This window comes from Tachypleus tridentatus, chromosome 1, assembly GCF_004210375.1.
Source record: "Tachypleus tridentatus isolate NWPU-2018 chromosome 1, ASM421037v1, whole genome shotgun sequence".
NCBI lineage: Eukaryota > Metazoa > Arthropoda > Merostomata > Xiphosura > Limulidae > Tachypleus > Tachypleus tridentatus.
The window spans coordinates 60,174,248-60,318,426 of NC_134825.1; the positions used below are offsets into that span (position 1 = coordinate 60,174,248).

General features: G+C 32.8%; 1 protein-coding gene across 1 annotated transcript; it reads right to left on the bottom strand.

Moving 5' to 3' along the window:
• Window positions 1-17,136: 17,136 nt before the first annotated feature.
• LOC143232466 (uncharacterized) lies at window positions 17,137-100,861 on the bottom strand. The gene is given in 18 exon segments (XM_076467967.1): window positions 17,137-19,091; window positions 25,309-25,438; window positions 27,503-27,645; window positions 29,124-29,265; window positions 30,620-30,803; window positions 32,169-32,220; window positions 33,170-33,249; window positions 38,475-38,579; window positions 39,372-39,388; window positions 39,391-39,462; window positions 40,457-40,754; window positions 51,179-51,265; window positions 58,170-60,418; window positions 66,215-66,390; window positions 72,334-72,533; window positions 79,778-79,870; window positions 85,754-85,845; window positions 100,481-100,861. Coding segments are annotated over 18 exon segments (6,072 nt in total). The 5' UTR covers window positions 100,620-100,861; the 3' UTR covers window positions 17,137-17,278.
• Window positions 100,862-144,179: the final 43,318 nt, after the last annotated feature.

The window sequence follows — 144,179 nt, forward strand, 5'->3', positions numbered from 1 at the left end:
TTAATCATTTTCTTTGAATCTGAGACACATATTGCTATGCTTAAAATGTTGACAATCACTGGCTATAGATTTCTCTAGACCAGTGGTTTTCAACCTTTTCTGACTCGCGGCACACTACAACAATCTGAAAGTGTTCGTGGCACACCTGGAAAGCCTTAACGATTTCTTTAGGTACATGTTATACGGCAAGCGTTTAAAGCCTTAGAACGAAAATCACAGCCAAAGCAAGGGATAATAATGTCATCTGCACATTAACAATACTATCGCGTGCTTTGGCCGTAAGTGTCATTCTATGGCTTTTTAAAGATTTTGTGGTATAGCAGAAAAATCAAAACTTTTAATTTTTACATATGTTTTCAATGTGACGCTTGTGCCTGCTTCCGAGAGCAAATCATATTGAAGCGAAGTTCTAACGTAGACAAACAAGCTCGCATTTCATTTCCGACTGTAAGAGGCCTCTCTCTCTTTCTGGTTTTAATTTTAGTCAATGCTGAAAATCCAATTTCGCAAAACCACGAAGATGCAAATTGAAAGCAGAACTTCAACTACTTTTGAACTGATTGCAGGATATGAATTTTTAATGGAGATCTAAAACTCATCCAAGCTCTCAGGTAAACAATGACTGATAAAATTTGTCGTTTCGTAAGTCAATGAGATGTTCTTCCTCCTCAGTTGTAAGATTCGTTGTCTCGTTGATTCCGAATGAATAGGTCACCCACTTATATTCGTCGACATCAAGTGGCGGGAAGTAATGTTTAAGTGCGGATTGTAGGTCGCTTAATGAGTTCAAAATTTGAGGGACAATTTTCTTCTTTGACGGACATTCGTTAACAGAAGGTAAACAATCAAGAACTCCTTTCGAGATCTTATTCTTCCACAGCGTCACCTTTTCATCGAAGGCCTTCAGTTTGGACGTTGCAGTAATAATGTTTTCAGATGGTCCTTGGAGACTTAAGTTCAGAGAATTTAATTTGTCAAACAAGTCGGAGAGAAATTGAACCTTCAGCCACCAGATCTCATCATGAAAAGAAAATTCAAAACCTGCTTCCTCAACCTCCAAGAAAGAAATTACTTCAGTTTTTAGTTGGACAAGACGCTTTAACACCTTATCTTTTGAAAGCCATCGAACTTCAGTGTGATACAGTAGCTTTTTGCAGTCTGAATCCATCGCCTCACAGAGAATAGAGAAAAGTTGATATTGAAGTGACCGAGACTTGATGAAATTCACCACTTGAATATCTTGATTCATAACAGACTGCAAATCTTTCGACAAAGATTTGGAGGCGAGCGCCTCTCTGTGAATCATGCAGTAAACAATCCTAATGTTTGGATTTTGTTGGTGCACCAGAGTGACGAATCCCTTCTTTTTTCCTTGCATTGAAGCAGGCCCGGCATGGCCAAGCGCGTTAAGGCGTGCGACTCGTAATTTGAGTGTCGCGGGTTCGCATCCGCGTCGCGCCAAACATGCTCGCCCTTTCATCCGTGGGGGCGTTATAATGTGAGGTCAATCCCTCTATTCGTTGGTAAAAGAGTAGCCCAAGAGTTGGCGGTGGGTGGTGATGACCAGCTGCCTTCCCTCTAGTCTTACACTACTAAATTAGGGACGGCTAGCACAGATAGCCCTCGAGTAGCTTTGTGCGAAATTCTAAAACAAACAAACAAAGCATTGAAGAACAGTCATCGGTGAAAACGCTGACACAGTTATTCCGATGTAATTTGAAGAGCAAAATGTTTTCATTCACCAACTCGAAAATGTCTTGGCCTTTCGCTGTACTTTTTAAATCTTTGCAAAATATGTATTCGATTACGAATTTTCCATCTTTTATGAACCAAACAAAAACCAGAACTTGAGCTATTCGACGAACGTCAGTAGATTTATCAACTTGAAGAGACCATAGCAGAGACAATTCATCTTCAGGCGCTTCGAAGTGTTCGCAAACTTGTTCCTTCAAATCCGACGACAAGTCTACAATTCTGTGCGAAATTGTGTCATTGGACAGTGGAACTTGCTTAAACTTTTTGGCGGCATCTGTTCCAAGCATAGTTTCAACGATGATTGCTAACGCCGGCAGATTGACTGATTCGGCCTCCGTATGCGCTTTCTTGAGTTTTAGCAACAATTGAGCAACCTTATAACTTGCAATCAATCCTTTTTCGGGCAGCTTCATGTAGTTCACAAGCTTCCTTGATTGTTCATGTTGTTGACCCGCGAGATTCTCGATGTATTCTTTAGGTTTATCTTTCACAGTTAAATGTTTTGATTCAAAGTGTCTTTTGAGTTTGCTAGAAACAAACGCCTTGTTCAATAAAGCTGCACTGCAGAGTCGGCAGAATGGTAATTGAGAATGTTCCATTTCCAAAGCGATAAAACCGTATTCGATGTATTCGTTTTTGTACTTTTGTTTGATTCCTTGCTTTTGATTCGACACATTCTCCTTTGCAGCACCAGACGTACTTAAATATTTTTCCATGGATACACCCTTGTGCAAATTAATTGAAACAAGACGGAAAATTACGATTTTTTCAATTTTTTGCGTTTTATTTCTGAGAATCCAAACATTACTCTCAAATTAATACATGATATAACCGCCTTTATTTTTCAGAAGATCATTAAACCGCTTTGGCATCGAGTCCACGAGTTGACTGCAATCTTTACTAATTTTTGGATCGCGGTACCACACCTCAATTATGGCCTCAATTAGCTTATCTTTCGTAGTACAGTCTTTTCCCCGAAGTCTTTCTTTACAAATCGCCTAAAGATTTCCAATAGGATTTAAGTCCAGATAGTTTCTAGGCCAGTCCAACACCTTTATTTGCGTTGTAGTTATAAAATTTTTCAAAAGTTTCGATGTGTGGCACGGAGCCAGATCTTGCTAAAAAATGCCAGATCCATCTGGAAATCTCTTTTTCAATTCTGAAACGACTCTTCTCTGTAAAACTTCGATGTACTGTGGTCCTCGCATCATACCTTCTATGATATATAAGCCTCCGATGCCATAGTAGCTTAAAAAGCCCCAAAACATCTTCTTCAAGGGACGTTTTACGAACTGATTGATGAGAGATTCTCAAAGTTTCTCACCTGGAGATCTGCAAACATGCAAACACGGCTGACGGTCGATAGGCTAACACCAACAACGTCCGCGATTTCTCTGTAAGTCATGCCGGTGTGCTCGTGCAGTGTCACAATCTTTGTACGCTTTCTAGGAGTCACGTTCATTGTGTATGACTGCTGAAAGACGACTGATTACTAGTAAAACAAATAACCTCATTTTTGAGAAAAGTCTAACGCAATTTCGAATGACGTAATATTCCTCAAAATTTCGTCATATATCCCGAAAATAGATCGACCATACTACAAAACACAGCTAATGACGCCGTCTGTATGAAAAAAAATGACTATTAAATGAAATCAGCGGGTCCAGCGAGTCTACACCGGCCGCCATGCTGAAAATATTGTAAAATGACCATTTGTTTCAGTTAATTTGCACAAGGGTGTAAATTATAAAGCTAATTCATACACGATAAGCACGAAGTTCTGCAACTGATATAAAATTCCTACCTACAGCGTAGTAGCTGTGTCTTACCACAGAATGAGAACGTGTTCCAGAAAGCAGTTTGATTGTTTGATGCATTATTTATGACATACGAAGCGCTTGTTGCGCCACAATTAAACTAACAGTAGAACCGTTGTAGTCGATAATGAAATTTAAGTATGAACTTCACAGTGCTCGAGTTCAATGAAAACCATCGAATGTTTTGGAAGGTTTCGGAGTGTCTCTATGGTAGCTTTTATTAACTGATGTGTTCGACTTGCTTGTAAAATCCCAAGAAAGTTGAATGTGTTTCAAAAACACCGCGGCACACAGGTTAAGAATCACTGTTCTAGACCAATCGCAACTTTAGAATGTTATCGATTGTTTTAGTTGTTCATATCTTCGGGGGATACCGGAGGAATACCAGAAAGTTGACTTCGTTGTACCGAATAGTAGGATTGTCTATCATTGTCATAATTCACCCACAAATAAAAAATGTTTGTTAACAATACTTTTGAATCCAGGACTTTTGAGTCTTCGATCTAATATGCTACCCACTATAATAGGTTTGGACCATACTATACCGTAGAACGCAGTTCATAATACACATATTTACATATACTGCTGGGCAAAATCTTAAGGCCAATGAACATAAAGAACAAATATGCATTTTGCGTTGTTAGACTCAACTACTTATTTGAGTAGAGCTTCGAAAGATGAAAATAAGAAAACGAAAAATAAAAATAAAATGTTTTTAGCATTTAATATAAAAAATGTGAACACTATAAAATTAGCCTAAATACTGGTTGGTCAAAAGAATAAGACCATATCAAAAAGAAGTCCAAAACAGGGTAGGAAATGCCCAACAAGAGGTCTCAGTAATGAGTTGCACGGTCGTCATTGCGAATAACTGCAAACATTCATTTTGGCATTGCCGATATAAGCGTTTGCAGAAGGCTGGCTGGAATGTTATTCCAAGTGGTGAAGATGGCTTCACAAAGATCATGCATTGTTTGAAATTGACATCCATTTGTATAGACTTCCCTTGCCATCCACCTCCAAACATATTCAATGGGGTTCAGTTCAGGCGAACACGCTGGATGGTCCAAAAGAATCACGTTATTTGCCATGAAAAAGTCCTTTGACCTGTGGGCATTGTGGATTGCAGCATTGTCCTGCTGAAAGATCCAGTCATTTCCACCCAAGCGAGGACCTTCAGTCAATAAGAATGCTCTCTGCAACATGCCAGTGTAGCCAGCTTCTATTTTACGCCCCTGTATAATCTGAAGCTTCATTGATCCATGTAAGGAGAAAGCACCCCAGATCATGATGGAACCTCCTCCACTGTGTGGTGTAGCAAATGCCTCCGGTGGAATATCCTTATCGTGCCAGTAACGTTGGAACCCATCTGGACTATCTAGTTTAATTTTTTTCTCATCAGAGAAGAAAACCTTCGTCCACTTTTCTACGTCCCGTGTTTGGTGCTTCTCAGCAAAGTTTATTAGAGCTGTTTCGTGGTGTGGAAGGAGGCGTGGCCTTTAAAGACGTTTTCTGGTTTTAAAGTCTTTCTCTCGCACATGCCTCTTATTGTTCTTGAGCTGTATTCTACGTCCGTAAGGGCCTTAATCTGATTCGACAATTGGCTGGTGTTTTGCTGGACAACCATTCGAATCCTCCTGCTCAACACCGGCGAAAGTTTCTTGGGCCGACTTCTTGAAATTCTCGTTCCGTATCCCTCACGGTCTTTCAATAAATTTGCAACAGCAGTTTTACTACGCCCAATCTCACTAGGGTTGGCACGTTGAGAGCGACCTTGCTTTTGCAGCTCGACAATTCTGTCACGTTGAAACTCTGTCAATCTTTTAGCCTTTGCCATGTTTTTACCCAATGTAACACAGAAGATGTCAGTGGGAGATGTTGACAACGCTAATGTTTGAACACAAATGACTAAATTTAGTTACGTGTTTACCGATTAACGCTTCGTTTCAGTATGGTCTTCAACTGTTGACCAGCTAGTATTTAGGCTAATTTCATAGTGTTCACATTTTTCATATTAAATACTAAAAAAGTTTTTTATTTTTATTTTTCATGTTCTTATTTTCATCTTTCGAAACTCTACTCAAAGAAGTGGTTGATTCTAACAACGCAAAATGGATTTTTTTTTTGATGTTCATTGGCCTTAAGATTTTGGCCAGCAGTGTATATATATTTATAAAAGCACACAGCACTCATACAATTATGACACAGTTTTTGTAATATATTGAAACTGAGAATATGTTTCCAATTTATTTTGCTTCTAAACTTGTACTTTATAAATACGTAATTCAGAATGTCTTTTTTTTTTACATTAAAAAGGATGACACTGCGTTAGTTTACTCTAGTTCGAAAGCTGGTAAATGGTCTGAAATCCCGGGATGGCTAAACGGTTAAGGCATTCGACTCGTAGTGCAACAGTCGCGAGTTGGAATCCCCGTCGTACCGAACATGTTCGCCCTTTCAGCCGTGGGGCCATTATAATGTGACGGTCAATCCCACTATTCCTTGGTAAAAGAGTAGCCCAAGAGTTGGCGGTCGTGGGTGGTGATGACTAGCTGCCTTAGAAGGAAGGCAAAATTAGTGATGGCTAGCGCAGATAGCCCTCATATAGCTTTACGCGAAATTCAAGTTGTGATGTAAATCTATTCATGGTTTACAAAATATCTTTGAAAAGTTTGAAGCTATCCTGGAAAAAAATGGAAAAACTAATCGCTGTTATTATAAGATATGAAATAAAACAGCAGTCATGCATCCAAATTCTTGGCCGGCAGTGTTAAATTAAACTAATTTTCAATCTTATTTGTTTCGTATTATAATTTATCGCTGACGAGACCCTAATTAATTTACGTATTACGATTTTAAAAAGCGTGAATTTAAAAATTTAATTAAATTTTAATTTAAATTCAGAAGTTAATTAGATGTCGAAATGTATCAACTTTATGATATTTGTCGACCAAACTGGTATAAATACCTTTTTCCCGAATGCACAAATATATTTTAATATACAAACAATAATACAAATTATAATAAAGGTTATTACAAGTGATGTTATATATTTAGAAGGTTTACAAACCTGCAAACACTAATGAGCCTTCTGGGTTGCTATAGGTACATTTCACTTAAAAGGAACTAGCTGGCTCTTCGCTGATTACACGTGTGTTTTTCTGAGTTGAAGTTATACAGTGTGTTCGTAGAAATACTGCGGTTGGAAGCTAATCCGTTGAAATTAAACGGTTTGTAATGTTCGAAATCTTGGTAAGTTTAGCAAATATATTGTTCAACTACATTTGACAGACGCTTTGCTAAACAACATACGTAGTTTTATTAGTAAGCCTTTTAATTTTATCCATTCAATGAATGGGTAAAGTTCTATAGTCGCTATTACATAAAATATTAAAAAGAAGTAACCGGTTTTAAGGTTTGAATAGGCTTTTCTATCTTAAAGAGTAGCATACAAAATTACTAAAAATCTAGTGGAGTACAAACATGAAGCTTATTTGTAACTAAAATTACCATCTAACTGACTGGTGAACCACGTGGGATTTTGAGAAGTTTGCAGATCTTTATGTTATTAGTTTAATAGTGTAATGCATATTAAAGACTAAAGATATTAACAAGAGCACACGGACTATATCCAGGTTAATTCGCACACAAGGTTTTTATGTCGAAACGCTTTATCTTTCAGTAAAAAAATGTGATTTGTATTCCATTTTCTGCATTCAAGTTGTGGACAGTTATTTTTTGACTCTTTGTGTCGATTTATTCTACAATGGTGCTGAGAGAGAGAGAATCTTTTAAAACTCAATTTCAATATTTAAACAAATTTTAATTATTATTTACATTACCCAAAATTAGATAATTTAGTGACATTGGAGTAAAACTTTGAATTACAGATAAAGAGACTTCATCATTAACAGTCGTAATACCATTAATTTAGCGGATCGTTTGTAATTAAGAACATTGTAATGTTGCTGTAAATCGATAAATAATTGATATTATTCATGGTCTTTATAGCAAAGATAAAACACAGTTTAAAAATTATAAGGTTAAATTATAACTTCAAAAAATAATGATAAACATTACAAATAAAACATGCTTTTAAAACTTTAAAAAATTTTAATGAGGATTTCTGACTGAATAAATGAATCGTAGTAAGTGAAGCAGTTAAAAAAATGGATTGAAAATTGTATCAATCTCAAGTAATTCACGTCACGCTGTTTCTTTGGTATCTATTATATATGTTTTTGAAATAATCCTTAGTGAATATAGTTTTTTATTTTTTTATCTATCGGTTGCTATCATCACACTTGGGTTATAGTTTATGGCTTATTTGACCATCACTTGAGCTGGCGTCTTCTCAAGTGGAACACGTCTCACCCCCTCTAGCCACGTCTGGGATTCTGTGTTTGCCAGATGCTGTTTTATAAGATCCTATTTTCAACACCGTCTTGTTATCAAGCTTAGATTTTGCTACTAGTGATAATTAACTACTACAGTTTTATTTCCTTAGTTTAGGGGTAGTAGGTTTTGAATTTCTCAACGAATCATGCTCGCTCTTTCAGCCGTACGGCTTTATAATGTTACAGTTAATCCTACTATTCCTTAGTAAAAGAATATCCCAAGAGTTGGCACTTGATGGTGTTAAATAGCTGTCTTCCCTCAAGTGTATCATTCCAAAATTAGGGACAGCTAGCGCAGATAGCCCACAAGTAGCTTTGCATGAAATACAACAAATATTTATTACTTATTATTATAGTGTTGTCTTCCTACTAAACACTGTATAATCACGTCCTTCTCATTTTTCTTCCTTGTTATTGGACAACTTCCAACTTTAATGCATTGCTGATCACAAACCCACTTTTTTAGCTGTTAAACATTCTTAGCAGGGTAAAATAATATTCTAAATTCAATATGAGAACATTAACCAATTATACTGAAACGTAAAATTGACAAACTATTATATTGTTTGAGTTTTAACTTATTACACTAGTTTTAGGGCATTCATTTAGCTCTTCAGTTGCACAGTGGTACGTTTGCGAACTTATACCTGCTATAATATGGTTTTCAATACTCGTGGTGGGCAGAGCACAGACACCTCTCTGTGTAGCTTTCTACTTAATACCAAGCAACAACAACATCATTCATTTAGTAAAAATGAATAGTCCAAAATGAATTTTGCTTGTACGAGAAATAACAGGTCACTGCGTTTGACTGGGCCTGTTATGGCCATGTGAGTAGGACTCTCAACTCACAATATGAGGATTGTGGTATAATCCCCGTACTACCGAAAATGCTCGCCTTTTTAGCCGTGAGTAGTGTTATAATGCAATTGTCAATCGCACTATTCGCTGGTAGCACAAGAGATAGATGGTGTTCCCTCGCTTTCTTCCACTACCAAACTACAGACGTCTAGTGCAGATAACCCTAATGTAGCTTTGCGCGAAATTTATAAAATAACAAGTGTTTGACTTTTTACAACAAACACACCCATTCAACCTTCATTTGTTGTTTTGAATTAAGCACAAAGCTGTACAATGGGCTATCTGTGCCCTGCCCACCACGGATATAGAAACCCGGTTTTTTAGCGTTGTAACTCAGCAGACATGCCGCTGAGTCACTGGGGGGGCGCAACTTTTAGAAATAAATATTTAAAAAAATAAGACGTATGATTAAGCCAAATAAGTCAATTAAAGGGTTTTATTTATACTCTTTATAGTATACATACATACATACATACTTTGTTGTTGTTGGGCTTATGATTCTTCTACAGTAGGTGTATGTGACATGTTGGCGATAAATTCAACGATAAATGAACAACTCGCACTCCACTTGTTTACAAAATAATATGTATATATTCGGAACAAGTTAAATGTATGTACAATAAATTATTTACACTATAGAGGTCATAGGGACATCATGGACACTGTATGGTTTTCTTCTCGTTGTCAAAAGTCCACTAAGGCATATTCAATTACTTTAGAATCTCAGCTCACAAGTCGAACCACCCTTTCCCATTTCTATCGCACTAGTATTCGATATATAATTTATTTATTAATTTAGCATGAGTTACCGTAGTCATATACTGCTTTTCCCGTAATTGTTTATCTGTAATAATTGTAATAATCTCAGAAGCACTAATTCCCTTTAGTGCAAGTCGGTAAAGTTCTAGAATAGCTGGTTCATCAGAAAATGTTAATAAGTGTAAACGTAACCTCAAGGTATCACTAGAATCATCAGTGAAACAGTTCGCTGTCTACTTTCAAATCTTGAATGCTCAACTTTACAGAGGTTCTTCCCATAGAAAGCACGCGTAATACCATAAGAAAATGACCCAGAACAATCAATTTAGAGTGAAAGTGACTCTGCTACATCCTTGACTAAAGCTTTATGCTTACGCTAAATCTACATATATTTATATGTATGAAAAGTGTTCTGTTAAACATACTATACAGGCATATAAGGAATTGTTATTGAAATTAACTTTTAAGATTCATCTAAAAATTTCGTAAATAAAAGTGTATGTGGTTTTAGAATAGAATATTGGTTAAGGACTGTGTGTAAGTTATATTTACTGAAGTTGGCTACAGTTCTGAATCATTACTGTGTAGTACCAAGTCCACTTTCTCAAGGGAAATATTTTTGTGAACTAGAACACACTTTGTTTATGTAGAGATTGATGTTTTTCTTTCCTAAGCTTAACGAGTTCTTAGAAGAGTTAACAGTGCGTATTTTTCTTATAGCAAAGTTACATCGGGTTATCTTCTCTATCCACCGAGAGGAATCGAACCTTTGATTTCAGCGTTGCAGGTTCGAGGACTTACCGCTGCCCCAGCGGGAGGCATTTAACAATGAATCTAATATTTTTCTTCTTGTGCGCTAGTTAATTTTATTAGAGATTAACTGTTGAACAAAGACACTTTTTACCTTCTTCCCACTCTTATTTCTCCATTTGAAACTTAGTCAGAGCCATTATTTGTATTTCGCTTTTATGGCAATACAATTAATTTAATTTCTAACATATCTAGCGACGTTATTTTTGAACTTTTGGGAAGGCAGCCATTCAGAACATTGCCACTCATCATTTGTGCTAAAAGCGTGACTGCCACTCGCTTATAGCTTCAAATGCAAGGAACATTTTGTATCATCGCATATATTCGAGTCCATCTCGCGACTTTATATCATCTGTAAGATGTCACATGATTTGCAAATTCAAAACATAATGTGCTCGACCCTTCATGCTGTGTTGATAATATTTGAATGTCTACAAAATATTGAGTTATATTTTATTTCAATCAACGTTTCGCGCAAATGCACTTTGTTAAAATACACTAAGGTGTGAATTAAGTATAACAGTCCCTAAAATAACCGCTGCTATAGCATTAGCTTAAATGATGTTGCAAATATCCCTCATGACTAATAAACAGAAATCCCTATGTTCTGATCAATTTCTTCTGTTATCCTCAGACAAGTCTACACTCGAACAAAACCTGGTTTGGTTTGGTTTTTGGAATTTCGCACAAAGCTACTCGAGGGCTATCTGTGCTAGCCGTCCCTAATTTGGCAGTGTAAGACTAGAGGGAAGGCAGCTAGTCATCACCACCTACCGCCAACTCTTGGGCTACTCTTTTACCAACGAATAGTGGGATTGACCGTAACATTATAACGCCCCCACGGCTGGGAGGGCGAGCATGTTTTGGCGCGAATCCGTGACCCTCAGATTACGAAGCGCACGCCTTAACGCGCTAGGCCACGAACAAAACCTACTCATGATACCCGAACACGTGTGTCAAGTTAGGTCCCGCTAGTTTGTCACTGTTTCTGTTTTTCGGTACTTAGGTCCTTTGGGTGTAGCTGGGAGGGTCAGGTATAATCTTCACCTCTTTCTCCACTTGTCAAGAGGATGTATGAGCACATTTTCAAACATGGCGACCGTGACCTTGAGAAGGGCAAGAAACACTGATCATACAAACTTACATTCAGGTTTGAGTGACCTTCCAACAGCGTTTTACTCCATGGAGAAACCAATACGTGTAGGGAAGCGCCGAATTACAGCTTAAAATAATTTTACTCATAATAGCAAAAACAACGTCAACGTATTTGGTGACGTCAGAAATTAAGTTTTGTAATGTTTTCAAGTTACTCTACTCAAAAAAGTCTAAGTTTGTAAAATCTCAAAATGTGTATGTATATAAACAGCATTCCCTTTGAATCAAATAAATTTTCAGAGTAGGTAAAAGTTTAATGATCTTACTGGTATTTGCTACCTGAACGACACCTTGTGCTTGTATGGACCAAACTGCCAGTTCAGAAACTTTTAGAATTCAGGGTTGGCCGTCTGTGATTTTGACCGACTAAACAAAGAGAAGACAATAAGTCAGTACTACTAGTCCAGAGAAAGGCTTTGAAGCGAATAATGTCATTGATTGTCACTTTTATATCGCGTCTACATCTAAAAGCGCTTGGTAGCATCATATTTCAAATCTCAGTGCGATACGTTAACCATACGAGGGATTTAATTTCAAAACACAACTTACGTATCCCATTCATAAACATTTAGAAAATGTGACATCATTGTTAGCTGTCAGTATGATATAAAGCTAATTTACATTTAGTCCATAAGTATTTAGACCAGGGTTACCTGAATCAATGGTGATTCCACCATGATTCTTAGGTTAAAAACACGTAAAACTGAATAATCTTTCATCGCCATATAGAAAGAGAATCACGTTAAATGAATCCATATTTGGATAATATATGTATTCCAACTGAAGTTACAGCGCTTTAATTATAACAATCTTTCACTCTTTGGTCGAACCTTTTAAGATTAATTTGAGGATTACACCGTGCCCAGCATTACAGTTAAATTTGTGGTACGGAGAAACTGTAACATAATATAAAGTAATTATAAGTTAAGTAAAAAAACCATAAAAAACTTGAAACTTTACACAACATCGCATCCTAATAACTTTGTCGCGCAAGCCTAAAATGTTGTATTGCTCATGAATAGCGCTTATTCACAAAAAGGTGCAAAATGGAACAGTGGCTAACGTAAATCCTGTAGCCTTGTATCGGTATGTTTATTTATTATTTTACGATTCAAATAAAACGTTAAAGCTATAAACAGGACAACCCGTAAAATGATTATTTTCTTATTTCCAAAGCTTTTCTTTTCAAAATTGAATACTGATATTAATAAGAGGCAGAGGAATAGTGGGCCTGACCCTCCTCGCTAATAATTTTAGACTGCCAAACAGAATATGTTCACAATTGACCTTCTACATTTTAAGAATTTATCCATATGATGTCTATAAATGCCACTTGCTGGGGATCATACCTCGGACCTTCCTAGAGAATTAGCATTCTCATGTTTCTCACACACACACACACAACTTGATTTCTGCGCCTGTGATACGTATGTTTATATAAGTAAATAATACAATCCCACAGTGTAATTATATTTCCGATAAGTACGTGTTCTTGCTGTCTAAAATTTTAAATGTCTTGAGCCTTTCTGACCGTAAACATATTCCCACATAACCATAAAAAAATAACACGGTATTTTTTTTTTTTACACATGATCTCCTTTATTACACTGTAAAATGTAACAGTATAAAAACCACACAAATGCTGAATGTTCGTGAGTAATGTACACATATAAATACACCGTGCAAAGTAATGGTGGCAATTCTATGTACAGTCACAACTTAATAACTTTACCAACAACTCAAAAATATTAGCTACATTTTCATAAGTTTTGAATTCATAAAAGGGTGGTCAATGGGAATAATAAAAACAACATTACTCTCTGGCAAAGCACATACATACATCCACAAATCCAATCATGCACAGACTCACTCTAAAATAGCCTAAAAAGTCTTATATGCTACTCTGACCGGCAGACCGAACACAAAACCACAATGAGCATTATGCAACGCAATAATTAAACGATAAAACTATACTTAAAATATTGTTGTAAATAAAAACACATACACACACAAATGTTATACATTTGGGTCAAAATATTTGTAGAGATATTTGACATACTAGTTATTTTCGTAATTTTATTATTAGTAAAATGAATCAATTTCCATTTGAACTGCTCTAACACTACAAACATAACCTGATGCTTTTTAAACAATATGGACATGGTTTACTGATTACAGACATTATTAAAGGTACGGACAGCATAAAATATTAATAAACCGATTTTCTCAAATAATACAGACGCCACGGAAACAAATTTGTCTTACAAACACTTAACAATAAAATTAGGTTTACCAATTTAACAAGCATCCATTTAATCCAGAATAGTCGTTCTTTATTTCTTTTTACAACTCACTGTTCTAACTTTCTAACAACCATTTTTCTATTCATAAGACAATTTTTACATGATTTGAAAACATTGTTAACCCATCCCAAAAACTGGCTCTTTTATGATTTCCTTTTGAGTTGCAGTTTTTATTACTGGATATAGGGTACTAGGTAAGTAAATGTACAAAAATACAAATGTTTTAATCCTATATCCATTATAGCTAAACTCTAGAACATAACTGCTTTTTAAAATCAATACCCACACAAAATTAAACACCTATACAAATACACCACCTGAACCAATTTCAAATTAATTCTGATTTTTATAATTAATGGTATAAACATAACACTGAACGTATTCCTAAACTAGGTAACGTTTCTAACTCACCAAGAAAAAATAACGTAAGATCATACTTAACCACAGGAAAACTCTGTTTTCAGGGAACACACTTAAGACGTAATAAATACTTCACAGGAAAAAAAAACAGAGCACAGCCATCATAAAAATTAGCAAACTTTCTCAATATGTGAATAACATTAAAGAAAAACTAGCAAAATATTTGTAAAACAGAGCCATTTAAAGTTATTTAAATGTTTCTTTTTTAACAACGCATCTAATAGAAATTATTAGTTATTTTTTGTTTAAAAGAACACCAACATGGTACAATACAAATTAAGCCACTATACTAAACAGGCTAATGTTCGCAGGAACACGAAGGTTATATATATATAAAAAAACAACAACTCATGTTTAGTTTCCTAATTTCAGCGATGATAAAATAATTAGCGTGCATTACTAAAGAACATAACGTTACATCTACATTACCACCCAAAAGACATTACAAAGAAATTGCCGGTTAAAAGCAGCAAAATGAAACAAACCATGTGGTCAGCATTTTTGCCAAATGACCTTCGTTCTTAGAGTGATGGTTGAAATCGTAAATTTAATTTCATTTTTGAAAGAAAAGCAGCAGAAGCTTGTTGAGGTAGAAAGGCAGTAATTTTTTTTTCTTTTCGCATTGAAAGTTGAGTTGTAATTTAAATTAATCTAAGTTTTAGAAATTTTGTATTATCTGTTACTGAAATACTATCTTTTCCATAGAAATTGAAAATTTTAATGTTCTAGATTTATAATATCAAGACTGAAAAGTAGACACTAAAATTTTAGTTTTTGTTCAGAAGTATTCAGGAAAAAAATAAAAACATGATCAAGATATAATATAAACAACAGATCACATACGTAAACGTGATAGACATTAAAGCCATGCTTAACACATATACTGCCTACAAATTATCTATATTTACACCCTTTTATTTCTAAATTTTTTTATAAAAGAATAATAACATCTCTCTCCAAAGTAGTTAGGTCCTAATGAATTTTATTTACTACTTAAATCTCTCAAAAAAAAAAAAAAAAAAACCCACCATACACATTTCTAAAACTTCTTGCTTAATCAGTTCTTTTAAAAAAAAATTCAACAGAGAAACTGCTAATTGGTCACCATTCTAGTTAATGACTGATTTAATTTTTGCTTCTAGGTAAGTTCCTGTTAGAGAAGCTTTTAAAACAAAGCAAATAATACTTCTTACATTCAGCCTTTAACAAAGTTTATTTTTTAGTGTTAACCATATTAATTTACCCTAGAAGTATACATGGCAGTAAAAGTACAAAAAAGAACAAAAATTACTCTCTTGTCAAGGAATTTTTGGTAGTAAAGCTACTAAAATACCCAAACTGACTCATTTTAGTACATTGGTAGATACTACTAGTTTATTCTTAAGTAAATATAAACTAAACTTTTCCTTGCTGATAGGAAAAAGAACTAAGTGTGATATTTGAAATTGGGTTATAATGCATACAACATGGAATCATTAGAAATCGTTAAGACCTCTTACTGCCTGATTATAGTGAATATATGGACCTTTTTGTCATTACTACAATATAACACCAGTGGAGAACATGGTTGTTATTTTTCTTCATTATACTAGAATATTGTTACAATAAACACATGTTCTAGTCATTGTAATGCCAGGAAAGAAGCAAAGAGTGAGTGTGGTAATATTTCATTACTTATGATGCTATACCAGTAAGCAGATAACTGCTAACATTTTCTCCATGATTACAATAAAGCAGTACTGATGAATATAGAGTACATAGAATTTTCTTCATTATTACATTCATAGCATACTGATAGAATTAAAAAATATATATATCTTAACTGAAATTACAATGCAGTAAAATCAATGAAACTCCATAAGTTTTCAATTACTCTATCTTTATGATTCAAAACATTCAATTAAAACATAATGAAGTTAGTTCTAGGTCAGTTTACTAAGTAAACCTTCCTATTATAAATTACTTTTAACTCTTAGGAAATTATGTGTATTAAAACAATTGCTTTTGATTTTATAAAGTAAAATAAAATTTAAAAATTAAAGCATTCCATATATAAAAGTTTTAAATGAATGTTTAAATTCCTGTTTTAGGTTAGTTATGCCAATCCCTGTAGGTTGAACATCATACTGATGCACGTTCTCCCCCTTTTCTTGTTCTATAACAGGTAATAACCAAGAACTTCCTATGCCATTCATCAGGAACATACCTTTCCAGGTATATCAGTTTTAAACTAATAACCCTAATATTATAACAGATGTGTTGGAAACTCTGACCTTTATCCCTTGGAGGAACTGGTTACTTACTTTGATGAAGTGTGTCAGAGACATTACATGATTAATATGAATGTAAATGTCAAACTCATCAAAAATGTTTATCCTATATTTAAAATAATCTATCTGAAGTTAGACATACAGCTTTATGTATCTTCCAAACCTATCTACCTACTATGTAATGATTCAAAGCCACATGCGATCATTACCCACAAATATTACATGGTTGTTTCAGCACATCAACTGTTAACCTTGTTCAAACACAGTGCTCCACGACCACCTTATTATCCTGTCTACATACAGTTACATGGTCAAAAAGAACCCAAGATCTTTCAGCATTGTTTACTTTCAACCTTGTCTATGGGTATTAGTAATATTCTCAAAATAATACACTACATTATAATTTCTTAAAGAAAGCATTGTGGCATTTAAAAAATATAGATACTATTTTAATGAAATATATTCAATGAATACAACAGACATTAAAAAAAATCAACAAGGACAGTCTTAAGAAATGAAAGAACTAACAATACTAAAAGCCATAAAATGCCCTAATAACATAAAATATATACCATTTTTCAATTCACAGCTGAGATATATATTCATTTTGGTTTGTGGGACAACTATAGCTGCACACAACTGTGAAGAAATTTTCACTGAAAAAAATGAAATATTTTTCTGTACAACTTCATTTTTATTGGAACAAGAAGCTCTAGGTCATGGCATAAGTGTCAGTCTTGAGCCATGTAGGAAAAGATGTCGCTAACTCTTGTTAACTCTCCTTCCTCACCACCTTCAGAGGCAGGTGGTCTTTGGAGAGGGGTGACACTGTAGTTACCATTTTGCTGTTGTGGAGATTGGGAGTAGTAATACGTTGGGCCTGGAGGTGGGGTCTGGCTGTAGTTAGTAGGCTGTCCATGAGAATCACCTGGTGGGGAATAGTACATAGGGTTTGGAAAATATTCAGATGGTCTTGATGGGGCCGAAGCATATGGTCCCATGAATTGGGTTCTAAATGATTCTTGCCCACTAGTGGGTGGAAGATAGGCCCCTGCATTTGGTGGTCGGATGTATCCCTGACCATAATACTGGTCCTGACTGAAAGATAAGCCAAATCCTTGGGGTCTGTACTGATCAGAGGGTGGGGAAGAACTTCCATATTCACGGCTAGGAGGAGAAATGGATCTTTGGGAATAGGGACTTGACCGAGAATAGGTATCCATAGGAAGTAACCTAGATGGGCTAGAGTCTAATGATGTTAGTTTAGACGGGCTAGGAGAAGATGGGTAGGTCTCTATTAGAGAAGGTTTAATTGGAGAAGATTTGTTTTCAAAGCTTCCCAGAGATTGTAGAGCTTCCGCTTTAATAGGTGGGACATTTGGAGAAGAGGGATGAGATGGTCGAATCCCTGAAATATTAACACAAGCAGCCTGTGGATGTAAAGACCGGGTTCCTGAGACATTGACACCAGAAGATTGTGGCATTGATGGACCAATGACTGGGGTACCAGACATCAAAGGATGTGGACCACGGACCATAGGAACACCAACTGCAGGAGAGTGTTGGTGTGGGGGGCCAGCTACTGGAACATTAATTCCAGAAGATTGGGGATGTGGACCTCGAACAACTGGAACACCAACTCCAGGGGACTGGGTATGTGATGGGCGAACAATTGGGATAACAACTCCAGAAGACTGGGTTAGTGGTGCTTGGACCACAGTAACACTGGTTCCAGAAGACAGTGAATGTTGCAAATGAATTGTAGACACCCCCAGATTAGAAATAGGGGATTCAGTAACCAAAGTAGTTTTAACCTCTGGTACTTGTTGTTTTATTGAATGATTCTGGGATTTTGCAGTTTCAGGATGAATATAAGATACTTGTTGCTTTTGTAGGTAGGAATCACTATGTTTTATCACACTTCTTTGAGCTGGTGGCTCAATCAATTTCTCATGTGTAATTTCTGAAAGTGACTGATCTGGTGCAACATTGCATTTCTGTTCCTTACCAATTTTCTGCATAGAATTTTCTACTGTTACAGTTTCTTTTTTATCATTAGGTTGTTGCTGTTCTTCTTCATCATCATCATCATCATCAGACTTTATAATTCTCCTCTTCTTTCCAATTGTCATGCCTTCATCTTTGCTCTCTTCTGATTCACTACTCTCCTCATTTTCTGTTTCATCATCTTCACTTATATCATTATTTTTTAACCGTCTGGATTTTTCTGTACATCTGTTATCTGAAGAAATCATTTCACTATAATTAATTTTCTTTTTTCTTGTCTTTGGATGATCTTCTTCCTCTTCAGACATTTCTCCTTCACTGAAATCTTTACGGCTCCGTAGCGAATTTGAAACCTTTTTCTTCTGACTTTTACTGATGAAACTTTCTTCTGAACTTCCATTTGAGACTTCTTCATCTTCTTCTGTCTCCTCAGAATCAGACAATCTCATTTTCCTTGATGCTCTTTTTCCTTGCTTATTCTTCCTACCCTGCCAGTCTTTGTCACTTTCAGATTCTGAGCCCCATTTTCTTCTAGGCCTGTAATATATATGACAAAATATTCAAATTACAATAACAAAAACAAATCTAACAGAATGACAGAACTGTTCAGTGACTCAATCATCTATAGTGCATTTTAGAGTTAAAAGATACAACTTTAGGAGGAAAAACAGGAAGAACTGATATATGTTTCATGTGATCATTAGAGTGATGCATGCTTTGTATGAGTTCGTTGAACCAAAGTGGAAAAAAAATTCTACAACTTAAACTTAAGTTTCAGTTTCACCACAGTAGATTGCTAACTCACAAGGTTTCTCTGTTGACTTGTTGACATGATGCATCTTACAAGCATTTACAAAGCTTCCTGAAAGTTTCAGTGTAACTAAGTCTCATGTTTCAGACTTACAGTAAATAAATGTAAACTTTCTAAGCGGCATTACTGTAAACAAAAAACAGTCAATAAGCTGAAAGAAACTTTAGTAATTTCTTTGATATATAATATGAACTTTACATAGTTGTGAATGTTCTACTATGGTTAGTAAAACAATTTAAAAACTCTAGTCTTTAAAATTTTTTAATATTATTAATCTCCTTAAAAATAATTTTAAACTACAATTCAACATTTTGAGCTGAGTGTAGTAGATTTTTTAAATGCTCTCATAGCTATAGACTGATGTGAAACTCTGAGCAATAAGTGAAAATTGAATCAATAATTAACACTGAAAAAAGTTGATTGGTGAAATGAAAGAATGAATCAGAATATTATGAGTGATGACTAAGTCTGGAAGCCTAAACTATTTAATTTAACAAGAATGATTTTTCCTATTAATCTGTGAAATTGTTTACCTGGTGCTGTGGTACTGTGCTATTAGTTGATATATTTTGACATATAGGTGTATAGATGTGCAAGATTACATTTAGTTCAATTTAAGTGTCCTGTTTGGTTGACCTAGTGGGTGAAGAGATGAGTTCAATGGGCTAAATGACCTTTTCTCAACTCACTCTTTCTAATGTTGTTATATCACTCATTAAAAGCATGTGTGTTTTATTTTAGCAAAGCCACATCAAGCTATCTATTGTGTCCATCAAGGGAAATTGAACCCCTCATTTTAGCAGTGTCAATCTAAAGGTTTTACCACTTTTTCAGTTCATTAACCTTTTTGCAATGGGTGCAGTATACTATACATGAGTTCGTATATACACATTTGCAAATTCACAAGTACTTATACTGCAACTTATGATACAGTAAGTGTATCTTCACAAAATACAGTAGAATTTTAATAAAAATTGCAAGTTTTTTGTACACAAAAAATCAGGTTTATTAAAGAAGTATATTTAATCAAAATTTGTTTGTGGAAGTATTGAGTCTGTTTTATTACTAGTCCAAGTGCAAAGTGATTTTCATGTTATAATTAAAAACTATTCTTCATCCCAAAAATCTCAAATATTATTTGTGTAATTTCTAAGACCTCCTAAATACATTCCAAATGTTTGTTTTCAGTAAGACTTCATATTTGGTCTGTTACTTTTTTCTACCCTAAATATGTGGGGTCTGTACATTTGACTCACCCCACCATTAAAAAAAACCCAATAAACATTAGGAAATAAATACATATGTTTTTTTTTGTTCTAGAATGACTACAAATTATATCACTAAAAGTTCACATCTTTCTCAATTAGTACTTTCTTCTATTGGCACAAATGTTTTGCTTGCCACTCCCAATTTGTCCTGTATATCTATACACAAGTAATCATACAGCAACCCTTCACCAGTAAAAGTTTGACACTACCCCTATCATAACTAGTGCTCTTTCTAATAATGCTTGTGTTAATTAGTTTGATATTGGTTGTGACCAAGTCAACTAACACACCAAAAGTTTAAAGGATGGGTCAGGAATGTGAGATGTCTATTGGAAATACATTTTCAGTTTAAGAAAATGTTAACTGTCAATATTATATCTTACCTGCACTAACCAAAAACTAAAATTCCACAATGAACTGGTAGAGAATATGATCCCACTTTAGAATACATCTAAAGATAGATCATGAGGTGGGATAGGGAATTAAAAACAACAAAACAGTGGGAGACTGCATTACTTCTAAGTTAGGTATACTCTTTGCCATTTAGGAATTTATCATGAAAACATAAATGGCAGAAACATGAAAGGGCTCCAAAAATATTCAGCAGGAAAGGGACCCCCAGGTGTCAAGTGCCTAGGGTACAACAGACCTTAAAAAAGAGTTGACCTCAACCAACACCTTGCAGAATCTCAAATTATACATCACTTATGCTGTAGGAAAAAGGTCATCTACCATTCACTCCATATTCTGGTATTGCGAGGGAAGATGAGTTTCCATACATTGAACCTGTCTCTGCATGCACACATCTCCAACACAACCAACACTTGATCAACTGGAAAGTGACATCCAGCAAATGGTAGAAAATAAAGAGAGCTCAGGAGGCATTCATCTCCAGTAAAAAACCTGGTGGCATTGGGTGTGGGTCATTCACTCAGTGGTAGGAGCAAGGTAACAGCCAAACACATGAGAAATTATGTTGCTGGGTCATCTCAAACCAACACCTGGAGGATGGTATATATAGGCATGACAGAGTGCTACAACCAACAATGAGTGGCAACTACAATTGTACATCAGGTCTGCAGTTAGAAAAATGTCATGCCATCAACATAAAAAGAATGCCATGACCCTACTTTCAAACTGGGTGGTATTATGTATAGGAGGATAGGGTCCACCCAGGAGCTAGGAACTAGTAAGTGACAAGAACTCCTATATTCAACTGCAAGTGCAATGGGGAGCCTGAAGGACCACAACACCTGAGAAACAGTAATGTGTGAAAGCAATACCCTATTTTGAAATGTGGGAGTGAGGACGAGACCTTGTAACCAAGATTTTCCATATCTCTCAACTGATGTTGGTAAGGCTAGGCCTGAATGAGAAGTGAAATGAAAAACACACCAAGATGAACTAGATGTTTGGTAGATGTGTGAAATTACTTCTCTATGTTGATGAGCCAACTGATCCTGGAAGCTTCCTGAAGCAGAAACTGAGTGTGGAAGGCAAAGTAGCCCATGAGCAGGAGCTAGTCACTGATATAACAGTGGAAATGAAGGCCCATGGAACAATGCATTTGAGCAAATGATGGGATAACTTGGCAGAACACATATGAAACCAAGGTTGAGCCAAATACGAATGCCCAAAACTTAATAACATATCTGTAATAAACAAAACAAAACAAAAAGACTATACCAGGTAGATGGGAATATGAAGATATGTATCTGATACATCAAATCTTTGTCATCCGTAGACCTGAAATAAAAACCCAACAGAGAATTCAGTATGACTCCACGTTGAACTTGGGAACAAGGAAGCAATTCAGAGATGATAAACTGATCACCAGGTGCCAGTCTCCCATCTCTTTGGGAATGATAAAAAGACAAGAATAAAACCTTGGAAGAGGAGGATCTCCTTTTTGGTGGCACTCTTGAGAATTAAATCCTAAATCATCTCTGACAAATGCTGGTATGAAAGAGGATCCCATGATAGGAGGAAGGAAACTGTATAGAGAGATGACGGGACGTGGAATGCCAGACCTTCAGAAACAACCTTCAAGACCCACAAATTGACTGCAAACAGCAGTGATTATCAGGTGCATTATTATTGGGGAAAGGTTGCTATATGATTACTTAAATGTAGATATACAGAAAGAAGTAAGGAGTTACAAGGCTAGTAGCAAGCAAATATTTTTTGGGAGGCAAAATACTGTATCAGAATTTGATATTTTCAAATTACATTTCATTATCCAGAAAGAATTAGTGGATAATCAATGAAACAAAGTAATGAAAACATTAAGAACAACAAGAAGCCACAAAATATCAAATAAACCATTGTTTACATTATTCCTTTCACTGAATATATTAGAAAAAACCTTATTTTACTTATTAAAAAACACATTAATATCAATTACTTAATTACAAAGGCCAACATCTTCAGGTAAATGCAACATCTCCACTATGCAATCTCAATGTATGTATGTTGATTCATGTACACGTTAATATTTCACAAAAAAAAAAAACAATTTGCGCTTTCCTTGCTAAAACACTGAGCAAAATATGAAGATTACAAAACTGTCTACAACTCTGCATGAAATCCCATGTGAATTAGCTAAAATGCAGCAAAGTAACTGTTAATTACCCTTTACATTATGCATTTTGTAGCACCTTGAACACACCCACCCCCAGATTACTAAAAATGGGCAAGATGTTATTTTTTGTTTGTCAAAGAAAAGTATTTGTGTATCAAATCCAATGTAAATTGGTCAAACCGTAGCCAGTAATTGACTAAAACCTCCACAATTATGCTTTTTGAGAGCTCTGATTCTCCTGAAAAAAAAAACTCAAAATGGGTAAATCCAACTTTTTTGTAAGTGAACATGCCAGGCACATAAAAATTTATATTTATGCCAATTTTTCATCTTGACTGCTGAAAATATGACCACACAAAAACCCAAGATATACATTTTTGGACAGTTTGACATTTGATCCCAGAAAATATGAAAAAGGTCTAAAGAGAAAAAATGAAAGAGTGCATTTGGAAGTACTGGATCATTGTACATCTCTAACAAATTTCAAGTCAATCTACCAAGAAATGAAAGAATGACAATCAACTGAAAATTGTTTAGTATAAGAAAAAGAAACAATAAAAGACAGTATATTTCTTTGTGGAAACATAACAGAATCTAGGAATTAAAAAAAACAAATTAATTTTTAGAAACAAATTATCCCACAAGAAATAAAGACCATGGAATCAAGTGAGATCTGTACAACCACTCTTATTTAGGGTAAACAGGAAAAGACACAAGTATCAGACTAAAGGAGTGCCTTAAATACTTTAACAACTAAAGTTAATGAAAGACTGTATATCAACGAAATATTATTCTTATCTAGATATAACAAGGAAAACTAGAGATGAACATCATGCTAAAAGGTCCTTATGCTTTGAAAATCTCAATAAACTTAAATAAATATGTTGTATTTGAGAACATTAAAACTATAAAAAGAGAAACTAACCTGAAAGGATAAAAAATAGCAGATACTTTACTAAATAAATAAAAGTGTGAAGCCTACAGTATAATAAATTTTCTTTTAGATTCCTCTCTACCTTAATGATTTTGAATCAACTTCCATCTTTCATCATTAAAAGTTTTGGTAGTTATTTTTACTATTTGTTTTTTATTTAATTTTTAATCTTAGTATATCTGATGAGATTTGTAAATCTTCAGGTGATTCAGTATATTTTTAAATTATGTTTTATGGTTCAAAGCTGTTTATTAAAGTTTATTAGTCAATAGTTAATTCTCTTTTCAATGCTGCATTTCTTTTTCTTATAAACAATGTTATTTCTTGAAGTTGTGGAAACAAATAACAAAACACATAAAATGAAGAAAATGCTACAATATATTTGTTTATTATTGTTTCACACATGGAAGTGTTATTGTTAAAGTTAATAATTTAGGAAATTTTGTTTAAAAATAATCAAGTACTGAAAATTATTTTGTTTATAGAATTTTTGTTGTTTCTAAAAGAGCTTTGCCTAGGATATTTCTTATTTACAATTCCAATCCCCAGTATAATGTAGATACAAGATGTACCTAATAGTAGTGTATCAGCTAATGGTAAAAATTATATGTTGTAAATGTCTTTTCCACAGTTACTTTTTTATTCTTGTGATACAGTAATTTACATGTAATTGCATTGGCTGAGCACACACGCACTTGTATAACCAATGCAATTTTAAAATTGTAGATACATTATCATGTCTCAATCAAACAATATCAACCAGTTTCTACTGCCTGCTTATGGTTTTTCAAATGATACAAGGTATAGTTATAACAAAAACCTGGAGTGTAAATGTTAACATATATAATTATATATATTATACACATATTTATCAAAATAATTAAGAAAATACTGTGAGTTACCCATAAATAATAAAACCATAATGTTACAAAAAAAACAGTAAAAAAAATATATAGCATCATTTAAGTATGTAAAATATCTACTCAATATATTAATTATTTTCAGCTATAAGTTGTCTAGCGAAATAATTAACTATTTTTTAATACACCTTTTAGAAAATAACATTTTCAAGCATAAAATATAAATATATTTTTGTACAGAATAAATTTATCTTAAAATAATTTTATGTAGATTTTATATACATATCAACATATTATTACTTTTTCTTTATTGGCCCCCACTCTCCATCATCATCAGAAGAGATCTCCTTGTAGCTGATATTCTTCTGAGCTGCTCGTCTTGTGCATGGACGATACTCCTCACTTGCATCACTGTTCCATTCATCATCAACTAAAAAAAAACAAATGTATTCCCATAATACTGTTAGCCTTTGCATAATAGAGTATGAATCATCAGAGAGTTAGAAAAACAACAGAATATAAAAAACACTTCATTACAAAGTACACTTCTTTACATTTTCAAAGTTGTTCAAAAACTAAATATCACCAGTAGCACCTTCCAACTATAAATAAAAACATCAGTTAGACAGTATCTATTTAAGTCATATTTATAATATTGTTTTATAATTTTTTTTTCAAGTCAGTGATCAAAGTGTCTACTGCTGCATTAGTTATGCAATAAATAAAATATATAATTTCTCATGTTCCATTAAATGGTCAGTGTTCAAGATATACAAAATATGTCCACTGATAACATGAGCTATGTAATCAATCACACATCAAATGAGCTTCTGACATTAATTAGTGATATCGATAAGAGTGACATGAAAATTTCAAGTGAACAGAGGGAATGAAATATTGAACAGATAAACAAGGATAAGCTGAGAGCTACTCCTAAATATATTACAATTAATGATTGATGCACCTCTTAATTATTTAAGTATTTACATAAATGTTCAAAATATGATAATTATTTTTATACCTGGTATTATTCAGCAAGTCAACATACTGTTTTTTTCTGTCATGTAATGTTCACAAAATAAATTTTTTATTTTAGAGTTTTAATAAGTACAGAAAGAATAATTTCTATATTCATTATTACAGTTTTTAAAGGTTATTGCTACAACTTAACATCTAACAATTTATTGTCACCTAAATGTTTTCCACAATATGAAGCAAAATTATATATTACCATGTTGTTAAATCTCTGATGGTCAAATGGGTACAGTATTCACCCTATAATAAAACTGTATGATTGACTTAAACAATTATAGCAAATAAGCTTCTAGTTGTTTTGCTACACATTGAAAAATAAAATACCTCACAGCTGAAATTATTCAATTAAAATTTTATTTATTCAATTTCATACATAACAAAATGTTTTAAATCACAGACTTGATTTCAGCATGATTCAAATGAAACTATTTGTAATAAGAGATGTCTTGAATTTTTGTGAACATAATACATTACTTTTAGCACCATAGGATGAAAGTCACAACATTTTTGAAAATAGCACCAACTCCTCTCCTTAGAATTCATAACATTAAAAAAAATTAATATGATTTTTAAGCCACTAAGGAGAATAAACATGGGTTGGTCAGAGTGAAAATTTTGAGTTCATGGCCCAACCCAGCACCCCTGCAGCACTTGCCCCAAATACAAAAGTATTTCTATCCATTTTTAGCCAATCTCTGCTCTTTAGCCTTGGTTGTCAATATATTATGCAACTGCCTATATCTCAGCTTCAAGATATCATTGGCCACTGACCTTAATCACACAAAGAAAGCTTTGCTTTTTTCATTCATTTGAGACATAAAAGCAGAAATATTCCCAATTCAGAGAAGATCTGCTCTGAGGTAAAAAAAAAGTGGTTCTTCTGTCTTTTGGATAAACAGAGGATTAGCATAATGCAGTTACATAGTTGCAGTTTTCCATTATTTGAGCAATATATTCTAAACGATTTTACGTTATACATTACTGAATTTACATCATACACAATCAACACTCCATATGAGAGTTAATTTAACATATTTAGAGATTTCAAAAATCCAGACTGAGATTTTTCCACCACTACTCCAGAAAAGTGATTGTTTGCAATGTTGAGAGGATAATTTATAAATTTATACACTGCTTAAATAAGAAATATTTGTATTATATATTTCTGCTGCAAAATTTAAATGAATTGTGATTTTAATAATTTACACAGCATTTCAATCCTGATTAACTTTATAACTAATGTTAATAAACTTAATACTTTACCATATTATCTTTAAAGTGTAATTTGCACTTGTTTATACTTTCCACGTAAGGATCTCCACAAAAACATTTCACTATACCAAGAAAGGCCAACTATTCCTACTACTCATTAAAATTTACTGAATCAAGTAAAATAGTGATAATCTCACTATTAAAACTACTAATTCTATATTTTACAGAAACTACCAAATTAACTTACTAAAATCATCCAGCTTCCCTCGACGATGATGTTTTCGTCTATGATGGTCACCAGATTTTTTTGTTTTTTTCCCCCATCCTGAATCATCACTCTCTACTACATAATCATCACTTCCACCTGACTGGGAAACTTCTGTATCAGAGCTATATTGTATAAAATGCCAGTTTCAGAATTTACAAGAAATATAAATACAAGGAGCTTTTACGAGCTTGCACCTTGTTTTTCATTACTGCTTACAGTAAGGCAACCCAACTCCTGTATTTTAATATCAGATAAAATAACCAACAGGTTTTTGCTCTTCAATACAGAATTCCAGTTAAATGAATTTAACACCAGTTTTAAGAAACCAAAAGACTACCATTTTAACATTATTTCCATTTAATACACAAGATCATTCCTTTAATAAGTAAAAATAAGAAAAAGATTGCACATTGTTAGTGAGTACTTCCTATGGCAATACAGTTTATTTTAAGGCCCAGTATGTTGTTTTACCTTCTATAGCAATTTTTATAACGTTCTTTAGTAAGTCAAATATCATTCAAGCTTTAACAAAACTGTATAACTTCAGTATATCAATAGTATTTAAGAAGGAGGGGTAGTACTTTCTGTTTTTAATGTTTAAAGCTCCCTTCAGATGTGTTAAAACCCACTTTTTAATTTACAGCAGACATTATATACCAGAGTTTATCATGCCAATAATAGTAAGACTGATAAAATTCCCAAGAAATTAGCTAGTTTAATGCATTACAATTTATATATTACATCTTTTATCCCACAGGATTTTAGAATATTTATATTCAGAATTGTTTTTATGTCCTTAATGTTGTTTCAAAAAATACGTAAATGTGATGATTATCATACTTTAAATACTAAATTCTAAAGATTATGCAGTTCTAATGTAACAGCTAGGCATATAAAGCATTAATTTAGTTATTATAGCATCTAACTTAGAATATTTTAATTACTTTAACATACAGATTGACACTTGAATATCACAATTAATGATAACAACAGAGTCCAAAAACAATCTGTGAAATCATTCAGCACACTTTTTACTCTAAGTACCTAAAAATCTATTAAAATTGCCATGTAATCAGTCTATAAACATTACACCCTATTAATTGGTTTCAAAATCTAGTTATTAAACATATCATGAAATAGGTTTTTTTGAAATATACTTGCTTTTTGTGGTTCTTTTTCTTAGTCATCTAGGCACAGAATAAAGTAGAATAAAATTCTCACTATCTCAAAAAGCTTACATAGCATAATAAAGTTTGTCACTGATAGTTTCACAGTAGTGAAATAGCTATATTCTTTCAACAATGTGTCCCACCAAAAATCAATTTATTAATGAATTTAATCTAATAAAAAGAAGTAGTTTGTGCTACCTAATTACTTTTTCAACACTATTTTATCATAAACTTACTTACAAAATATATTAAGCCACTGACGAATACAAGAAAGTTGAAGAATAGCAAAAAAATAGACTGTGATATTTAAAAAACTGAAGAATAAACATTCCCAGAAACTGATTTTGGAGAAGCCACTTTGTAGCAATGTGAAAATAAATCCAAGGCAAGCATAATGTTACAACATTAAAACATTTTTACAGTTCACTGACCTTGTATCTTTGTATTCAACATCGCTATCGCCTTCTTCTGAAGTTGTATCAAGATCATTTAGCCGACGATGTCGTCGCTTTTTCTTGCTCTCGTGTTCTTCAGCACCCGTAATGTTTGACATATCTTTGCCTTTTCCCGCACCTTACATAACAAAGCACAATTAATGCTTCTTTTGTATTCAAACTACCATAAGTTAAACGACAGCATGCATTTGTGATTATGAGAATACCTACTTGTGGAGAAAGTTATATATTTAAAAATGACTGGTATGGGTAGAGAAAGCACTAATAGAGGAGTGAACGATGTTTCGACCTTCTTTGGTCATTACATATTTAAAAATGTTAATCACTCCTCTATTAGTGCTTTCTTTACCCATACCAGTCATTTTTAAATATGTAATGACAGCATACACTGTTTTACAGTATAATTTAAAACAGAAAAACAAACCAGAAAACATCATCTTTAGATTATGTACCCACAACTTTCTAACTTATTGTTCAATGATGTTTTCTCTACCCTATCAATTCACAAACAATATTCTTGCAATTTAAAACACAGAGTTAACCCTGATTGGGATTTCATTTATAACAACCAAAAAGGCTTCCATAATTTCATTATTACTCTCACCTCTTTTACATATAGCATTAATTTCACAACTATATTCTAATGATTTCTAACACTGTTTATACCAGTGTCCTATTGTGGCATAGCTTACATTTTCTAACTGTTATGTTGCAAGTTGTGCAAGAACATAGATGAAAAAGTGTCTTTCATTAGTAGGGCAGATGATATCTTCAGATTATGGCTCCTCTACCTTCAATGAGAGTGGTTAGTGCTCGCCACTATGGATAAATCTGACATTTCCCATTAGGTAAAAAACATCAGCATAATACTGACCTATTACCTAGAGTTAATGTGAGTTGGTTGATAGAAAAACACCTCAACAGAAAGAGCTAGCTGATCCTTTCAGTCCAGTGACCAGAAAGCAAGTATCACACTGTATTGTCTAGTTATTTCTCGGCTATATTGATTCAGTTACTTAAATACAGTATCACTTCATACTTTTCCTGCTGATAATCATGTTACAGAATGGACCTACCCAGTGCTCTTAACAGAAATAAGCACAGCTGGAGAATACCACACTTCTCATATCATCAATTTGATAATTAAATGTTAAGTAATTTAAAATACGGTTTATCTAGTTCAAGAATGTTTACAGTATCATTTATTTTCAAAATCTCTGTTTCTTTACTGAAAAGTTTTAAATAAAATTAAAACTCAGAAATCATTCTAGAGTGCTAACTTTATTAATACTCAAGAAAGAAAAAGATATATCTACTTCTCAAATAAAGCAGGCTCAGAACAGTCTTAAAGAACAATAACAGAAATAAAAATGAAGCAACTGAAAGCAATGAGGCCAACAAGTATAGTGAGGTTTCTGTACAGTTCATAAGTTCAGAATAAAAGTTAAAAATAATATTTATGATTTACATACCTGCTCCTCTACCCTCAATAATATCTTCCTCAATGGCTGAATTAATAAGTTCATCAAATTCTTTAAACTGGTAGCTCACTGATCGTCTGGGACGTGACGATCGATATGAGAACAGTTTGTCATCTTTATCAGATTCTTCCTTTTCTTCTTCACCTTCATCAGATTCAGATTTTTCTTTCTTTTCCTGTAGGGACAAAGAAGAAATTAAATCTAAATTTTTTCCAATATAACCTTGTATAATTACAGAAGTCCAGACCTCAAAACTTTTAAGCAGTATCTGTTACAACTTATTCAACATGTTTTCAGGATCAATTTCTGAAGAAATTATTTTTTTCTTGTGTGAAACACATGACACAGTTATTCAGTGAATGAAAAAATTCTTAACTTGTAAGAAAATAAAAAATACAACAGCATAAAAAACAAAGAAAACATGTCACAAGATACAATTTAATACTATGTTTTTCAGTGTTTTTAGGTTTACTGCTTTTACCCTTCCATTCCAGTCTTTATGATGATTTTAAAGGTAATTAATTTTGTACAAAACACTTGTACAAATGACTAGTCAAATAAAAATTGTGTAATTAAGCAATACTTTCTTTCACTTAAAGAAGCTTACAATAATCTATAATAAAATATTTAAAATAATGAGAATTTTCCATAAGTTAGGTATAAATTAAGAAATCTTAATTTCATAAATCCTGTGCAATGTTTTTCATATATGCCATTCTTGGACACTTCTCAAAATTAACTGACTTGACTACATGTAACTCTAAGCAATAAAATAAGTACTTAGATTTTGGTTGTAGGTTTATAAACATAGAACTGTAAGTTGCTACTTTTTCTCTAAATCAAAAACAGCTTATTTACAGTATCGTTAATGTTAGTTTTCTTCATAAAATGTTTTATGTTGTTGTAAAGCCTGGATAAGTTATGCAAAATTTTATAAATCACACTTTAATGCAATTTCTTATACATTGCTATCTTCATCAATTATTAATTAAAAACAAATTCCTGCTCTTCTAAACATAACTTCAAGTTAATTTGTGAAGACCAGGACCATACTGTTAATTACAACTAGTTATTCTGGCACATGCTCTGCTCCAATGAATATATTATTAAAGTTGCTTCAGAAAATGATGTGTACAGAAATATTCAGCTTGAAAATTACAAAAGTAATATACATTAACATGTTTGGTAATGCTACATTTTAAAATACATCTACAATTTTTATTTTGTTAAAATCCTTAGGTCACTTAATAATCAACAGCTCTATTAAGATATTATTTTCTAAATGTCAGATGTTCTTTTAATACTTTTCACAGTGATTCTCTTACAGAAAGAAGTTTTATGGTTTACTTGGAAGTACAAAAACACTATCTGCTGGCTCATACATTTGTATTCCCTGAGGTTTGAGAGTGAATAAGCTATTAAATACGACAAATGTTTCTTAATTACAGATATAGTAAACTACTAATACAAGAAAAGCTAACTTGCTGAGAATTTATTAAATTATGGTTGGAATACAAGCAAATGGCTAATTAATACTCACTGGTTTCAGCACATTATCCAAACTGATTCCAACATATGCAAGTCGTTGTTTTCTGTCATAAATACAAATAGAAAATTATCTGAAAATAAAAAACTAATACACTAAAATGTTATAAGGTACACCCATAAATTTAAAACTATTTCCTGAAAATCCTCAAGATTTTCTAAAATATTAATTGCTTTTCCAACTACAAAATATTACCAATTCATTTTTTGTAAGCAAGCTAAAAATATGTAAATAATATGTAATAAGTGCTAATATTAACAAACTGGTAATGTTCTACTAACTAGTTATTAACTGTCATTGCAAGAATACAAACAGCAAAAAGTATCAAACTACAATGATTTATTTAACTGTTTAAAAGTCCATCTTCAAACAACTATACGTGGGTTCATAAAATGCAAAAGTTTCTAACAATTTCCTACAATGTTGGTGAAATCATATTCTACTTTTAAGGTCAATATTTTTTGAGGGTTGAAAACAAAACTAATTTAGAAAATAGTAAAGTACTGAAATATTTCCCAAAACACAAGTTTGTTGCAAATTACATGTATATATTTAAATTGGTAACCATTACCCAAATCTTTCAATGTAAAATTGAAGAGGAAAAAAAAAGGGGATACAAAGGTACAAATAGCAGCAATATATTAATTTATTTTTATTATAAGACAAACAGAAAATTAATAAATTAAATTGTGTGCCACTGGTCCAAATACTAAACAAACTGAACAATAAACAACAAATATCTTCAAAACCTTTTGCATCAGAAATTAATACACAGACATATAGCTGTATCCAATAAAAAATTATGGTACCATTAATTCCATTACTAGCATCCCAAAATATTCCACACCTAACATCTGACATGCAAATAAAGAATGTTAATGTAAGTTTAACTTGTAAAAAATTAATATTTTAATTTTGCACAACCATAACTGTTAATCTGCTACTTAATAGACACAGAAACAGAGAATTATCTGTTGTGAAGTAAAGTGATTTACCTAAGCTCTTCACGTTCCTTTTTCTTCATCATTTGGTCCAAACTCTTGAGGGTTTCACTGAGCTTTTCACATAACATTTTCTACAAGTTTCAAATATTCTTTTTTTTTTTAGAAGGCTGATACGTGTAAAATATTTTTAAACACTATTATTAAGTGATAGAACACATTTAAAAAGAAAAGGTCACCCTTTTTAACACAAGTTAGAACACTACAGCAGAATACCTTTGAAAGCACTAAAGATGTTGGGTTTCTTGTTTTCTGAATGGTAAAAGCATCCAACTATATACTAAGGTAAATTTCTGTTTTAACTTTTCTAAATACAAAATTAACTGCTCTAAAATAAACTATCCCAATATTACACATCAGTAATAACAAAAAACAATTACAAATAACAAAAGTGTGTGTAAAATACAACTATGACAAGACATAATCTTATTATTCTATTCTTAACTTTTAAACACACTGTTATAATCCATGAAAGTGACACTAACAGCCTGATAGAAATAATTGTTTTTTTTTTTTTTAAAATTAAAACCAAGAAGATTTTACTTATTAAATTTTAAAAATTGTATAGTGGTTCGATTTGCCGAGATCTGCATGTGACTCCCTATTGCAAAAAACAAGACCACAGAAGTTGAGTTTAACTGTGTTAAAGATATTTTTTTTTAATGAAGGATCATGAGGTAGTCGTATGGGAGACTTATTTTACTTTATAATAAACCCAAGTGGTCAAGGCATTCACTGGCTTCTGTTTCATTGTTATTGCCTGTAAGGTGACAATTTCAACTCTTATGAACAAATCAGATAGTACTTCTTAAATATGTTAATTTCCAATCCTTATATTTGTTGACATATACTGAATATACATCACTGAAATGAACTTGGAATGACTGATTGTACATCTAAACAAATCTTACATATTTTTGTCTGGTATACTAGTTCAAAGGTGTCATCAATAATACATTCAAGAACTAATTTTAAGTATTCTTGAATAGATAAAACATCATAACCAAAACAAAAATAAGGGTCAGAATTCATTAATTAAAAGTGTTTAAACAAAATCTTTTAAATTTTTATTACATGTCATTAATTAGCTGTGTATACTAATCATGAATTTTACCTGTGTTATATCTCAAACTATAAAGTTTGAGATAGTATGTCATGGAGAACAAGTTGTTTTCACACTTGTAGTTCTCCAGACAGTTGAAAAGTATGAGAATAAACAGGTTTAACAAAGTGAAAAAGTGTTCAGTTATGTGATTAAAACATTTTCAAAATTTCAGTAAAAGACGTGTTTATTTTCTTTTGCAGTGGGAAATAATCTATGGTCCAAGATTTTGAAATGGATAGAACAAAACAAAGAAATAGTCACAAAAGAGCTAACCAATTTTACAGAAAAATCTTGTCAATAAACACTCATTTAAACAACCATGCCAGTTTGTTTTCTTCACATCTCACAGCAAAATTTTACAGCCACCATTAGTTTTGCATGATTTAAATTCATGAAGGATGATTGAATAACATTTGTTCACACTAGTTGCCTTTTCCTGTACAAATTTTCAGTTGAACAATCAATGACTTCATACCAAATCTACACTTTTTTCTTCCAATTTTGTAAATGGTCAGAATTGGAATTTAAATAAAATATGTATTGCATAGTGTATTTGAATCTACTGAGATATATACAATAAAGTGAGAATCACACACCATGCCCCCTAGCATATTCTGTCTCTTAAAAAATGTTAATAACTTTGACATTTGTTACTGAATTATTTCTAAATTAATATGAAGAAAAGATTTCAATTTAGAGAATGCTATGAGACTAGAACTGATCAGATGTTGAGAAATTAATCTTTTATTTTCTAACATTCCTAGAGCTCAACATAAGTGTCTCTCAGAATTATTTTGAACCATTTATGGCTTAGTTAGAAAGCCAGTTAAATTATATCAACTTTAGGATATTCTATTCTTAAGAAAGAGCAATATTTTGTATTTTAGATCACATATTTGAATTTTAAAAAAATCTTTGGGAGACAAGCAAAAAAGTAGGGCTAGTGAGTATCAAAGAATTTTTTTCTTATAAGAAGAAAATGGTAAAAGTGTAAACTTTAGAAACTTATTAGGTTAAAAATAAGAAAATTTAAATGTAATTTTTTTTATCATGATTCTTAATTATTATTGGATTATAGCAGCTTCTAACTTGATCATCTGTTTACAGAAAACTATACAGTTATGATAGATTAATTTTGCTGTATTTTCAGCAACATTAAAGAAATAAAAATTAAATGAAAGTTATTTATTTCACAGCCAAAACTAAAAGAGTGTTTAACTGTCTATTACAATGTGTGGTCATTCTAGAAGAAAGAAAAGTTAAATCAGATTTATTACATATTTTTGTCATGTGATGATTACAGGATCAGTGAAAATGATTGATGTCATACACAATTAATATTCAGGAAGAGAAAACAACATAAAATATAAAGGTTCAGAGAAAAACACTTAATATTTAATTAAAATGTTCTAGCAATTAAGAAAATGACATACAAAAACTGTATTCTTAATAAGAAAATCACTTGCACTCAAACTAACTGAATAAAGGCTTCATACATTCATAAACAAATCTTGAGTAAAAATATTTAATTAAAAAAATTAATTATTTGGCTACAACAGTCTTGTAATGTATGAAGCCTTTATTCAGTCACAGACAAATCTTTAGTAAAAATATTTGATTTAAAAAAATTTGATTCTTTGTCTACAACAGTCTTGTAATGTTTATTAAAAACTTGATAATTTAATGAAGAAAGACTTAATAAATTCAGTTGTAGTACACAGTTTCTTGGTTAAATAGTAATAAAGGTCAGTCAAAATGACTGAGACCATATTAGCAGAAATAAGCAAATGGAAAGTTATAGAGTTAGTGTTTTTTATGTATGCATTTTTTTCATTTGTTGAGATCTTTTTAACAAAAGTAACTAAAATGCAAAAATCAAAACATTAGATCAGATAAAAGAAAAATTCCATCACCCTTCAAGCAAAGCATAATTCAAGCTAATTTGTCTATTTATTCTGCTATGCTACCTGGTGATTTACTGTTTGTCACAGTCCATGATGACAAGAAAACCCACGTGTAGAGAAAAATATATATGTAAAAAATGTTGGTACGGGTACAGAAAGCTCTACGTAGAGGAGCGAACAACATTTTGACCTTCAGTCATTGTCAGGTTCACAAAGAAAGAAAGGGGTAACTAACTGATAGCTGACCACACGTTTGAAGGCAGTTGTGTAATTGAGTGTAGGAATGTGGAGGGCATGCTTAGATGTCAGATTATATTTATTAATAAAGGTATAAAGGTGTTCCTTTGTATTGGTTTATTTTGGGCTTGAATTGTTGTATGAGTAAGGCTTCGTTAATTTTGCATTTGTTCATGTTTCTTTATTTAGTATTTTGGTGTTTTCTATGGTTATGTTGTGGTCATTTGATTTGCAATGTTTGAAAATATGTGAAGGTGATTTTTTGTGTTCTTTGAATCTGGTTTCCATTTTTCTACTTGTTTCTCCAATATAGAAGTTGTTGCAATTATCACATTGTAGATTATAAATAATGTTGGTGTTGTGTTTGTCAGTGTAGTTTTAACATAGTAAAGACCTTTGTTTTGTGCCTGGTTTTTGGATAAATTTGGTATTAACTGGAATGTCATATTTTGTTACTAGTTTTTGCCAAATGTTGGTTACTTTTCTGCTGACGTTGAAAATATATGGTATGCAGCAGTATATGGTTTTGTGATTTTTTAAACTGTGGGGTATATTTACTTGTGTTAGTTTTGCTTTTTGTCTAGGTGTGTGTGTGTGTGTGTGTGTGTGTGTGTGTGTGTGTGTGTGTGTGTGTGTGTGTAAATGTTTTCTACGGTTTGTGGAGGAAACTTATTGATGTTGATGAAGTATTGTTTTATTTTGTCTAATTCATCATTAATTTTATCTGGTGAACACAGTTTTATGACTGTGTATTTGGTTTCTTAGTATGTTGAGTTTTTGTTTTGTTTCATGTGCTGAGTCCCAAGTCCAGTATGGGTGATTTTTCAGTGGATTCCTGTTTTAAATTGTGTATCGGTTCTTGTAATTTTGAGGTTAAGAAATGATAGTTGATTGCTTTCTTCCTGTTCACATGTAAAGTTAAAGTTGGGATGTATAGAGTTAATGTGACTGAAAAATTAAGTGTGTGTTCTGTAGATGTGAATCCCACAATCGTGTTGTCTACATATCTTTACCAGTATAGTGGTGGATGTAATGCTTGAAACATGTGGTCAGCCATTTGTCAGTTACTTCTTTCTTTCTTTGTGAACTGACAATGACCGAAGAAGGTCGAAACGTTGTTTGCTCCTCTACATAGAGCTTTCTCTATCCATACCAACCATATTTACATATATATGTTTGTCACAGTACTTAGACACAAAGAGCAATAAAACAGTAAAATTAAGTGAAAGCAGTTGTGAAAAATTAAGAGGCCTAATGTTCTAATCATGATGTTACATAAATGAAATATGAAGAGGGTAAGGCAAAAAACAATACTTTATTTTTCACAGTAAAATTAATTTGCATGCAGGCTAGTCTGACAGACTTAATAAATGCAGATAAATCTTTAATAAAAATACTAAATTAAAACTTTTCTGTATAACATACTTGTAACGTTGTTTAAAAGATTAGCACGTTTTGTGAAGAACTGCTCAATAAGTTTGAAACTATAGTAAACATTGTCATTTAAAGGTTCACAGAAACAGGGAATTGGCACAATGCACTAATGCCATTTCGACAGTTAAAATAAGACATTGCAAAAAAATCATACACTTAATATCTGAAATGGTGCACTTTACTCTTTAAATAACACTAAATGTTAAATTTCACCTGTTCTCCTAACCAAGATATAAAACAAGTATATATTTATAATAGCTTGTAAAGTATGAAGTAAGAGAATCAACATTAATTAGTTAAACATCTTTTATTATAAATATTACATGTATTTCAGCCACTCACCTTTACAATATTCAATGGATAAACAAACTGTGTTAGAAAATCACCAAAAAAAAAGGTATGCTTCACTTATCCATTTGTAGGTTAACAAGTTCAGTTCTCATCAGAGACACTTTAACTCTTGATAATACTAACAAACTTGTAGCAAAATTTTATCTAATTGTGATTCAAATGCTAAAGCTATGGCTCAGACATTTCTCATGTATTTTCATCAAAATGAACTTTGATTTAAAAGGCATATATAAAGTTATAAAACACAAAACTAGACATCTACACTCACATGTTCACAGGGTGGGCAGTACCAGTTACCATCAGGAACAATCATCAATGGAGGATTAAGGCAAGCTGTATGATAACCTGAATCACACTTGTCACATAGCAAAATCTGGAAATTAACATCAGTTACATAATGCACAAGGGGAAAATCGTGAAAGAATAATAATGATACTTGATCTTGTAAAAATAAACATTTATTGTATAATGTAAGCAGAATAAATAATATGTACTTGAAAAACATCTACATCCATATCTTCTTTACAGTTTCAGAGGCTATAACACAAACCAGTTATATAACATCTTATAACTTAATCTACATTAATATCTTATTAGATTTTTACTTTTATAACTTTCCTTGCCATTTCAATGATGGGTTAATAATTCTCAATACTGGTCAACACCATTCAGCATGGTTTGAAAATTACTTATGTGGTGTAGTGTTTAATTCTGTTCATAAAACTTTAGCCAATACTAAAAGCTTGAATTAACTGCAACCTACAGAGCTCAACTTGTAAATAAAAGAAACATGTTGTGAAAATAAAAATCATAATAATTAATAGTTTAATGTTCAAGAAATTCTGTATACTTCAATTTCAGTCACACAGGTTTTTTTTGTTTTTTCTAAATAAATACATTCACAGTGATTTACAATTGTAAACCATTAATCTCTACAACTATGCATTCCTTATAAGGTTTTACTAAAAAGGATGAGCATTTTTACAAAATAGAGGTTTTAGCATACATTTAATAAATTATACAAATATTTTTTGTTTAAATCAAATTTGATCAAAATATTATAATCGTTTTAATAAGTAGACATAAAAAAAACATTTATAATGTTTAAGTTTTAAATATTTAGTTTGGAAATTTAAAAAAAAACTTCTGTTTTGGTTTTACCTACCCATTCTGGGTGATCTTTTGACCACAACGACCACAAGGTTTATCATCACTTTCCATTTCACTGCTGCTATTACTTTCATTGTCAGAATGAACTGTCAGATAAACAGATAAGTTTCATTTATTCATTTTGTTTAGTTTAAATTTCTGATAGGTTTCTACTTTCACTAACCAGCTACATTATTCAGGTCAAATTAGTCATAAAGGATGATATTTTAATTTTCATAATATATAGCAAACTACTAATAACAAATCTATAAATAAAAATCTTTGTAAGTCTATGATTCATATAAGACATGGTAAATAAAATCTATGAGCTTTTCAGCCACCAAAATTGAATTATTGGTGACATTATGGACTGATTTTAATCAAAGAAATATTCCATCTAAATGCATTGAAAACAACTAAGCATTTGTGTAATATTATTCAGTTAAATGTAATAGGTTTTAATTACCTAATTTATTTTCTTTTATCCATTCTATTTTAGTGTCTTATACATTTAGTATGTGGTAAATATTCTAAAAAAAAGTTAATCATTCAGATTGGGCTAATTCACTAATAATGTGAATGAGGTATAATTTGTCTTAACTCAAAAAGGCTACAACACTGTACTATAGTTACAGTTGGAATGCTTAAAATTCAAAGGCAGAGCAAAGAAATCAAGAACAGTTAATATAATAATTGGTAGAATACAACATACCACATCAAATAATTTAAAATAAAATGTTAAAAGGGTGATATGCAGTCCAAAACACGTCTACTGTATCATCATTTCAAATATTTAAACACAAAAGAACTATCTTACTTCAATAAAAGCATGGAAAAGCATATAGTAGAAACACAATCTTTGTTAATAAGAGAATTATTTATCTTAAATGTAAAAAAACAACACAAGTTTTAGTAAGACAACTGTTCAGATAAAGTCAGCATCTTGAAAATGGACAGAACATAGTTTCAGTTATAAAAGCAGATTAAAAACTTAACAGGATACAATAAAGTCTTGTAGTTACTATATAAAGCCATGATAATTACCCCAGTATGTCAATATAAGAAATAGAATAGAAAATGGTACAATAAATGTTAAGGTACCTTTCTTAGCAGTTCGAGCTCTTTTTACAATGACTGGTTCTTCATTTTCATCATATTCCTCACAAGCAAACTCATCATAATTTTCATCAAACTTGAGTTCTTCCTCATCTTCCTCTTCTTCTTCTTCTGCTACGTGAAATTCTTCCTCTTCACTACTTGATGTAGACTCTGATGAGACATCCCATGGGTTATAACTGGTACGCTTCTTACCTCTGTGTCTTTTACGACGACGCTTCTTTTTTTTCTCTTTTTTGTTTTCCTTAGTTTCTTCATCTGGAGGAGGTGCAGGTGGTTCAGTCTAAATATATATCAGCAAATACAATAAACTACTTCATCTTATAAACATTTTTTGGAAACATTTCCAAGATAAATTCTTAAATCCATGCATTATAAATAGTGTGGAACACAAAAGAAATATTTTGCTTTCTGAAAAAAATACCTCAATGTATAAAAAAATCATTATTATATACTACTGTTGTTGTTTTTTTAATAACATAATGTTTATGGACAACAAGAGACCTACTGGTCCATCTCAGTTGCCCCATCCTTTAAGCCAAACTAAAAATATTAAATAAACAAATTAAAAAGAAAAAAAATAATGTTAACACCTGCCCTTATCATTCATATACCTGTCATGTTTTGTTTTAAACTCATTCAAATTTACTGACTCCACAACATCTGAAGGCAACCCATTTCATAGACCAACCATCCTATTTCAAAAACAAAATTGCATTAGCTGAAGACAGCTTCTACTTTGCCTAAATCTATATTTGTGTCCACTAGTTCTATAATTCTCACTGTTAATTATGAAAAATGTTGAAGCATCAATATTATCAATTCCTTTTACAATTTTAAACACTTCAATCATATCCTCTCTATCTTTTCTTTTTATCAAGAGAAAACAATTTGAAGGATCTTAAGCTCTCCTCATATGACAACCCCTCCATCCAAGGTACCATTTTGGTAACCTTTCCCTGAATCCTTTCTAAAAATTCAATGTCTTTCCTGACATAAGGAGCCCAAAACTGAATATTATAAATGTGGCCTAACCAGTGATCCATATCATGAAATTATAGCCTCTTTAGCTCTTCAGACTTGTATTCAATAATTCTGCAGACACAACCTAATATCCTATTAGCATTACCACAAGTAACAGCAGATTGCTTGGATGGCTTAAGAAGCTGATCAACCATTACATCAAGATTCTTTTCTTGCATGATACTCTTAAGGTTACTCCCATCCAAATTATACTTATAAACAAGTCATATTTTGATAACCCACATACAATATCTTGAATTTATCATAATATGAACTTATCTATCATTCATATGCCTAACTCACTAAAAGATTTAAATCCTTTTGTAAAGCAGCAGCATCTTCTTCACAGGCAGCAAGACCTTGATACCATCAGCAAATTTAAGTAATGTATTAACCATTCCTTCATCTACAGTAAAAGAGCATGCAAATTCATTATACCGAATTCAAAAGTATGAAATTCCTGTTTGAATATTGCATGAGAAATAATGAAAAGCACAGTAAATGTTTTTCGATAATTGAGTTGAAGGTTTCAAAAACAAATATTCATTCATACACTCACATTGAATTAAAGATTGCATTTACTCTATAATTATAAAACACCTTACTTTGGGATATATGTTTTCTTTCTGAAAAGAAAATAGTTGGAAGAGCTCTCACTGACAACCCTAAAGATTAATTTTCTTTTTTTTTTTTTTTAGTGTGTGGGACTCCTGATGTGATATATATAATAAAACATATCAATTTCCTGTATGTTTTATTATCCTTGGAAATTCAATAATTGCAAGACAATTTGAAAAACTCCCAAAAGCCTTAATGTATAAAACAAAGTGAGAAGCTGGTTGATTGTTTAGTGTTTATTAGCACAAAGCAACTGGGCTACCTGCACCAAACAGCCAGTAAGAAGTAAAATCAGTAAAATATGTAAAAAGAAATCATGCTATAACAGAACATAGTCCAATTTTTGGATTAAAATTTAAATAAAGTTGAAAAGACCAATGTCCCTTAAAAATTTAAAAACACAACTGAGGTGGACATAATCACCCTTATCAATGACACTGACCAATGTCAAGGGTGAACCCACCATAAAATATGTTTGAAATGGTGCCGTCGGTCTCAGTCGTAATGATGGCATAACAGTAAGATGTGTATTATTGTGACTTGACTGCCACACAGATCACACACTGGTGCATCAGTACCAGATAAAAGAAAGTGGCAAGTTAAAAAACTGTGACCAATATGTAGCCTAGCCAGAACAAGTTTCTTCTTCCAATCCTTATGGAAGTAAGATCAACAAAGAGCAATAGAGGGTTTGATTTAAAAAAGCTTAGTATTTTGTTGCTTACTCCAAGATGACTGCCAGCCAAATTGCATACTATAAATGTGGCCTAACCAGTGATCCATATTGGCAAAGTGGTGTGGAGCCGAGCCTTGAATACAGGACCATAGTCCATGTATGGGACAGACACGAAGGTGATAGTACCAGAGCAGACTGACTTAGCTGTGATGTCTGCGAGTTCGCTCCAGTGATTACCAATGAGGCCTAATATCCAGAAAAAGTAGATAGAAGTAGACAATAGAGAGAAATAGGCCAGTTGGTTTTGAATATTGACAAGAATAGGGTGAGAGCTGATGTGAAGCAATTCCAGGACTAAAAGAGAGATAAGTGAATTGGTATAAATAATACAGTTCATGTACTGCATAGCTTCTATGTGATCCATGGCAAGAGAAATGGCATACAATTTGGCAGTGAACACGGAAACTGTAAAGGGGAATCTATGTGCAACAACCGAATTACAGCAAACCATGGCAGACCCCATAGTCACCTGATTTTGAACCATCTGTATAAATGGGAATGGAAGGATGGTTCAAAAGATGTTTGGCAAATAGAAGGTGATACTTCCAAATAGGAGTATCTGCCTTCTTCAGGTGACTCAAAGAAAGGTCACATTTGGGAATAGTAATTAGCTATGGTGGAATGAGTTGATCTGTTGACACTGTTATGTCATCCAAAGATAGACCCAATTCATCCAACTGCACCTGGATATAAAGGTTAAAAGGAACAATAGCAGACCATCTATTACAAAAATGTGTGGCCCACTGAAGAAGGAAAATACAACCACATCTGTGATGCTGTGGTAAAGATCAAAGTTTTGAAGCATACATTAAAGACAGTTGCAAAAGACTAGGGTATAGAGGGAGTCCATAGGACTCCATGTACAAACTCTGGACTGGAGAAGTGCAAACAGCTCCTGTGCAGAGCCAAAGCCCCTGATGGTGAACAGGGTCCAACATTTTCAAGGACAAGGTCCTGGCAGAGCCATAGTCCAGTTTTAACCAAATAAGGCCACTAGCATGAAACATCGATCCATTCCCTAAGAGGTGGAAGAGAGGACATGGAGGATGTTCAGTGCCCTTGTACTCTTGACACATAGCTGCTTGATGTGTGGAATAAAGGTCAGCTTATGGTCAAAGTTAAGCCCTAAGACCTTTGCCTCAGGGACCATGGGATGCACAAGTTCACCAGTATGGAATTCAGAATCAAGGTGAATACTATGCTGATGGCAAAAGTGCATGCAAACAGTTTTGGAGAAAGAAAGGTTAAAACCATTGCTGTGGTCTACTTCAGTAAATGATTGAGAGCAATCTGTAGCTGCCATTCAATAAACATCATGTTCAAAGACTTCCCACATCTCGTGTCAATCGTTGTCGAAGGGACTGTTTGTAACTGTAGGGATATAGTTGTCCACTGATGTCATTAATCTTTATAATGAAAAGTGTGACACTCAAGACACAGTTCTGAGGGACTCCAAGTTCCTGTGGGAAGGAATGGGAAAGTGTTGAACCTACACAGAACTGGAATCGCCAGTTCATTAAAAATCAGTAAATTGCCACGCAACCCATACGAGTGGACATTTCACAAGCTGTCATACCTCCAAGTTGTATCACAAGCTTTCTCAAGGTAAAAAAATACAGAAACAATGTGTTGTTACTTGAAAGAGGCTTCCTTGATTGATGTTTCAAGTCAAATCAAGTGGTCCATGGTGAAGTGCTGTCTTTGAAACCCGCACTGAATGGATGAGAGGAGGTTGTTTGATTTGAGGAACCAAACAAGACAGCATTAACCATCTTCTCTAAGATCTTACAGAGACAGCTCGTCAAAGCAACTAGACGGTAGTTGAAAGGAATCTTGGGATCCTTCCCAGGTTTAGGAAAAGGGAGTACAATAGCATGGTACCAAGCATTGGAAAAAAAAATTTCTCCTTCCAGAACTGAATAAAACAACCAGAAGAATAGAAAATAGCAAGAGAGGCAGGAGAAAGATGGTGCAACATCTTGTAATGAATATCATTAGGTCTGACAGATGTACTACCAGACCAATGAAAAGCAAGTTCCACCAGTGTAAGGGGTTATACAGTCATAGAGATGATTAACCCAAAAGGAAAGAGCAATCTTTCTGCTCATGTTTTGATGGTTAAGTAGATGGGAAATAAAGCAAAAATGCTAAATGCATGAGAAAAGCTTTTGTTGAGAGTATTGGCAATGCACTAGTCATCAGCAACTTTCTTGCCATCAGGGAACAAGATTGAAAGGGGGGCAGAAGTATACTGGCCACCAACCTTTTGAATCTCATCCCATATAATTTTGGAACTGGTGGTAGAAGAGATGTTAGAGGTGTATTTCATCCAATATTCCTTCTTGCTTTGACATTCTGACCTGCCGAGCATATGCATGGGCTCAATGAAATGCATTGAGGTTTAAAATTGGGGGATACCTTTTGCAGGTAACCCACACAAATGTTTTAGCTTTTCTTATCATGTGACTGGCAGAATTCCACAAAGGACAAAGATACTATAGGAAATGTGTCAAGGTTTTAGAAATACACTGAACAGCTGCCTGAAGAATACAGTCAGTTGCTGCTGCCACACAATCATCTATCAATGGCCTACACATGATGGCAGGATCAAGTTCTGAGAGAGTGGTGAAAGAAGGCCAGTTGGCCTGATCAAATTTCCATTGATGCACATGGGTCAGATGTCACTGACCATGGACAGTCTCTCTCAAAATAATAGGAAAATGATCACTGCCCTGTATATTACTGTCAACCCTCCAAGAAAAGTAAGTGAAAAGGGGAGCAGACAGAAAGTAAAAGAATGACAAGTTGCATGAAAATAAGTATAAGAACCATTACTAGAGAGAGAGATAGGTTGTGGTCGAAGAGCATATGCTCTATAACACCACCTCAGAAGGAATTATGTCCATTAAAACACCCCAATACTAAAAAGGGGGATAGTAACTACTCAATGAGGGCATCAAGGCCTGAACAATATATGTCTGAGTGTAAAACTAAAGTGTATGTAATAAAAATTACAATTTAATTTTACAAAGAAATTTCACTAAACTATGGTAGCATTTTTGAATTGCTATTTTCATAAGTTTTTATGCCCTCAGTTAATAATAAAAACAATATTAAGCTGAGAGAGAAACTGATATGTTGATTAAATGTAGAGCAAAACAATCCCAGAAAAGAAAATCAACAAGAAAACCTGAGGAGAGGTTTGCATATGCAACAATTTATGAAACTGAATACCAAACTACTGGAACTTTAATACGAATGATATAAAATGTATTTATTAAAAAGTATAAGGGAATATATGATGATTAATGAGAAAGAAGAAAACATTTTAAAAGGATTGTCAAAAAAACTTAGAAATTTAAGACTGTTAGGTGAACTATCTTTGTATGTACAAAAAAAATATGAAGTTATCTTCTCTATTTCTTGTACTTTCTGATTTATTCTCTTTTATTCATATATGATATACCCTTCAACAGTTTTAACAAACAGTTCCGTTGTCACAAGTTGTGTTCCCAAATTCCCACTTTTGAAAAACTCATGGCAAACACATTAATTAAACTTTGGTGATCATTTGGAATCAATAAAAATTATATTTGATAACTCTAAAAATTAGTTTATCTTTGAGATTCCTCTACATACATGAGAAACAAAGGAAACACAAAGAATATACAAACTTAAGTTAAATAACCCTACAAGTAAAAAGAAAAATTAAAAGACAGTCATTTTTCTTTATTTAAACTTGTATTCCATTATACTATACACCCAAGAAGTATTACAATATTTAAAGCATTCTTTTATTTTGAGTTTATTTTTATCAAATCTTAATTATATGCAACTTCATTCGCATATTGGTTATTGATAGTACTTCCCATATTTAATAGCAGGAAACATGACAGGTGACAACAAATTACCATAGTGCATACTGCAGTTAATATTCTTTATGAGTGGTTTGGATATTAGTTACTTGACTCAAAGGCTCAGCTTAAAATGGAAGATATAAACATAAATTTATATATTTACCAGTTCATATGGTTTCCATATCTTGATAGCATGAAATTCCCTTACTTTTCTCAGACCTGTCTTTAACCAAGTTATGTTATTCCCTAAGTACTTGATCTATGCTATAATGAAATGTGAAACTGACAAAAATTACTTGTGTTATTTAATAAAGACAATACATGCTGTATGTTAAGAGTTATAATTTGCTTAAATGCTATTTTTCAAAGTTTCAATTCGATTGGTCACGCTGTTCTTAAATTACTCAAGTTTGATATGAATATGCACAACAAAGGCAGTTCATCCACTTGTTAATAACAGTGCACATTCACTATATTTTTAAATTCTAGTTTAAAATTACTAAAACATCATTTCAACATAAATAACATTACAGATTTTAACACTTACGATTACTACAATTCAACTTTTAATACACTGAAGGAACATGTTCACTTTTGTAAACTGAAATATTTTTTAACAAGTATGCATCTCAAATGTTAAATATTTATTACAGTAATATTTGATCATGTATGTACAAAACTTTCACATAATAATCAGACGCTGCAGTAAACACATACTTTTGTGTTTACAAAATGATCCACTGATCAGGAGCAGATTATTCCATTTTCTTAAGTGCTTTGAAACTGTGCATATTAAGTTAATCTCTATCAAAAGTATTGAAATCCTTGAATTAAAGTGACCATATGACACATTTATGAATCAATCATTTTATTGCAAATATTTTTAGGTTTATGCAAGCATTGTTTATTCATGAGATCACCAAATTATTTATATTTACAAATAACTAAGTTATAAATTATAATTACACATAACGGATACTTCATATGTGAAGTCATCTGATCAAACATAGTAACATTTATAATTGCATTATAATTCTATATAATCACAATGCACAATCATCCCCACAGAAGCTACAATAATTGACACATAGACAAATGCTACTGCATGAAAGCATGTTTGTCACTGACAGTAATTCTATATGATAATACGAGATTAGTCAACAGGCTCATGGGTCACGTTTTTTATTTCGTTTTTGCATAATGTTACATATATCAAATAAAAATCGATACTAAATGCTCAAAATTACTCAAATTGAATTTATACCTAAAGTAAAATGTTATGATATTGCTTGTATTTGAATATATATCGGCACTACACAATGAATAATTACTATCTTGATTTCAAAAAGCTTTTGGTGGTATGAAAGCCCTTAGTTTCAAAACAAAACTATTAATCCACTTCTGTCAAGTGTATATGTTCACCTTTATCTTCAACCTTCATTTTTTTCCTTTCCTTAATACCATGTTTGTTGCTTGACAAAAAGTAAATTTTCCTGTATATTACTTAGATATCCAATATAATAAATTACAGTGATATATCCTTGGAAACCCCTACACATGCAATACTGTTAGTTACTGTCAGTGAACTTCTTATATTTCAATTAATGTTTTAAAATGATTTTATCAATATTTATTATTTTCAAATTATTGGTATTGTAGATGTCATCAATATTTTACATAATACATGTTTTTCCTTGATTGTCACTTGTGATATTCTACCTGTCTTTTGGAGATATAGCCTTTTAACAACCCGTGCCCAAGTTGTACTAGACATAATGACATTTTGTGCTGCAAAGCAATGCTCTGTCATGTACATTTTGTTTTATAATGAATTAAAACAATATTAGTGACAAATGATTTTATATAATTACAGATATGTTAGATATCTGGATGAATAATTGTACGTACAAATGTAAATACAAAGAAAAAATCAACAAACAGTGTCATTTTGTTATATTTTTCAACTACCAGTCATTGTCAAAATAACCAAACTGTACAAACCTTTCTTACACAAATATAGTAATCATGTAACATACCCACAGTATTATGTGTTCTTTCTATTTTACTGATGTGGGGACTATTTTATTAATGCACTAAACAGATTATCTATAAACTGCGATTGCTTAAGGTGCTTTCAGTTTTTGTCAGACCTAGTTTCAGGAGAAAGAGAGGAAGATTTGTCCTGAGTCCTTGCACTTCATTCAGGTAGGACACAACCTCCTGTTTATATAATCTATCACAGTTGCTTTCATATTCCATGAAAAGTAATGGTAAACAAAATAAGCTGATGTACAGAAAACAATGTTTATGAACAATACACATATACTGACCTGCTGAATGTGCCAGAATTAACAGATTTACAGTTTTGTGCTAATGATAATTTATTTTTTTTACCTTCTATACCTCAGAAGCATCATTGAATTACATGAAACAACTGCCTTTTTTCAGTTTTTGTCTGTAAAATGTTTTCAGGATGGAATGCAAAATATAAAATTTACTGACTCTTTCTGGTTTCCTTGACCACTAGGATCCATGAGTACATTTCAGTTTTGTGATAAACTGCATAGTCCAATATGATAGACCCAAGTCTATGAAAACCAAAATACTAAAAAGTTGAAAAATACTTGGTTTATCCCTAGTTTCACTAAAAACTATTCAAAGAGCTTCTTGAGTTCTACCTCTCCATGTGGCTATAATACTTATAGTTCATTGATATGCTATATGTCTGTTGTGAAAGTATTTTGTTAAAGTAGTTTATTCAAAGCATTACATTAATATTTAAGCTGAAACAGATGAAATGGTGATTCCAATGATGATGATCTGTATTGTACATCTAGTCATTCCAGTAGAAACAATGTCAGTAAATACAAATTTCTTTTTTTAACATTATGATGTTTGAGTTTCTGTTAGTAACTTTTGAAATGAATTAAGTATCAGTGAAAGTAAAAAATTTGCAATAATAATAATATCTGAATCACACTATATCTCCCACATTCCATACCAACAAGACCTTTCACACAATGCTAGGACTCATCAAAAAAACTATGTTCAACTTTTTTTTTTAATTGATATCTCATAGAAGTGAGACCATATTCATATTTTCCATAATCCATTTTTGGTGATTTTCTCATCACAAATTATGTTACAGAATTAATTTCCCTTATTTCACTAGAATTTGTGACTTTAAGTAAAAGGTGTAAGAATGATAGCAAAAAACTTGCACACACACATATTTTATAAATTGATTTGCATATATGCATATTTTTAGCAAACTATAAAAGTTGTGAATATGATTGTAATGTTTAAAGAATCTCTTACATTCCATCATCACTTCTTTGTTGTTACTCATGTTTCAAAGTTCCTACTTAGTTGTTTTTCTGGGTCGGAAGTTACTTTCAGTGTGCTCTAAACATCTATTCAACATCTCTATATATCATGTCGGTTTAAAACAAATGAACCAGATTGTTTCTCAGTTTGAAATATATATGTTTTGTTTTTCCTTTTTTAAAGCAGGTGCTTTAAAATTTACCTTAAATAGATTATTCTGAAGTCCAGTCTTGTATACGTTTTTAATAACAGATGGCAAGGATGCCCGTATTAAAGCAATATAAAAACCATATGAATTTTTTTCTCTATCAGTTATTAATTGCTACATATGAATAGCTATCTGGAAAATTCACTCTACCTATGGCTATGTACCACTTTTCAGTTATCCAAAATTGAGATTTTGTTTTCATCACAATCTCTCTTCAATAGAACCTAGCACCTACCTAGTTCTAGCAGTAACTATTATTTTATCATAATTTGATATTCTACACTGAAAGAATCCCCAAATGAAATCTTGAAGATAGTAAAATGGGATCGGAGTAAAGAAAAAAATAGACAGTATAATTCTTGTCATGACTAAAGAACTAGGTAAAATGTAAACTATTCATTCAAATTATCTCAAAGTTAAGAAACAAATTTAGTTAAAATTACACCCATATTCATTAAATTTTGTTTTTGGAAAGAAAAATGTAAAACAGATACAATGTGTATGGCACCACATGAAAGAATAAAGATGAAAATTTTGTTATCAAAATAATTTAAAAATGATAATAGATTTTCAGTTTTATATTATTATTGTTATACACAACCTTATAATTAATAAGGAAATACATATAAAAGAAGAGTTATGCATTGGAACAACACTGAATTACATGAAAACAAGAGGGAACAAAATATATCATAATAATGATTAAACAAATTTATGATTTTTTCACTTTCCCACAATATGAACTAAAACAATATGAAAAAAGTAATGTATTCCATTAAAGTTAAATTACTGTTAAAATAATCTGCTATTTATAACACAAACACCATTGTTAGTGAGAGATCAGAAAAGGGTTAGTGTAGTAAGCCAAAAGAAAAGTGAGCCACCAATGAGAAAACAGTTAAAGCGATACAATTAAATAAAGCACCCATGCTTTGCACCTTTTTTGGCCGGCCTCTTTTTTTTTTCACCATTCCATTCTGTAGCTTAAGTTCCTTCAGTTCCTGCACCTTCTGTTGCTTTTCTTGCTGCAATTGACCATACATGACATGCACATCATGGTATCATTAAAAAAAATTCAATCTGGTAATGTCAGAGGTCAAAATTCCCTTATATGAATATATTCCTTTAAATGTTATGAATTTAACATGTTACAGTCTTGAACCTCTATGCCATCTTAGAAAAGCATTGAAATTTAACTTAAGAAACTGACTTTTAATATTATTTTTGAGCATATTAAGGAAAAGTAGTAGTTCTGACACTCACTTTTCAATTTTCTATATAATGTGACTTCCATCACACTATTAAAATATTCAAAGCAGAAAAAATAAATTGAAAAAAAAAGAGGAAAATTTTGACCTCTGATTGTGGAACAAAAGATAATGTAAACAAAGCAAAGCTGCTAGCTAAAGCTATAAATTAACTTTTATTTGCAAGCCAGCCCAAACCTAGCATGCATGGCAGAACCATTCTTACTATTCTCTAAGGGCAAAAAAGAACTATGCAGAAAAAAAAACATGTTACAAGAAAAGCAAAACTAATTTTAATCTTTATCTATCAAGTGAAAGTGTGTGGTAAAAACATTATCAAAATACTTTTAAGCTAACAATTTTGCATATATTTATAAAATAATCTTTAGTACCATTATAACTTCTTTCACATATCAAAATTTAGATACATACATCAAAAAATATATGGACACTGCACACATGGTCTACCTTCATGCTTAGATGGTCGTGTTTAATAGAATAAAAGTAAATCAATATCCTTGATGCAATACAAGTTAAACTTTTACATAAATACTAAACAGAAAAATACTGTTATTAGAATAATGCAAAACAAAACTACAATTATGATACTGTGGAAAACATCTTCTGTACTATTAAGCCACTCAGTCCAAAATTAGAGCTTCTTTTTATTGGCTGTTCATAGACAGAGCTGGGTGATCAGTGAAATTTGTTAATCAATTAATCTTTGAACTCATTAATCAAGTATGTTCAACTAATCATTCATTTTCACGAGACACTGAAAGTTGGAGTAACCAAAAAGAGTAACAATAACAATCAGAAACCCTAATTTCAATTAACTTATTATTCTGATAATACAAATTATGTATGATGGACAAATTTGAATTAACTGAAAGTGCATGTGGTCTTCGATTTTCACGAATTTGTTTTATGCATTTTTTTATTAACACAATTAATGGAACATTTCTTGACTTACACACTTGTGAATTTGGATTAACGCAATTTTCGAATGATTTGTGTATTGTAATGGTATACAAATAGAAGCATTTACTCGCCGTCTGCTTGAAGGTTTAGCCAATGCAAAAATTTTATAACGATAGCATCCTCGATAAAGAGGCGCACGATAGTTGAAGTGATGTTACAATGATAACATTACAGTTACCTGTGCAGTAGCCAGATACTCGCAGGATCCGTATGGTCATACAACAAACTCATTATAATTAATTTATGTTTCAACTGGAGCTGAAGTTTTCTGTAGACATATTATGTTGACTATGTGAGCATAGGTGGCACATATAACACTAAATAAATGGATAGTTCAAGATCAATAAAGTTTGCGATCTACAGGCCATGTGCAATGATCCTGCTTTGAACTTGCCAATAATTTCAAAGGCTTTTCAGAAGTCTTTCTACTGTAATTCTTCTGTAGTATATTCCTGCAGTACATTAATGCTTGATTAATGGCATTCCCACTAGAATTGTATGCATCATTATACACTATGGGAAATAGTGTTTGATTTACATGACCAATTCCTGGAACGTAACTGTCGTGTAAATCGAAAACTACCTGTAATAATAAGAAATCATAACGCTAATATTTTGACTACTTTAACTTAGATATTATGAGTAACCAAAAACAGAAAATCAGGGAGACTAATTTTGATTAGTTAATTCTTTTATGTGACAATAAAGGATGTATTCATGTCTAAAAGTAGTAAGTTGAGTAAATCGCTTAGCTCTTGATCCTAAGTAAAGTTTAGTTTGCTAGGTGTCAGGTGTTTCTACATACTTTATATATGTATGGTATTTTTTAACAAATTTCAATATTGTAGTTTGACTACATAATGCACATATAATTGACTACATTAAATGCTTTTGAAATAAACCTAAATATAAAAATTACTACATGAAATACTAAAGAGTGTAGTGATTCTAATGGTGCTTTGTGGCATTAACAAATTTAGTTGTAATTTTAACAATTGCAACTGATGCTTACAAGTAATGGATTATCATAATTACTCAATTTAATCACCCTGCTCTAATTATTATAAGAATTAATTCAAAAATTACATCACATAAAAATATTTGTAAGGAATAAAGTACAAGTTTCTCTTATCTATTCCAGTAATTATTTTATACAAAGGTTGAGTAGCTTACATTACAACAATTTCAGAGCCTTTAAATTACAGTTCGTTATCACAACTGATAATGCTTTATCTGATGATTATGCACCTTGACAATATTTTCATTCCAAAAAGCTCCATTATAAGGATACAATGTCTAAAGTACACCACATTTGCTTTCAACAATCTATTTAATATATGAGGACAGAAGTCCTCCAGTGCCAATTTCAACAGTTTGATCACACAAAACTCAATAGGTGTTGCAACCTGAGATCTGATTTCTAAGTCTTCACATGAAATAGCATGAAAACGTGTTTCATTTTCCATATACTTTAGATATAAGATAGTTGAATATGAGGTGTCATTATAATCTTCATATTGATGAACCTATACTCTATTGGCCTCTTTTCAGATAAAGATCTTTCTTGATTACACTGTATAATGTTGCTTGGGCCATGTGGATGAATTATAGTACTAATCTTTGTGTTCATGGATTCTCACCTTTTACAAGATACCACACTTTGCTTATCAAGGCTAGTAATGAAATTTTGTTCTCTTTTTAAACAGTCCTGTTATCCCAAGTTGACCCATGTTCCTCTCTTTTATAATACAATTAAGATTTAAGGAATATCATACTTCTTGGAAATTATAAATTTCCAATCTGAATGTTGGAATATTTTGTAGCTGTAACAGACTATGACAAGGCAAATCTACTGTTATAAAAAATTTCAATCTCCAAGCCAGTTCATTTTAAGGCAAATTTGGCATCTAATAATCCATCATGCAATCTGTAATGCAAGTAACATGCACAACAATTTTTTTTGAAAAGTTTTCACTGATTGCGACAGGTACCTGGTGGATATGTACAAATATAATCTTAGTTTTGCTTCATCATGTAGGAACTCAAACAGTTAACTGTTTACTGGCAATAACATATTTAATTGAGTTTATGTTTCTAATACACTATATTAAGTTCAACATAATTAAGTGTTTTGCTCCTGATTTTTGTTTGTATTCAATGGACCTTGCAGTGTCCAACAGTAGTCAGCAAGCATTGATGGATTCCAGTTGCACTGATATCATTTTTCCAATGTAGCAATGTCCTGATTAAACCTTTCACCGTGTTTGTCACTGACAGCACCGAGATTTGCGGGGAAGAAGTCCAAGTGCATGTGGAGAAAATGAATCTTGAGTGATATGTTGCACTTCATTGTTTTGTATGCTTTGAGAAGTTTCTTCACCAGCTGAATGTAATGTGGGGCTCTGTAAGTGCCAAAAAAATTGTCAACAACGTCTTTGAAGGCTTTCCAGGCAATCTTTTCCGACCCAACTAACAGATCTTTGAACCGCTTGTAACTCATAACATGTCTGATCTGAGGGCCAACAAAAATGCCCTCTTTGATCTTGGCGTCAGTGATTCTTGGGAACATCTGTCTTGAATAACGAAAACTTTTGCCTTCATTGTTCATTGCTTTCACGAAATTCTTCATAACTCCCAATTATCGAACTGCTTGTCACTCATAACATGTCTGATCTGAGGGCCAACAAAAATGCCCTCTTTGATCTTGGTGTCAGTTATTCTTGGGAGCATCTGTGTCAAGTAACAAAATCCTTCACCTTCTTTGTTCATTGCTTTTATGAAATTGTTCATAACTCCCAATGTTATGTGAAGAAGAGGCATAAAAATCTTTGCCAGGTCAACAAGCAGTTCATGCATCACATATTTTTGTCCTGGAACTAACTTTTTACGAAGTGGCCAGCTCTGTCTAGAATAATGTGACTCTTTGGCACGACTGTCCCATTCACAGATGAAACAACAGTACTTTATATAGCCGAGCTGCAGTCCCAGTAACAGAGCAATGACTTTCAGATCTCCACAGATATTCCAGTTGTATGTGCTGTACTGGATGTGCTTCAGCAACATTTCGATGTTCCCATAGGTTTCTTTCATGTGTGCTGCATAGCCAACAGGTATTGAAGGGTGAACATTGTCATTGTGTAACAGAACAGCTTTGAGGCTTAACATTGATGAATCAATAAAGAGATGCCACTCTTGTGGGTCATGGTTACAATCCAAAGCAGAGAATAATCCTTCGATGTCAACGCAGAAACAGTGACTGTCAACTTGTGCAAAGAATTTGGTTATATCATCTTGGCGGCTTTGAAAAACAGAAATTGTCGTACCCGGTGACAGCAAACACCATTCCTGCAGTCTTGAACCCAGCAATTCGACTTTTGCTTCTGACAGACCCAAATCTATGACCAGATATTTTAATTCTGACTGTGTTATGAGATGTGGATCGCCTGAGAAGCACGGTTCAAAATCCAGATCAATGTCACTGCCAGTTCCATGCATTGCAGTTTTTTCATCTGGTTCGTCTAAGGTCCATTCCTCTGGTGGTTTTGGAATTGGAAAACTGTAGTCATGTGGCACGGGTCTCATTGCTGAAGGCAGATTAGGGTATTCAACTGACTTCTTGTTTTTAGCAAAGAAACCAGACATATTAGTCAAATAGAAGTAACAGCCCGTCACATGATCTTTCTGTTCGCACCATATCATTTGGATAGCAAATGGCTTTTGAGTGCTTCTGAGCCAAGCTCTCAGACAGACAGCACGTTGCACAACAAATGTGAAGTGTCCATTCCTGGTCTTGATCACCAATTTTACAGCAGAAGTACAGATGATATGCTTTCTTCACAAGAGCAGTCATTGAGCAACTCTGATGAACAAGTGTATACTCCCCAAAAATATAACAGAATGTATTGCAGCTGTTATGACATTGATGAGACATACTGACTGACACCAATCATTCTGTAAAACATCTATAACATCTAACTTACTTGTTACAGTGCTACTGAGGCAATGCTATGTTCTGAAACAATACGTACACACTATAAGGTCTATATTAATCTAATGAGCAGCATTTGTGTATGCAAGCCACTTTTATAGCCTACTGAGACAGTGTCAAACTGGCTTCCACATACTTCCACAGAACAGCTTCCAAACTGGCCTGATTTCATGCCTGGACATGCCGAGACTGCACAAAACACTGTTCATAGGTCTCTTATAGAAACAAATTTTTTTTAAAACACAAATATAAGAGAAAAGATGACAAAACTGAAGATTTTGATGAAATGGTACATGATGGGCAAATCTGGATGTGATTTTTGTGATCAGCAGCCAAAAATCTATAAGGAACACCCAACAGTGTTCAAGAAGCAAAAACTTTGTTGTGCAGTATAATTGGTTGTCAGTTATAAACTCATAAAAAACATAGCAGAAATGACATTATATATTTACAACTCAAACATTTTACTTTTATATGAAATACAGATCCCTGTGAACAAGATCAGCCCAATATCAATGGTGAATGCTTGAACTCAGTGTTGAAAAAACCAGTTTTACCTCTGACCACTCCTTTGCAAGAGCTATTTCCATGGATCATTAGTTTCTCTTGTCACTTTACAGAATGCATTCATCTCCTAAGAGTATTCCATAAATACTTCACAAAAGTGAGTGAAGTTAGTCAATCTGCAAATAATGTATTGACAAAATTAATTTAGTGAGAACACATTATCATCCATTAAGCTAAAATCAGGGCCATTTGCAGAGGCATAGAATAAAACAAAAGGTCACATTTTGTGGTCCCTATAAATTGGGGCATTAATGGAAACAGTCATTTGCTTGTGTTATGGATGATGTCTTCAAGAGATGTGTTGACCAGTTTAGCATCATGGGTTATAATGTCACAAATCCACTACCATTAAGCCAGAAATCAGTGTCAATTGCAGAATCATATAGCAGAAGAAAGGGTCACAGTTTGAAGTTTATATAAAATGGGAAATTATTGGTGGAAGTTCTATACTTGTTTTATTATTCATGAACAATATACAGTAGTTCAACCCTGCAAGTCACTTTCATGTGTCAAATGAAACAAGAAACCACTATATATACAGCATAAACTGATTTACCTATTGCTCTTCAGTTCACATGGCTAGTTATCAGATGTCTAAAGTGCATAGCAACAAACTGAGGGATTTCATGGATATACATGTACCAAAACCATGACATGTCTATAATGCTTGTGTGTGTGTGTGTGTGTGTGTGTGTGTGTGTGTGTGTGTGTGTGTGTGTGTGTGTGTGAAAAGTTTCAATTTCCTATTATAAATTTTTGGATAAGCTCAGATTTTTGAATTTTGTATGAACATTTATAATCATGTTTTAAAATTCATAGGAAAAATAAGTTTTTAAAAATATATCTTCCTAGAAAACAAACAACTGTGACAATATCCTTAACATAATAGTTTTGAACCAGGATGCATACATTTGATAAAGTCAGTATAAAGTTATGAAATGATAATAATTTGGTTTGGGAACATAAAACATTTATTTTTTTACATGAATAGATAAGTTAGAGCACTGTTATATATGAATAAGAAATTGTTATGCTATAATAACTTAAAATAATTTGTAATTAATTAAAACAGTATTTTCATGACTTATTTCTATTTTTCTTGATTAAATTCCTCACTTAGAAAAAAAACAACAAACTATTCATTACCTTTTCCTTAGTAGTTGCTACTTTCTTTTTAGCTAATTCTTCCAAATGTCTTTGCTCTCTTTCTAGTGCTTCTGCAAGTTCGGAGAGTTTTTTCTGTTGCTGCTCTTGAATGCGGCGACTACGTTTGATATGGAGGTTTGGAGAATCACTGCCATCAGACCCATTGAAAACTTTTGGCCCTCGCCCTCTACCTCTCTTTAGTGCTCCACTGTTTGATGGTGCTGTTACACTTCCTTTTCTAGTAACTTGACGACCTCTACCCCGGCCCCTACCCCTACCTCGTGATCTACTACGTCCTCTTCTTGGATTTTTCCCTGCAGCAAGAATTACTTCTTTCGGAATAGTGAGGCTTGCCTCCTCTCCTTTTTTTGCACTGCAACTAATATTCTTTTGATTATTCTCAGATTCAACAGACTCTGAGTCTCCACCACTTTCCTTTTCAATAACTTTATCAGGAATCTTATGTGCAGGTTTCTTCATGTTATTACATTTTCTACTTCTAAGCTTTCTTCCTCTAACAGATTTTTTCTTTTTTGTCTTTGATACATTTTTACGTTTCTCCACCGTTTCTTCTACATCCAGAGTTTTGTTTTCTAAAGTAGAGACTTCAGCTGATTCTACAGAAACTGAAACAGTTTCATGTGATTTTGTTTGCTCATCAAATTTCTTTGGAGGTGACAAGCTTTCAGTCTGTTCTTTCTTTACTGAATCTTCACGTTCTTTTGTACTATTGCTTTCAGCCTTATTCACTGTCTTATTATCATTTATTTGATTTTCATCACTCTGAGAATCTTGAACAGTTTCAAACACTAACGAGCTATCAGTGCTAATTTTACTTTGTTTGTTACTATCACTTTCTTTAGTTTTGCTACCTTGAAGATCTTGTATTCCATCTACTTCTTTTACAGTTAGAGAAGGTGCTGTATTTAATTTGATGGTATCTACTTCATTACTGTCTGTCTGAACCTCTTGAATTGTTGTAGATGTTTCATTTGCACTGTTACAATTGACTGCACAAGGGTTTTTACTACTAGTTAACTTATCAGTTTTGTCTTGTAAAATGTTTTCATTATTCACCAATTGAGATGTACATACATCTTTTTCCAAATCTGTCTCAGTTAAAAGAGAAGGCTTGTTAACTTCTTGGGAAAATTTTATTTTGGTTTGTTCAGAATGCTCACTTTTTATATCAGCTTGGTCATTGTTGGACTTTTCTGCTTTGGCAACATGGTTTACATTGGTTTCTTTAGTAGCTTTTGCAACTTCTGAAGCAGTAAGATTTTCTCCTGATATGCAACCAGGAACATCTAGCTTGCTTATGTTGTGTCTGTTATCATTTGTGGAGGAAGACAAATCAATTTTTTTATTGTTTTCTTCTTTGTTCAATTTTTGATTTGCATCAGGTACATTTGTTAAGCTTTCATCAATTTTTGCAGGGTCTAATGATAAATGACTTTCTGTAATGGCCTTTATTTCTTTTTCTTGACTAACAGATTCTTTATCAGAATTTGTATTTTCTGATAATTTGTCTAAATTCAGTTCAGGTTTTTCACATGTATCTAGCTTTTTGTAGTAAATTTTATGTTTAAATTCTCTAGCATCAGAGATTTTACTACAGAGGCTATCTTCAACAACTAAACTATTTAATACATCAGCATTACTAATGTGATTTGATACTTCTGTTGTGTGTGGTGATTTAGATGAACTCATGTTAACAGTTGTCACTGACACTCCACCATGCGCACTCAACAGTTCTTCCTTATTCTGCTTTTGAACTTGTCTATGAGATAACTTACACATATCTTCTTTTATCAATACACTTTGAATATTCTTTTCTACATTATTTTCCCTGGACAGATCGAGAGGTTGCATTTGTTCAGCAGATTGGCATTTTAAATGACCAAGCTCTTTCTCTGCAGTTTTAGTATTTATGTCACTGTGAGATGATCTGTCAATGACCAGAGAGTTTCCTGGTTCAGTAACTGGACTTTCTTCTGTTTTGACATTATTCTGAGTTTGTGAGAGCTCTGGACTTTCTTGGTTAGAGGAAACTACAATGTCCATAGGTTGACTTTCTGACACAGTTTTAATATCAGAAGGTTTTATAGTTATCCCAGTACTAACTGGTATTTCTAAGGAAAGTTTTTCTTCACTTTCCAAGGTAGTATTCTCAGATTTTGCAGCAATGGTAGTGCTCAAATCTAAGACTTGAGGCTTTATGTCTTCTTTGTTATTAATACTGGAGGTTTCTAATAAAATTATAAAGATATAAAAGAAAATTCTTAATTTGATGAAGCAATTTTAGTATAAACAAATACATACACATACTTAAATTTGATATTTTTAACAGTGAAGTGTAACATTTTTCAAAAAATTGGAAAAAAAACATTTAATAGCAAAATTACATGGTAGACATATTAATTGAAGATATAAATGAATTACTTCTTTTTAATTTAACATTTACCTGCATGTACAACATATGCTCTTCCATAAAGTTAACATTTTTTTAATTGAATATGTATTTCCAAACAGTTATTTACCTACTATTACAAAAAACGTTCTTGGTTAATACCATCTTTTACTAGCACAAACCTTTCACTCATCACGATCCATGTAACTACCATGTCTTTCTATATATCAATTTGCAATCATGCAGCACCTTCCACTGATAGAAGTGAAACACTACCCCAATTGTAACTAGTGCCCTATCTAATAATACACCTGTTAATCACTTTGAAATTCACCATGATAAAGTTAATCAACACACCAAAAGTGGGGAGGATGAGTAGGAAATGTGAAAGGAGGCAAGTATCTACTAAGAAACACATTCTCAGTTTAGGAAAATGTTAACTGTCAATACAATATCACTAAAAGCTAGAATCCCACACTGCCTCTGAAAATATGATGCTCATTTAGAAAATGCCCAATGAAAAATGATGTGGTGTGGTAAGGAATGAAAAACATCATGAGTAGAAAACCTCATCACTTCTGAACCTGTATACTCCTCATCTTACACAGCAGAAACATGGAGGGTCCCAAAATATTATCAGCAAAAAAGGGAACACTAGGTGATACGTGTCTCGGATGTGACAAACTATTAATAGGAGTTTGAATTCAACCAAAACCTGGTAACTTCTGGAACTGTACATCAGGTTAGTGGTAGGAAGAGAATCCTCTACCTTTCACCTCAAAAATGGGTAATGGATGGGAATACAAGCTTGGAGCCCTCATATAAAATCTTGTCAAAAAAGTTAGCATTTTTCTGACACTAAAAATGTATTTCCAACAGGTAATTATTCTTACACAGAACTATCTAACTGTCTTCTGCCCTCTAAGCATTGCTGAAAACTTTTGTGATTAGTGAACCAATTTATACACTCCATCAATTTTACACCATTTCTGAAGATGTATGTATCATGAGATTACTCTCCATCTATGTTAGCACAGCTAACTTCCTAAGTTTCATTCTAATTTAAACTTCACTTTCAGGAATGGCAGGCTCCAAAATAAGAACACCGTCAGTGGAGAAGGATGGGAAGTATGTAAAACTATGTATGAGAGATACATTTTCAGTGTGAAAAAAAACAAAAAACTTTTGATATGGTTTTACCATTTCACACACAAAACTAGAATCCCACATTGCAAAGGCACAGAAAAGTGAAACCAAATTGAAAGTGAATATCCAGAATATGCTCCAATATGAAAACAAACCTCACTTTTGGGAAGCTGCACTACTTCTGGAACAGATATGCTCTTTGCCTTCGATGTAGGAAATGAATTTAATACAGGTGGAAAAAATGTGCACAAGTTCAGTGTATACTGAGAGGTGCAATCCCGATTAACTGGAGAGGTGATGATTCATAACTTGTCCTCACCATTGAAAGGCTTAGGTTTAACAAGGATAAAAAGAAATATATTGTAGCATAAACACATAGAACAGAGCATGTGGACTGTGTTATACATAATCTGTAATGACAAGAAAACCCACTTGTAGAGAAAATTATATATTTAAAGTTGGCTGATGTGGTTTCAGAAAGCACTAGCAGAGGAGCGAACAACGTTTCGACCTTCTTCGGTCATCGTCAGGTTCACAAAGAAATAAAGGGTTATTGACCAGTAGCTGACCACATGTTTGAAGGCAGTTAAATCACCACAACAATATACAAACAAATGGCCTAAGCATGGACAATCCAGCATCACCAGTTCTAGCTAATATTTTTATTACACAAGTTGAAAAACAAGCAATTAACACAGCATTACATCCACCACTATACTGGTACAGATATGTAGATGACACAATTGCAGGATTCACACTTAATTTTTTCAATCACATTAACTTTATACATCCCAACATTAACTTCACATGTGAACAGGAAGAAAGCAATCAAATATCATTTCTTAACCTCAAAATTACAAGAACCGATACACAATTTAAAACAGGAATCCACTGAAAAATCACCCATACTGGACTATACATTTCTTGGAGCTGAGCATATAAATAAAACAAAAACTCAACATACTAAGAAACCAAATAAACACAGCCATAAAACTATGCTTACCAGATAAAATTAATGACAAATTAGACAAAATAAAACAATCTTCATCAACATCAATAAGTTTCCTCCACAAACTGCAGAAAACATTATACGCACACTCCTAGACAAAAAGCAAAATAAACTAACAACAAAAGTAAATATACCCCACAATTTAAAAAATCATGAAACCATATACGGCCGCACACTTTCTATTCCCAACATCAGTAGAAAAACAACCAACATTTGGCAAAAAATAGGAACAAAATATGACATTCCAGTTAATACCAAATTTATCCAAAAACCAGGCACAAAAATTTGGTTTATATTATGTAAAAACTACACTGACAAACACAACACCAACATTATTTATAAAATACAATGAGATAACTGACACGACTTCTATATTGTAAAAACAAGTAGAAAAATGGAAACCAGATACAAAGAACATAAAAAGTCACCTTCAGACATTTTCGAACACTGCAAATCAACCAGGGAAAACAACCAAATACTAAATAAACAAACAGAAACAAATGCAAAATTAAAAAAGCCTTACTTATACAACAAATCAAGCCCAAAATAAACCAATACAAAGGAAGACCTTTATACCTATATTTATAAATATAATCCAACATATAAGCTCGCCCTCTACATTCCTACACTCAAGTACATAACCACCTTCAAACATGTGGTCAGCTACCAGTCAGTAACCCTTTATTTCTTTGTGAACCTCATGATGACCAAAGAAGATCAAAACCTTGTTCACTGCTCTATTAGTGCTTTCTCTACCCATACCAGCCATTTTTAAATACATAATGTGTTATATATATATATATACATATCAACCCCATTTGTAAGTAAACAGAATGTCACATTTCAAGCAACCAGAATTATAAGGTTAGCTTTCAGCCGAAGTACCAAGAAACAAACCTGGCATTACAGGGTCATGGCATTGCCTCAAATCAACAATAAGGATCTGTAACTGCTATTATGAGCAGAAATCATAAATCATTCAACTGTAAATGCAAGAAAAAGACATGCTACATCTAAAATTACAAGAAGGACACAGAGCAACCATTAGGAACTGTGTAGTTATGTCCTGTTTCCAGTATTATAAAGTAATCAATGGCCTCCAAATTACAAGATAATATCAAGAAAGGAACCTCCTACAGCCACAAGTAATGAGACAAGGGTCCTATTACTGCAAACATCCATAGGAATAGGCTGGTGTCATCCTGAACCTTGTATTAAAAGGGGGGTCTGTATAAGTGCTCCAATCAACAGATGTCCACCTGGAAAAAAACATCCTGAAGAAATGGTAAAAGGGAAACTAGCTTTACATTCTTGTCACTAAGTGTATATAATTATGAGTATACCTGACCAGGCAATACTTGCCACAGAATGAAATCTCATCATAAGTAGTTAAAATGTGAGTTGCTGAAAATAAAAACGTAAATGAAAGGAACTGACAGAACTATCCTCAGTAAAAGGAATGAACATGTGTAGAATCAACAAGGAAAGAAAAGGAGGTGAATAAATAAGCCAAAGTGGACCAAAGAAATGCCTGAGCTCATCTGAAAGAATTTCAAGGGAGTGCCCAAAAGCTTCAGACAATAATTAGATGGAAGAACAGTAACATAAAAGGGAAAGACAAATCCTTGAGAAATCGGGTTGATTAAAATGAAACAAAGTCCTTGGATATGAACCCCAAATGGGAAGTAGAAGATACAACTGCTTAGAATCCAAAAATGAATCTGAGGGTAATAGGGCATACTGACACCTAAAAATGGTAAAAAAAATCTGTGCATGATCCCTGTATGGTGGGTGAAGAGGAAGCATCATAGGTGATAGATGAAGCAGGTAAAATGTCTGATTAATTTATAGATTGTTAGTGACCAAAATAATACAGTCCAAATGTTATTAACCCTGATGGTCTTTTCCCTTGGAAACATGTTCAGATTGAAAAGGAGAATAAATCATTGTCAAATATATGACTACAGCTCTCTGTGAATTAAGGCCTGTACTTTCTCTGCAGATAAAGTCCAGCTAAAACCCACAGAAATATCAATTTCCAGCACATTAAACTTCAAATTCATACTAAGTACACTTAGAATTCAGCAACAGTAAACAAATTCAAAAGCAAAATTGTTGAAACAACTGGGTTCAAACACACACACAAAAATACTGAAAAAAATGTGAAAAAAAAAGATTATAAACAGCAATAAAGGCCAATCAGAAACTGTAGTCACATGTGAAAAACACATTTCTAAACAATGTAGCACCCAATGAGAAAGAGATGATTGAGTGGGAACAGCAGAGGGAGCTAGCTGAGTTAATATAGTGCAATACTATTGGTGGAGAGTAGTGACATGATATGTATGTGTTCAGAAATGGTGCAAAATTCAGAGGGTACAGAGATTGATGCACTGATCATGAAAGTGTTTCAGCAATGCTTAGAGAGCAGAAAGAAGATTGAGGCAGCTTTATGTGAGATAAAGTAAGAGTGTATCAAAAAGGCAGAGCTGAACAAGGAAATATTTCCAAGAGTTGAAGAGCATTACATTGACATGATGTAGTACTTTCACAAGTTGAGAATTGAGTAATTTTAACTGTTTTAGTGTTTTTTGAATTTCATGCAATGCTACATGAGGGTTATGTGAGCTAACCATCCCTAATTCAAGAATAAAAGTGTACAGAAAAGGCAGACAGTCATCATCATATATCTCCAACTCTTGGACAACTCTTTTATCAATAGATACTAAGAAAGATCCATCTCATTATAATGCCCTCAAAGATAAAAGGGCAACCATATTTGGTAGGACAGGAATTCAAACCCACAATCTACAGATTGTGAGCAAGTGCTCAAGCCATCTGGCCATACCGAGCTGATTTTAATTCAATAAAATACTCCTATATCAATTGCACATGATTTACTACCTACGAAGAACAATAACATATCAGTCTAATAAGTGAGTTTGGTTGCTGTAAGTGTATATGATGTATAATTTTGTTTTCATTGGTAAACTGAATGTTAAACAACACCCATGAATGTACTAATGAAAAACCAAGTGTGGTTAGGGAAGAGGTATCCAAGTCACTGGTTACAGCATTTAGTATACCCCCAAATGAATATATCATAATAATATGTTCAATATTATTATAATATAAGGCTAACAGTATTTCTAAAAAAGTGCAAATTGAGATGAATAACAAAAAATGTGAAATCAGAACATATCAAATTAATGCAACAACAAAAAAGTTTGCAATTTAAGTTTGTATAGTTTGTAATAAGTTTTTGATAATATATGCCAACCAACACAAAAAAAAATGTCAAAAATATTGTTCATTGTCACCACAGACAGATATACGCTTCACTGTACATGTGCAATAATGTTTAGATAAGTTAATATAAAATAAACATTAGGTTAGAAATATCAAAATATAAGAAAATGTTAATGTAAATATTTTCTTCAAATAATACTATATATACAAAACAGTATTAGTAAAATATACCTTGCTTTACACTATTTTCCATAGGTTCTTCTTTAATAGGCTTCTTTTCTTTGTTACTTAGTTCTGTAATGCTACTGTCTCCATTTTCGCTACAGACTGATGAGGATTCATCTTTTACATACTGGAGTCCGCAAGCTTCAAGTGAGCTCAGTAAAGTAGCTAGGTCATGTCGTGTTCTGACAAAACAATAAATTTATGAATATATATTTAAACTAAATAAATAAAGACCATTGAAAGCAGAAGGTTAATATGATATTCTACTGTGAGTGAATAACTGATACATTTCTACTGTAAACAATGGTCTAAATTATATCATTTTCACTAATATATGTAATTTAATTTCATGATATACACTTAATAAGTATGTCCAGCAGTTTCAAAAAGATCAGGGCTAAATGGCTCATTGCAACAGTTTTTAAATAATTTCTCTTGACACATTTAAATGTAGAAAAACTCTTAAACTATCAATGTTTAAGACCCCCCTAACAAAAAACTGTAAAAAATAATCCATAAAACACTTTGCTCAAATTCAAATTGCAAAACAGACTTTTATATTTTTACTAAATTAATTATCAAAATTATTTGAATAATATGGTATTATGATGTTATGAATAAAGTTAACATTCAATAACAGTGAGTAAACTGTAATAATTACTTTTGGAGCATTACAATATGGAGCATGCAGGATACATGTATAATATTTTTAACTAGAACTTGTGTATTATAATATTTGTGGGACATTTAAACATTTCAAAAATTGAAAACCAACAGGCAAAATAGACATCACTCTAATATCTAGGAAATTAATAATAGTTGATAACTAATAAATCAACAAGCTCATTCATCAATTACATGGAAAAAAAAAAGGTATATGCTAGCTTCATAACTTTTTCAAACACTGCATTTTTCTCTCATGATATTACCATATTTCCAAAAAAAAAACATGTTTTCCTCTTAAAAAGTGGTGTTTTACATAAATTATTTTAAAGGTAATCTAGCCATTTACTACTAAGTGAATAAAATGTGAATCAAGTAAATAATGAAAACATGTTTTACTATCACAGATAATGGTAGTAATATTTTTATTTAAAATGTCTCTTGGTTGTAGTTAGAATTAATTAAGTAGCCACTTAGCCAATTTGTTAATGTATGTTGTTTGAATAGGATAAACAGAAAAGTTAATTAAACCTATGTGATTAAATGACATCATTTTTTTTATAAACATAATAAAAATTCCAAACAATTCATGTTTACAAAATTTATAACTCAGCAAAACTACCATGTATCTGTAAAAGAGTAATTCTAAATAAAAGAACCATACAATAATGAGAGACGTGTATTTAGTCTTAATCAATTTACATTTACATGGCTTCTTGGTTTTATACTATATACATCAGTGTTTTCAAAACACTAGTGTGTCCTGACAAAAAAATAAATCCTCTATCAAATTAAGTAGGTTAAGGTTTCATCAGAGAAAAACAGGTTGGAAATCACCTGCATACATGTTCTTTTCTATGTAAGTAAATTGAACCGAATAATGATGACAAAACCTTTTACATTTGCTACTTTGTCAAACTTGCAGTAAACTTTGCAATTTACCATCCAACCTGTCTCTAAGCCTTATAACAATCTTGACAAGTTATCTACTGTCTTTCCATTGGAAAAAACAAAAATCTGTAGCTTTCAGAGAGAGATAATTTAACACACAAATATTTTTACAATTTACAAACTAAAAGGTTCTGAAAATACTGTTTGCATAAACTAAAACACTCAAATTTTTGCTCTATTGAATTACATTAAAATTTCTTTATAACTTTTTCCAAAGTTGTTTCATGAATAAATGATCAAACCACTTGATGAGGTACCATAGCAAGGTTTCAAACAAGGCCTGTACAAACATTAAAATAAATTCAAGAAAATCAAGAAATGGATTTTATATTCTCAAGGAGGGATAAGTTCTTAGCAGTTTTTCTTTGAAATTGGCAAAAATAAACTGATAATTAGGTTGTTTTGCTTACACAAAAAAATTATTTGCAGATATGCAGAAATAGAAATAGGCATTTTCATTTTCTCTAAGTACATGTCAGGAAATTAAAAAAAGAAAAAAATTGCTAATGTATAATTAATCAGTTTATAAAACGTACTTCAAAATTATGCTTCAAAAATTTCATCAAGTTGTGAAAAAATACGTAAAGTCAGAGGAAATCCCACCTACAGACTTGAGGTACAATAATTTAAAATCAAGTCATTTTTTTAATCCTAAACTTGAATATGAATTTATATTCTTGAAAGAAATGCAACAGCATTGTTTAACATTCAAAACAACAAAAGATTTATTTATCAGCCACCTACTGCAACAATTTGATGTACATTTTTCCATACTTATTATTCTGGAAAATTCAATACTGTTTTATATGATTACACTATGAAACACAATTTTTACTTTTTCTTGTTCCTGGGCAGAAAGTGTTATTTCCCAATTGCTTATGCCTAAAGTAAATGGAAAAGACCTATTTTTCTCTTCAAATTTTGCTTTTGTGACCTGGGGGCATATAACAAAAACACAATTGGAGACTATGTTTGGGAGCTGATACGTGAAAGTGATTTACATTACAGTCACAAATCTCGAAAAACTACTCACTTCTAAACATTTTTCTTCATTTCTGTATAACTTTAGTATAAATACATGTAAGTCTTGAATCATATGTTGTTTTATTCCAACCTTATGTAAATGAAAATGTGCAAATTTGCCCATTTTTACATAGAAGATAGGTTAATTTCTAACTTTCATTATTCAGATCACAAAAGCAAAGTTTGAAGGGAATAATGACCATTTTCTGTAATTTTACAACATAAGCAATTAATAAATAACACATACTATCCAGGAATAAAATATGTGTTACATAGTGTTATAAGCATATTTGCAACAATGTTGGAGTTTTAAATGTTTTTTTATAACTAAACAGTTACTCAACTGTTTCATAACAAACCAAGGAAAATGAATAATCATAAGTTATTTTATCTAAGTAAATGAGTGCTTAAATAACTGAAAGCTGCATTTTTTATATTCTTAATGTAGCTTACATTTAAAGTCAAAACAACATCAATTATTTTCTAAAATACAACTTTCTTACAGTTATAATGTTATCATATAATGTTTAAAAACCATTAGTAAATGAATAAAAAGAAAAGTGGAAAGTCTGTTTAGATAATATCATTGTGTTAACAAGTACAATATTTTAAATTCTCCACACTAGATTCAGTAATGTGTTTACTTTCAAAACGATGGTATGATACAAATTAACTTTCTACATGTTAGTTTTGTAGTAATGTAACTAAAATTTCAGATTTTTCTATGATAATTGTTAATTGGAGTAATCAGTGTTGACCATAATGTCCTAAAGTAACCTAAGTAAGAAAGTCAATGTTAAAATAACATCAATATATTCTGTAAATGGTTATCTCTGTCAAATTATAAAACAACAATTTCAAAGTCTATAACTGACTTTCTAGTAATATGACTGCTACAAAAATAAAAAATCAGTTACAGACATCTCAAACTTTTAATTAAAACTACTTATTATTATAATGTACATGGTGTGTATGTGTGTTTCCATGTACATGCCCAAAATAATAGATACAATGTGATGTTATCTAGTGAATGGTACCACAAAGATCAATAAAAATTTCACACTTTGGGTACTCAATATTTAGACAATTAGAAAAATAACAATGGTACATATAACAATCATTTCTTTATCACAGAATATAATTTCAAATAAAAGTACTTTCCTCACAGCAAGAACACAACTTTCACTAGAAGTGTATCTGAGGATTCTAATAACATCATTGTTGATGTAATTTGTAAATATAGCAATAAAAAAATAGTGTTCTTAGAAAAAAGTTATTTTTGTCAATAAAAGGTACCACTTTTAATGCATAAAAACATCACATTTTCTATCACCACATTCCAAAACACTCTTCCAATGCAGTACTTTACAGAAAAATTATTTTCGTAAATGTTTTTCAATGGAGTATGAATACTATAATTTCTTGATGACAAGAAGCCTGCTTGAAATTAAAATGTATCTCAAAACAGAAATCTGAAGATGACCTAGGAAGGTTGAAATATTGTTCTCTGCTTATCAATAAAAGTATCAATACCCATACTAGTGTAATTACCAATACAAACAACAACCCACTGAACAGCATTTTCGCTAGCACTTATAATTATTTAGAAAAGCATACCACTGTTAAACAAGTTGCTTGCTTTGAAAGGATTCCTAAAAAAAAGGTATTACTTATATAGTAAAAGTACTGTTTCTTGTGTTTTCCTTATAGTAAAGCCACATTGGGCTATGTTGTGTTCACCAAGAAGAATGAAACCTCTGATTTTAGCATTGCAAATCTAGACTTACTACTGTCCTAGTGGAGGACAATAAAAGGACTTGCAATATCATATATTACAGACATCAACAATATGAAAAATATTTTCTCAAGAAAATTCCAACTTTTAAATGATACAAGACTGAATCATTAACAAGTCTGTGTTACAAGAGCTGCAGGTGTCCTAAACAAGTATTTTTGATAAAAGAGTAGAGGTTCCGTGACATAATTTTTGAAAGAAATTAGTTTGATTAATGAAATAAGTTTTGTATGTCTTTAGGGTTAACTGTCATACCACAACTAGTTGTAGATGGTGAATGGTACTTAGGTCTGGCACATTGTGATTTCAAGCATCCACCTCGTAACCCCTTACTGAATCTGTAGGTTTCTTCCTATTTGTGCATCTGTTGTTTTGATTCTGCCTTACAAACAGTATATTCTTGATGCTATTGAGTGTTAAAGGCCACAGAAATTTTTGTTACAGTGGCATGATTATATATTTGGTGACACATACATTCCAAATACAAATGTTGTATTTTTACATAATTATCTTTAAGGCTATGTAGAGCTGAGTAATTGCCAGTACACCTTTGATGTAATATAGATAATTATGATACATGTGTGTGTGTGTGTGTGTGTGTGTGTGTGTGTGTGTGTGTGTAATTTTGTAATAAATTGGCATAAATCAATTTATGAAAAGTTGGTTGAAAAAAATAGGTGGATCTCTCAAATATCAAATTTTAATGAATAATCAGAAGAATGAATAATTTGAATTCTGCAGCCATTTAAATATTTATTATGTTTGCCTAAGACAAACAAAAATTACTTTTACTGCCACATGTAACACAGTATTCTTGATGAAATGCTTGTGTGCTGCGGCTATATTCTTCTCCCTTCCTGTAGCACATTTCCTGAGCTCTGATTGCCCATATTTAGTATGCATGCAAGCCATCAAGCCATCCATGTGAAGCCAACAAAATAAAATCTGTATCTGAATATACTTTGAAGATCTGCATGGCAAAGGACATGTGTATGTTTCTTGCTATTTCCATTAGTCCAATAAAAGAAATGTTGTACTTCTGTCATTTTATATATGTATGTGGGTGTGTACCCATATATATATTAAAAAATAACATGGATCTTACAGTCTTATAAATAAGTAATTACACAGATATAAAGAAAAACAGATCAAAATTATTAAATAATTTCAATTACTTAACTTAAATTGCACTTTCTATGTTGTTCCACAACATTTATTTTCATTATATTGAGTGACTTCATAACTCAGTTTAGATGGATGTCTTAACAGATTCTACTTATTTTGCTTATATTTTGTTCTTTTTATCATTACATGTTTTATATGTTTCTTTCAAACAGCAAAGTGTTGCTGTCTTTTCTGTTATGATACTAATTTCATATAATACAATAACTTGTAACCTTTATCATAAGAACAAATGAAAAACAGCAATAAATTCAGTAAACATCATACAGTTTTCATTGTTTCTATCAGTATTTGAAAACAAATGGATAGTACCTGCTTGAAGTTAAGAACATTCTACTGATTACCTCATTTAAAGGCCAAAATTTCTATGCAAAGTTTAGAAAATTCAAACATAATTCTTGTAATAGTAAATCAGAAGTAAAATAATCTGATATGTATCATTAACAAAATGCAATTAAACAATAAAAGTTTTAAACATTTTGGTTAAATACTAGTTATATATCTGCCTTACTTGCACAGTAATTTCCAGGAGCGTTCATTTTCAGCTTCTTCACTATATATTCTTAGATTTAGTTCTTCATCAACTTGATACCAATACATGAGACCTTTGACATCTCTCCCAACAGGTAATAACCTCAAATTGGATGCATCTTGCTGATTTATACCAGTTTTAAATTTTGAATTTGTATCAAATTGCATTTCAAGTAATCTCTATCCAAAAAGAGAAAAATATGTGTTATATTTTATAATAAGGTAGCACATAATACAAGTCATCCTGACTATTGGACAAAATAAAATGTAACCACTAGTTCTGAACAACATATTTTAAGAATAATACAACACTTGAAATTCCATATGTGCTCAGAAGAATACTGAATTAACAAAACAATTCAGTTACCCTTATTCAAGAAAAAAAAACAATACATCACTGCTTTGCATAGAAATGTTAAAGTTAAAGAAACATACTATTATATGTTTTATTTTTTATACTTTAATTTAGATGTTTGCTAGAAGGAGCTAATGATAATGATGTAATTACCTAGAAATGTTGTGATATAGGTGCGTGTACATTAAAAATGTGAGAATTGGTGAAGTAACGAGTTATTAAGTTAGTTCTGTGATTCAGTAAAAGTTATTCAGTTCAGTGAGAAGGCACAAGCACAAGAGTGATGGTTAATGCAATTTTGTATCTACAAGACTATTTGAAATTACACCATCAAAGTAATCATAGCATGTAACAAGTGATACTTAAGAAATAAATGAATTCATTATCTTTGCACAGACTGGATATGGTATGAAAGCATGATCAAAGATGAAGATTTTACAACAATTAAGGCTTAATTTAAACTGTCAAATAACTCAAGATTTTATTTTCATGTTAAAATAATTATTTATCTAAGCTTACCAATTAAAGTATCCATATGTTCAAAATTAAGTGTAGAACATTATTAAGCCAAGAAAAGAATATAAGATTCATACTGATTTACAACTGGATTAGGAATTGTAAATACAAACTCTTGAGTATTGCTTAGAGCAGTGTTTCCCTAACTGATGAACTCACAGGGTTGCAGTGGGATATTCCAATTTTTCGAGGGAAACACAGCAATATCAACATCTGCTGGACTTCAAGTGAACTACCAGCTCGAGGCAATTCACAGTTTTAACATTAGATCCTGCTGCATTCCTTTCAATGATGTCCTCAAATGTTTGAGATATGGTTTTGTTTACTTGTACTTTCAGCTATGCTAGTAATATCTCGATCTTTCTTATTTCTTAGATTTTGTATATAAATACCTGTCAATTCTCCTGGTCTCTCAGTAATCAAAATAACTGAAGGGTGTTGTGGTCATGCATCTGCAAGGTCTAGCAAAGTTCATGAATTATTTTGTTGAATTTTAGTCCTTGTGCATAAAAATGAAAAGATTTTGATCATTAATAAGAAGTGTGGGAGTGAAAAAGAGAATGGCAAATCACAGACCAGTGATAAAGTTGTGAAGAAATGGAAATATTGAAAATTTGATGATAGTTATCTAGATTTTGGTTTTACTTTGGTAAATGTCAATCACAAAGAGTGTCCACAGTGTGTATTGTGTCTAAATGTTTTAGCTCCAGAGTGCATGCTTCCAAGTAAACTAAAATGTTACTTAGAGACTAATTATACTTTAATGGCTAGTAAATCCTGTGATTATTTTACCAGAAAATTTAAAGAATTGAAAGAACAAAAAGGTACATTTTTCAAACAAGCATCAATTCCAAGCAATGCTTTGCTTGCATCCTACAAGGTGGCATATAGAGTCAAGAAAGGTAAAAAGCCTTACACCATCATAGAAGAACTGATTTTACCAGCTGCAGTGGATATGGTGAACATTATGGTTGGTGAATCTGCAGGAAGACTGCTTTAAAAGGTGATTTTATTCAAGAATACTATCATTTAGAGATTCCAACACATGGCTGAAGACCTCAATGACAAAGTTTGGGATATGGTGGCTTGCAGCCATAGTTAATGTATGAATTGCAACTGTCCTACTTAAAGCTAGCTGTGGGTAACATGGTATTATTGAATGAAGTCACATGGACCAGAAAATAGTTATTTATAAAAATGATTGTAGTTTGGTTTTGCTCAACTTTATTGTCACTAAATGTCATAGTAATGCAGTGACAGGATACAAATAATAAAGAACAAAGACTACAAGCCAAAAACACTAAAAAAAACTTCATTTATATTTATTTATTTTTTATTTTTGACTGGTATTTGACATGCTGGTTGGACTGTTTTCATGTACCCTAAGTTAGACATGAGAATCTAAACATAAGCATGCTTTGAAAATAAGGAAGTTTGAATATTTTTCAAGATAAAAAGAAAAACAGGCTACTTAGTTGAGAACAAAACCTTGTGGTATAATATTTAGAAAGAAAAATCTAGGCTGGTACTATTTTTGCCCTCACATTTGAAATACAAACAAGCAAACAAATTTTTTTCCAAAAAGGTAAATAAATTTAGGGAATGGCTAATATCATATACACATAAACACGTGTGTGTGTGTGTGTGTGTGTGTGTGTGTGTGTGTGTGTGTATTATACATATCAAGGCTCGATTTTAATAGTTATTCAAAAGGACTAAAAACTTCCTCAGACAACCAACTTAAGCCAACATGTTGCCTGACAGATAACAAGTGCCCTGGAACAAACCCTTATTCAAACAGCATCACAGTCTATCCCACACTTATCCATGCCTACACTACACATGTAATGTTGATTCCAATCCTCTGCCAAAATCATAAGTAAATTCCCTAACTACGTACTTGAAAATTTTATCACTCAAAACATTATCTTTTTGTCCATTATTTTTGCTGAAGAAAGATTTACTTTGTGCAAGATAATTGTTGGTACCATCTACCAAATTGGGCTGGAAACATTAAGAATAGTTCACTTTTGTGATTGGCTAATAATGCTGATTTAGTCACTATATCTTCTACCATGAACAAGCTGTGCCTTTGTGCTGCTTTATGCATGTAAATCTATGGAGTTCAACTGAGCATGAGTGGTAACACACTAAAGTGTATATGGCTCAGGTAGTTGCATTACCACACATTGTATTGCACAAGGTTTGTATACATGTATAATGGCAACATAAAATTTCACAACAAAAATGAATGCTGACAACACAAATATTTAGTAAAATTAATTTCTAGTACAGATACATAGAACAATAAAATGAATATGACTGTTTTCAACTTCTTACTGATAAACCCTTGGAATGATCTAAAACAATCAAAGTTACAAATTCAGAATTTTCATTGTTAATCATCACAGTTCAAACATTAACTCCCTTTTCATGATGCACTTACAGGCCTTAGGGTAACTTAGACACAACCAATCCAGTATAGGGAATATGGTAGATCTAGCTAACATGAGAGAAGAGGGAAACTCCCTAAAAATTAAACAGAATATAACAGTGATAGTTGCAAATAAAATTTTATCAAACTTCTGATCAGTACAAAACAGAATGAGTTTGAGTAGCTTTTCTTCTTTAAAGATCAATACAAACTATGTGTATGAATGATACTACATAAGTGGTGGTTGTGTGTGTGCACACGCATAGTGCACAGGAATTGTGTATGTATTATAGTATAGTGGTATACATGAGAGTTCCAAAGCAAGTCTAGTCTTACCACAGGCTATACTTCACTATACTTGACAGGCAGGCCTAGCTGGTTAGAGTAAAAACACCTGACTGTGACTGGCTAGGATCACTGTTCTGTTTTCACATTTTACAGGTCATTGACTGTTTGTTTCCTTAAGATACAATGTAACATTAACATGGTTTGGACCTATTTTTTCCAATGGAATGAAACTTCCAAATAGACATTAACTGTACTTTTTTGGAAATAAATATGATACAAAAGCACAAAATCTCTTGTAACTGTGTCTTCATACATCAAAATTGTTGGAAATGAAACTTTTTTGAGGGTCTATATTGTTTATATCAGACAACCAATACAGCCTATCAAACAATCTCTCATACAAATGTTGAGCCCTGATATATGGTTAGTTATTTTTCTATGATATTTTTAAATTATATACCGATATTAAATATTCATAAAAGTTATTTATAATGTTAATAACAGCATCTAATTTTTGTACTTGGAAATATTATTATTATTAATGTTATTGTTTTGTTATTTTGCAAAAATGCAATTATATTTGGTATTTAGTGTTTTCAGCCTGTACTACACCTTATGCTACACATAGACTAAATGACTAGGCATAACTGCCCCTAATTTAAAACTGTTGACCAAACAAACAAACAGTAACCAGTAAACAGCAGCTACTACCTATTACAGTTACAACAGAAAGTGTTTGTACCCCTGCGTTGTGAGTAGTTTTTTCCTCATAACTTAAAACATATCATGATTAGGATAATGAAAGTATAGTATATTATAAATATTATACTAACACACATCTACATATATGTTTATGTAAACTGAATGACAATTAAACTGTTTATAAACAAATAACCAAACATAGGGGCAGAAAGCGTTCGTGCGTCTACTTTAATGGTCAGTTGTATAGCCTTTCAGGTGAATTACTTGGCACAATCTCTCCTCATTGCCCTCCATGATCCTTTAACAGTACTCGACTGGTATTTTCTTCCATTCTTCTTTACAAAAGGCCTCCAACTCTTGCAAGTTTTTCAGATGACACTGGTGAACTCTGGTCTTCAACTCATGCCAAACGTTTTCAATTGGGTTGAGATCAGGTGACTGCGATGGCCACTCCAGAACCCTTATATGGTTCCTCTGCAACCAGGATTGCACATATTTTGATGAGTGCTTAGGGTCATTGTTGTGCTGGAAGATCCAATGATGCCCAAGCCGCAAGTTCCGAGCATCATTCTTGATATAAGTGCCTAATATATCAACGTACTCTTCTTTTTTTCATGATTCTGTTGACGATGTAAAGGCTGCCTACACCAGAAGAGCTGAAGGAACCCCATAGCATGATCATGCCACCTCCGTGTTCAACTGTAGGGACGGTGTACTTTGGAAGACATCATTTCCCCATTCTTACGGAAAATATTGCAAACATCATTGTGGCTGAAAAGCTCGATTTTAGTCTCGTCTGACCAAAGAATACTCTTCCAATAGGTAAATGGTTTATCTACATGCTTTCTTGCATACCTCAATCGTGCTTCTAAATGAACAGGCTTTAAATACGGAGTTCTACGAGAACTGCATGCTTTGAACCCAGAAGAGCGTAACATGTTCGTAACTGTAGAGGTGCTTACTTCAACCCCAGTTTCCCTTACCAGTTTCTGTTTGTCATTACATGTTAAACGAGGGTTCTAATAACTTCTATGAGAACCTTCCTCTTGGTTCTCTCTGGAATTCTGGTCAGATATCTGGAACATGGAACGTTAGCAGTTGATCCTGTAAGCTTAAACTTGGCAATTATGCTTTGAAACAGTAGATTTCGGCACAGTAGGTTGTGTAGCAATACCGGAAAGAGACACACAAGACTTGTATTTTACAATAATTCATTTTTCTTTTAAATCACTGAACAGTTGTTTCCTGTTCACCATGATGACCAAGCAGATAATTATGGAAACGGCTCTAAATTGCCAGAAGTACATTTTTTGCTGGCTAAATTCCAATAATTATGAACCCAGTGTCTAGTTCTGGAATGGTATAATGTAGTTTATGTGGCAAACTAAACAAAATTTTTACGGGAATATCAGTTTTTTCACACGTTCTGAATTGTACGACACTTTCTGCTCCTCCTATTTTTGGTTATTTGTTTATAAACAGTTTATTTGTCATTTAATTTACATAAACATTTATGTAGATGTGTGTTAGTATAATATTTACAATACATTATACTTCTATTAGCCTAATCATGATACTTTTTAAATTATGAGCAAAGAACCACTCAGAATGCAAGGGTATGAACACTTTCTGTTGTAACTATACATTGCTACTATCAACTAAAGAGCAATACTGACTGTTATTATATCACCCTAGCTGCAGGTGTGAGTGTGAAGTGACGTATTGCAGTGTGAACCTTGGAACTTCTAATCCATAGTTTGTTAGGCTAACCACTACACTACACCCAGACCTAATTTACAATTATAATGACCATAGTGTACCTCTACACACTTGATAGAAACTCACACCAACCATAAAATTTCCCATGTGTCAAATAGTAGAAGCCTCAGTTTTATAAAGCAGAAAAAGGAAAATCCAATGAAATAATAGGAATTAATAAATTCAGACTTGAAAGATAATTTTTCTTAGGTTTACAGTTATCCTAATTTGTGTTTTGAGAAAGCCAATAAAACAAACAGTTGCAGCAACTCAGACTTTACAACCGTCTTAAATTAACGTAGTTTTAAATCTAACTTGATCCTAGTATTCACTTTTAGAAAAATCTACAATTCTACAGTATACTGTGTGAAGTTCTTGTTTCATTAAAAAAAGTTTAAATACAACTATACAACAAGAAGTCTATTTAGATACCAATGCTGCATTATACATATATTACAGATTTATTTATGGAAGTTAAAAAAAAAAAAAAAAGACTCAAATTCCACTTATACAATCTTAAAAAGAATCTCCAACAAATCAATAAGCATTTTCAAAGAATTATAGTTTTTCATACAAATAACCAAAATTTTAATAATTTAAAGTGTTAGATTCGTAAAAGTTGAACAAGTTACCAGAAAACAAATTAAAATATGATAATTTAAGAAATAAATCTAATATATATTTCATACATTGCAAAACAGATGATGATTATACAGGGTGTCTGGAAAGTCACTGTGCAGTTTTGTAATCATATGTCTATTCAGTCTATTTCAAGCCAGCAACTGATAGCAGTGTTTAGAAACAAAATAAGAAGGATCCAGGCCTGTATTGATGCCAACAGGGGGTCACTTTCAACATTGTTTATAATTGTCATTCATATTTATCTCCTGTAATCTATATTGAAACATGTCCGTTGATAAATATACAAGTGCACAGTGACTTTCTGAACACCCTGTATTATATACTATACATCTAAACACCATTAATTCTCTTTCAACATATGCTTCAAAACAAATTACAATAATTTGAATTGGATGAATTTTTCTGAATAGAATAATAATGAATCAATATTAAAATTAAATACTAGCTACTTATCTTAAAAAAGAATAACAAAAGAAAATTGTATTCATTTGGCTATACTCACTAAAACATTAATTTTCAGATAATGTATTATGATGAGAATTAATATTATCTAACTGCATTGCAAAATGTTTAGATAAATTAATCCTTTTCTTGATACATTTGTTGAAACTTATAAAGCTTTGTCAGAAAATCAAATCAATACATGTATAAATATATGTTAAAATACATATATTTACAACCATAATACATAGTCACTTGTATAAAGCTATAGTAAGAAGAAAAACTTACTTTCAAGGCTTCAAGCTTCACAGAGAGCTTGGCTTTCTTATAGCCAAATCTTTCAATTTCCCAAGCATCAACATTTGAATACTGATGACAAAACTAGAAAAAAAAGTTAATATCTATTATAACAGTTAATTAAATAAACTTATTAGAAAAGCTACATCATATGAAAAAAAGCATAAATTTCTGTTATTTGAAACTGCAGCTATGTTAAATAGAAATCATTATCAAAAAATAAAGATACAAAATTTATCAGTGCTTTTGCAAATGTGATAAGAAGTTCTTATTTTAATACTGAATATTTCCAATTTTTTTTATTTACTCTGAATCTAAGCAGCTTTTCCATAAAATGATCCTGAGAAGTCATTAAGTTTACTTCATTTTAGCTACCTTTGTTTTCCTTTGAAGATAACACCGATTCTGCTTGTAGTGAGTACTGCTGTAATATGCATGAACCTAGATAACAGCATTATGGATCACATGATATTATCTCCCGCTAGTACAGCCATAAGTCTACAGATTTACAATGAGTTCAATCCCCTTCACTGGACTAAGCAGATAGCCCAATGTGGCTTTTCTATGAGAAAACACACAAACACACGATATCTTGGAATTACAGTTTCTTCTACTTTAAGACTGGTCAGTTTCATGAGCAGTCCTAGTTGCTGTGAGTGAATGAGGTAATTTCCAATAAGTGAGAAACAACAGATTTAAACAATATACTTAGTTGGCAGTTGATAATGTTGAGAAAATACAATAAGTTAACTGAATCACAAGTCCAGTAAAAAGGAACTATTCAGTGTCAATCACAATTATGTACACTGTTTTTGTATCACAGATTAAGTCTAAATTATTTCTTAGCTTAAACACAATCATTTTATTTATATTTGGTATTACAATTTATTCTGTTCATTCTCCCATTACAAACCAGAGTAACTTCATAACTTTTGCAGAAATTAGACGGAAGAGACAAATTTCAGTGCCATGATTATAGAATTTTATTGAAGTTTTCTGTATCCTTCAATGAAGGTCAGATGAAATCTTAAAGTTGTGGTCTCTCCTATGTTTAGTGAAGGATGCTCCATGAGTGGTATTGGCCACTATAGATAAATGATTTTTTTTCAGTTAAGTTAGTAATGTTAAATTTAATTCTATTAACATGGGCTCAGTCACTTTGACTGACCTTGTAATCACCAGCTAACTATAAAAACATCTACACTATAACTTTTAATGAAGTAAGTGTATCTTCATAAACTTTAGCAAGCTTTTAGTAAACATTTCAAGTCTTTTTTCAATTAATTATATTAATGATTTGACTTTGAATATACAGAGTTAGAATATGACTGAGACTCCGATCAATCCAGGTACAGTTAAAATTTAAAATATTTTTTTAATCTTATAGTTTTCAAATTTCATTTGCATATCCTGTAAAACTTGTTATACAAATATTAAAACTTTTTTCAGTAAAATTTTTTCTTTTATTTTATACAAACTTGCTATCACCAAAACAAATCTAAGTTACCCAATATCATTTCTTTTTTACAAAGACTACAGAATGTAACAAAAAATTACAATTATTTACTCCAAACAGCTTAATGCTTGTAATAATTTGCATTTGCTTTTATTAAATTTTACTGTATTATTGGTCTTTAAACCAGGTCTAATTAATAATCCCATGATAAAAACTAGAAATCACACTGTAAACACATAGCTCAAGTCATGACTGAATGATGTAATACACAAGCTAGTCAAGAGCACACCTTGTGCAGAATATTTATTATTATCTAACTCAACAAGTTTCTAGTTTTCACATTTTAACAACATTCATTAAGACAAAAATTATCAATAAAAAACAAGCAATCGTGCACTTACACTTTGCCTCTTTCTTTTTGGGGTTAAAAATGTTTGTCTTTTGCTAATACGTATACTGTGAACTTTCATATTTCTCATCTAAAGAATTGCATTTTCTGAAAGTTGAAGCACTCACAATCAAGAATGAATGTTTGTAGCTGAAGATATATGGTTATGCATGATAAGTATTGAATCTAGAAGTCCACTGCCAGCTATAGGACTTGTGCAATGTTACAAATATTCCCACATTGTGACTGCAAACTCAAGAATAATTCCCAGCATGTGGTTTACTCAGAATGGCAGATTGAGTGCTGACTCTAAAAAATCTATCTCAGAAGAAGGAAAGCACAGGCAACTGAGGGCATCTGGTAAGTCTAGAATAATATGGAGTGGTCTATACAGAGCTCCTAGGCCAATACCAGTGCGATAATTAAAACTCAACCATAGATAACACCACCTGAAAAGAACTGAACTTCATTTCAAGTAGAAAAGTGCTAGAAATAGCTGGACTCAGAAACCAGAAGCTTAATGCTTGATCCTGAATGAAATTAAATGATTCAGACATGTACTCAGTCAAGCATTTAAACAAGATGCAAGACAAAAAATGGAACACACTCACAATCACGTTATGATAATGATTTAATGCAATCATGAATCAAGCAATCCATCAGGAAAAATAGCAGAGAAGCTAGCAGACAAACTACAACATTTGCAGGTAAAGTTTATTCTGCAATGGCTTTAGCATATCACTGAGACATGCTCTTGGATAAGCTCATCAAGAGACTTCTGAGTAAGATGATGAGTTCACACCTGGATGAGAATGATACCATCACCCTAACAAAAGTAATTTCCATTGTAGCCAGGCACAAAGTGTAGATGAAGAAGCTTGCAATAATGACTCCTTTGGCTACACCAAAAACCATCCTCCTCCAGTACCCCCATCATGTCAAGCTCAAACATTGCTGAAACAGTCACTTACACATCCTGATGCTGTGATATAATCACACTGATTTCCAGTAAAGACAAAGCATCATCTCAGACCTCTCATAGTTTATATGTTGCTGTCTATTCCAATGAACACTCATCTACACATCATCTGGGACACGAACAGCAGAGCATATGCTTTACTTGAAGTATTCTCACTTGCAAGTAAACATCCTATAAGTTGTCAAGCAGTAAAAACAGCTGTGCCAATGATTTCAAACTAAGGCTTAGCTGGTGCAAGAGTATCAACAGTGCCAATACTTTGCTGAACAGTAGAGCAAGTAATGCTACCACTTCTGACAGTTTAGCAGTTACCAGAGAATCAACATATCTCACTTTGTGACCAGCAACTCAAACTAAAAAAAACACACAAAAAAGAGCATCAATCAGTAAAAATACTGATGCTACAGTTACAGAAAACTAATGGAACCCCAGCAATCAGATTAGAGAATCAAGGCATAGTTTGCACTGAAGGGTTTGGTGGGCTGTCCAGTTCTTTCAAGGAAGGGTTATATGTTTATGTACCTGTAAAAGTTCAAGGACAAGAGAATGAGTTCTTGGCCAACTAGTGTGTCAGCACTGTGTAATGTAATTAAATAAGCCATGCAAAAAATAAACTGTTCATGTCTAAAAAGCAAGTAACATTAGCTCAGACAGTTATGTGCCAAACAAAGAATATGACCCATTGTTGTTTTGCCAAAATCAAGTATATGGCTACCAATATATCTAAAATGACTGAAAATCACTAAACAATCTAGACCCAATACAGCAATATCAACTCAGTAACGTTTTGGCTGAATATACTAATACATCTGTTGAATCAGGTGGACAACTGAATGAAACAACAGTGGCTCTACACAGTAACACAAACAATCACTGATCAAGCAACCACTATGCCAACATCCCTGAAATATTAGGGACATGTAGAGTGCTGAAATACAACATATATTAAAAGATGGAGTCATAAAGTCATTCAACACTGCTTGGTTGTTTAAACAAGAAAGTGTGAATTATGTTAAAAGGTAAAGTATATGCATGATCTCTTGATGCATGCACATAAATCATGTGGAAGAGTGAAAAATTATGGGTAAATGATGCCAGTCCTCAAGATTTGAAATGAGTGAGTGTGTTTGCCAATGATAACACATGTAAAGTTTACTTTAGGTGCAATGTTAACTGCTCACACAAATTTGAAATGAGTGAGTGTGATAACACATGTAAATTTGCCATTATTGCTTGTGTAAAAAAAAAAACTTTTTAAAATTGTGCATGCAACTTGACCTATTTAGCACAGGTGATGAGTGGTATTTTCATATCACTACTAATATAGCAACTGGGGCACTGATGATCCACAATACAGGCACTGTTGTCAAGCACACATTATTCCAATATGGGGATCACAGTCTACTTTTGTGAGTTGCCATTCATTTAAAACTAGTTGAAACTGGTACAACTGTATTCTTCCACACTTTTAAAGTGGGGATTGATAGATACTGTTGGCTATGAGACAAAATGAAGGGGAACCAACTTAGTTGAAAAGGTAAATATTTTCACAAATCAATACCATATCACTGACATGGTGTCAAAATATATTGAATATTTGTGAATGAATATGAACAGCACGAATAGTAACTAAACTGACCACATTTAAATCACACACTGGCTTTACTCACTATTTAATTATTTTGTGCAAGGTCTTTCTTGACAAAGTTTTTGTGTCATTAATAACTTTAATTTTATACTCAGTTTTGACTACATTGTTTTCAATGTTCAAAATTAGAGTGGATAAACTTTAGTTAATCTCATGTCAAGCAGTGTTTTATAAGACAATTTTTCAGGTTTGGGTGCTGTACTAAACATGAGCCATAATAATGTTTCACTTTGTATTAAATATGGCAAGTATACAGCCTCTCCCAAATTTCACGATCATGATGCTTTTGGTGGTAGAGTAACATTTATTGATTATTTACCTTTGTTTTTTCCAGATACAAAAGAAAAATAAATTCAGTTAGGCCTATTTCTGTCAAATGTTGATAATCAAAGGGGAATTTTAAGAGTATTTGAGAAGTTACTAACACTGCATTACTTTTACGATGATAACACACAAATACACAGACTTTTAATAAAAGTTAAATAAATTAAGATTTTTTTTTTAGTTTATTATTTGTGTTATTCACTACATTATGATACATAGACCTGAAAATCATTCCCCATACTATTTTCTGGCAAGTGAGAAAAAACAGTCACCTGCTACTTTCAAATACAGAGAACTTGATGCAAACTGCACTGCACCAAGGACATTCAAAATGTTTGTGTCACATTTTATTGACAGTATGAGAATAAATTCAAAGAGGAAAAGCTTTCTGTATTTAAGATGTAACACTACATAATTTGAATCAATATAACTTATCTCTGTTACAAAACAATATTTGTTACAATTTATAACACTCTCACATTTTCAGTATTTGTCAAAGGATTCATATAAAAATAATTGCTAAAAGTGGTCTTTGGTCAACTAATGAGTTGTCATAGGACTGGTCAATATTATTTTATTTATTTATGCATATAGCTGTTACAAGTGAGTCACCTAAGTCTAGATATTTTCAATAAAGGCCAAGAGTCCAATTACTGCAACACTTCCCTCTGTCTTCAGACAATGTTAATAATGCCCAGGAATTGTTAATGATGCACACAATTTTTGCAAAATGTTGTTTTCAATACTATAAAGTAGTTTGGCTGTAGTATGGGTATTGGCATGAGCCTTTGTACCTTAGGCATTGTTGTTTATTATTTAAATCTGCTCTTTTAAATGTCAAAATTTTGTCATTTTTTTAACATATTTGACAACCACATGATTAATATGTGATATTACCAAAATGATTTAACTTTAAAAACTGGGTGATTAGAGACTAGACAATTTAGAAATTTAGTGTCCAATGCTGATAAATAATACTTTAGCACAAAATAAATTTTAAAGTTGATAGATTAAGGTTGAGAAATGTCATCTTTTCCTTCTAATGTTCTTAATTAACACTTTATCCTGGCTAATGTTGTCAATTCTCAAGTGTTTTGGGCTTTACTGCCATTGAACAAGCAATGACAACACTGTCCAAAACATATATACAAAACAGAAAAACAAACAATTACCTTTATAAGAGCTTTTTCCCATTTCTCTTTGCCAAACCATTTCCTAGCTTTTCTCAAGAGCTTAATATGCAGTTCTCTTAGTTCTTCATGCACTGGAAAAAATATTCCAAAATAAATACATTTGAACATTCTTAACAAAATATGACTTTTTAAATAGTGTCCCACCAAACAAACTCCTAACAACAATAGTATTGTTCAAAGTATCAACAATCCCTTATTACTCATGATCTTATGTGCATGTTTCTGCTCAGTTTTGTGCTTATGTTGTACTGCAGGCTATCATCAGCAATGTTAACACTGTACAAAGTTACTCATTTTAATATGGCAGGACACTGTATTTTAATAGTAGAAAACATTACTCCGTAAATTATAACAAAAGTGAGTATTTATTCCAGTATTAAGTATCAGGTTAACCCTCATACACACGGTAGGGGTCAAAAATGGGCCCACTTGTGTTTAAATTGTTATAGAAATATCAAATGTGTGACTTTCAGGCCTAAAAATGTACCTAATTTAATCTATACTAATAACATACTATACTAATACGTTTAACATGTATTTTATGCAAATGGGGTATTACACCCCTTGTCTAATGTCGAAATTCACGTTTTCCACATTGGGGGTCATTTTTGACCCCCGTTTAAAAAACTCAATTACATTTCTGGTAAACAATCAAATAATATATTGAAATGAAATTTTGTGTTCTAGAATATTCTAGAACACTCTATAAATGTTCTCGAGCATTCTAGAATATTCTTATCTACGTTGCATAGAGAGCCCTCAATCGATGATGAATCAGAAAAACCTGAAATAATATCATACTATAACTCCACCAAAGGAGGAGTCGATACACTAGACCAAATAGTTAGATTCTTTTCCACAAAAAGAAAGACCAGAAGGTGGCCAATGGCACTATTTTATAACATTCTTGATGCTGCCGCATACAATGCTTACCTTTTCTATCGCCAGCACCATCCAGAATTTGCATCAAAGTACCAAAAAAGAGCAAGACGTGAATTTCTGAAGTTGCTTACTGATGAATTACTGCCTAAAGAAGATACAAATGAAGTGATCCCTCCAAAAAGACAAAAAGTTGCTGAAGAGAACGTTAGGAAATGGTGTCAAATATGCGCACGTGATTCAAGGAAAAGAACTTCTTCAAAGTGTATCAAATGTAGTAAAATGGCTTGCAATGACCATAAAGTTACCCAGAGTGTATGCATAAATTGTATAGAATAAATATTTTGTCCAAATCTATACTTTACTTATATGAAAATAAATTTTTTTTTAATATTTTTGGTGGGGTTCAAAAATGACCCCCAGTGTGGGCAACGTAATTTTTTTGAGTGTGTGTACTAGGGTTAATGATCAGACATCAGCAACAATTTCACTTTTATTAATTTGCTTCCTAATATTATTATGACTAGCAGTTTGTTAGTGATACAGCAACTTCATAATTAGTAAAATATGAGTACATAAAAAATTTAAGTATACACTTTCAATCTTAACTCAAAAAAAATATTGTAATATTATATAAGAAAGAAGTAACTGTGTATCACAATCCATATGTTTAGATAAGGTCATCAAGAGTGATCCATCCCTCATTTTACTCGCTTTATCTGATGATGTTTTTTTTCCAACCAAACATTAACTAATTTAGCTAATCACCTAACCTAGTCATGTAAATCATAAACTTTCATATTCCACTAAACATACACTCAGAAATTTATCCATAAAATGAAGTTTCTGTGTAACTGGTACATTAATATGTAAATTTATTGCATTACCACACTTAAAGCAGCACATTTTGGTATCTAAAGATACAATTGTAAAAGTTATTCTTTCCTTATAGAATTTTTTCATGCTCAGAGTGATTATTTTCGAAATTTTTGGGTTCTACAGTATACATACCATCAAAGGGCAACAGTACATTGATTGGATGGCTTAATAGACTGATCAATCAGAACTCTGAAATCTTTTGCTTCCGTAATACTATTAGTTATTTCTAACAAAACTCCCACTTAATTATCCCACCTATATTACCTTCCACTTATTATAATTAAAAACCATCTCTTATTTATTCATCCAACTCACCAAATAATCCAATCCTATTTTAAGGAAGTAATAACCTCTTTACAGCCAGCAACATCCAAAGCTTTAATGTCATCAATAAATTTAAATGGTCTATTCACCATTCTTTCATCTAATGCAGTGATATAATTCAAAAAAAGCAAAGGTCTTAACACAAGAGCCCTAATGCACCCAACTTTGAAATTAATCCAGTTTGACTGAACTTCACTTGTGACAACCCTCTGCTCACTTTCATCTAACTAGTTTTATACTCATTGAGCTAACCTATCTCCCCACACTTACAGACATACCTTATATTTCAAGCCTTTTATGTGGTCAAATATCATGTGCTTTTCCCTTAAATCCAAATATACAACATCCACACTCTTATCCTCATGTATCTTAACAGTAATATCTTCAAAGAATGTCAAAAGATTACTAAAGAATAATTTTTCCCCTAATGTAACCATGCTGACTATCAAACATTTTAAAATTTGTTTATTGACTTTATAAAGCATCTTTTATCAGCCTTTCAAAACATTCCCCCCCCCCATTAATCTTCAGTGATATTAGCCAACTTCTTGTCTTGCAGTAATTGCCCACTATACAAAGACTGAAAAATAATAACAGTAAGTGGCCAACATATTCACTCCCTAACCTCATTCAAAAACATTATGTAAATATTACCTAGACCAGAAGCTTTATCATTCTTCAAACTTTCCATTTTTTTAGATTTAATTGACCATCTCATTTAATATTGTTTCTACTTAGCAACTGTTTACATTGAAGAATATTGCTTAGATCTTTGTTATTAAAAATTGAAAAAAAATTTAATAATAGGAAAGACTCCCAAAACCTCACAAACCTAAGTAACCAACTGTAAAAAAAAAGATGCTGGAGATGGCTGCTCAAAATGACCCTCTGTTGAGGCTGCTCTAGTTAAAAAAAAAAAAAAAAGGCTGAGAAAAATAGTCTAAATTCTTGCCAGTTTTCCCAGATTGTTTACACCACAGAACAGAGGTGAAAGGAAAGAGGTCTGGTTCACTTCTGCAGTAGAAACATTAACCTGGAAATTCATCAGCAATTTTTTTTTTGTTAAATAATGTATAATTATAAACAAAAAGACAACTACAGAAACATTAACTGCATTCAAATTCAGAACATAAATAGTAAATAATCACTGTGCTATTGTTGATAGAAACTCATGCCAAATGCCTTGTTGAGAAAAAGTGATTATAGTATCAGAATGAAGTACTTATATTCAGTACCAAGGTAGAGGGTGCATTGAAGATGGAGGAAAAAATTTGCTGATAAGAATTTACCTAACACAATCAAGTGGATTACAAAAACTGGAACAAGCATTCTTAATGCTTAAATATGCAGTGTAGAAATCCTGGAGACTGAGAAACAGCTATAGCATTATCAGATGGTATGTTTTGGAACTCACATTTCACATATAAAGCCATTTCTTTTCCTCTTTTTTAAAGTTTACCCTATTGACACTTTCACAATGGCCTCAGTATAACATACATGAATTTTTATACACATTTGCACTGTAACTTTTGATACAGCATCTGTATTTTCACAAAAATTGGTAGACTTTGGATATAGATGACAAAACTAGAAAACCACTAAGAGAACATTCTAAGTTTTCAATTGGTTATTCACATGTCATTACATTGCAGTAAGTATATATAAAGGAACGTTTACAAAAATGTAAAGAGGTGAACCGGACCCATTGTGTTTGATTCAGTACACAAGTCACATCTCAGAAAAATAAAAAAAATATATTTTTATTTTACATTTTAGATTGTTAATATTGGTAATTTGAGTTTTGAATTTGTACAAAACTCTAGATGTAGTATTTTGACATCATAAACATCTAATTTTAAACACTGCTGTATTCAACATACCATGTGACTCACTAAAGTCTGTATTTAGGTGTATTCTTTTAATATTTATTTGTATATATAATATTAAAGTTTGAATTATTATCTACAATTTGTTTCCAGACTTATTGACATAAATTCAACGATGCAAGGTATCAAATGCAATGACATGGCCTTTGACCAAAGACCCACTGCAAAAAATTAAACCTATAACTTTGAACAGCAAAGAAATTACTATTACCATAATTGTCTACATATAGACAGGTTTCAGTTATTCTCATTATATCAAACTTCTCTGTCTCAACATGTACCCTGACACCATCCATTCTAATTTTAACATTACAATAACAACAGTTTAGCCTACAATTAAAACTACCTATGTACCATATATTCACGCTATACACTTTTTACATTTGCTTTTCTTTATTCTGGCACTCTCCACTGTCTAACCTTTTCCAAATGGGTCACTAGTCAAAAGCCATATCATCATGTTTATTGACTTGCATTCAAAATTTTATTCAACTAATAGTTTGTGAACTCACCTCCTTCAATTTGGTATCAAACTACTGATTGTAATTCAAATTTTCATATTATACATTATTTAATTTGTTAACTTAAAAGTCACCATTAAACAAATACATTTGAATATTGATTTTTGTGTGTCACATAGTATGCTGAATGCAGCACTGGCTCAAATTAGATGTTTGTGATGTCAAAATAAAAAAGTCTACAGTTTTGTACAATTAGAAAATCAAATTGCTGATATTAACAAACAATAATATAAAATAAAAATCTTTTACCTTTTCTATTTGCTGAGCCATCACTATATTTAATGAACCAAACACAGTGCCCCACCCATCCATCTCTTTCCATTTTTTGAACTGTCCCTTATATATATATATATATAATATGTGAATAACCAGTTGGAAGCTCAGAATATCCTATTACTGATTTTCTCAAACATCTTCAAATATAACAGCTTTCTCTTTTTCTTTCCAGACAAACCTTTGTGCTGGTAAGTTTAGTTTTTAGTCTGTCTGAGATTTCATATTTTTTTAGACACAAATACAGCTTAGTTATTAAACTTGATAAACTATAATAGAGTTCTATGGTATCAATGATGTAATTTATGATTTGATAAACCCTAAAAAATTATTTCATTTCACATTATCCATGTGTATGTGTAAAATTTCTTAAGTTTTAACAAGCTAAGACTAGTAATAATGAGTACATAGGTCATAACTAGAAGAGATAATTGTTTATTTATTTACTATTTAAGGAAAATAAATACAGGAACTTGGTTGTAAATAATAATAATCTTTATACATGTACAATTTATAATAATTGTAATGTGACTATTTTATCAAATACTAATTCACTAAAACACAGCCAAGATAATTCACTTTGCAAAAACTGACGGTCAGTTTTATATTATTGAATAATGTGAGTGCACGTGAACTACATAATTTAACTTCTGTATTGTTAGCCAGGCATGGCTAAAAGGTCAATATAATAAAAATAATAAATCTATATAAATATATAATGTTATGAGATTTGAGCTATTTAGTCTAAACTTTCATATTTTCAATTTATAACCTGTAGTTGTTCTAGAATGAAAATGGCATAATTTATATTAATTTCCTAATTTTACATGATGGTTAAAACATCAGTCAAATTGACTGAATTTATACACAGATTTATCAGTAAAAATAATGTGGAATATAAACTTCTTGAGAAGCATTTGATAAAACTATCTAGTCATTATAAAATGTTTGCATGTGAAATTTGAAATTTTCTGATATATGAAAGTATTTTTAATCTTAAAGTGAAAATTGCTTTGTTTGTTGACTAGGAAACATGCAGAAATAAAAAAGGCATGAAAAAACATTGATTCATAAACTTTAAGACCTAATTTAAAAAATTTAATATTTTGAGTATGAAAGCTTTGTAATGTCCACTGATAGTCTGCTAAATTTCATTAACATATGCTTACTCATTTAAAAATAATAGCTTTAAAATTATAACAAGCACCAAATGGTTATGAGGTTGGTCCAAGGGACCAAACCCATGCTGAAAAAATGAAAGATGCCTTTACAATTGAGTTAACAGTCCATTCATACAAGCCAGCCCCTATCATATTTAAACGAAAACCATCCATTCCAAAAAGCACCCTTTCATTAAACTGATCTCATAAATGTTATCAGCCAACCTGCTCTTCTTTACATATTAACCTAAGTTTAATTCTAGTCAACTACTTATAGTTTCATATTCACAGTTACATCTTGTCAGTATCCCTCATAGGATTAAGTTATCATGGCCATTTTCTTTGACTACCTTTATTAATACTTTGTACTTAAAAATTAGCTTCTGTGATCTATTCTTCCCTACATCATTAGCCCCTATGTACACTACAAATGCTATCACCCTTCACTTTATCAATTGTTCTGTCAGTTATATCATCCATCCATGTCCCTGGATAGATAATCAAACTCTTTTGTTCCTATTTACCCCACAGACTACCTTATCCACAAGCTGTGCTAAAGAATCTCAAAAACATTAACCTTCTTATGTTTTACACTGCCATCTTTTATTGTCCCTTCATTTATCCTTCCTTCCTCAAGTTAAAGGCTGAAATTTGTTCTTTATAACAGAACTACTACAACTGGCACTTTTTCTCTCATATGTCAGAACATTGTTATTAATATGTATTTAATTTTCATAGCTCATTTGTGTATCACAATTTTATATTAACAGAACTACTACAACTGGCACTTTTTCTCTCATATGTCAGAACATTGTTATTAATATGTATTTAATTTTCATAGCTCATTTGTGTATCAAAATTTTATATTAACATTTTTTAGGATGAACAACTAAAAGAATCAATCATATAAAACTGTCTGATTAAACTTATCTTGGTCTGTTTATTAGAAAAATCCTTTATAAAGAGGCTGAATTTCTCAATGATCTCTGTTAGTACCCTATGTAATTTATATGTACAACTATACTGCACTCCCCAAAGACATGCTCAAACAGACATACTTTGTTTTTGACTTAATACACATGTTCATTCATTGATGTTCCGGCTTCTGTACATTTTCAAAGTGTTTGGTGAGACATTATACAAAAGATTAACCTAGAAAAACATATCAGTGAGGGTCAAAGGAAAAAATAAAATGTTACTAACCTTGTGTGAATAGGTGAGGGTCATAGTTTGCTTGTCTTGGCTTTTACAAAGTTGCATTCAAACTTTCATTAAACAACTTTAATACCAATTTATGTCAAACTACACACCAAACATTGAGTGTAACATAATGTCATTTTGCTCTAAGATATGTTTTAGACTTCCTTTTTATGAGTCTTAAAGGTTAATATTTTCCTTCACTGAAAATATGTTTCTGATAAAGACATAACTCCTCTCACAATTACAGCTATCCTCAAGTTGACTGCTTTCTCTTGTGTAATTTGTTTGTTTATCACTAGCCTTGAAATTCTCACCTAACTCCACGTGTATAGCACATGGTTTAGCTATGTTATAGCATGCAGCAATCCTCCACTAATAGTAGTGTTGCACACTCTCCCAACATAGCTGATTCCCTCTATGCAGTTGAACTCAATCATCACTTTTAGATTAGGCATAAAAAATATCAACACTGAAGTAGGGAAGACAGGTGGAAAGTATGAGCAAAGGTATCTATTTGAAGTATATTTCATTGCAGGAAAATACTAACTTCTGATACAATCATTCACATCCACAAATAGTTACATCTAGAACCCCACAATGGTCAGATGGAGGGATCAATATAAAAGTACTTAAGTGAGCACTTTCAAAATCAATATATTTTTTAATTTTTATCATATTCTTAACCCTTAAGCAGCAGCCATCATCAATTGATGCTGCTACCTACAACATTCCTGCTGTTCAAGGGTTAATTATTCTTCATTTATTAAAACTCTCATTGCTCTCCTAGCAGCTTGCCATAATACATAGTTTGGAAACTGCTGCCCTAAACTCTCCCACTGAGTGATTTACTATTTATGATAGTTATGTGTGGTTCAAAAATCAAATAGAATTAACTCAAAATAGAGGTAAACTATTAGGTGCAGAAGTCTGTTTAGAATAAATGATTATTATTTTCTGTTGCAATATGCAGTCATTATATAAAGAAAAAAGGTAATACATATTTATTTTTATTATTTTGGTAATTATTACAAAATCAGCCAAATAAGCAGAGCCTTACGAGCTGAGAAAACACTTATTTTACAAAAAAAATTTCACATTCAGTTAATTCTAGATGTTATGTAAATCAAGCACGAAGACAGAAAGATAAAAAAGTACTTTTCATTCTTAACATTGAAAAAGTTGGGCTGATTGAAGTAAATGCAGAGGTAAATCCTTACTTAGTAAAACTACTTAATTAAAAATTCTTACTTTTTGTGTACAACACAATTATTTACCAAACACTTAGCAAATTTTATGACATCATGTAAATCCTGAATCATAAAATTTATAGTAAAAATTAAATCTCCAATACTGGCTTGGTAAAATAGACTGACCCCAAACACATGGGGTTATTGGAAATCCAGTCAAACTGGATCTTTATTATTGGAGTATCTTAGAGGTCAACACATGGGTCTTTTCTGTTTTCTTACTTACATTAATAATATTGATTGATATATAGTATATATAATAAGTTTACTAATGACAATTAACTTGGAATATTTCGAGTCCTATTTAGAATATTATTTTAAAATAACATGGATTAACTGGTTTTTTTTAACAAATATGCAACAATTATAGTAAGTGTACAATACTGTTTTTTTTTTGTTATATTGATTTAAATTTACATTTAATATAGCCAAGAACTCATTCAAGTGTGTGAACACACAAGAAAATGACACTGGTATGGTGGTGAATAAGTCAATCAAGCTATCAAGACAGGCCTCTTGTACTAATCCAGCATTAAAAATAATTCTTGTATTGAGGCTTTGTAATTAAAAATTTCAGTATACTTTATCAATTTCTTGCAGCCTCATATACTGTTAATATCTGTAGCAATAACTCTGAGAAATACAAAATTCAGATGCATTATATTTACTCATCCAAAATGTTCCACACTGACTAAAAAACTAGTTGTAGAAAAAGATGCAGCAAATTTAGAAAGAATTTTAGATTTTAAAATAAAGCTAAATATTATGACATCTAAGCTTTAAAAAAAATTACAAGCAAAAAAATTAATGTTCAAACTGACTACTTTTCAATCCTGAACTTCTATACCTTCATCCACCATAGTTTCATTTTGGTTCCCAAAAATGCCACATTCAGGGTTCTTTCTCCAACACCACATTATTTCTGCTTTAGTTTCTTATCTCCATCAAGACATTTTCTGCATTTTAAAATGTAACCTTTCACTACTTAAACAATGCCACATCTTACCTAATAGCCTGTGCTAAGAATGGTTGCTCATTTATGCAATTCTGAAAACATGCAGAAACTGCTAAGTGAACTCAGCCTGCCTTTATAATTCAAATAATTATGTCATTATATTCCAAAGTTTGCCAAATATTTCAATTTAAAGTCTAAAGGTATGATACCTTAAAATGCCTCAAATCAGAAACACCAGGTGCAGCTATAATTGCATATATATTTCACAAAAACAATAAAGGAAGGGCTACTGCCAGGTGTTGAATTTTATTTTAAGCAGCATAAAGGGAGAATATAATAAGTCTAGTTAAATGTTTACATAAAACAATCACATTTAACAATGCTTTTTTTCCAATATTATTTCTTTCACTTTAAAAAGTTTCTCTGAGATTTTAAATAACCATACTGAAGAAATGTCTGTTTGTACTCAACAAAGTATACTGTTCTGATTACACAGTGCAATTCAGACTGTACAATAACCAATTTGATAATATGGAGTTCAAGCATTAATAAAGCATATTTCAGTTACTTGCCTTTCAGAAAAAATGACTTTTTTTATTTCTTGCAACATTTGCTCATATTTGAAATCGATGATTATACATTTTGAGGCAATATGATTTCACATAGGAGTTATGTTCATTTAAATAAGATATTGCTTCTTCCTTTCATTCCAAATACAAACTAAAATACATTCCTACAGTGACAACCAAAAATGTAGAAGTTACTTGGGATTCAATATCCTCCATTTTAATAAGAATAAAAATAGTCAATGCTTGATCAAACAGGCTTTATAATATCACACAGATTTAAAGACATCCTTACTACATCTGTATACATGTATTTTTACACACCAATTAAAATTATACCTTGCTATGAACATTTTTCAGACAACTCTTCATCCATTAAACATAGATGTACCCTTTTTTTCCAACATATTTTTGAGAATGCCAGAGAAGCTGGTAGTTACTAAAGTGAAACTGTCTTTTACTAAATAATTATCTTTCTTCTTGTAAAGCTGCATATGCTTATAAAGATAAATATAAAAATTTTCTTTTATACATTGGATTCAACCTTCAAATACTTGTGGTTACATACAAAAAAGTATCTTATACCACACTTGAATTCTAAATGAGAAAATACTTTTTGTTGCATTACCATAAGATCTTCTAAGCAAGGCTTTAAAGTTTCAACAGTAAATAAAAATGATACTCTTATCCAAAAAAACAAACCACAATTACTTTTACCAAATTTAAGCACAACTTCATGTTTCCAAAATATGTTTTAAAATATAGACAATAAGATGAATAATATTAAAAGAAAGAACTGGACAATTAGCTTGATTAATCAATTACCTACGAGCATCTATTACCTAGTTTAGTGTCACATAAAATAATCAATTAAATTATAATTAAATTAACTAACCCTTTTCATAGGGGTTTGATCAATATAACCAACCTTGTAACCATAATCATCAGAGCTTCATACTAACTTTTAAAGCATTATCTTCATGAAATTTGGAAAGTTTTCCATAAACAAGACTTATGCATAAAAAAATGTTCTTCAATTAAATATGCTAAAGATTTCTCCATGCATTATAGAGCCAAGATGTTAACTGCTCCAAATGCAAAGTAATTTTCATGTTAAGATTACAAAATAGTTTTCTTCATCTGAAAATTTTTATATTTCATTTACATTAACTCCTAAAACCTCTTAAGTAAATAGAAAACATCTGCAGGAAAATTTTATATTTTATCAGCTATTTTCTCTATCCAAACTCTATAGAACCCAGTCATTAGACTAACCTTATAACCACAAAGACAAAAACTAACTTACCTTTGTTTTCTTTCTATAATGACTGCATATTGTAACAGAAAAATACAATTGTTTATCCTAAATAATTCAAGGTTCATAACAGTCTACACTTGTTTATACTTAATTTTATTGTTTTATTACCCTTTGGACTGTGTATAACTATTAGGTAAGAAATTGTAAGTCACTAGGCTTAAGTTAATATGTCAAGACAAGCAGATTTGTTAAATGAACTTGTGAGACCAGTTCAATGGAAGAAGGGAACATTTTGAAATGGATGGTTTACATTTGAATAAGGTAAGGGCTGGCTTTTATACAAGGGTTATTAACTCAGCTTTCAGTAAAGTAATATATTTATTTCCATCAACAAAAATTCAGTTGGTTTAATGTAGTTCTCTTATAGGAATTTGCAGAAACCTTCAGAATGCTACTAATTGTGTTTTAGATTGTTACAAGTCATGGACTACTATATGTGTAAAATAGTGTATGTACAACAGTTTAGGATTAATAAAATCATTTACTCTGAAATTATACTGAAAGGCAGGATTTCCTCTAACTTTTAATATATCTTTATCATACATTTTTAGACAATTTTGTAAATAAATTCTAACTTTATTTAAAGGGTTTTAAGTAAAAAATACCTTAGATCTAGTATTTTACCAATTTCTAGCATTTATTTAGTGTAACTTGTTAAGAAAAATAATCATATTTTCACTTATGCACAGCTACAAACAAAACCCATTTTTCAGTTTCTTTTAAAATGTTTTGTCCATCCCAAAAATAACTTTATTTTTTGTTAAGAACCCATTATCCCTTTAGAATATAATTTGTTTGATTTTCAACCATTATTAAGTTTCTGTACAGGACTTGGCTGCAACTCTGTCAACATTAATGGATAGCAAAAGGACCTTTTGGTCCATCTAGGTCATCTTGACTGCAGCATTAAAACACTGAAAAAAACCAAAGCTGGCCCTTATCATTCAAATATTCAACAAGCTTTCCCTTAAATTAAATGTATCTACAATATCTGAAGACAATCCATTCTAAAATCCAACCACTCTGTTCAAAATATAAAGCTGTTTTACCTATCTTGCTAAACTTTTTACTGTTATGGCACCATATCAGGTGGTTTGATCCTTTATTAATGAAACATGGCTATAAAGAAAGCTTGTATATGATTTGTTTGAGTAAAAATTAGATTATCACATACTAATATACATATATAGAATTATGCTTTTTTTCCACTGTTTCTGTAAATGTTCCTTTCAGCTCCTTTTCTCATGAATTTTTAAAGCATTTGTCCATTAAATTATATCTGTTTGAAAACTCCAAACGTTTCTTCAGTGAGAAAACATAAGATAACTTGAGCTTATACAGGTTAGGAAGAAGCTGAATGAGTAACAAAAACATTGTTATATGCTCAAAAAAGTGACAAATGTATCAAGTTTATTACAGATTTTTCATCATCAAATACAAGCAATTCATCTATGCAGAACACTATACCTACAGTATGAAAGAAATTAATTATATGACTAGAAATTGCTCAAAGTTTAAAGGTATTTTGTTGATGTTGCTTCCTTTGTTTGAGATTATAATGTTTTTACTTTTAAACAGATATACTATGGTTTTATTAAGTTCCAATGTTTATAAACACAAGTTTGTTTTATTATGTTCATCAAATAAATTTGTTAGAAAATTAACTAAGGTTATTGTTTAGTGAGTACAGTAGATAACTGCAAAATATTCTGATGACTTAAACTTATTGAATATTATTTTTGTGTTTATCCTTTCAAATAACATATAAAAATAAATTGTCTAACTGGCCACTTAATTATTTACAACTGTAACCATGACATTTTTTGTGTAAAACATTAGTAACTCTTATTAGTGGATTGTAAAACATGTTTACATTACCAAGTGGTGGTATATAATCAACATTACCAATTCATTTTCCAAGAAGGAATGTACATAAGACTTGTGGCAAAATATGTTTTGTTGTTTTCTTTTTTAGAAAACAATATCTTTCACAAAATGCATAAATAGCAATTTCCAGAAGTGTTACTGGAAAATTATCTAACTAAATCAACATGAAAAACAGAATGAAAAGCTAATAACGTAATAACTGTGCAATGGCTGAAATATTAAGGTAGCATACATTAATTGTTTGTTTATTTGTACAAGATACATGAAGCATTTAATAACTGATTGATGTAATCAATTAACGAACCTGTTGAATAACTAAATAGCAAATACTGTTCATGCCCAACTTTAGTGATAAGTGTAATACATAATCTATGCCTCAAGTATTCCTTACTGACATTTTCAGGTAAGTATTTTAATACATTTGTCCATATTAAACCACTTACCATTTCAGTATTCTAACACACACATCTTTTCTACATTCTTAATGAAGCCTCATCAATCTTAAAAAATATTACTCTTTTTACTGTCATCACACTATTCAGAGTTTCTTATAATACAAAATATCTTCAGTATGTTTCTTAATTCAAGTGTTTTTCAAATACTGACTCCTCAACTTAGTAAGTATGGTGCAATATCCACAGCATCTCTGCCATACATAAATCATAATTTTCCAATTTTACATTTATGCATATCATATCTTTATGACTTACTGATCAAACAAAATTCCTTTAAACAGTACTTAGCACACATAACTGATAGGTTATCTATAATTACAGTTTTAAAGTCTTTCACAAATTCTTATGCTTTATAATGAAACTACACAATAATGTTATGCCCTTCAAAAATGTATATTCTAGCTAATCAATTTCAATTTAACTTTTTCAGTGTTAATAGTTTCACAGTAGAGAACTCATAACTTAGCAAATGTTCTTGACTATCACTGAAATGCAACCTGACACTTTCTGCTCGTCATGTTGATCACAACTGAGTGATTAGAAATAAAGAACATGTTATAAGTTTTAACTTTAATACAAATCTAAAATGAAAAAGGGAGAATATTTGAAATAACAAATAAGAACTGTATAAATTATTTGTATTTATAAAGATCAAGAATAAAAAGCAGAACACATTAAGTGTAAGAACATGAACTATGGCACAGAATTACAAAGTGTTCTTCATTAATGACAGTAGTGGCTAACAAACGTTTCTATAATGTAATTACACGTTAGATTAAGTGAAAGTCCCGCTAGTATCAATTTCCATTACTCTTTATTAACTGGGCGTTTTTTAGTAGTAATACAAATCAGTGAGTCTAATAACGATAATATGCTGATGTATAAAATATTAATGTAAAATAAACTACTTGTAACAGTTGATAATCACACAGATTTATGTCTTAATAACCACTGTCTCTCATATAAATAGACGAACAGATAATCGATGAAATCATATAAATTATTTCACTCCTAGTAAATTAAAATTTAAGGCTTCTGACGTTAATAGATAAGCTTCTCGTGCTAAGCCTAACACCTGAAAAGATTCAAGGCAAATTTTACTTACTATATGACACTAGTTGCGGTTATTTATACAGATAGTTTGGTAAAAACTTACAAGTTTTAGTATCTTCCAGCATTTCCTGTAACCTTTCAATGGTTAGATTGATCCCGCATGTCTCTCCAAATTGTATTATAAAGGAACATATCACTGCAAAATTCGGGTTGTTATGGCAATCTTCCTCAACAGACGCCATTTTTCCTAGCGCAACCACAAAGCTCTATCAGTTGGACTATAAATTGATAGTTCTTTCTTTCATGACATCACTTTCGCAATTAATTGTTTCATTAAATAGGAATAACGTCATTCTTAAAAATCTTGCATACAAAAAAGGATGTTAAGATTTTGATATATCTGACTGCATTAATGCTTTTACAGATTATACACACACGTTTAAGTAACAAAGATTTCAAAAATTGTTTTAATCACACAATAGATGGCGTTTCATTGTACACGTGTTTGGATTTAAACGTTTTTAAAAGGTATAAATCACGCATAAAAGCACTTTTCTTTCCAAATTAATGTTTTTCTTCAAGCTATACTTGCCTGATGTTTGATTTAAAGAGTTTATTATTTAATGGCAAGTTGTTTTTATATGTGTGTTTGTTTGTTTTCTTACTCTCGTTCTATGTAACTATTAATATGAGAATGTAATGGGAAAATTGAAGCAGTGCTTTCTGTCAGAAACAATTACAATGACTTTATGATGCGCCAAACGTGATTTTGCTATTATATATATTTCATTCGGTGTTCATGAATGTAATTGCTATTTGTAAGTTTACAAGTTGGATGAGAAATAGTTGTTGATTAAGTACAAATTTGTCACAATATGTAATATCTCATTCATTTTTCAAAATTAAATCGTGCATAGACTTATAAATCGACATGTACATGTAGAAAATTTTATAGTTTTATGAAACGATGTGTGTATCAGTAAACTAGCGTGCACACTTAATAAAATTTTTCGATTTATAAACAGATGATTTAATAGAACGAAAGAATGAACATTTAGAACTGTTATCATTGTTTTTGCGTGATACTTTATTTTCATTGTTGTTCATGCACATGTAAAGGGAATCAAATTGAAGCTAATACAACGATGTAATAATTGTCTAGAAATGTCAGTTTACATATATTTATATACTATTAGTACCAACTTGTGCTTATTACTCATATATGTGTGTATGAGTTTATTTATTTTTTTAAGTGACAGTTTCATTTTTGGAAGATGTATACTTTTTACTTAAACCTAGCAACAAGCAAATGAATTAAAATTTAAGACGGTTTTGTAAGTTTTTGTTGGGTAAGTTCCTACTTTTCTTAAATATTATTTCTCACTGAAAAACTATTTACATTAAGTACGTGATATGGAATATTTTTTTATCTCGTAATCTGTTTATTGTTATGTACAGGTTTTATAAAATATATAAGAGTTTCAGTGAAGTGTTTAAATTTTTAACAGATTTCAGAAAAGCTTACTTTCATAATCTGCATAATATTTTGAGAGAGAAAGAATGAGCAGTGGCTTAACTAAATAGGAATAGTCATAATGATCATTAGGATATTTTTGTGAGCTTCTCCAGTTGGCTACAGATAAGTATATTCTTATTGTGTGTTTGCATTACCACTGAATGACCTAGTCCAACCAGAAAATCTTTATTATCCATGAAAAGTATTAAGTTACATTATTCAATAATGGATGAGCAGAATACTTAAATGTGTAATAACTCAAAGGTGCTAAGCTTACAATAACATGAAATAAAACTGTAAACTTACAGATGCTGATGGTCATGGAGGGAGGGAAACAAAAAGTTGAGAAAGCTCTGATTGCAGCTTATTTGGATTATGAAATATTTTTGACTTGCAACATGAAATCTGGCCTGAAAGGTTACAAAGATATAATTACCACTTTTCATTTATGATTAATATTTCTATAAATATGCTCCAAATTTTATTAGCTATGCTACTATAACAACAGCAAACAACCTTATAGAAGTGTTTTATGCCCAGATTATTTTCTTTAATCATGCTATTATGTGTGTTCCTATTGTGAAGAATCTGTTAACACAGACGTACAAGCTTGCATTATCACTTAATAAAAGTGCATTGTTTTAATTCGCATAATGCGTAATGATTTCCTCTTTCATTTTACTGATAGTGGTAATCATTTCTGTTATAAAGGTGATGGAGGCTATGTTTTCACCCCTGTGTTTCTAAGTAGGGTTTCTCAAATATCTAAGTGTATTTAGACAAAAGGTGATGTACATTTGGATTTAGAAGTGATTATTTTATTTGAGGGTCAAGGTCACAGCAAGACCATTAATATTAAACAAATCTCTATCTGTTAATATGGGAACTGATTCTTCACACTATTATTGCTCTGTAACTCAATGTGTGTGTTTTCTTATAGCAAAGCCACATCAGGCTATCTGCTGAACCCACCAAGGGGAATTGAACCCCTGATTTTAGTATTGTAAATCTGTAGACTTACTGCTGTGCTAGCGGTGAGCTATTACTCAGTCAAAAATGATCAGATTTCCATTAAACTTGGTGGATGTATTTAGAATATTATTCCACAAAGTCTTGTCAAAAATTGTTCATGTCTATTGATAAAGGAGGACATATGGACACTCACATTTTTTGAAGACCAAATACAATGAACCATGTATGGTGGAAGTATGCATTCTACTGAGTGCCCTTCTAGTTACTCATGTATTAATATAATTTAAAATTTGACGTATTTAATCTTTAACCATAAGAGCTGAATTATTATTATTGGTGCTTATGATTATAACTTAAGGTACATATCTTTTAGAGAGTTTAAATGACCAGTTAAGTAAACTGACACAGCCAGTATTCAATCCCCTCAGGCTAAGATTTTACTAGAAAAAACCAGGAATATAAAGCTTCATTAGTATGCTATGGTATTAGCATGTCACAGAATTTAGCTGTGACATTGGAGTGAGTAGGATGTGCAAGTATTTTTGACACTACAAGCTGGGAATAAATTAGGCCTATGATGTGATCTCAGCATGTGCAGTCATACACCAATATTATCAGTAGCAGACAAGCATGAATGTAAAGCCATTTTTGAGAGTGTAATGCATGTGTTTGTAATGTATATTTTATAGTTGTCAAAGTAATTTGGTATCATGTCTTCATCTATACAGGTGTAAGCTTGTCATGACAATGTTTAGGCAGTTAGTAAAACACCACATTATTTATAATCAACATGAGATTTTAAAGGGTATTTTATTGTCAAATAAGGGAATAAAATGTTAACTATTATTTTTGCTACTAAAGGGGTATTAGAGGTTAGTAAGCTGACCAGTTTCTTTTATAGAGTTTGAAAATAGAGCAATATAGTAAAATGGTGCAACCTGGATCATTTCCTGAACCAATATGATGCTAAATTTGACCTGGATCCAGCTGATCAACCAATGACAAGACATTATAGAAAGCTGCAAATGTGACCATAATGTGAGACTGTTTTACCGACGTGGGTGAGCACGAGAATAGGTACTGATACATAAGTTATGCTCTGTGGGTAAATGTTGATAACTCTTCTGGTACGAGCCCTAGGGTCTAGTTTAAGGCTTGAGTAAAGACAGAATTGTTTTTCTCTTATTTCTGATTTTTAATAAATAGTAACTTTATGGGAGAATTGAGGTATAAGATAATGAATAACAAATATAAGATTAATATTGTGTTCTTGGAAATGGTGAAGTATGTGATTTGTGTTAAGGTTATTGAGATGTACTTAACTCTCCTGTTATGTTTTAGGTCTATTTCACCTAACACTTCTTTCCATGCAGCAAAGGTGTGAAATACATATCTCCTGGCACCTAGGACATCAAAATTTGTTTGAAGAAAATCAAGTTATACCATTATACTTTGCTAGTTGAACAGTCAGCTTGTTTTGCTTGTTTTTTTCACACTTTTCATTCTATTTCAGGAAAAGTAGTAGATAAATTTCTACTGAGCCACAGAAGTTTCTGAAAAGCAGAAATCTATAGCATACATCTGAACACTTAAAAATGTGTACCTATAAATTTAAAACCAAAACTATGTATACAAATATGTGTATTATTTTAATTCATACTGGAGCTAATACAGCAGTATTATTTTATTATATTACTTTTATTTTCAATAAGAGCTCTGAAGTGTTTTACTTTTAACTAAGAACATATACAGTCATGTGAAAAAGTTAGGACACCCTATGAAAGCCTGTGTATTTGTGTAACATTTTTGGATATATAGATATTTAATCTCAATTTTAACAATACTGAGATATTATAGGAATATAACTAAACTATTAAAACTGAATAAAAGACTTTTCAAGATCTTCTGTAAATGTAATTCTACAAAAATGCATATTCTAACTGAGGAAAAAGTTAGGACACCCTATCTCCTAATAGCTAGTTTTACCCCCTTTGGCTGAAATAACTGCAGTGAGACACTTCTTGTAGCCATCTACCAGTCTCTGACATCGGTCTGAAGAAAGTTTGCCCCACTTCTCAATGCAGAATTCTTTCAGCTGTAAGATGTTAGAGGGGTTTCTTGCATGTACAGCCTGTTTCAAGTCACCCCACAGCATCTCAATGGGATTAAGATCTGGGCTTTGACTCGGCCATTCCAGGACTCTCCATTTCTTAGTTTTCAATACCAGTCCTTGATGGATTTACTGGTATGTTTTGGGTCATTTTCATGTTGCAGGGACCAGTTCCACTTCAGCTTTAATTTTCGTACAGATGGTCTCACATGATCCTCAAGCACCCTCTGATACACAGTAGAATTTATGGTGGATTCTATGATTGTGAGCTGTCCTGGTCCTGCTGCAGCAAAGCAGCTCTAAGCCATGACACTTCCACCTCCATGCTTCACAGTTGGTATGAGGTTCTTTTCCTGGAATGCTGTATTTGGTTTATGCCAAACTTGTCCTCTGTTCTGGTGTCCAAATAATTCAAATTTGGACTCATCTGTTCAAAGAACATTATTCCAGAAGTCCTGATCTTTGTCTACATTCTCTCTGGCAAACTTCAGCATGGCCTTGATGTTTCTCTTAGAGAGCAAAGGTTTCCTCCTTCCACACCTCCCATGCAAGTTAAACTTGTGCAGTCTCTTTCTGATTGTAGAGGCATGCACTTTCACATCAACAGTAGCCAGAGCCTGCTGTAGGTCCCATGATGACATGTAGGGTGTTTGGAGATCTCTTTTAGCATCAACTTGCTTGGACAACCAAACCTGGGCATGTTGACAGCTGTTTTGAAACCCTCCACTTGTTGACTGTTTTCCAGACAGTGGAATGGCTGATTTCAAAATCTTTTGGGATCTTTTTAAATCCCTTACCAGACTCATAAGCTGTTACAGTTTTCTTTCTGAAGGCCTCGGACAGCTCTTTTACTCTCACCATAGTGCCCACTCTCACTTCAACAGTCAGGAGCACACCAAACTAAATGTCTGAGGTTTAAAAGGGCAAGCCTCATTCAAAATGCTGAGTAACTATCTTCTAATCATGTGCACCTGGTATGATACACCTGTGTGTGAGTTGAGCCATTTTAAGTGAAAATAAATGTGGGGGGTGCCCTAACTTTTTCCTCAGTTAGAATATGCATTTTTATGGAATTGCATTTACAGAAGATCTTGAAAAGTCTTTTCTTCAGATTTAATTGTCTAGATATATTCCTATAATCTTTCAGGATTGTTAAAATTGAGATTAAATATCTATATATCCAAAAATGTTACAAAAATACACAGGCTTTCATAGGGTGCTCTAACTTTTTCACATGACTGTATATGATTAGTCTAACCATGTTTGATTAGGATCAGTGGTTATACATAGACATAGTGTGAGTTTGCTTAGTGAGGTAGATGTTTTACTTTCACTTGTGTTTAGTACAGCTGAGTGATTAATTTCATTAATGAATGAGCACCTATTTCATCAGTTAATAACTTTTAGTAATCAATTAATCAAAATTACAATTAAATCAACTAATGTCACAAAAATGGTCATCTAATTGAAATGAATGTTTCCAATTATTTTTGTGTTGTGATTATTTCTAATATGTGAAAATAATCAGTTAGGTGAATGTAATTTATTAGAGTTTCATGGGCAATTGATTTTTATTCCATTTTTATTTATTTTTTGGTAACTGTTTATTTTATTTGTTGTTTTTTTTTTCATCTAAATGATGGCTCAAGGTGAAAATATATTCTGAGATCACAGTAACTAAAGAATGTAGAAATTTTGTTTCATGTGATATATTTATAAACTATATTTTCAATGTTATAATTGAAAGGAGCTGTTAATAAGTATGGCAATACTAAGGCTTGGAAAGTTTGTGATAATGCAGTAATGTTGAAATTTTGTGGAATTTGGAGAAATGAGAGTATATTATAAATATGAGTAATCAGTATATGTGAAAATTTAGTGAGAATTCAGTGCATTTAGTATCAAAGTTGTTCTTTGAGATTTATCTCATCTGTTTAGTTACTTGAATGACTGGCAAGGATATTCTGTACGTTTATATGTGAGTTAGGCATACTTACCTTTAACCCAACGACTCCTGATTTTCCATATAGAGTATGGTCTGCCTTTGGCAGTTCAATCTGAGTGTGAAGTGTGTGGTGTGTGGCTTGTAAAAGTTCCATGCACATTTAAAGAAGCTGCAGTCAATAGATTAATCAAGAAAATTTCTCTTAGATTTAATTCAAGTATTTGGTTTATAGTAGTTATACTAGTATTTGTTGTAACATTTTTATATATGAAGTTAGACCTAAAGATGGAAGTGGCTATGGCAAATGTTAAAAAAGAAGTTTATTTGTTATTGATAGATGAACTAGATCTCACTTTATTTTTAGTATAATCCACCTAAAGATAGAACATGTTAAACCACTATGAGAAATGAGATTGGTCAACAGCAAGTGCTCAAAAGCAAAAGTTGTTTTGCTGACTGTACTTTTTAGGATCAGGTTTTCACTGTAGAATTTTGGAAGCTATGTGACTTAAAACATTCCTCAAGGTTAATAAGAAAATACACCACATCACTATCTCATGTATTTGTAGAGATAAAACTGAGATGAATTTGAAAATTGTTGGTTACTGCCCTAGAACCCTGGCCTGATTTGACAATGTTATATCATTCTTATTCTAATTTTGATTGTCCTTTTCCTTGTAGTAGATGTTAAAATCCTTTTTCTACCCCAGAATCCAAAAGTTATACAATGAACTAGTTGGTTAAGTAAGGACTTACACTCATTGGAGAAAAAACATCTTTTTTTCCTGTGTATTATTGTTTTTCCTTTGATTCTGTGTTCACTTTATTTTCTGCATAATATTTGCAGAATATTCTTTATTGCACATACTTGACATTTTTCTGTTGGACATTAGTGTATTTAAATTGCAGAGAGCAAGTCATTAAGTTACGTTTTGTGGCTGTCACTAAGGAATTTTTTTATTGTGAATTTTTTGTTCAACATGATTCTTTTTTTCATTTGTCTCTATGGTTTAAAGTTTTTAAATTTTAATCATACAAGAGCACTTTCTAAAAACACAGATCTTATTATGTACAGGAGAAAACTGTAACTGAGGCTGTAACACAATTTGAGAGTGTAATAAGAATAAGGAGAGATTTTATTTTGGACCAAAATTTATTCTTGTGACAAGAAGTTGGTGGTGGCTTAACATAACCTCCACTGGTTACTTCCGACATACAGGAGCACAGAATGGCAAAACTAGTTTTGATGGCAACAAACAATGTAGATGCCCTGTGGTGTTTTTTTAACATTTATTATTCTACCCATATGCTTTGTTTGAGCATGCTGGGGAAAAGGAAATGGTTGAGATGCAATTGGTGGTGGAAGAAATTTACTGCAAAGTTATGGGTCATCCAAAATCTCACTGTGAGTAAGTGGATTTTGGGCAATTAGAAGCCTTCTAAGCCAGCAAGACATCTGAATAACACTTCAGAAACCTTTCCAGCAATTGAAATTGATGAGTAATGCAAAGGCTTGTATCCTTACATTTCTGAACAAGATTTCAACATAGGATGTTGCTTTTGTGAGGATGAACATATCTCTACCATTTTGAAAAAACAGGAGTGTTAACAACATCTAGCTTGGCACTGGTAGAGAAACTGCTAGCAGGCACTTTTCTGTGCCATTATTTGGTTAAGATGGTGATGTGAAACAAGTGAGCCCCCTAGTATTTCATTTGCATAACCTCTAGAACCTCGTAAATGAATATCAAAGTTTTTCAGTAAAACATTTTATTTTATCTGTTAGTTTCTTTATTCAAGCACCACGTATGAGCTAAGTCTATTTTTCTAACTTTGCAACTACCATGTAAAGTTATGAAATCTAACTTACCCTCTTTCTTTTTATAATTAGTTACTTATTCCAAATATTTGGTACTCTAAGCTTTATACAACTGTTTTAATTTAATTTTAATATTTTTTTAACAATGTCCGAGTATTAAACATGTAACAAAAGCAGAATACTGAATTACATTACATGCAAATGGCTCATGTAGATTCCTCATGAAAATATTTTTCTCTTTCATTTAAATTTTGTGATATAACCTAATAAGTTTTTAATTTTTTCATATCCAAATGATATACATCTCTACACATTGTTAAGCTATCTTCCCTATGTATCTGTCTTAGAGATGTACATGCCACTAGCCATTAGGCAATTCCCACCTATTTCACAAGATTTCTCATTAATTGCATTACTGCATAATAATATTAAGTTGTAAAGACCCTTAAGAAATTTAATTTCTTTTATTTTTACAAATTGTGAATTTACTAGTTTATAACATCTACTCATCTGCTAGTATCTGTATAAGTGAATAATTTCCTCACACAGCATATATATCAACCATGGCTTATGGAAGTACGTTGACTGAGAATGACGTGATGACCATTGGACATAGGGTTGTGGGTTCCTTTATGCAGTCATGACCTACATCTCCAGTCCTTTCTTTAGGAATTCCTTCCATTTATTTTGAGAGGAGAATGAGGACAATGAATTTTATTATTTCCTCTTCCTGGTTATGTTTTTGGGAACTTCTCTCCTGGTTAAAGAGAACTGTCATACTTTCTTTTATTATTAGGACTTCACTTCACAGGTATATACCTACTTCTATATAAGTGAATAAAGGTATATATTCAATTTCCACTGTGTTATTATTATTGTTACATACTTCTTAATTCTACCATAACTAATTTTTGTTTAACTTTTTTCATGACCAAATATGTTTTCACAGCCTCAAGTTTCACACATCCCTACTTGTTTGATTCTTATATCCTTGACTTTAATTATTTTAAATTCCCTTTCTTGAGTCCCAACATTGGAATTTTCCTTGCCTATATTTCTTTTCCATTTTGCCTTCCAGTGCCGAACACTCCTAACCTTTGCCTGAGCTTTTTGACTATACTTTCTTACCTCTTCTCTCCACACTTCAAGTATAAGGAACTACACCACGTCCAAAGGAATTTTGCATGTGCTTCAATGTCCCTTCATTTCTCTACTGTGCTTTTTTACACTTTTGCAGGTCCATTTCCTTTGCCCTTTATTGATGAAAATTGTTTAATAAGAATATTATCTTTTCCTAGGTTCAGCTTCCTTTTTCCTCCTTTCTTTTCTTGATTTGATTGAATCACAGACTGAGATTGCCCATCACCAGTCTTTGCATCTGTCATTTATTTCCTCACTGTTCCAAATGCAACCCTCCACTACTTTATCTCAATCTCGTTCTCAGTTTCATGTCTTTCAATTCTCATTTTCTAAATTTCCTCTTCCATGCAGGTTTGTCAGTGAGAATTGATTTGAATTGGGTCTTGTGGGTATCTGCCTGTCATGATTTGAGTATGGCCACACTTTTCAATCCATGCAGTGAATACTCTACTTTTTACCCATCTGTGTTCTTTCTAATTCTCATCCCTCCTCCTTTCAGCTGTCATCCAATTTGCTTTCTGTCTACATCTGATTCCATCTACCTACAACATCTCGAGAAGCCAATGTTTATCAAGACTTACCAATTTCCCTCATCCCAACTCAATACCTCATTCACCTGGGAATGTTTTCTGACTTTTTTTTGTGAAGCATCCCCAAACAACAACTTCATATCTAACACATGAACTCAGGATGAATTCCCTCTCTATATATTAATGTATGTAAACTTCCTGTTGTCCATTGGGCATGCTTCTTTTTCTCACCCCTCCTCGTGGATCATTTCATTCTAGTCCATTCCAACAACTCCCCAGTTTTTTCCTATATCAACTGCCAAGTAGTAACTTTATCCAAGATCCTTCACTTTTTAACTCTTGACTTTCCTTGTTGAGCCAGTTGTTAGTGAGTTTGTCTCATCACTTGCCATGCACTAAAGACTATAAACCTGGTTGCAGACCATCTCTCTCAGCCAAACCATGTTCTTCTCACAGGATGGTCTCTTCATCCCCAAGTTTTCCACTGGCTGTGCTCTCTCTCTAGGACTCCCCTTACAGAAAGAAGCTTTTGCCATGCCCTTTATTTCCAAAATTCTCTCTTTTTGTCATCTCTTCTTCATTTATGGTTCTAGTTGTAAATGCCTTCAGCTAGGACTGTTTTTATCATTTTCATTATGCTTACCCACCTCTCTGCCTTTTATCTTGGGTCCTGGCTTTGGTTCAAGACACCCCCTGTCATGTCCTCTTGGTACTACACCTCTAGCTGTCTCAACCTTGGTTCCCTTTTCTTTGCCAACTACAATATTTTTCTTACTTCAATCTCACATGCCGTTGTCCCATTAAGAGATTTTGTCCCTCTGTCTTCGTGTTTAGAATTTGTCTGTTCTATCTGCTGTTGAACCAAACATTCCAGTTGGGTAGACTTTTTTTTCTTATTCCTGTCATTTTTCTACCTTATCCATCAATGAGTGTAAGTAGTGTATTTTTGTATGTTGATCTATTTATTACCATCTATCTTCTGACTGTCCTACAATCTCTCATTCCTTTTTACCATGCTGTTTGACAATAGATTAGCTGCCTTCAATACTTCCAGTTATTGGGTAGCTTTGTCTACATTTTGCCTTTCACGATACTGTAAGGTGCTTTCTGGCCTCTTGTTCCAGTCCTTCCTTATCCATAGACCTCCTTGTCCTGTTTCTGTGCTCATTTGGGACCTCCCTTATGAACTGTTGGCAACATGCAACTAATACTACCTTTCCCTTAAGACTTATTTCCTCTTACTTTTTACCTCTGGTCATTGTAATTTATATATCTCCTATTGACTTCTTTCATACTTTTTTCATTGTTTTTTTATTCTTATTTATCCCAACCAGTCGTTTTTTCCCTAAGTTTTCATCCAATTGGGAAGGTGACTTTTCCTTCTATTTTCCTTCCTTCAATTCTACCTCTCTATAATATCAAACCAAAAAAGATTATTGTGCCCTGTTCATGCCATTCATTGCCATTTAACTCATACCACTCACTTTTGTACCTCTTGTCTTCGACTTGATCATATGAAGGCTGGGTTTGACTAAAGCATTGACCCACAGCTTTACTGATGCAGATTTCACAAGATATTGCAGGGATACATGATGAAACAATAAGGCTTCCAAGTTTCTGTTGCCATATATTCACAGCAATGGTATTAAGGAAGGAACCTTTGCTTTGATAGTGGTTTAGCATGTCAGAGGAATATCCATATCCTATTCCAGGACAGAATAAATGATGCCGGAGGATTGACAACAAACTATGGATGTAGCTGCTCTGACTAGTTTAAACTGATGGAAACTTGGTAGGATTTGACCACTAGCTTTGTCAGGTGCAGCAGTCAGCTTACACCCTATGTCATCATGGCTACTTCAGAAGACTGTGGTCTCGGTATCAAGTAAGATGTTACAGTTATGATGCATAGATGCAAGGTTGAGCTTCTAGCACATATTATAAATGCAAAGACCTTACTTAGCCTGGATCTGTATGAGGCAATATGAAAGAATAATATGCTTCTTCAGCAATTTAGCACAAACTTAAATTTGCAAAATGACTACAAGTGAGAAATGAATAAAGAGACACATCACCAACTGTATCATGGGCTTAAGACATTAATATCTTTTGGATGGACTCACTGAAGAAATTTCCAGCCATTTTTACCAATGCAACACATAAACTTTAGTTCAGCTGTAACTCCATCCAGTGCCAAACATAGCATGAGAATAATGTGTTGCACATGTACATATTTAGAAGGAGATAATGGTACCCTCAAATGTACAGTTGATGTTCTATGCTGTACCACACCTGTAATCTAGTTCATTGTCACTGTCTGATGTTATGATGAAATTAATACACAAAACGTGCTGATGATTTTCTGGAAACTATGCTGTACATGATTGAACAATTACCTGTCTGAATATAAAAGCATTTTATCAATGCTTGCTTGTAACTATGGTAATTTGGCTATTTATATCCAAACTCAATCAAGGTAGAATGATAAAGACAACTTATGTACCAAATGTTGGAGCTACTATATCATATTTGAGAATGAAAAACTTCCATCCTTCCTGATGTGTCTAGTTAAAATTTGTGATAACAATCTGAGTTTGAAACAAGTATGAATTCAGTAACTTACTCATTGAATTAGTTTGTGGTACCAGATGACTAACTGAGTCAGACATTAATCACATGCCATCACAGGTATGTCCAAAATAATAACCACTGCAGATGCTTCTCTCAAAAATCATGGATTTTGTCAGCATTGAAAATAAAGGGATGTGTAGTCATCTTTAAGTGAAGGAATATGAAGATTCTTTGTGAAAGTAAATTGGTTAGCATATGTTGGATGTTTCTCTTCTGATGCTTGCAGACAAATATCTGGATTCATTGGAAAGTGCCCAGTGGTTAATTATGCTCAGTATTACTTCCAACTACTGGCAAATCAAACTGTGTGATAAAAGTAGACTTAAAACTGCTTTCAGCACTCAGGACTGGGAGGTAAAGGTGAAATGTATGGATTCTGCATCATATCATATAGTCTGTGTTTTACACTTATTGCTTTGAAGAAACTTGTGAGCTTGTACTTAGTACATTGCTGAAGATAACATACTAGTCTTTGGTTGCAGACTTGAAATTAATGCAGCAAATGATATTCCAATGGATCAAAGATGGAAACATGAAACTGAAACTAGGAAAATATGGATATGTGTATACAAGGGTGAAGTTTTCTGTTACATAAGAAGATAAAAAGAGTTCATTGATTCTGTAAAGACTGCAGAGTACAAGAGTTACTCCCTGCCTGAGACTATATGAAAAATGTGCAGTTTTCGTGGTTTGCACTGTATTATTGATGGTTGTGGTAAATTCATCAGATACTTTCATTACTGTTTGCATTGACTAAGATTATAACATGTGGATATGGGCATTTAAAGGTGTTTTTCAGTCCTCAAAACACCTTTGGTTGAAGCATCTTTACCTCATTAGGGCTGTTTATGTTTTCTTGAATGCTAATTTTCAGTAATAGTGGAATTGGGGCAGTTTTGTAAAAAGCATGGAGTGTGTAATGAATTAAACAAACCACACAATAACTGCCTTTGAACAGCGATAATGAATTATAAAAAAGGAACTTCTTACAAATTTAGTATTTTCAAATGTTATATTAATGCCACTGCTTGTATGCTAAGAAGCTAACTATTTAAGTGGACCATGCACTAGTGAAATAGCTGTTGAAATTAAAGAGTAAAATATGAGTAATTTTGCAAAGCACAGATGTGTTGCTGGAATACAATTTCACTACACAACACATCCTAGGTGAATGAAATGGAAATATTAACTTATCTCACCAATAGATGAGACCATATTTGTTTGTTGACTATTCAGATACAAGACACTATGCAGTTGTCTTTATTACAGCCACAGTGACAGTTTGTGTGTGGATGAGCTTCACTGTTGACCAGTCACAAATCTGGGGAAGAGCTGTTGAGAAACTTGCACGTAGCTTGGGTACTATTTTCTTTCCAACAAGATAAAATGTGATTATAACAAACTGGCTAGTGCAGAAATGATGTATGTAATATTTGACACATGTATGATTAGTTAAAATTCAAGGATGGTGTATTGTATTATCATTATGTTGAAACATGGTAGCCAACTGGTAATGTAGCTGCTGGTCTTCAGAGCTCTAACAGTTTAGTCTTTAGACATTATATTGTACAAGCACTGGAGGGTACCAGGAAGTGTTGCATACCATCATGAACTCTTTAAGCAGATTTTGTGGCTATGTTTGAATACGAACATTGAGTACTTGTGTTGATATTGTATCATATTTGCTGTTTAGAGATAAAACAAGTCATACACCCAAGATATAGCTTGGTCCTTTTCCCAAAACTGAGTGATGAATTGGTATGTGCTTGTCATTACTGATAATTTTACCATGTGAGCCAAAGCTTGTCTGTTGTTTGACATGTTAATAAAGATTTTTGATGTGTGATTTCTGCATGTGTTTTAAATCAGGTGGTAGAAATGTAAATTGTGTATGCTTGTTAAGTTTGTGAACTGTGACTAAACTGGTTGAAATTAACACATTCTATATGTCTTAATGGTGTGCTATGATACTGAGCAGCAGTTGATTGGTTATTCCCTGAATTGCATGATGTCTGCATAAGAACTGAAGTGTGCTTAGCAAATCTAATATATGACCATTTCCCAATGTAAATGAATTATTTGTTCACAGGAATAAGTGGAATGGCAGTTTTTGCTACAGTTTGTATAAGCAAATGGATAAAATGTCTAAATCAAAACAGGTATTACAACAAAACAGTAATGGAAGGAAACTTTGAGCTTGACAAATGGGATTGATCATGGAATGCATAAGCAACTTGTTTTTGTTTAAATTGGTTCATATGTTGTCTATTAATATTTCAGTGTTTAAGTGTGAGTAACTGTGTTTGCATGATACACATAAATTAGTATATCAGTAAGCTTAAACTATGTCTTGATGAGACTCACAAGAATTCTTTCATCAAACAATGAAAGGTGTTATGGTGTTATTTCCCTTTTGAAACCCACCTATGGAAATTAATTAATTTTCTGTTTGTCTTTCTTTCCAAACACAGTTGTGTTTGGTTTATGTTATGAATTCCAAAACAAATGCTACCACACCAGTGGTTGTACCTTCTACAAGCACATTAACTTAGGCTTCAGGTGGGGATAACATAACTTTGAAATTATTGTAAATTATACATCAAGAGATTGATTGTTATATGAACCAGTCATCTCCTGGTATTCCCCAATTTCCTCCTAACAAGCTGGACCTGTTTGGTATAACAATGACAGTTTTGGCTGCTGTTTTCTTTCACCTAATTTGTCATGTCTTCCCTGGTTACTCATGTGGATTCTGTTAGGCCTAATACAGTTTTTCAGATGTAAGTTCACAAGTACATTAAGTGTTATACTTTTTACCAATTTCTTATAGTCCTCTACCTTTCATTTACATAATACTTCTTCCTCTTAGTTATATGAATTTACACCCTCTCCTGATATTGGGGCTCCTGCTAAGGATTTAGTATATAAGTTATGTAATGACAAGAATGTGCTTTGCTTTTAGTGGGCTGTGGAGCAGTTTACTTTGGTCTGCCATCAGACTGATTTTCTGTTCCTGGATTTGCAACACTTGGAATTAATTTTATCCAAATGGGAGGCAGATCCTGATTGTCCTGTTCTTTTGTCCCATGCCCAATTTTCTTGCCTTTGTCTTAACCTCATGTCTATCTTACAGTGCTTGTTTACCATTCACCTTCTCTTAGAGATGATCCACTGGAATCCTGAGGGTTTTGGGGGCATATACTTTCCCTAATTACCTCCTTGTTGGTACATTTGTTACCTTTGTCTTTTTCTTCTTTACATATGTGGTTCCTCTGTTGTTAAGACCTTTTTGTGGATAAATGCATTTTTGTCCAAGGTTCATTTACCATGTTCTTATATTTGTGAGTTATGCCTGACCCTTTTTCTCCATTGGTTGGCCCCTTGAAATGGATTCCTGTACATGGTGAGGAGACCTCCAAGAGAAAGTTATGTAATTTCAGTTTACCTCCTCTGGGACCTGAACATCCACCCACATGTTTGTCGTGCATGGCAATTCCTTGAAGGGGAGGATAGGATCCTGGTGGTTGAGAGATCCAAACCTAACACACCACTTTGGCCTTGAATTCCTGAAGACGGGCAGCCTTAGGGTTGTCTCCAAAGTCAATCAGCTTGTCCACTTGAGCTAGGTTCAACCAAGTACCAATGTTGGGCATTGCGTCTGATGCTGGTGTTTGGGCATAGTGCTCATGAAACCCTGGCATTGCTGTAATGTTCTTGTTTGGCACTGCAGTGCATCCCCTTGTAGGGCTCCATGGTAGGTGGGGACAGTGAGCACTGAAATGTTCTTATTTTATTATGAATTCCCCCTTTATGAAGAAAAAAATAAAATTGGGGAAAAAATAATTGGTAAGCAGTCATAAATGGATGACTGTTCAACAGTAACTATTACACTTGATTTCTGTACCTAGATTTCTCTTTTGGCCCTCATCTGAGAAATCCTTTGAACAGATGTCTCCCTTTTTATTCAAAAGTGATTGGAGAGTCTAATTGGCTCCCTCCAAGTTAGAAAGTAAGTTATGCTCTGGAGTTATCTTGGCAGAAACATCATCACCACAACACAATAAACTCTTACTGAATTAAAAGAGTGCCAACTTCAGGTGACTGATGGTGGTTTTTGTACTTACCTGTTAGTCTTCCTGATGAGATATGATTATTACAGTTACACTACAGAAAGCTCTTTACAACTTGAATTACTGTAATTTTTCTCTTCACATTGTAGACGAGATGTAAACATTATTTTTATGCTATTTATGTTTTTTTAACTTTATTTTGTTTTACCTTAATTTCTTTTTATGAATTTTACTAAATTTACTTTTAACTTTTCACAGAACGTTTGGCACAGATAGCCTAGCTGCTTTGTGCCATAAAGCACTAAATCAACCAACCAACCAATTAAAAGAGCATTGGGGATAAACCCATTGTGGTTGTTAATCTAAATTCCTCAAGAGGAGTTATTGTTTAGAAGGACTTGAAGAACATTCCCAAGTCAGATATCCCTGCTGGTTTTTCCAGTCAAGGCATTTCTGCAGTGTGCCAAATCTCCACTCACAAAGACAGAATTATGATGCCTACTAATGTTCTGATCTAGATGTTTATATCACCATGTCTACCTGCCACAGTCAAAGTTTTCTAAACTGTGAGCTATGGCCCTACATACCCAGCCCTCTTCAATGCTTCTAGCGTCAGAGGTTTGATCACTTAAAGACATCATGTTGTGGTTCTTTAACATGTTCTCATTGTGATGGCAAAGACCACAATGCCTACAAGTGCAAATTGGAACCACATTGTGTTAACTGTAGTGGTTTACACCCCTCCTACTTTAGTTCTTATCCTAAATGGATGGACAAGAAAGAGGTGCAATGTTTGAAGACTGTGAACAATAACTTCTATTCAGAGGCTCAGAAGTTATTGTCCTCCATGTTCCATCTCAAACATATGTTAATACACTCCATTCCACTGCCACAGTAGGAGTGCAGATAGATCTTTCCATGCCTTCAGTAATGTTGTTTGCAAAACATCTGAAGAGTATTTTGCTCTTCATGGTTAAAAGAGTTGATGAGACTATATTTACTCCAGTCTCTGTCTCCACCACTCCTTCTGGTGGCTCTCCAGGTCCACTTCCTTTGACTCTGGGTCAGTCTTCTTTTCCAGCTATGAGATGCAAAATGATTATACATTCATGTCCTCAGTCACTGGAATCTTCATCCACAGATAGATACCTACCTTCTTGACCCAGGGCAGGATCCATGGTGGTCAAAAGACCTCTGTCCAATGAAGAAAATAATTTGGTCAAAAACAAAAGGGCCCTCTGCCCCATTCTCCTCCACATAAATTAAAAAGACTACTTTAATATAGTGGAGCTATCAGGGTTTTCATTCAAATATTGATGACATTAAGGATTTGATTGATTCTTATCATTCCATGTGTATCTCATTACAGAAAATGTTTGTGAAACCTGCCAATGCAGTCACCTTTCAGCAGTTTTCTTTCTGCAAAAATCACAGGTTTTTGATGAACGAGTGCAGTGTCGCTGCTTGTCTATCAGCATTGCCTGCCCTGTCTTTGCCACTTAATACACCATTGGAGGTGTAGCCATCCATGTTCACTATTTGTTCTCTCAACCTGTCTTCTGGAGAAATTTATGATCAGTCTGACCTTGATACCATAAAGGAACAGTTACCATTTCTTTTTTAATCCTTGGGGATTTTGATGGACATAATCCCCTGTAGGGTAATGCTGATGGGAGAGGTCACTCCATAGAGGGTATGCTCTTGAATCACAACTCATCTCTCTTCAATACTGGTTCTTATATGTATTTGCATGCACCAAATCAATCTTTTACTGCTGTTAGTCTCTCTATCTGCTCCCCTTCACTTTTCTTGGAAGATTTACAGTGACTTATGGAATAGTGTTTATTTTCCTATCATTTTGAAAGAAACTGGCAATGGTCAATGCCACCCAACTCACATGCCTTGATGGAAGCTGAACCAGGCCAACTGGCCCTCTTTTACTGCTCTCTTGGAACTTGATCCTGCCATCATCTATAAGCCATTGATAGATGACTACATAGCAGCAGTGATTGACTGTTTTATCTAAGTAGTTGCTCAATGTATTCCTAAAACCTCAACACATTTTCCACAATATTCTCAGCCAAGGTGGAATTCTGCCTGTCATATGGCACTGAAGGCCCAAAAACTGGTCTGGGATACCTTTAGTAGGCATCCCACACTTTTAAACCACATTGCTTTTCATTGTGCCCTTGCACATGCTTGGCAGGTCAGACATCAAAGTCAGAAGGAATCTTGGATTAAGATTACAACTAGCATCTCTTCTTCCACCAGTTCCAAAGTCATACTGGACAAGATTCAGAAGGTCAATGGGCAGTATATTTCTGCCTCATTTTGATCTTACTATCTGATGGTTAGGAAGTTGCTGATGCCCAGATCACTGATACTCTTGATGAAAGCAATCTTTTCATGCATCTAGTATTTCTGCTTCATCCCCTGTTTTCTTAACCATCAAGACTCAGGTAGAGAGATTACCTTTCTTTTGTTTGGGCTGGTCATCTCTATGACTATAATCACCCCTTTACACTGGTGGAACTCAAGTTTGCTCTTCATCATTTTGGCAATACATCAGTCGTACCTGATAATATTCACTACGAGATGCAGCACCATCTCTCTCCTACCTCTCTTGCTATTCTTCTGTTTGTTTTTAACTGGCTCTGGCAGGAGAATGCTTTTTCTGATACTCAGTGCTGGACTATTGTCCTTCCTTTTTCCAAGCCTGGGAAGGATCTCAAGATTCCTTCATATTATCTTCCAATTGCTTTGACAAACTGTCTCTGTAAGATCTTAGAGAGGATGGTTAATGCTCATCTTCTTTAGTTCCCTGATTCAAACAACCTTCTCTTGACACCCAGTGTGGGTTTTGACAAGAGTGCTCCACTGTAGACCACTTGATTCGACTTGAAATGTCAATCAAAGAAGCCTTTGTCAAACAAAAACATCTTGTATCAATATTCTTTGATATTGAGAAGGCTTAAGACACTAAATGGAGGTATGGCATTTTGTGAGATCTCCATTTATATGGGTTATGTGGTCATTTGCCCATTTTTATTAAAATTTTTTTAATGGCCAGGCAATTCCAAGTTTGTGTAGGTTCAACACTTTCCTGTTCTTTTCATCAGGAATTTGGAGTTCCTCAGGGCTGTGTTTTGAGTGTTACACTTTTCAGTATAAAGATTAATGCCATCACTGAACAAGTCCCTCTTACTGTTGCAAATGGGCTCTACGTCAATGACTTTCACATGTTATGTCAGTTGTCAAACATGAAGTATACTGAGCAGCAGCTACAGACTGCCTTCAATCTTTTACTGTAGTGGACCACAGCAAATGGTTTTAACTTCTCTCTCTCTCTAAAACCGTTTGCTTGCAAACTGGGTATTCACCCTGATCTTGAACTCCATATCTGTGAAGTTGTGCTACCTGTGGTTCCTTAAACAAAGTTCTTGGGGCTTATCTTTGACCATAAGCTGACCTTTATACCACACATCAAGCAGCTACAAGTCAAATGTACAAGAGCACTGAATATCCTCTGTATCTTTTCTTCCACCACTTGGGGAATGGATTAATATTCTATGCTAAAGATATATTGTGCTCCTATTCGATCAAAACCAAACTATGGGCCGCTGGTCTATGGCTCTGCCTTGAAGATGCTGGACCCCATTCATCATCAGGGACTTTTGCTCTGCACTGGGGCTTTCTGCACTTTCCCAGTTCAGAGCTTATACACAGAGTCTCATGAACCTTCTCTACACCTCTGCCATTTGTAATTGTCTTTACTGTATGTTTCAAAACTTTGAATTTTACCACAACATCCCACCTGGGGTTATGTTTTCCTTCCTCGGTGGGCCATGCTTTTTCAGAACAGATGATCTGCCATTACTCTTTTTGGATGAATTGGATCTGTCCTTGGATAACATTGCTGTATTCACTGGTGAGCCTATCTTACCATGTCTCATTACAATCCCCAAATGTGATCTTTCTTTAAGTCATCTGAGAAAAGCAGATCTCCCAATTGGAAGTACTGTCTGTTATTTGCTGAACTTCTTTTAAACCATCCTTCCATTTCTATTTATACAGATGGTTTGAAATCAGGTGACTCTGTGGGCTTTGCCATGATTTGTTGTGGTTCAGTGGTTGCATGCAGAGTCCCATCTACAATTTTATGTTCACTGCTGAACTGTACGCCATTTCTCTTGCCCAAGATCACATAGAAGCCAAGCAGTACTCAAATTGCACTATTTATACTGACTCGCTTAGTTCTTTACTGGCCATAGAATCACTTCACGTTAGTTCTCACCAATATTCAAAACTGACTGGCCCATTTCTCTTCAACATTTATCAGGTCATCCTATAAGTAACGTACAAAAATTTAATACAGAAAGTGCATCATCATTTCTGTCTTTGTAGAAGGCTTTAATGAATAAAATATGTAGTAGGACGTGTATAAAAATTTTCAGACAAATGAAAGAAACTAACCCAACTCCACTTTTTCAGATCATTAATCAAATAAACCCTTATGAAGATGGATGTGTCTGAGGAGCACATTAGGCATATAATGCTTTATGAATTTGAAAAAAATAAAGATATTTCTTTGCAAACTGATTATACTAAGTTTGTTAATTTTTTGTAATCCTTTAACTTAAGCAAAAGTTATAAACCAAGTGACTGTTCAAAAATATTTATATTTCTTTTTTCAATTCATTATGCCCTTCTTGATTGAGGTGCTACTCATTTTGAAGTTTGCTACAGAAATTTTGTACATGTTATATGAGTTGCATGTCTACTCTCTTTAATATACATACATGTATGTAATGAGAAAGGTTGTTAACGTACGTAATTTAAGGATATTCTGGGATACTGAATTAAGAAACCTGATATTACTTAACAATATATTATTATCATTATTACTCTGATTTATCACTTTGTTCTGTGTAAACATTGGAAATCATCTCTCTGTCTTGGCAGTCAGATGTTATACAACAAACTTACTTAAAGCTTGGTTGGTTATCTAAAGACTGGCACTGTTTCAAAAAAAAAAAGTCTATTCCTTTTATTTGTAACGGACTAAAAAATAATGCTGCTACAACCACGGTCAAACAGAAAAACTACTTACTGAACTGTAACAATAATAGAAATCTGAAGTGAAACTTCCATACAACTGGAATGCAAGTGTTATCACTTACACACACACAAAAAAAGAAACAATTAGCAGACCTGGGTCTGGCCAGGATTTCATACAGATATAAACATTGATGTTATTAATTTCAATAAATAAATGAATCAGGAAAACTAACCAGAAAAAGAAAACCTAGTTTGAAAAAAAAAGAACAAAGTTACAAAATTGAACCACTTCAACAACAATATCATGCAACAATCAGCAACATTTTGTGATAACTGTCCTGTGAACTAAATCCTTTATGGTCAAGGCAGGGTTTTTATTTAATAATTATTTCATGAGGTTACTTTTCATGTGACAAGCAAATTTATATAATCTCTTACAACATTAATATTTGTATATCATTACTAGAGTGGCCCAGCATTGCCAGGTGATTAAGGCACTTGACTCATAATCTGAGGATTGTGGATTCAAATCCCCATCACACCAAACATGCTTACCATTTCAGTCATGAAGGTGTTATTATGTAATGATCAATCCCACTATTCTTTAGTAAAAGAGTAGCCCAAAAGTTGGTGATGGGTGGTGATGACTAGCTGCCTTCCCTCTAGTCTAACACTGTTAAATTAGGATGGCTAGTGCAGATAGCTCTTGTGTAGCTTTGTGTGAAATCAAAAACCAAACCATTATAGAGTTCCTATTTTGTTAGTTACTTCTACTAACTTTCATATTTGTAAACAATTTTATTCTTTTGTTTTTTTTACCCCAAATAAGATGTTTGTAGGCTGACTGAAATTAATGTCTGGATAAAGAATGTTAGTGAAAATGAAATGAAGAACTCAAAAGGTTTACTGGATTTGTAACCTGCTTATTTAATAGTTATATCATTCTCAGAATATAAAGTAGATAGAATGAAACAATGTTTTCAAGGAATGGGAGTATTTCCACCAAATATATACAGTATAAAGAGTTGTCATCTCTTTAAGCGAATATTTTTGCCATTTTTTAATATATCATTACAAAACGCCAAAAGCAAAAAATATTAATATATTTCCAACAGATGGCAGCACGGTGTTGCATAATTTTAGACGACATAAAACGTTAAAGCAATACACATTTAATATATAATGTTTAGGGATAACAAGTAACCTGTTGGTCGATCCTGGCTGTCCCATTCTATAAAGTATTAAATATAAGCTAATGTTAATAGTAGCCTTTATCATTCATATATATATATATATATATAAAGCTTTTTTGAAATTAACTGCCTCCACAACATATGAAGGCAACCCATTCCATAAGCCAACCACCTTATTTGAAAAATAAAATTGTCTTAGTTGAAGACGGCTTCTACCGTGCTTAAATCTATATTTGTATCACCTAGTTCTGTAGTTCACGCATTTCCACCGACAACCTTCTAACTTATTTTTTCAAGAGAAAACAATTTTAAGGATTTTTATCTCTCCTGATATGATAACTCTTCCATCCCAGTAAATTTAAATTAAGAATGGATTTTAGCCTATGGATAAAATGAAGAAAAGATTGTGCATTTTCCTCCTCCTCCTCCCCAAACGATATCTAAAAGATAATAATGGATAAGCCAACAACCTTTCGCCACTATAGTGTTTTAAATTTCTAATACAAACTACTTTAACCAGATATCGATATCTCAAGTACAGGTTGGTTAAATTATTCGTTAAAAATACTTCGAATCTAATCTACGCAATGATAATAAATTCTTTCACTTCCTCTATAACGTTTCCACAAGCTGCCTTAATTTTCTAATTGTTGTAACCTGTAGGCCTACATTTACAAAGGATGTTCAAACGGAAATGTCCCACTACCGGTACTAATACTAACCAAAAATTGTCAAATTTCACTGCTAATGTATCCAGTAATTGAATAAACACGATTCAAATATTTCACCAAACTAAACGCTCCACTGAATTAAATATACCACTTAATATTTTTCACTGTTCACCGCTTACTAGTTCACGTATTTTATAACCAAAGTATGTTCTTTATATTTCTTATATCTTCTAGATCATTATATCATCATAAACTAACAGCTCCCTCTAGTAAACAACCAAACTAGAACATTAAAACACAGCTTATAACGGTAAACCATTTCTGTATTGAGAAGTTTCATGATTAATTTTAATACACATATTAAACAACATTAAAATGTCTGTTTACCGTGTCTTTGGTGGTTTCTTTTCCGAGATCCGTGGTATATAGATGGGTGGCTTTTTCCTCAGTTTTCACTGGCTTTCCTGTCAATGGGGTGTTCTTCCTAGGTAAATGATTGAATGGATTGTAATGGCTTCATCATTGATTATTCTCTGAGCTCCTTAACAGGTTGAGTTTCTCCTGACAAAAGTTTTCCCTGCATTTACCCAATTAACCAATCTCCCACTGATGTATTTCCAAAGATAATAATAGTGGATGCCGTTGACTTGGATTATCTGTCTTTCTGAGTTGTATAAACCACATGATTTGTCCTTTCCAGTGTAACACATGGCCCTTCCTGGTACCTGCGTAACTTTGAAATTTGTCCACTTTTGAAGAGGGAGATGTAAATCCATACCACGTCTGCTTGGTATAATCTAGTCTTATCAGCATTCGCATCATAACAACTTTGCATATGCTAACTAGCTGAATTAAGTATTTGCTGGGCAAAATTATGTATGACATCAATGGTATCCTCTAATCTGTATATATTCTCTGTAGGGCTCTTTGTAGTGATTGTGCTTTGGATGAGAATATGGAAGCTCTGTGTTCTCTCTTGAACATATATGATGTTATCTTGTTGACTGTAGCTTCATGCACTGCTGTAGGATAACATTAATAAAGGTGAAAGACATTGAGCTCACATTCTCTGATGCTCACTAACATAAATATTTAATTAATTAAATAGTTTGTGGTTGCATATCTACAGCGTGATATCAGAAGATACATGAATGACTATTCAGGTCTTTTTGGTCCCAAGAAATTGACATATTTCTGCAAAGGAGGCTGATTCAAAGTTCCATTCATAATCTAAAAGCATACCAAACCTCAAAGTTATTGACGAGTTTCGTTTCTAGAATATCTGCTTTCTGGTTAAGAACAATATTTTCTTCTGGCTGTTTCATAAAATATCTCATATCAACCATGATTTATCTATTACTATTTGTCAGAGAAACAACCACATTGACAGCAACTTTCTCAAGTAGTGCTACAATATAATACTTTGTAGTTGTCGATAATGCTTTTATCATTAACAATTATGTTCACAGTAGAATTTACATGCGTGCTCTACAGACCTTTGGTATCCACGACAGCAGAAATATTCTCTTACTCCTTCCATAATCTTTTTTAAGCCTGTTTCAGTGACTCGAATGTTATGGAGGTAATGGAGTGCTGCAGAATGTAAAACTAGTTAAAGTACCACGTGTAGTCATTGCTTATGCCCACCATTATCTTTCCATTTAGGACATAATTAATCTTTGCTGAACAAAAAAAATACTACTGTGCACAGCATATATTTGTCTTAGGTTGTATGAAGTATTGTTTGTTGTTTTTTGAATTTCGCGCAAAGCTACTCTAGGGCTATCTGCGCTTGCCGTCCCTAATTTAGCAATGTAAGACTAGAGGGAAGGCAGCTAGTCATCACTACCCACCGCCAACATTTGGACTATTCTTACCGACGAATAATGGAATTGACCGTCACATTATAACGCCCCTACGACTGAAAGGGCGAGCATGTTTGGTGCCACGGGGATTCAAACCCGTAGCTCTTGGATTACAAGTGAAACTCCTTAACCCGCTTGACCATGCCGGGCCTCTGTGTGGAGTAACTGTCTGCCTTCAATCTTCTTGATTACTGAATAATTGTTTTCAAAATCGTATATTTTGCGTGAGCAACGTTCCTCAGAGGACTGGACTACATTAGTACTCCGTCATCACTTTGAATACCACATCTTGAATTATTCCTTACTGTATTTTATATTAGTTGTCTATATCATCCTGTGTTTTTCTGTTTTCGTAATGTTTACATTCTTCATTAACGCTGTTTTCGAGATTATGTATCAGTACTTCCATGGTCCTGTTCAAAGCAATGTGTAACATTGAAGTTGTACTCCCGCAGCTTTTTGGAGCCATCTTGATATTTGGTCTTTGGTTTATAAAAACTCACCAGCTATTTCAGCATGACATATCTGAGATGTTAGCCTTTGACCATACAGATAGTAATAGAATTGACTTGGGTTCAAACAACATTGAGTAACCTTTCCAACTTTTACAATGCCTCTCTATGGCATTTTTTTTCTTGCTGTAGTAGGCAACTACGTGTTCTTTCTCGTGTTACACTTATACAAAAACTGTTCTCACTGCAAAATTATTAGTACCTATACCTAAAATAGGTATATCTTCTAGAGTTGGGTAATACAGAAGTAGTCGTCAATTCCTTCCTCAGAAATCCGACAAAACTTGTCTTTTCAAGCAGTTTATGTAGAGGAACTATATCAGAGGATAATTTAACAAAATGAAAATAATAAGACCACAGTCTAAGAAATCTTCTTACCTCATGTATGTTCGTTGGTGTTGTCGAATTGTGGACAAGATCAATATTCGATTATTGTATTAAAAGTATTAAATACTTTTCCTTCAAATCTTCTATATTTTGTGTTTTAAACTATTAATCAAATAATAAACGATTTTTGTCCACAGGCTTTTATCAGAGTACCAAATAACTGTGCATATTATTATTAAATTAAATAATATGCATTTTAATATGTTCTTTATATTTCGTATCTATTTGAATGAAAAGTAGTTTAAAAACAAACAAATAATAATTTCGATCAGAGCAAGCGATACACTTAAAGCGAAACTTGGAATCAACCTGGTCATCAATATAGCCAGTTAAGTATACTTTTCTTACATTTCTACTTATAAAGATAATAATGCATTGTTTCTTCAGTTGTGTACCTTGCTGTTAACGATATTTTCGGTCGTAATCTCAATAATACCTTGCTAAGTTCGACGAGCTTAGATATTTAGGTTAGTTCTAAATGTGTATTTTAACCTGTGAGATAAAAGTTCAATATAAACAATAAATCAAAAGTAATGTCATTTGATTTGTTGACTAACATAACTAATAGCTTTAATAAAAGAAATAAGAAATATAAGACAATGTATGATTTATTTAGAGATTGCAGAAACACTCGCTGTTTGGTTGAACTATAGGCGTAGAAGTAATTTTTTTGAAAATTGTAACCTTACAATTTACATATTTTTGACATTTTTTGCCCAAAGAAATGAATAAAAATTTACCTTAAAATTCTGAGATCAAGCAAGTATGTGAATACACGTCAAGTGATGCAATTCATCATGTAAGTTAATGAAATATAATAATGTTGACTATTTTGCGGTAAAGTGCGTTTGAAATAAAAAGGAACTATAGAATTTTTTGTTTGTAATTAAGCGCACGGCTACACAATAGGCTATCTGTTCTCTACTCACCATGGATAATGAAAATTGGTTTCTAGCGTTTAAGTCCGCAAACGTACCGCTGTACCACGAGGAGACAAGTTGCAGGAAACAATTTTTCATTTAATTTTATAATGGTGCTAATACGCAAGTATAGACAACAAACGGTAGAACGATAAGTTTTAACAGTATAATTATTGGTATTTATTAAAATCCATGAGGAGGGAGGGTCTAATCAAACCATTAAATGTTAATTTAGATTCGATTCGGTTTGATTTTAATTTCGCGCAAAGCTACATGAGGGCTATCTGCGTTAGCCGTCCCTAATTTAGTAATGTAAGACTAGAGGGAAGACAGCTTGTCATCACCACCCACCACCCACTCTTGGACTACTCTTTTACCAACAAATTGACCGTCACATTATAAAGTCCTCACGGCTGAAAGCGCGAGTTAACTTAGATTAAAAAGGAAACAAGTCTTATGCCATGTTTTATACACTATGTAGTTTTACATATTAAAAGTCGCGACCATGTAATTCAGAATTTCAACTTCACTATTAATTCTGCATGAAGATCAAGTTAATTCTGTACCTATAAGGCAAAAATTCAAGATTCGACCCCACCGGTGAACACAGCACAATAGTTCATTGGTTAATTTTGCGCTGAATCAAATACAATGTTTTAGTTAGGTAACGTAAGGTACAAGCAAAACCAAGAAACTCAAGTAAATAAAATTTTGACAAATTGACCAAGTTGCAAAAAGAGATGTTTTTGAATCCGGTAACTTTTTTTTTTTACTTGCATGGAATTGCACGAGATTACGAATATGAGAAATTATTTCTGTAATAAAACGAAATGGGATAACTTACGTAATCAAACAGTTAATCTCAAATAATACATCGATAATGAGATTAGTATTAACAACAATGAAGAACTCTAACTAGTTAAATTGCCGTTATAGTGCTGTTAACAGACAGACACACAAACATATGGATATGTTTATAAGGTAAATGACCACAGATTGTTCTATTGGCTAGCATGATGAATCAGTTGTACGAGTAAAATAAATTCGAATTATTGAATAATTTACAGAGTAAACTATTTTTTTTTTATTTCATGGCGTTTCACTAGGTTAATCTGGCATCGTTAATTAACATGAAACTGTGTTAAGTTAACCTTGTGAAATGTCGTTAAATAATAACAAAAAATTTACTCTGTAGATCTGTAAAAGTGGGGTCGAAAATAATTTACAGAAGAGCTCCATTTAATTTTCAATTCTAGATGTATATATTTTTTTTTTCTGATGTGTCTTACAGTTTATTTTTTGTTATGAGCCTGAAATATACAAAATTACATCACTAGCTCTAATATTTATATTGTTTTCTAAGAATGCGGAGTTTTTGGAATGTTATTACATTTAATAAGTATTTTGTGGTGGAAGCAACAATTAGCATATTGACTAAAGAAACTATTTTAAAAGCTACTTGACGTTTTTATAGGTGGCTAACCAACAACTTGGTTTTTGTATGTAAAGGAAACATACAACTTAACACCCAATATCCTGTTCTGAATATCCCAACATCTTGCATACTGTTGGAAAGAAGCGATTCCGACGTGCAAACATTTAAAAGAATGGCGTTTTGTCGAGTGAAAATGGCATTGTTTCTTTACAAAACTTAGTTACTGCACTTGTACTTTCCACACAGTAATATTTATTCCAAGAATTACGGATATTACTGAACGTATTTATGACTAAGCTATTATTTATATTCATATCCCATAAAATATCATGGTTGTGGTATCCAAATTTACCGTTGAGTGCTGAAGCACCAATATTCAACCTTAAAAAAAATTCTAACATGCAACCATCGAAAAATATAAGAAATTTATATATGCATGAATACCATATGTATTTAAAAAATTTAGAATCCGAACTTGCTTCTCTATACCCAATAAATATGCTTAGTTCTACATTTCACAACCAAGGGCACCATGGAATAATACTTGGAAAAAATTTATTGTTGTTCACACATCAAAATGTACTCAACTTAATTAGTTTATAGTTAGCGTATCGGACTGTGGATCCGAGGTATCATTGTTCGAGTTCCGCACTTTGGAACCATGGATGCGTTATAAGAGTGGCGATGGCCTATAATGGGCTCATGATTAGAGCGTTCGATCCGCGGGTTGCGAGTTTGAATCCCATCACAGAATGTGGTCGTCTTTTTACCCGTGGGGACGTTATAATGTAGCAGTCAATTCTATTATTCGATTGAATCAACCCAAGACTGGGCGGTTGTTAGTGTTTACCAGCTGCCTTCCTTCTAGAATGTCACATTTAAATTAAAAATTGCTATTGGAAATAGCCCATCCTCGAGTAGTTTTGCGCGAAATTGAACTAGCACATTATAAAACCCCAGTAGTTTAAAGAGCGAGAATGTTTGGTGAGAGGATTCGAAGTTGCGATTCACAGTTTGTAAGTCAAACATCCTAACCACCAGAATATGCGAGTCCTCAGACAAATGTAAAACCCGCGTTCTCGATTATATTTCAGATTTTACGGTAGATGGCTTCATTAAAGAATATATATATATTAGTTAAAAATATAAAATGCAATTCAAGTATAAATTGTCATTAAAGTTTTAATAGCTTATTATTATCATAAAGTAAATCCTTAAAGAAGTTTGAATTAATCAAGACAAGTTGTGTATTTACGTAATTCAAGATAGTTTTGCTGTGTGTAGTTTCTAAATTGGTTAGTTATTTTAATGTTAATATTCATAGCTTCTGATATATAAAAAGACAAAATACACGAGGATTTTTATTGTAAATTTGTTTTTTTCGTAAAAATATGATAAAAATATTTCGGTTGGTAGGTTTATGAAGTTTATTACATAATTTAATTAGAAGTTTCACTCGTATACTGTATATTTATTTCTAATGTGAAATATAGCTCTTCTGTTTTTAAACTATCTAAAAACTTTGACCTTTTCACCCCTCCTCATCCAGTGGATTGGATTAATTGTGTATCATCGAGCAAAAGTATCATTCCTAGAGGTAAAAGAAAGAAAGCGAAGCAACCGTGACCACAGCATCGGGCTTCTCTATGTACAAGGTGGTAATTACTGCCCTCTACTCTGGAGTGTATGTTTAGTCATGTAGCGTAGTGACAATTCATTTGTTTATTAAGAACATCAAAGGCGGTTTAAATCTTGTGCTTGCTTCTTGTTTTTGTGTTTAATTGCACTTGTAAGCCTGCAGGGTATTATTTGAAGGAAAAAGTGTATTTCATTTGTTGTTTTTTTAAAACATATATTTAAAATATACGCTAGAATTTATTTTGAATGGCATATAAATTATAACAGTGCATGCTTTATACTAATATTTTCCTATTTAAAGTATTTGAATTATTATGAGATAATGTTTAGAACTTGTGAGTGAAAGTAAAGAAGAACACATAACAAAATGTCGACCACACTATAACTGCTATATCCTGAGCCGATGAAGCCTTTCGCTCAATAACAATGTTCATCTTAGATACGAAAGATATAGTTGTGTTTAAATCGGACGTATAAATAAAATATAGTAGTTTGAATAAACAAGTTTGATATCTCTGATCTTTTGCATACTTTGGGGTACTACAGTGAATTATATTTAAGTGTGTTATTATCCTGCTTGGATGTAAAACAACATTAACTGCTCAAAGAAAGTCTACATCATTAGACTTCAAATAAAACAAATTTTATTCTAAGGTTATAAACTTCATTTTGCTCTAAGGATTGAAGAGTCTAGGGTTCGAGAAGTAATGATGGTGGAGACTTTCTGCATTTACACGTGTGGACATATAAAGGCAACTTGTTACTCTACATACAATAGTCAGTAAAGCCCTTGTGACGGGATGAGGGGGGTGCTAGTGGTTGACTGTCTTCCACCTGATCATTAAATCAAAATGTCAACCAAAGGTGGTCTTTAACCAGACTGTTTGGGCTTAAAATTCCAATGCTGTAAATACATATTGAAATTAATTTTCCTTAAAAGTTCCTGTTTGAGATTTGTTTTTTATTATTTTTTGTTTGTTGTTTGCTATTAGCTAAAACGTTTCGTGACATTTTTATTTAAATCATTAATATTTCAACTTCTCGTTTATTGTTTATTTTTGAATTTCACGCAAAGCTACACGAGGGCTATCTGCGCTATCTCTCCCTAATTTAGCAGTGTAAGACTAGAGGGAAGGCAGCTAGTTATCACCACCCACCGCCAACTCTTGGGCTACTCTTTTGCCAACGAATAGTGAGATTGACTGAACATTATAACGCCACCACGGCTGAAAGGACGAGCATATTTGGTGCGACGGTGGATTCGAACCCGTGACCCTCAGATGAAGAGTCGAACGCCTTAACCCATCTGGCCTTGCCGGGCCTCATCTTCCCGTTATATCACTAAGTTTAACCGTACATAAATTACTGTAGGGTTCTTCTGGAAACATGTCTTCACTCGTAATGATTTGAAGCACGAGAAGTAGACAACTTCTCACCCATGTTACTTGTATTTGGAACAGAAAGCTTTTATTTAGAATAATTTATTTTCTAAATGATGTTTGCATTAGATGTCGTTTGGTTAATATGTTGTTAGGAAACTGCTATAAACCAGTTTGAAGATATTCAAACGTTAACAGTTATTTAGATAATTAAATTTAGTATTTTTTTTTTACTTTAAACAGCAACTTAAATATGAGATAATGAGAAACTTGCGTGATGATATACAACACACATTCAGACTGTTAGACAGTGTTCTGTTCTTTATTTGTGTCCGTGCGTTATAAACAAGTTAATTATTTTAACCTGGTTTGTGGTTGCATTTGTGTGGAATATTCAAAAAAAAGAGCAGCAAGTAATCTATTTTTATTGATAAGTTCGTAATACAAGTTCTATATTTTTGTATAAATCATGTATTTTAAGTTATTAATGAAACTAAATTTATTTTTGCCAATATTATAATGCAAGTTTTTAATTTTTTAATATTTTGAGCGGTATTTCAGAGACCAAAAACATATTAAAAGCAGTATACAATAAATTTTGAACTAGTATTACAAGTATCATAATAACATTAATCAATAGATGGCACTACATATCCAATTTGTCGTTAGGCTATTTGTATCTAGACTATGGGAAAATGCTTATAACTGACATAAAACAAGTTACAACAGAAAGTGTTCTTACCCCTGCGCCCCGAGTGGTTTTTTGCTCATAACTTAAAAAGTATAACGATTAGGCTAAAAGAAGTATAATATATTATAAATATTATACCAACACACATCTACATAAATTTTTATGTAAAGTAAATGACAAATAAACTGTTTATAAACAAATAACCAAAAATAGGAGGAGTAGAAAGTGTTCGTATATTTCAGAACGTGTGAAAAACTAATATTCCCGTAAAAATTTTGTTTAGTTTGTCGAATAAACTACATTATACCATTCCAGAACTAGACACTGGGCCCATAATTACTGGGATTTAGCCAGCAAAAAATTTACTTCCGGTAATTTAGCGCCGTCTCCGTCATTATCTGCTTGGTCGTCATGGCGAGCAGGAAACAACCGTCCAGTGATTTAAAAAACAGAATTATTGTAAAATACAAGTCTCGCGTGTCTCTTTCTGGTATTGCTACACAACTTAATGTGCCGAAATCTACTGTTTCAAAGCGTAATTGCCAAGTTTAAGCTTACAGGATCAACTGCTAACCTCCCTCGTTCTGGATGCCCGACCAAAATGCCAAAGAGAACCAAGAGGAAGGTTCTTAGAGAAGTTAGTAGGAACCCTCGTTTAGCACGTAATGACATACAGAAAGTGATAAGAGAAACTGGGATTGAAGTAAGCACCTCTACAGTTACGAACATGTTACGCTCTTCTGGGTTCAAAACATGCAGTCCTCGTAGAACTTCGTATTTAAAGCCTGTTCATTTAGAAGCACGATTGAGGTATGCAAGAAAGCATGTAGATAAACCCTTTACTATTGGAAGAGTATTCTTTGGTCAGACGAGAGTAAAATCGAGCTTTTCGGCCACAATGATGTTCGCAATATTTTCCTTAAGAAGGGGGAACGAAATCTTCCAAAGAACACCGTCCCTACAGTTAAACACGGAAGTGGCTCGATCATGCTATGGGGTTCCTTCAACTCTTCTGGTACGGGCAGCCTTCACCGCGTCAACGGAATCATGAAAAAAGAAGAGTATGTTGATATATTAGGTACTTATATCAAGAATGACGCTCGGAACTTGCGGCTTGGGCGTCGTTGGATCTTCCAGCACGACAATGACCTTAAGCACACATCGAAACATGTGCAATCCTGGTTGCAGAGGAAGCATATAAGCGTTCTGGAGTCACCCGATCTCAACTCAATTGAAAACGTTTGGCATGAGTTGAAGACCAGGGTTCATCAGCGTCATCCGAAAAACTTGCAAGAGTTGGAGGCCTTCTGTAAAGAAAAATGGAAGAAAATACCAGTCGAGTACTGTCAAACGATCAAGGAGGGCTATGAGGAGAGATTTCGCCAAGTAATTCACCTGAAAGGCTACACAACTGACCATTAAAGTAGACGCACGAACACTTCTGCCCCTCCTATGTTTGGTTATTTGTTTATAAGCAGTTTATTTGTCGTTAAATTTACATAAAAATTTGGGTAGATGTGTGTTAGTATAATATTTATAATATAATGAACTTTCATTATTCTACTCGTGATACTTTTTTAAGTTATGAGGAAAACCTACTCACGACGCAGGGGTACGAACACTTTCTATCGTAACTGTAACTGTACAGTTCTCATATTTTGTAAGTGATATAAGAAAAATGTAAATGAATATAATTTCGGACACTGTGCTACATACGATGCAATCCCACATTATCAGTGATTTCGAAACAAAGTTAGGACGATTGCAGTGCAGGTTTTAAGTTAATGAGAATTTTCCCTCATAGTGGTCCAAGTTGCATTTATTTTATCAATGTTGTTATCAGCTTAAAACTATAAATAACAGACAGCCTATGCAGGGAATTTGCACTGATTTCACAGAATAGCATACCTCTGCAGATCTGAAGGACATATTTATAGACAAGTTCTTTGAAGGACTCCTCAGATTTTATACGTGGCAGCACCTGTGGGTGAAGGACATTTTCACCCTCATAGAAGCTATATTAGTAGTAACATATGTTGAATTGTTGACTTTTTGCTGGCTGCTAGAAAGAAGCTAAACATCCTGAAGTGGCTTTTGCGGTTATAACTGTAAAGGACGTGATGCAGTTGCCTCCACCATGGTGGGCTAAACCCAATTGAGGAGATTCCAACAAGCCATCTCCATAAAATAAAAATGTGGACCAACCACGCTGGCCACAAATTAGTGTGAAAGGCTACGCAGATCCTCCCATGGCAATATGCTACCGCAATAATCACCCGTGGGACATCTACCATTTCCACGACTGATGTTTCCTTCTGGATATCATACAAGACAGTGGATGAGTTGAGCGTTTCAGAGAAACTGCGTACATGTGGCATTTCAAGAATGGTAGGGCGACCAACTTCAATTAATAGACCAGCAAGTGCCTGCCAACCCCATTGTTTTCACTTTGCTAAGCAGTAAACTGTGTAGGGATATTGATATTAATGCTAGATCAGCAGCTCCAAGGTGATTATCAATAAGTAGTATATGTTGTAGAAAATGCTCCATAAAACTAATAGAATCTCATTTGGTTTGGCCACCAGTTTTAGCCTGCTCCAAGAAATATAGGAGGCCGCCCAGCTCTATTAGACGGGGAATGAGTCGAGTGTGTGACTATAAGGATGTAAGGGAGTGAAGTTGAGTTTCTGGTGGACCTTGCAATCTTCCAAGTACTCCAAATGAAGCTACAGTCAATATTCATGTTATGGCAATATACTTGATATTAGAGGAGAGGTAGATCCCCAGCTTAGTCCAAAAACATGTTGCTTACAGAAATAGAGTTGTCATTTCTGATCTTGGGTGTGTAATAGGCATTCTCAAGACGAATATAGTGTGGAATTTTTGGTTAGTTTTATCTGTGCAAAGGGCCAGTTGAAGTTCTTAAGGAAAGTTATCCATTGCTGCCCAAATAAAACCTCAAGAGCATTGGACTGCACGAGTTAATGCGACGAAGAGAAAAATAGTACCTCCTCGTATATAAGTTGTGCTCCCCTGTATAATTTGAACAAGATTCAATGCGTTGGTACTGTGTAAGACATTTATAGAAATCACTCAAGAGATATAGTACTTCCTGTCCAAACAACGGGCAGCACGAGCTCGAGCAGTGGGCTGCCCAACAAGAGATGATACTCTGACGTTGCTTTGTAATTATCAATGACCATCTATCTATCCAACTATTTTTTCCTGTTGTCCGAGAAATATTAGCATGGTCTTTTTAATGGCCAGTATAACTATTCATTTTGCTAGTTTTTACTTCTTTTCTTTGCTATTTTTTTGTACTTGTATGCACATGCTCTCACTTTGTTATATCATTGTTAAAAGGTATTTTTACGTTGTGTGATGTATTATTTTGTTTTAAGACTTACAATTAAGTATCTGTTTTTTTTCAAGTTTTGAATTTTATTTGTTTTTGCTTTTCTTGAGTTTGTTTCAAGATTTTAATTAAAGTGCTTCTTTAAATTAGAATTTAATATTGTGTGTGGTTTGGTTTCTTTTGAATTTCGCGCAAAGCTACACGAGGGATATCTGCGCTAGCTGTTCCTAATTTAGCAGTGTAAGACTAGAGGGAAGGCAGCTAGTCATCACCACCCACCACCAACTCTTTTACCAACGAATAGTGACCGGCTGAAAGGGCGAGCATGTTTAGTGTGACGGGGATTCGAATTCACGACCCTCGAATTACAAATCGAGTGCCTTAACCACCTGGCCATGCCGGGTCTAACGTGTATGATAAAGAAATTGTGTTTTCAATTTTACTTAAGCATTCCTTTTATTAAAGTTTTTATAAGGTAGAAGGTTTGCAATCCTACTCAAAGGGTTTTATTCTTGTAATACAGTTTTATCTAGTATTGTCAAGGAGCATAATTCATTTTTGAAGGGCCATGTTATATAGTAATAGTTCACTGATAAAACATTTTTGTTGTTTTGTGTCTAGGAACAAAGTAAAGTTAACGTGATTTTAAATCGTGAAAATATGTTTGTTTGTAGAATTAATTTTAGTTCTTGTCTTTTCGCTCGATTAGGCTTAGTTTGATTTTTTTTGACAATTAATAGTAACATTTAAGTTTGGTTATTAATCTTAAATGTTGCAATTAATCATTTTAGAGCTGTCACATCAAAATAATAATTCTTGCTTGTACAGACAAGTAATACATATCCTATAAAATGCCACAGAATACTTTTTATGAAAATCAAACTTCTACTAATCGTGATGAAAGCTATGCAGCAAATAGATTAGTGTAACTTTAAATCAACACAATTATGTAGGTGTTGCAGAAGCATCTGAGTAAATGTTATTTAACCTAGAACACATGTTTGAAAAAGAAAATTGACGCGTTCCTGCTGAACAAATAGAGTCGAGTATGTTTGCAGTTCTTTTGGTACTCCGAGATGGAACTTCCAGTAAAAATGACCAAGACTCATGGTACTGCCCACGTTTATTATTTAGAATTAAGTTCAAGTAGTGTCGCGAAAAACAGCGTCTGTTGCGTTACTCTGTTGAATATGAAGTGCCACATTTATCATTTAACTTACCTCATATCCGTAAATGACTTAACGAAAAATGTTCACTATTAAGACATACTATTAAAGGTTCTGTGTAATACGTTAGAAGGTAGCATAATGTTGGAATATAAATAGAGGTGGTGTAAAATAAGAATAAGTCATAAAGTTGTTTATTCTTACAGTTTATATAACTTTGTTTTAATATCTGCTTATTTTATATTTGAATACCTTTAGTAAGTTTTGACTGAATATACTGATTTAAATTAGTTGGCTTTATAAACCAAATCTGATAACAGATAATACAAATTACCAGGACTATTAGTGTTACCACAAACTATTTCAGCAGGACAGAAACAAATGTAAATATTAAACAGGAAAATACGTTATTTCATAGTAGTCTTTATATTATGTCCTAATTTACGGTTCTGTTTCGAATCACATTGACTCAATGCAATTTCAAACAAATTAAACTTCCCCTCGGTGGACTCAGCAGATAGCCTGATGTGGCTTTGCTATAAGAAAACACACACACACACACACAAATTAAAACAGTTTTTAATTGATAAATTATTTTCTTTGCATGTAATGTTTTCTTTTATGTTTAATATTATACATTAATGTAATCTTCAATTAAAATAAACTCAAATATTTATATTTAATTTCATCAAAAATTATGGGAATTAGTTCCAGGTCAAATAAACCTGAAATAATTAAAGGGTAACTGAAATTCATAATATTTTAGTTATGACTCAGCAAAGCCTCTGTTATCAAATAATGTCTGTCAATATCATCGGCCTTGCATGATGAGGTGGTTAGGGCGCTCGTCTCGTAATCTGAAGGCTGTGGGTTCGAAACCTCGCTACACGAAAACATGTTTGCCCTATCAGCCGTAGAGGCATTATAATGTACAATCAATCCCAGTTTTCGTTGGTAAAATAGTAGCCTAAGAGTTGGCGGTGGGTAGTGATAACTAGCTGCTTTCTCTTTAGTACTACACTGCTAAATTATGGATGGCTAGCTCAAATAGCTCTCGTGTAGCTTTGAGCGAAACTCAAAACAAACAAACTGTCAAAATCCGCTTTAGTTTATTGTTTTTGTTTTCATTTCTATGCAAGTCATGGATCTCATGATCCGTCATGTGATCTGAAATTTAAGTTATGGACCATTCAACTTACTCTTGTACGTTAAGATGTGTTTTTATGACCTTACTCTTCAAGATATTTCACTTCAATATGTAATATGGTTACCACTAGGAGTAAGGGTGGCCCGACATTAGTGCTGCAGTCTTAAAATGGGGTTTCCTTTACCCTCTTCTGAAAGTTTCCCCTCGGTGGACTCAGCAGATAGCCCGATGTGGCTTTGCTATAAGAAAAAGCACACTCTTCTAAAAGAGTAAATTATCAGGCATCAACAGTGTCTAAAGCCACATGACATATCTCAAAATCATCCCATACGTGTATGATGGGATTGGGGTGCAGTTATTGTGTAGGCTACAATCTCTTCTTGTTTGAAGGTTGTGTCGAACACATTGGCACTCCCCTCGAATCCCCGTCGTACCAAACATGCTCGCCCTTTCAGTTGTGGGGGCGTTATAATGTGACGTTCAACCCCACGGTCAATCGTTGGTAAAATAGTAGCCCAAGAGTTGGTGGTGGTTGGTGATGACTAGCCTTCCCTCTAGTCTTACACTGCTAAATTAAGGATAGCTAACGCAGATGTCTGTACATGTGTTGGAGAAAATGAGCTTTAATCACCACGAACATGAAAAATACGATAAAGAAAGTTTGAACGAGACAAAATCAAGTGGAAGGTGTATATACAGCAACTGGAAACTAAATATGTAAAAATGTTCCCGATAAACTAGGAAATATATTTTCTTCTGTTCGTTCACACAGGAGCGGATTGCTTTTTGATAGATCTTCAGTATTTTCGAATCCATACAATACCACAAAATATCCCCTACCCCCACACACTTTAAGCTATAGGGGCGTCATAAAAGTCACAATCTAACCCTTAGAACGAATGGTGGATAGTAGGTGGCTGCTTTCCTTTCGGCGAGTAGTCAGATATGCAAAATATAAATAGTTTTCTTCCACTGGTCTTTTTAAGTAAATAAAAATTATCAGAGTTAAGCCTAACGTTTTACAACTATCTGCGTGTCTGTGTGTTTTCTTATAGCAAAGCCACATCGAGCTATCTTCTGAGCCCACCGAGGGCAATCGAACCCCTGATTTTAGCATTGTAAATCCGTAGACTACCGCTGTACTAGCAGGATGGACAAACTATCTGCATTTAAAAAGAGAAATTCAAAATTTTGACAGAACTGGTATTGGAATAAACATTTGAAAACACGGTGTCTTGACAGGTTTTTGACTATATGCATTAATATTTTAGTTGTTTTTATTTTTAAAGATAATAAAAAGTAACACAAATGTTGTATATTTGTTGGTGTTTAGCTTTTCTGGTGTAATTAAAGAAGTGAGTTTGCTAATCAAAGTTTACTGATTTTCCGACATATTCTGTATTTTTCTAGATATATATATGTGTGTGTGTGTATAGCCATTTCAAAAATTACATCAAACTAAGGAACTGTAGAGTGATTAGCTATTGTTAATCTTTTTTTACCGTAATTGAACATGAATAGCATTCCACAAAGGGGATGAAGAGTTGAAAGGCCTCAAGCAGGCCCAAGGGAAGGCGACTTTGTGTTTAATGATGTAGAAGAAATTACGTCAAGGTCGGATGGGACACGCGCTTTGTGGTGGGCTCTTCGTCCGCAAAAACCTATGTGGCTTTTATCACGAAGTGTTATTATTATTTTTTAAAAGAGTCATCTTTATGTATCTTCCTCCTACTGTAATAGGAATAAGACTTCTAATAGGAACACTGTATATTAACTAAGTTCAAAGTGAAGGTGTAGACTTTAACATTTACGTAGGTGGCCTGGAGGAATGAAGAATTTACATCAGATAATGTATATGATTCAGCAGATCTTTGTCTCCTAGTACAAAGTTTCATTTTTTTAACAATCCCCATACTCATATTTATAAAGTGAAACTCAAATTTTGCTGAAGGTTTTTAATGTAATTTTTCTTTTTCATGTGATAACCATATATTTGATCATATGATCCATGAACACCGTGTTTGAATAATGATACTTAAATAACCCGACAAGTGACTGAGTCCTCCTGATTTAAAAATTACTTCCACCTACAGCGCTCCCAGTGCCACAGTGGTATGTCTGCAGACTTATACTACTAGAAACCAGGTTTCGATGCCCGTGGTAGGCAAAGCACAGATAGCCTTTTCTGTAGTTTTATACTTAGTAACAAACAAACAACAACCATATGCAGCGGGTGTTATCTGTATTGTTAGGAAACTAACAATGATAAAGAGTAGTGACTGGTCAATTCAATGTTATTTATATCTATGCTAAAGACGTCAGAACTTTAGGAATAGTTGGTTGGTTTGGCTAATGTGCAATGAATAAAGTAAGAATTAGATATTACAATATCGAAGCTCTTACCGAATTCCAGTATTCTAGTGGCCCAAATACCTGGATTAAAATATCATATTTATTTATTTATGCTCTGCGTCTTCTTATCTGATTTAAATGACAAATCTTTGTCCATTTTTCTTTACGAGTGATAGTCAATTCTGGGTTGTTCTGAATTTCGCGCAAAGCTACACGAGGGCTATCTGCGCTAGCCGTCCCTAATTTTGCAAAGTGTAAGACTAGAGGGAAGGCAGCTAGTCATCACCATCCACCGCCAACCTTGGGCTACTCTTTTACAAACAAATAGTGGGATTGACCATCACATTATAATTCCACCACGGTTGAAAGGGCGAGCATGTTTAGTGCGGCGGGGACTCGAACCCACGACCCTCGGATTACGGTGACTATTGTAATCGGCAAAATAAAGTATTATGAGAAATTTGTTAATAAATATTAATTTATTTAAAACTGAATCGGTATATAAAACTAAGATTTTCATGAACAATGAAAAACTATATTCTAAGATGAAAAGAAGCACACTGTATTTTAATTTTTTTCAAAACAATGTCTCTCAACAAAATTTTGGAAATTTCACTATCTAAAATATTGATAAAAATATTAAATGAAATTATAGGAATTTGTTTTAAACTAGAAATAGATACAGCTATATAGATACAACCAGAAGTTTCGTGCAATTTGAATAAGTACCATCACTGTATTAATAACAATTAACGTATATCATTAACACCCCATCAACTCAGAAAAGGTTTTAATACAATTTTGGAATTGTAACTATGAATTTCGAGATCTAGGGAACCTCAGAAGTACATGGCACCTTTGTATTGTAATTTCTGGTCGGAATCTAACAAGCAAGTTCTACCGTAAAGTTATCTATGAGAGGATGATTTTGGTGATCTCAAGATCATAATCTAGCCTTGAAACCAATACATGTAATATTATTACCATGTAACAACTATTCCAGAATGCACTTGCCTCTACAGAAACACTCGTAGGTTTAACAGTAATACAACAATGCTGGCATTTTGTGTTACGTGTGAGACTGATCACAGACGTTAAAAATCAAATTATCAATTTAATTCCACTCCTGTTCAAAATGTTCGAAATTGTATAAGTTCTCCACTCTGGTTGCCAAAAGCTTAAGAAAGTGTGTTTTTCTGTAAATACAAATTCTTGTTCTCTCAACAGTTTATCTGACAATTATTTGTTTGAGTGTGCTGATAATTAATGCTGTGAAATAAACAGAAAATGTATTTAAAAATTGGTATTGGTAAGTCCTATCAGATATACAGTAAAACTGAAACTACATCTGATTACCCCCGTAGAACAGCGGTAAGTCTACAAACTCATAAAAATCCAGAGTTCAATTCTTCGCAGTGGATGTAACAGTTAGTCCAATGTGGCTTTGCTCTAACAAACAAATGTAAAGTTACTTTCGTAGCATTTCTGGTTACCTTAGCAGAAAAATGTATCTCTGAATTAATCAGATGATCTTGAATCAGAGTACTTGTTTTGTTATTAATTATATTAATTGTATTTGCAGCTCTTTACATGTACATTCACTGAAAGAAAAACACTTAAGTTTAAGGGAATTTAATATTTAATAGAATATTTTAAATCAGAAATAATGAAGTCATCGTATTCACCAGGTCTTTCAAGTTGTTTGATCATGGATACCATTGAGTTCAAAACTGTGTGGTAGTTCTATAGGCTTAAACAATATTGCAATATTTTAAGGACTAAGAAAAGACTCCCTCGGTTTGTTTTGTTTTGTTTTGCTAAATTTCGTGCAAAGTTTCAAAATAGCTATCTGCGTTTGCCATTCTTGATTTTGAAGTGAGAGACTAGAAGGAAGGCATCTATATTTAACAACACTTTCTGTCAACTCTAGGGTTAGTTTTATCTGATCATCATCCTTATAACGCTCCCAAAGTGCTGAGCGCAATTTTTTTTTCATTAGTAATGGGACACAAACATCGAAGGTTAGCTTTACAGTTTAGTACAATAACCACTGGTCCAGATCCTATCAAAGAAAGTAAAGTAACTGTCTCTGCTCTCAATATTCATCGTTCGTTTTGTTGATGTAAGAACCTCTTTCTAAGGAGAAGACTAAGACTGATGGTAAAACCTCACTAACCGCTCCGACAAGAACTGATGGCTAGTGGTGCTTTCCTTTTAGTTTATTACTTCAAAATTAAAGACGATTTGTTCAGGTTTAGTTTTGTGCAAAATTTAACAAATAAGTATGTATACAAAACTAAGTGTAAATTTCGCAGGAATCCATGTTCTCAAACAGTTTGATCTCACGAAAATGGGAAGAAAATATATTAAACCGAAGATTTTTTTTTCTAATACATGAGTTTGTGTACTAAGCTAGATGTAGTTGTGTGCTTGATTTTCATTTTATTTTTAATTATTTAATTAATCTCAGCACTTTCTGGACACTTTTTTAGTTTTAGAAGGTTGTTGTTAACCGCTTGGTTACAAAATGCACTCTTCGTAACCCGATTTTCAGCATCGTTTTTATAACTACAGGTTTTGTTCTGTCTGCTTTCTGTATGTATTGTTAACTCCTACACAAATGGCTTCATCATATAAAATAAATATGTGTATTTTGTTTTATATAACGTTTCTTCGAATTGACTTTTTTGCTGTATTTGTGGTACCGAGATTCCTGTGTGTGCTTATTGTTTTGCAGTTCTTGGAAAAAGATGTTACCACTGACTCTTGAAATGGTTTTTCTTATCTTGAAGTAGGATCTTACATTTGCATATTACGTTATAGGAAGCGAACTGACCCCTATGTCTATTCTATTTTCTGCACAAGGAGTCTGTATGCATACCCATATGGTGGTCAACAGAAAGGAAAACCTACCTTAAAAGTTTTTATCAGACACAAAACACTGGACAATATGCTTATTGTTCCTGTAGATAAGTTTGTTCTTAGCGTCCAAAAATATAAGAACTTTCAAGTTATAGGATGAGATAAAAGTTAGATAACGGTGATAGACCACATCATAGAGAGATAATGATGATTAAATACATTCACTCGTAAAAAATTAAGCAGTAGTATACATAACTGTCATAGACTAGCCCCCTAGTGACAGCGGTATGAATGAGGGCTTACAACGCTAGAAACCAGGTTTCGATATCCTTGGAGGGTAGGTCACAGATAGCTAATTGTGTAGCTTTGTACTTAACTTTCAAATAAACAAAACTTTTAGACGGTTTCAAAGCATGTGGCCTCATGTTAATTTACTAA